At 42.5% G+C, this 144,179-nt stretch overlaps 1 protein-coding gene across 6 annotated transcripts; it reads right to left on the bottom strand.

Moving 5' to 3' along the window:
* Positions 1–32,573: 32,573 nt before the first annotated feature.
* PNPLA4 (patatin like domain 4, phospholipase and triacylglycerol lipase) lies at positions 32,574–134,358 on the bottom strand. 6 transcript variants are annotated; one of them, XR_015870227.1, is made up of 9 exons: positions 134,308–134,358; positions 133,096–133,281; positions 111,534–111,628; positions 111,176–111,311; positions 83,964–84,029; positions 69,559–69,711; positions 66,728–66,849; positions 33,818–34,881; positions 32,574–33,630 (listed from the first exon to the last, which is right to left on the bottom strand). XR_015870227.1 is itself a non-coding variant. In XM_088451533.1 (8 exons), the coding sequence occupies exons 2-8, from the start codon at positions 133,273–133,275 to the stop codon at positions 34,851–34,853; spliced, it is 783 nt and encodes a 260-aa protein (XP_088307659.1). In that variant the 5' UTR covers positions 133,276–133,281; positions 134,308–134,358; the 3' UTR covers positions 32,574–34,850. The 6 variants fall into 6 exon arrangements, 3 of the variants coding, with proteins under 3 accessions (XP_088307659.1, XP_088307662.1, XP_088307661.1); XR_015870229.1 differs by lacking the exon at positions 134,308–134,358 and adding an exon at positions 133,685–133,717; XR_015870233.1 differs by lacking the exon at positions 83,964–84,029.
* Positions 134,359–144,179: the final 9,821 nt, after the last annotated feature.

The following is a 144,179-nucleotide window of genomic DNA, read 5'->3' as shown; positions in this document are numbered from 1 at the left end:
CTTCGCCCGACTCTGAATGAGGTCCAGTGTACCATTGAGTATCAACAGAAAACACTGATAGTACTTCATTCATTAGCATCAAAACAGGAATGTGCAGTCAGGGAAGGCATAGCCTCCCTGTCATACTCCTGAGATTTGATATAAACATGATTACAATAATACAAAGAATATATTTATAACTTAAGCCTCGTACACACTGGATGGGGCGATGTTGTCAGCGACGGGCCTGGCGAGGGTGCCGGCAGTGGTAAGTGCATCCACATTTGCTGATGCCAGCCACGACAGATGACGGCAGGAGCATGGCATCGTTAACGATATTCCCAGATTGAGCTGCATGTTCAGCCGACTGAGGATATCATTAACAACCTGCGGGAGTGCGCATCATTCGTCGGTGAGTGCATACACACTGGACGAGATGAACGATATATCATTTAACAATATCATTGTCGTTCATGAATATTGTCCAGTGTGTATGAGGCATTACAAACCTTTACTTTGTTTATTGTAATCATTTTTATAGTTGACACTCACCAGCTTTGTAGAGCTCCCTGGGACTGCAGGGAGATGAGAGATGAGCCAGGAACAGCTCAGCCTTGCTTCTGTATAGTCAGACACTGCTTGCAGAGCAGGGGGTTGTGCCACACCACGAGCAGTAAGCTGCACAGAAAAAGAGCTAATAGAGGCATGCCTCTGAGTATTGGGGCGTGCCTTGAGCACTGATGGACACCTTGGATGTGTCATGTGACCAGGAAGTGCACTGCAGTGTTTAGAGATCTGTGCTCAGTCAGCAGCAGCAAGAGAAGACACAGTGATGCAGGTAGGAGAATCAATTGACACTGAAGCTTAGTGAAGTGAGGGGAAAGTTACATTGAGTAGGGGGTAAGAAAGGCTCCCAGCACTCAGACCCATCTTCATGTGTGCCTTCCCAGTCATTGACCTCACTGCACATCACTGCATGAAACCCATTTACTCTGGTAATTTATGTGTCATTTCCATTTGGACTAATACAGAATATCCCCATTGGTTTTTTTAAAATGCTAAATGATGCATATTCGGTGTATTTATATTTCATTACATTTAATAATAACACTATCAAAACACCATTTTCTCTTGTGTATGTGACACTTCATTACTTTATATTGTGTGTGAATAGCATATGTTATTTTTGCATTTACCACTAACACTATCAAGTTGCATTTCTGTGCTATGATGGTAAGCACTCATTTGTTCTAATTCTCAAATTAAAAAGATAGTAAGTATGGGAAGGGGGCAGATTACTAGAGGACAATGCCCATGGACAAGAGAGAGAGAGTTCCAGGTAGAGGATTTGGAAAGCATATCCAAAGAGGGTGCAGGGTATCAGAATAGGTGAATCAAATGTGGCATAATAGGAGACCATGAGAAGATGCAATTTGTGTTCTCTCCAATTGGGTCTGGACTATCATCACTGGGCTCCTCAATTCAGCAGGGCCAGGCACTGCATCATTGCCAACCCTACTACAGTTCCATGCATCTGACACAACCCTTGGAGTCTCGATAGGGAACACTTTTCTGCCAGGGATGCTGATCCAGTCTGAAGTCACTTATAAAGGCCACAGTTGTGGCTTATTACTTTTATTCTATACTCCTGTCAGCTTCCCTGGCTTCTAGTTTCCCCTGCTTTGCTGATTTTACCTCAGGACTCCCCATCTGGACACTCTGCTCTACCCACCCTGCTCCAGGCCTTAAACTTTCAGATTTTGAGACGGAGTTATTCTGTTGCTGACTACCCCCAACTACCAACCATATCCCTGGCTTTCATGACCCTGGGTTGATCATCAATCTCATGCCCCCACTCTCTTCCCTTCTTCCCTTATTTAATACTTTACCCACATTGTCATGATTATAATATGGATCAAGAAATATTAGGCAACATGTAACTCTTTATTTTTATTAGGTATATTTATTTTAATTACCAGCATGGTGATCTGCAAATGAGTTATCTGAGAAGATGCCATGTGAGGGGAAGGCTGGCAGATGTATGTATAGCCCATTAGACTGCCAGCAAATTTTCCAACAGACAGATAAAATTATATGGGTCTTATACATTCAGTCTTCCCATTCTCACAAACATGAGGTTGGCCGGGGGAGTGTCACCCATCCATACCCTAGTGACAGCATGCTCTGTACAAAGGTCATAAAACATAATTACTATCTACACATGCCAGTGAGCCAGCAGAAGTGGGGCTGTATGACAACACAGCTAGGCATAAAATACCATGTACTACTCTGAATATTCTTGGGAGCTAATCTGACATTTGAATGTGCTCCATTTCCTTGTGTCTTCCCACTAAGATTCTGTTGTATTATTTTTTTCCTTTTTGTTTATAAGAAAATTATTTGCCTCAGACTATCTTTGTGTGCCATTCTTATTCATTGTTTTTGTATATACTTTAAGCATTGTGGACCTCATTCAGAGTCGGTCATTGCGGCCGCACGGTTGTACGCAACCGGTGTTCGCTAAACTGCGCATGCGTAAAATTCGCAATGCGCGTGCGCAAACTAGCTATTACGATCAGAAATTGCTCTCTCCTTCAACTTGGCCAGGTCATTAGTTTGAGTGACAGGGTGAGGCATTTGTAGGTGGTAACAGGGGAAGGTGCTTGTGAACGGGGGAGTGGAGATCCGAACACAGACGTGCCTGACTATGCAAACGGCGTTTTATGGGAGTGCATAATTAACTAAGTAGCGTCATAGCACATGTGACATGGGAGGTTTTTACACTGACTTGATCGTAGTGCTTAAGAGAGGGTATGGTCAACCTTAAGGTCTACGACCAGCTCTGATGGTTCCCGATGGTCTTGATTAATCCTTATATGCCCTGGAGATGACGTGTAATGGGAACGAGATGGGGGCGTATTTTTAGTCTTACGGCCGCATCCTCCCCTCGCTCGTCCCATCTTAACGACACAACTTGCGAGCGCTTCATTTGCATATTCGGCCCCTTTTACCTTACGCAACGACCGACTCTGAATGAGGTCCTGTATCTTTCTCATATTAAACTTAATTTAATAAGATTGTACTCTGTAATTCTTATCAGATACATTTTGCTTGTGTATTCAGCCAATCCATGTTACATATCTGTGCTACAGGTTGTGTAGGGAGATCGGAAACTTCCCACTATGAGTGTGTTGCTCTTAAGCAAACTTCCATATGGGCAATTATGTTTGGCAAAGTAATAATTGTTTTATATTTTCATGGTAGCCTTGTCCTTAGATATCCCTTCCTACTGTAGTAGGGGTCCAGAGGCGAATGCCTCCATTGTCTCTGATAGTTACACTACTGGCTTTAAAACATGGGAGACAACTTTTGAAAATTATTTGGGTTGTTTACTTTACAAGGACCATATGAATGAACAATGCTATACATAGACATGACTACAGGCATAACAAATATTGACAGTGCTAAAGCACCCACAGAGCTTGTTTCTATGCTTAAATGTATTACAAGTCAAAGTGAAAAAAATAAAACAATATAAAAGGTTATACAAAAATACATATTATAGTACAGATTACTGTACACTGAAGGTTTGTTCATAGTGATGCTAATAGAAAATGGAGGAAATTAAATCATAGCAGATGAATAGGGTTATGTATAAAGCCCCTACAATGGCTAGCTATCACCTTTAGGAAGGGTGGCAATAGAAAAAAGTGGAAAAGGGTAAAGGGTTAAAAAAATATATCACTAAGAAAAAGTCTTTTTTTCGTCTATAAAAACAGAATCTAGGTTACGCATATTGTATGCAGATACTGTATGCAGAAGGCACAGAGACTTGGCAGCAATGAGTTAAGTATTTGCTTACCTCTCCCAGTCAGTATCATTGGGGAGCTGAGCAACGGAGGGTTTTTTGTTATTCTTTTATTATTAATATGCCCACAGAAGCCACAAACACTGCATTGGCAGTAGTTCCAACCCTATTAAGGCTGCATGAATAGTAGTAAAAATTAAATCATACTGACACGTTTTTATTTTTAATTGTATTACAGCTAGAGATGAGAGGATCAGACTTAGAGAAGCTGACAGAACCAAATTTAGGTGCACCAAGTAGTACCAATTCATGTCTTGAATCTTTGCGCCCAAATCAAACCTTGTAATTAGGTAAAACGCTGCATCCGAGTCGCACTGTGCATGCATCCCGATGGTTACTGCTGGTGGTTGCAGAATTAATTAGTATGCATACAGAGACAATTTTGGTGGGCATAACTGGGAGGTAACATGGGGGTGGCTACTCATATGCAGGTGTCGCGTACTTGTCTCGGCCAGCGACTGCATCCAAACATGCAGTTGCAATGGAACTGGTGACCATATTCAGATGAACTTACTGAGCAACCATAAGATTTATTATGTCCAATGATGCATACACTGTGTACCTTAGAGATACAGCTGGTGGGCGTCTCAGTAGGAAGACTATCGGTTGTGCATTAGCATAAATTTACAATCAGGTTGACACAGTCACAGCTGCAATAGTGTCCACCTTTGAGTTAGGCCCTGAGAGCACACTTACCGACTTTACAAATCTCCTCTTCAGGAGCAGCTGCTTCTGACAGGTTTGGGGGTGGGGTCAGTCTGTAGATGTCATTAGGCCCTACCCCTTCATGAGATAAAGCTGTGATTCGCAGGGTTTGTGAGGAGGGGTGGGGCTAAATTACACAATTAGTGTCATTTTAGCCCCACCCCCTCCCTACAGACCTGCAAATTACCCATAACATCTCCCCATCCTGCCCACTTCACTAGGAAGTGGACGGGACATGAGAGATCTGCCTACCCTTCCGGGGGTGTGGGGGGTAACCCAAAATATATTGAGCCCCCCGCAACCTCCGCGGAAGAAGGCAATTATGCCTGAGAGTGACAGACTGAGTGAGAAGCAGTTTAAGAAAGAGACAGGCTGAGAGTCTGCAAGGTTCTAAGATGTCCATCCTGCTGACAGTGACAGACAGAGCAGAGTTAGAGGCAGTTTAAGAAAGAGACATCTGGTTGACTTTCCGTCCTGCTGTAAAAAAAAATCTTACATATTGTATGCACTAAAAATCAATGTATTTAAAAGGAAATATTGTTTTTCAACAACGTATTTGCATTTTTCAGTAAAATTTTATCCCTCTCCAATTTTCAACACTGTTAAAAATATTCCAAAAATGATCTAAGTACTTATATTATGTGCATAGTTATAGTACAGTTTACCAAAGAACCTGCAAAACTTTGGGCTACAACCCTGGTATTTGTCTGTGCACCACCCAAAAAAATTAATGTTTCCAATACTTTAATAAAACGCCAAAAACATGTACAGTATCTTGTACTGTATATTGTGTGCAGAGTTATATTGGCTTACCTAGGAATCTGCAACATTTTGGGCTACTATGCTGGTATTTGTCAGTGGACTTATCCACCCACCAAAAAAACTGTTTAAATAAAACACCCCAAAAATATATTTTGTTGTACTGTACTTAGGGCCTGATTCAGCATGGATTGCAATTGCGATTGCAGCTGTGTAACCGCACACAATGCAGCTGCAAAAATCTGCTAATGTCTGCCACAGCTCAGTCAGCATAGAGACACCCACTACTGCTTTCTCACATCCATAATACCTCACAGTGCTGCATATACAGTACATCGGTAACATCGAATCACATCGGCCCATAATGCACAATTACAGCAGCTCTGATCCATAACAGAAATTGCAAGTCTTGTCACACATAGAAGGCTCTCAAGCTGTGTAGGCAATTGCAGTGGTTAATGCATACCCATGCAACAGCGTTCAAATGGACAGGCATGCCTGTGTTTCTGCAACCACTCCCCCGTCACCACCCTCCAAATGCTGACGGCCTGTCACTCACTCTGTGATGGATCTGAGTGTGTGATCGCAGTGCCATCGCTGTGCACGCGCAGTGCATATGTATGTACAATGGCTAATAATTGCTCGATCTGCTTACGTAGTTGCAATTGCGATCAATGCTGAATCTGTCCCTTAGTGTACAGAGTTATATCACAGGTTACCTTGAAATCTACTAGTAGTTTGGGTTACTATGATGGTATTTGTCAGAGTAATTTACCCCTTCCCCCAAAAAAACTAAATTACCATTTCTTAACACTATTAAAAAAAAAGTATTCTGTACGTATATTTTGTGCAGTTATAATCACAGCTTATCTAGGAAGCTGCTAAAGTTTGGGTTACTGTGTTGGTATTTTATTTTTGTGAATTGCACGGTATTAGGTCACCTTTCCCAATATTAATGTGTGTAATAATAACTTACTGTTTAGTAGTTGTAATTTCATTGTAAAATCAGACTATTATATACAGTGATGGATCAGTCTATGGGCCAGGATGATCATCCTAGTACTAGCAGCACTGGCACTAGTAGTACTACTACTAGTAATGCAACATCTTCTTTGAGAGGAAACAAAGTTAAGCGAGGCCATTTCAAATGACATAAATCTTGCTCCTTGTCAAATAAAACATCAGCTCATTAAGCTGTGACTGGCAGTGGAAATGTCATTTATTATGAATGTAGTGTTTCTGCCAAAAGAAGGACATTTCCAAAAAGCTAACATTCCATACACCAACCATAGTGACAAGAAAGGCTCAGACCACGGCAACATTTTGTTCGACATGGTACTACTACTAGTAGAAACAAACTCAGGTCAAAAGTGAGAGGCCAACACAGTCACGAATCTGCTTCAACTTCCCAAGCACTAGCTTCTCGCTCTAAGTGTAGTACTAGTACAGTACTGTGACTGGTGTCACTTCCAAAACAGATATATCCATAACTGAAAAAATAACAATGAGGCTGAAGAACAAAATTAGTGTTCATGGAAGAATCTAGAGGGGAGTCCAAGGGTGTCCATGAGTGGCATGTGTGTGTCAGACACATACTGTGAAAACTTCTGAGCAGAATTCTTCCTCAATTTCTAAATCATCTGACAATGTGAGGATGGGTAGTATTGAGAAAGATATAGGAATAGAGGATGGAAATTTAGATGTTGTTACTCTGCAACAGGATGATGGTGATATTTGTGTATCTGTCAATGAGGCCAACAATGATGACTGTGTTGTACTTGAAAAAGATGATGATGGTGATGATGGTCTCCAAGTAAAGCAGCCACCACTGATCCCACCTCATTTTAGTTCAAGGGCAGGCAGGGATCCAACAGCACGGTCTAGTAAATGTAGTCAAGGTTAAACACACTTGCTACAGCAATAGAACGTATATTAATCTTTCTGGAACAAAGGTACAGGAGCTAGACTAGGTAAACCTAAAACCAGCAATGCAAATATGGGAATGAGTGTATTTAAGTAGGTCCTTGCCAACCAGCTGCTGAGTAAAATCATGTAAGCAGGAAGTGTTGACTGATCAGCTGCTGAGCAGAGGATAAGTGAGCAAAGAGCATTGACTGATCAGCTGGTAGGTAATAAAAAGTGATGAGTCTTGCAAGAGCTGAAAAATCATCTGTAATGTGAAATCCCATTAGCAGCTCAGAAATCTAGGTGATTATGTTTTTTTAGCAACCTCCAGCACACAGAGACACAACAACTCTGACATATTGTACAGCAAAATCTTGAATGGATTCTGAGACAACAGAGCAGCAAAATGTAAAGTGGCACTGGTCAAACAAAAGACTACATGACTGACAGCCCACTGGATAGGTGTATCATCCTCAGCAGCAGAAATATGCAACTGGAGGAACAACAGCAAGCCATCAAGAGCTACACATCTAACCATGATATCAGGGGGGCACGTTATCTTACAGCAGTATACTTTCAGTTGTATGCAAATTACTAAAGTCATTTGTACAGCCAGTCAATTCATACCCCTAGTTACATTTTTAGAACCTGAAGGAGGATATGATGAAGCAAGAGATTCTGCAAAGTATATTGGCCTAGTAAAACAATGTCTTCATTCCTTTCACAATGATCCAAGGCTGTGTAAGATCTTGAAAAATGATGCTTAATTTTGACAGCCATACTTGATCCTTGGTTTATGTCCAATATCATGTCTTTGTTTCCAAATGACCCAGGTCTTACGACACGAACAGATCCTTGTGAGAAGTTGACGGACCAAGTATCAAGTGGCACATCCAATGTGGAGAAATTGGTGTTCATCACAATAAACTACAAATTGCTTGAGGAACACTATAGTAATTTAAAAAAAATAGGTATGGAAGTCTAGATTCCAGAGGGATAAACTAATATTGGGGAGAGAAGATGATGATAATTTTGACATCAGTGATGAGGATGATGCCTACAGTATAACAGTGATGATGAAATTGTTAATATCAACAATGACGACTGAGCTCTTGATCACAATAAATGAAAATTAAAAATTGTTTATATTTGTTATTTTAATTTTACAAAAAAAAGGTGGTTTGTTTTAGTCCACCTTGTAACAAGAACAACAAATTTCATGTTATGGGAGCCCAAAAAGAAACCAAACACTGTCTGCAATCCTAAAAAGTTTAATTCCCTCTTTTACAGCAGAAGTTACAATTCCATCCAATCATATTATTGGTCATTTTATGAGTTTGCTTGTTGGAATTTGGAAATATACCGTTTTCAAATAATAATAAAATAAAAATAAATAATATAAATGATAAAAAATGAAGAATGTGTGATGCTCTCCAGAGCCCTTACCCCCTCTCCTCGATGGCCCGAAGGGGAGAAGGTGCTCCAGGTGTTAACATCCAAGGCTCTTTAGAGAATTGCACAAGCAGTATGCAGCCTTCATTTTTAATAAAAAGGGTGACAGGAGGGACTGTAAGGTGATGAGACTCTTTCCACAAGTCTGCAGCATTTTCACTTCAGCAGCAAAGCCAAACATTTTTAATCCTTGCCGATGAGGATGCCCATAATGAAGGCCTGGTCCCTCCAATGGGAAGGTAGGCAAAAGGTATGAAAGTCACTACAAGTATACAATAAACTGTATAATAAAAATATACTGTTACTGTGTACAGACAGTGGGCCTGATTCAGGGTGGATCGCGGCTGCGATTATGCACGCATTCTGCCTGCGATCATATGCTAATCCATTGTGATCGCTATGTCGTCACAGCACTACATAAGGACGCCCACCTTACCCATTATTATAATTAGATGTTGTGTCAGTCACTTTGAGACAAGGATCTGCATTCTCTACAAGTTTGTTAACTACAGACACTTTAAATCATGTTAAGTTAATGCCGGTTAGTGGGGAAGGGAATGGAGACATGCAGCCAACAACAGAAGGCACCAATTGCCCTGGAGTCTGGATCACCATTTTACTCTTCTTTCTAGTTGTGCCCTGGAGTCTGGACCACCATTTTACTCTTCTTTCTAGTTGTGCCCTGGAGTCTGGACCACCATTTTACTCTTCTTTCTAGTTGTGCCCTGGAGTCTGGACCACCATTTTACTCTTCTTTCTAGTTGTGCCCTGGAGTCTGGACCACCATTTTACTCTTCTTTCTAGTTGTGCCCTGGAGTCTGGATCACCATTTTACTCTTCTTTCTAGTTGTGCCCTGGAGTCTGGATCACAATTTTACTATTCTTTTTTGCTGTGGCATGGAGTCTCTGTCAAAATTAAAATAAATTACAAATTTGATGATTTTACCTGTTTTTGACCATTTTTAACGAAATCCAAAGACAATACCAAAGCACAAAAATGGTTTCAGAGCCAAAAACAATAACAAAACCAAAAAAAGGGGGTCTGCACATATCTCTAATTATAGCAATCATCTTCAAATTGGTTATGACTTGAATGTAGAAATCCGGCTTTTCTGTGCAGTTACTGAAGCTATGTACGACCTTACATTTTTCAAATAAATTTTACAATCAGTACATATGCATCTTTATGTATGATCCTTCATTTGTTCTTGTGCTCAATGTAATTAGCTTTGCATGATATTTGAAATTAGCTTATAGGCAAAGAAAAGTAAAAAAAAAAAAAGAATACCAGTTGAGTTGGATCAACAGGTGACAGAGGTGTACAATCTTGACAAAAATACATAGTACAATCAACTTGTGATTTAATTTCATTTTCTTCAGATATCACTTCTATTTAATCCATGTTATATCACAATATATAACCAATATCTGCATGGTCTTATCTCAGAATAATTCTGCTGCAGTTAGAGATATACAAGGCAGCGCTATTATTTGCTTATCTCTGCTAATAATTAGTGTCAGCAATAGAAAGGCAGCATGTACTGTAAAGTTACAGAAAATGTACACTAGATAGCTTACATTAGTAAAGGTCATAAAAAACATTTCTAAATCGGATGTTGGCAGTGTTGTGTGTGTATGTATATATATATATATATATATATATATATATATATATATCTCAGTGGTAAATTTATCTGTACAATCTCCATTTAAGTTTTATAGAAGAAATAAAAACCTGATTAAAACTTTATATGCAAACTAAAGTAAAATGATTCTCTATAGTGAAGAAAAAGGGTATTGTGAAGAATTTAAAGCAATTCTATTTGCAGAGCGTATCCTCTTTTTTCGGACAGCGCATGCTTCAGAACCACATGTGGGTTGAGTATGGGATGCCGGCACTAAGGATCCCGGCAGGTAGAATCCCCCTCCCCCCAGTGCCTAACCCTCCCCCTAACCCCACTACTTTAGTCATGATGCCAGTGCCGGGATTCCGGCGCGGGCATTCTGAGCACTGCCATCCAGGCAGCCCAGGATAACATCCACATCCCGCACATATCTGTGAGTAATGCAGAGCAGGGGCAGTTTAATAAAGGAAGGGGCCCATGTGCAGCCTCCTTGCCGAACTTCACCTTTCTGGAAGGGCAGTAGACTCTGGCTTTGTGCTAGAGCCTACTGTGCATGTGCATGTCTCCGGGAACATGATACCCATGCTATGATCCTGGAGACATCTCTACTGCACTTGCTCAAATCACTGGTAAAATGGTCTTCCGTGAGCACCGCAGAGCCTGCACCCATTATAGTAATGCCCATGATGCAGAGCCATAAGTTTCTCAGCCGCATCTCTACTTGCATGCACGGGGTGGAGAACGCTAAGGCAGCTGTGTGCTGTTGAGGACACTAGGTGGGCAACATTCCCAGATGCTGGCGTTGACACACTGCACAGCATCTCTGGGTCAGGGCAGTCATTAAATCTATCTCACTTAAAGGTTGATGTTGCAGTAGTTGAAATGTGTATGGGGCATTACTACTGTGTGTGGCATAATGTGTGAAGGGCATTACTACTGTGTGTGGCATAATGTGTGAAGGGCATTACTACTGTGCGTGGCATAATGTGTAAAGAGCAATACAACTGTGTGTGGCATAATATGTAAGGGGTATTACTACTGTGGCATAATGTGTAAGGGGTATTACTATATGGCAAAATGCGTAAGCGGCATTACTACTGTGTGTGGCATAATGTGTAAAGGGCATTACTACTGTGTGGCATAATGCCTAAGGGGCATTACTATGTGGCATAATGTGTAAGGGGCATTATTCTGTGTGGTATAATGAGTAAGGGGCATTACTGTGTGTGGCATAAGTAAAATGGCCATCGCCATGTTCCCTGTGATTTTTTGCTGCTCTGCAGCGCCGGTCCGGCACTGCAGAGCAGGACACAGAATCTGTGGAAAAGTATAAGTAAGTATGGATGCAGGGTGTGCGGTGTGGGCCTTGTGTGCACCGCACACCCTGCATCTATTATAAATACACCCCTGGTTATAAGAGGCACTACTATGGCATGGCATTATCTGTTATAAGGGGCACTACTACTGCGTGACATATGTTATAAGGCACTACTTCTGCATATACTGTGTGGTGTAACATTAATAAAGGGCACTACTGTGCAATGTAATGTGAGTAAGGTTGAATTGGCAGTAGTATTGTGTGGTCATGCCCCTTCCCTTTTCTGTGTGCGCTCTACTTTACAATGTGTAGGAGAACACCAATTATCTTTATATATACAGGGGACCAAAATGGTGTACACAGATGTGTATGCCTCTCCGTTCAACACCCCTGCCCTAAAAAATTCCTACAACTAACTTCTAATCCTCTACAACTGATAAAATAGGGCTTGGTCAATTGGGAAAGTGTCTTCCTTTTTTTTGTGTGTGACCTAAGTGCCAGCTTTACCTAACAGAACCAACCAAATACCATGACTATGGCACATGTTTGAATCCCCTGCAAGAGTAGCTCTGTTGTACATATTTTAATACAGATAATGATGTACACTTGTATGTTGTTAGTTTTAAATGTTGTAATTAATTATATTTGTAAGAGCATAGACTAAGAAGTAGGGGGAGTCATGAATGGTAAGGGGGGGAGGTCTACGTCTGAGTCCAGATGCTGATGCCGAGGTCGGTGTGTGTGTGTGCTCACAGAAAGAAAAGACAGCAGTGGACGTCTATATGCACGGATAAGTTTGTGGCTGCATCTGCATATTTTAGCACATGCGTTCCTTCAGTATTTGCAGATACAATTGCGATCTAAGCTGAATCAGGCACGTAATCCGGCAGTAATTACAGTCATCTTGCAATCAACTCTGCAACAGCACTTTAGTATACAGGGATTTAAAGGGTTTCTCCAGCCAAATTTTGTTTATTTTATCAACCCAACAAAAATGTCAGACCACCTGTAGTGTACGTATGCATTCTGCTTCCTCCAGTCTTAACGCATTGAAAAAAAGAAAATAATTTATCTCATATATTTTTAAATAACATTTTTTTTAAGATAGTGAACCCTATTAAGAAATAAAATTGAAAAAGGATAAAAATATCTAATAATTTCAGTTTATACTAGGGAGCTACATTTCATTAAATATGCCTTCAGGAGTAACACTAAAGTGTGAACTATAGGGCACATTTAATAGAATGTATTTTTACACCATTTACTCATTAAAAAAAAAGTTTCAAATTCTTGCATGTCTTTAGAGAAAAAATACATTATTTAATGGTAGGCGTAACAAGCAATTTGTGTAAATACTGTCTGCAGATGGTGTTTTATAGATTTGTCTATGCTTTGACATAGCATAAAGTGTCAGACAATCGGAGTACATTAATGACATACACTTCAAAGAAGAACCCCCTGGTGGTTTTGTGAGGATGACAGAATATGTTTTATTTATCTGCAAGTCTAAACATAGTATCTGTTTTTCTCATAAATGTATGTTAATTAAAATTCAGCATCTGACAGAAGATGGGTTAAAAATTGTATATGAAAGCGCCAAAAAATAATATTACAGCAATTTTTGACTTTAGTCTAATTCTATTTTTATCACATTTCATCATTGATTTATGTAAAACTAGTTGATGAAACTGCAGTGCACAGGGAGATACCATACGTCCTGACTGTACTGAATCACTGGGATCATGACCAATTTGACAATGATGTAGATATACCTTACTTGGGCTCACTTTAAAAAATAATGGAAGACTAAAATAGAAAACATTTCCCACATTTACTGTAATAGCTACAGAGAGGGCTTGATTTAAGAAGTGGAGACTTGAGTTTGGCGAATTAGAACCGAAATGTATTAATTGATCAATTGCATTTCTGTGAAAGTATAAATACTAAACCAAATGAAAAACAGACTAAAGCACAGTGAAACAGGGCTCAATGCCAGGACTAATTCGACTATTATCACCAACAATCATAAAAGGGGATTGTAGAACTCTTCCTGCGCTGCCGGGTCAAATGAACAGTGTGTCCTTCCCAGACAAAATACTTGCACTAACAGATCCCCCATGCAGGGTGGTATCCACATCACCAGTGTGGGTAGTATCACAAAGTACAGTATTTCTCCTGGATATGCACTTGACCAATCTGCCCTTGATCCTCTGCTGTACAGTCTGGGCAGTGGGACCTGGAGCCAGCCAGAGACATGACCTATGACCCAATTATGTCATGGCATATGGGCGGCCTGTCTACAGTGCCACATCTCTGTGTGAACTCATGGCACTTATCTCCTCCAGGTGAGGCCCCATACTGCTGATAGCCACCATAGTGACCACTATTTATTTACACCTGCATTATCACTAAATTGCTGTTACCTGTGTGTTTACCTGCTGTTACCAATAACCTGCAAACTTGGTAAAGGTCATTCTGTGTGGTCTAAATTTCACATTCTGCTAACACCTATTGTGATCACCCTGGTTCCACCAATAAGTCATACCAATAAGAAAATATAGTTTGCACTCAAAGCCAGCCCTGCAAAAAAGATGACTGCTTTGGTTCTTCAAGAGGAGCATCAGCTTCATCAGCCTGCAGGAGGCAACTGTAGGCAGGGCTGGTCTGGAGTGACAGATGTTGGGTGGGGTCTTGGTTGGGGGAGCAGAAAATGAAGTGACAGAGTTAATGGAGCTAAATATACAGGACTGGGCAGACACATTGGGATATTCTGGAGAGATACATGATGATGGGGCTAAGAGACATGGGAGAAAACACTCCCGTGTGTCCCATAACTCCATTCCTCACTTCTGTGTCACAACAATCCATCCATGACTCCTGTGGGTTCCATCTCTCCAACACTCCATCCCTGATGCCTTCATGTTCTGTCTCTCCATGCCCAAAGCCACTATGTCCCTTCACTTTATATCCATCACCAGTATATCCCATCTCTCAGATTCTTGTATGTGCCATCAATTTGTCTCTGCCCCATGTGCACCCTCACTACACCCCTGATACCTGTATGCGCTGTCACACCATGCATGACTACTGTACTTCATGTCCTTTCATCCCTGTTTCACTATCCCTGACTCCTGTATATCCATTCACTCCATTACGGACTCCTGTGCATACCATCACTGATGCCTGTCTCCCAATACACCATCCCTCACTTCTAAATGTCCCATCACACCATCCCTCACTCCTCTATTTCCCATTATCACATCCCTTACTTCTGTGTCACACCACTCCATCCTTGACTCCTGTGCATCCCAGCACTCGATTTGCAACTAAAGTAACTTCTATCTCTCCATCCCTGACACCTGCATGTCCTGTCTCTATATCCCCAAAACTAGTACAGTATGTCACTCTACTCCATATCCATTGCCAGTACATCCCATCTCTTCCTGCATGTACCATCATTTCATCTCTGCCTCATGTGTGTTCTTTCACTCCATCCCGGCGGTTCGATTCCCGGCAGCGCCTGGCTAACAAAAGCAGAGTTCCCGGCACCAGAAGCCCGACAGTGCTGGAAATCCCAATTGTCGCTAAGGTAAGTATAAACTAACCTAACCCCCTAACCCTCCCTAGGGGTGCCTAACCCTAACCTCCCACCCAAGTGCCTAACCCTAACCCCACCTTCCCCGCTGCCTAAACCTAAGTCCCCCGGGGGGGTGCCTAACCCTAACCCTCCCTCCCCCTAGCCGGACCCTAACCCTCCCAGGGGGATTCCTAACCCTAAGTCCCCCCCCGGGTGCCCTAAACCTAACCCTCCCCCCCCGCAGCTGTCCGCTCACGGCGCCCGGCATCTCTTCGATCAGGATGCCGGGCGCCTGTCTCCCGGTGTCGGGGAAATGACAGGCGTCTAGATATAGATGCCCGGGCGTCTAGATATAGACGCCCGGCATTTCACCCTCGCCGGGATATGACAGTCGGGAAGCCGGCTGTCGGTATTAAGGCAGCCAGTTTCCCGATTGTATACCCGTCTCAAATACTGTCACACCATCCCTAACTCCTCTATACCCTGCACCTCAATCCTTTACTCCTATACACACTGCAACTACATCCCTGACTCCTGTACAGCCTGAAGCTCCATCCCTGACTATTGTACATCCCATCGGAATCGGTATGAGATGCCGGCACTCGGGATCCCGGCTGTTAGAATCCTGATGCTGGGATCTCAAAAGGGTTAACATACCAACACTTGTTGCTCAGTATGCTAACCCTTCCCCTCTCCTTACCCTAACCCCCCCTCTTTGGTGCCTAACCCTAACCCTCCCCCTAGTGCTTAACCCAAACCCCACACCCTAATCCCCCCCTAACACCACAATACTTACCTTCGGTATCCCGGTCGAGATGACAGTGCCAGGATTTTGGCACCGGTAATAGGAGCATCGTCATCAAGACCGCTGGGATGCCAAACACATACCCATCCCATCTCTCCATGTCTAATTTATGTACAGAATCCTGTATGTCTTATCATCCATTCTTGGCTCATACAGTTCATCAATTGATCCCTGACTCCTGTATATCCCATCTTGGCATCTCTTACTCCTGTAAATTCCAGTAAAAATTGCTCCTATATATTCCAGAAGTCATAGAAGAAATACTGTTGTCTTTTTATACACACCACTGCAACTAAGAGAACTGGTATAATCTTCTAGACTTTGACCTCGGGAGCTGTCAAACTGAAATTTGTATATGTCTGTTTTAGGAAGTGCACGGCACCATCTGTAAACCCTTTGCAGCTTTGGAGAAAGAAAATGCACAAATTAGAGGGCAGCAGAAGTGTCCACAGTATGTGGTATAGTTACTAAAGTGAGAGTTTTTAGTGGAGATGTTGCCCATAACAACCAATCAGATTCTAGCTACTATCTTCTAGAAGGTGATAGTTAAATGTTAAAAATAATCTGATTGGTTGCTATCCCCTTCTAGATGATAGTAGCTAGAATCTGATTGGTTGTTATGGGCAACATCTCCACTTCTAAACACTCTCACCTTAGTAAATATACCCCTATGAGAGGTATATAAAGTCATATTTAGTATCATTTGTAATGATTTCCCTTCCATGACAGAATAAAGATTTTGAATTTGTGTGGCAATTATTGATCAAATTAAAGCAAGCAAAAAAATACCAACAACAGGTTGAGCACAAAATAAGTGCTAATAATGGTTAATTAATATATATATATATATATATATATGGAATCGGTATGATATGCCGGCTACCGCATGGCCGGGAGTTTGAATCCCGGCAGCGGCAGCCCAACAAAACAGCAGAGCCCGGCAGCGGAAGTTCGATAGTGCTGGAAATCCCGATCGTAGTGAGGTAAGTATGGACTAATCTAACCTAACCCCCCTAACCCTCCTTAGAGGTGCCTAACCTTAACCTCCCCCCTGTGCCTAACCCTAATCCCCCCCTTCCCCGCTGCCTAAACCTAAGTCCCCGAGGGGTGCCTAACCCTAACCCTCCCCCTAGCCTAACCCTCCCGGGGGGGTGCCTACCCCTAAGTCCCCCCCGGGTGCCCTAAACCTAACCCTCCCCCCGTGGCTGTCTGCTCGCGGAGCCCAGCATCCGCTCGATCGGGATGCCGGGCGCCTGTCTCCCGGCGTCGGGGAAATGAGCGGCGTCTAGATATAGACGCCGGTCATTTATCCCACGGCGGGATAAAGCAGTCGGGAAGCCGGCTGCCGGGATTCCAGCAGCCGGCTTCCCGATTGTATACCATATATTATATATATACACATATATATATATACATATACACACACACACTGTAGTCAATCATGAGATAGATTGAGGCGGCACACCAGGACTTTAAAGAAAATTGTTTACTGTGTTCTCACCAATGTTTCAGAGCCCACCGGCTCTTTTTTCAAGGTACAACTTAGATAAAAACATTACTCTCCTATATAGGAAGAAGCAACCCCCATCCACCAGCATGTCCCAGCACCCGCAGACCAGAAGTACCCATCCCCCAGAAATTAGGTGCACGGGTCAGCTGTCCCAATAGTTTACACCGTCACTTAGCAACTGAGAGCATTAGAGAAATGTAACAAGCTAAACAACATGTATAAAATAGAAAAGGATGAAAAACCCAATGTGTAAATAAAGATACGAATGAAGAATAAGAATCCCCAATACAAACAGCGCCCACATAATATGCTGACAGAATAACTGCTAAATATTTAAACAAATAATTTAAATATATAGATATGTACAGTATGCTACCAAATGACACCAATCGTCACATTAAACAGGTATCTGAAAAATAAATAACCAAAACCTCCAAGCGAATACATCTACCCGCACACATAATGACAGAACCTTGAATACCACGATGTCCATAGCAGATAATGTTACTAGTGCATTATATTAATGTGCCCCACACAAGTTTTTCATTGAGACCAAACGGATGTTTGAAGTTAAGTTACAAAATCCTCCTCTCAACGATGCAGGAATATGATCAATTATTTTATACCTCAAGCTGGCAAGATTATGGCCAGCAGATTTAAAGTTGCGGGCCACTGGTTGATTGATACCTTTTCCTTCCAGGATGCCCCGAATGGCCGATCGATGCAGGGCCATTCTTTCCTTAAAGGACCTGCTCGTTTGGCCAACATAATAAAGTCCACATGGACAGACTATATAGTATACTACAAATTGTGTAGAGCAGGTCAGGACATGTTTTATTTTATAGGTTTTCCCAGAATGTGGGTTGTTGAACATGTGCCCAAGGATCAGGTAATTACACAAAACACATCTTGGGCATCTATAACAGCCCGGTTTCTTGAATGATGATGAAAAATTGCCCAGTTCCGTATTGATCCATTATGTCAGTTTTATTACATAATCCCTTATGTTCCTACCACGTCTGTAAGAAAATAAGGGTTTTTTTCTTCTCAGTGAATGTAAATCCTTATCAGATGATATAATCAGCCATAGAGCCCTTGTGGCTTTCTGTACCACAGGGCTAGCATCTGTATACTCTAATCCAAATGAGAGAGTCCTCACTTTTTTTCTTGCTAGAAGGACATAAAAGTTTATGTCTCTGCATGGTTAAGACTTGTTGCTTCTGGTTCCTGAGAAACTGTAAAGGATAGCCAAGGACCACAAAAAGGTCTACCACTGTATCGAAATGTTGCGATAGCTCATCCACATTGCTCGTAATGCGAGTCACTCTCATCATCTGCGAACCCTCGTTTAGGTGCCTTCAGATGATGGCTAGAATATTTTAAAAGAGTGTTGCGGTCAGTAGATTTGTAAAACACATCGGTGGAGATACTGTTGCCACGCAGTTGCACCTTCACATCTAAGAAATCAATAACAGCCGGATGACATTTATATGTGAACTTAATAGGTGTATCTAACCGGTTGATACAGTCCATCCATGAAGTGGATCAGACCCCAGCCAGATCACAAAGAGGCCATCTATAAAATAGCACCTTTCCCTGTGCCATATAGTGCTTTAGTAACACTTTTTCCTCAAAGTTAAACGTGAATGTGTTTGCATATGATGGGGCCACATTGGGTGGCTAATTCCAGCCTGTGGGTGCTGGGACACGCTGGGGGAAATGGACTGCTCCTTTATATATATAGGTGAGTGATGTTTTTATCTATTTTGTACCTTGACAAAAGAGCCATTGGCTCTGAAACGTTGGTCCCGGAGTGTTGCCTCAGTCTATCTCACGATTGACTACAGTGTATACAGCTTGCATATTGGGAAGGCACCAGGGCACCGTTTATGCAATTTTGGACTAGGAGTGCAGGCTCCTGTGGTTTGATTTATATATATAATTATATATACACACACACACATATACAGTATATATATATTTTCGACAGGAGCCAGAATGACCTCACAGCTCTGTTGATAGAAAAAAATCACATGAAATGATCCTATATTTAAGGCAAAACTCCACTGCAATAGAAAGGAGTTAGGAGTGTAAAGTATATTCTTAAATTGTGGCTGGAAAATTTAACAATTTACTCTGTTATACTGAATGCTGTTACAGCTTAAAGAGATTACAAGTAAATGCTGAAAGCATGCTAGGTAAAAATAGAAAAACATAGTAATATTGAAAAATATACACATTAATCAACAATACCAATCTGGTTAGGGTACAATGCAGAAAGTCTTGTGGTATTTTCCTGTTTTGCTTATTTAAACTAATTTAAGCTACTGTGTTATTAAAGCATAACTAATCACCTGTGAAAGCATTTTCCTAACAAGCCCCATTTGCCCTAGCCTGAGTCCATTGTTTCTTGTGATTTGTCCTCCTACTTACAGTATGACCCCTAATTGCCATCATTTTGTGAAGTAGCTTTGTGGATTTGCCGATCCTGAATTACAAAATTGGCAGTGCTCCAGGAAAAAAAAACTGCATCAGTCACTGGTACCTTGTCAAGAAGGAGGAGGCATGTTATTATTAATAATTATTATTTAACAGTATAAAACAATGCACAGGCAAGAAAATATAATATATAATTCGACAGTAAAAACATATACAATTACCAATCAACAAAATTGACAGAGCATAATCAGAACATACTGTAGACTTGATAGAGAATGGTAGCACCCATATGAGGGAGGCCAGTGTTCAGGAGATTGGGTTGGATATGAAGTAGGACAGGGCTGCAGTGTTATTATTGTCTGTGACTGCTTAAATCCAAAAGGTAATGGTCCATACACATGGTACGACTTTCCAGGATGATATAAACGACATCATTCATCGTTATATCGTTGCCTTTTTTGCAGTCATTGACCAACGATCCTCGTGCCCACATGGAGGATAAAGATATCTTTCATCGCCCATGCTGGCAGGCCAACTTGGTCAATATCAATGACCAAATTGTTCATATCGTTCATACTGAATGATATGAATGATCAACAGTATCGTTGTATTTAGACACATCTTGGATACTCCCCAGTCTACATTTTGAGAAGCACGAGCTGCAAGACAGATAGCAACGCAGAGTCTGGACACCTGTTACAAGTGGAAAAAAGGTACGTACCCACCGCTGGCCACTAATGAATTCCACCCAACCAGGAGCCTGAAGAATGCAGACATGTGTAAACCAGAAGATCAATAACTTCTGGACAGTGGCCCTGATTCAGAGCCGGACGCTCTTTCAGAGCGCTCACTCTGAATCAGGGCGTTTTTTTGGTTTGTTTGTTTCGGCCCCCTGGCCACTCACGTAGCTGTGTGTGACCACCCAGTAGGGCCGCCCACAAACGGCAGGCTTTTCCCAGCCACCACCCCCCCCGCCCTGCCTTCCAAATGGGGCGAGCTGTCGATCAATATCGACAGCCACCCCTTTTGGATGCGAGCACCGGAGTGAGTGCTTTTTTGCGGTCGCTTCGGGGCTCGCGTGCGCACTGCCTAACAATCGACCCGTTTGCAAGCGCATAGCGCTTGAGAGCGGGTCTGAATCAGGCCCTCAGTGAGCTAAAAACTCATCCATTGTACCAATAAATGTATTGTACTAAACACTGGTGTGCATTTGGTTTATATGGTAATATAAACATTGTGCTATAGTCTGTAAACCCCACACACCACCACCTGAAGCATCGGGACTGAGTGGACCAGCAAGAGGAACATCACACTATCCGGGTAAGTACATTTTCACTTCCCTAAACTGCATCAATAGTGTCCTTATATGTTCCTGATACTGTGCATAATATTACATTTCAGGTGGAGAGGAAATGTGAAGAGGGCTGAGACTTAATAAGAACACCAGTCCAACAGACCACGTGAACCAAAGACAAAAATTACATCAGTTTGTTCTGGGGCTTTATATGAACACCCTAACTACAGATAGTTGAGGACATTTAAGGACTACAGTAATTACTTAAGAATTTCTGGAATTCATGCGGTTAATTTGTGGATATATATGGCACTTTAACACCTTTACAAACTGGCACATTAATTAAAGATACCGCATATAGTTAAATCATCAGATAACATTAAGTGCCCCAGAGTACACCACATTGTATTCATTTATAGAATTTGTCTAAACAAAGGCAGGGATACCTCTGTATGTAGAGCTGCTAAGGACACTGACAGATTAACCTAGATGCTGTACCCCCCCTTTTTAATATAAGTGCAGGTTTTTAGGACTTGCTTCTTAGCAGAGGAGCTGGAACAGAATGCTGTGAAGCACAACTGGAGCAGGCTGCATGAATACACTGGAACAGAATGCTCGGAAGCACAACTGGAGCAGGCTGTAGGAATATAATGGAGCAGAATGCTGTAAAGTACAACTAGAACAGACTGCAGGTACATTTTGGAACATATTAATGAATGAGGTTATGAGAACCTGCGCTCACTTTAGTGATGATCAGCTGCTGGTATCCAGGGGTCTATCCAAGTTCCCCTATTTTACACTATGGATACTACAAATGATTTGTAATATCCATATACTGGAACATTAGACTGAGAAGTAATACAGCACCAGGAGTCAGGGTACTACTGTAGCTCCTCTAGATGAGAAGTGTAATACCCACTATATGGACAGGTGATGCTAGAGTCTCTTATGAGTGTGGTGTAACGTGATATCTTCTTACCAGTTCCCCAGCTCTGGATAGTCCTGAACTTGTCCGGATGGTAAGTACTAGATACAGGCAATAAGGTATTCTCACAAGAAGTATTTATTCAATAGGATATATGTGGTAAAAGGCGAAGGTTCATAACAACTTTACATTAAAACAATTACATTACAATAGGATTGACACTCTTAAGAGAATAAAAATACACTTCGATCCGTGTTTTGTTTATTAAAACTGGAACTCAGGATACTGGCATACTTGCCATCTCTCCCTGATTGTCAGGGAGACTCCCTGAAACAGTAGCAATCTCCCTGTATCCCTGAAGAGCCTAGCAATCTCCCTGATTCTACTGTACCTTACCCAGATTATTTATGAATATGTTATTTAGAAAAATAAACAGAAATATTTTTATTCAAATGGGATCATTAGTATAATTTCCCTGCATTGGTTATAAGGCATAGTGATCCCTATGACTACATGCATTTTCTGTAATTTATCAGTGTGTTTTCATCAAAAGATAGATCTTACTAACTGCTTTGGGGCTCATTTTCATGTGGCTTTACGTAAATTTTATAGCACGCCTCTCAGATGTAGCAGTACACGCCCACTTTACCGCCGCGCTCATAGCTGTAGCTTTCACAATCTCCCTGAAATGCTTTTTCAAAAGTAGGCAAGCATGGATACTGGATACACCTGTGGAAGCAATGGGTTAACTGGAATCATGTATATAACATCATCTTCAAGTGCAATGGTTCAATCACAGAAATTTGACTGGCAGTTACTTGGTGCACCAAGGAAAATAAAAGGCAATTGTCACTAGACCTATCCTTGCATACAATTAACTAACTTAGAAAATTACAATGCACTTTAAGCCTGACCAGACCTTCTTTCGATGTTGCATGTTAAAAGCTTGTTTAAACCTGAAGAAAAGATTGCCTCCAAATTTACTTTACTATGCTGGAGCTAGTGGTTAAGGCTATGCTGTTGCTTGTAAGATACAAGCCCGGGCCTGTACTGACACTGAAGATACTCTATTTATGCAAGATCCTGCACTGATGCTTTATAAGCTACCTGCCTCTAATATTAAGGTAACACTGTAATCCTCTGTGAATTATCTTGCTGAGTGATGTTGGTAGCTTGCCTGGATATGCAGTTTTATGCAACACTCCTACTGTGGTAACAAACAAACTGTAGCTGTATAGGCTTAATTAAAGTTAATTGTAGCAATCTAATGGCAATTTCTCCTGGCTGGTCTCCCTGCGTCCACTGTGAGAATGTTGCTATTCTGACTATACTTTCCTGATAGCTTTAACAGTGTAATGATTTTATTACCTCAACATAAATGCTGCAGGGTCACTTGTAGCACGGATAGAGGAGTTTACTGCTGGGTTCTGAAGGGTTATACTGCAGAATAATGCTTTGAATCACAACTGTCTCCTTAAATTAAGATTAACGGGGTAGGCATATAGGACCTCATTCAGAGTCGGTTGAAGCGGCCGCACGGTCGTACGACACCGATTTTCGCTATACTGCGCATGCGTAAAGTTCGCAATGCGCGTGCGCAAACTAGCCACTACGATCAGAAATTTCTCTCTCCTTGAACAGAGCCAGGTCGGTAGTTTGAGTGACAGATGGAGGCGTTTGTGGGTGGTAACAGGGGAAGGTGCTTGAAAACGGGGGAGTGAAGATCCGAACGCAGGCGTGCCTAATTATGCGAACAGCGTTTTGTGGGAGTGCATACGGTTTATGGGAGTGCATAATTAACAAAGTAGCGTCATGGCACATGTGATATGGGAGGTTTTTACACTGACATGATCGTAGAGCTTAAGAGAGGGTATGGTCAACCTTAAGCTCTACGACCAGTTTCGATGGTTGCTGATGGTCTCGATTAATCCTTATATGCCCGGAGATGACGTGCAATGCGTACGAGAAGGGGGCATTTTTTTTTGTCTTCCGACCGCTTCCTCCCCTTGGTCGGCCAGCTACCGATCCGAACTTAGGGACGCAACTTGCGAGGGAATCATTTGCATATACGGCCCCTTTTCGCGTACGACCGTGCGGCCGCTTCAACCGACTCTGAATGAGGTCCATAATGTATCGTTAAATTGCGTATTAACTCTCAACACTTGTCATTGTTGTGATTATTCAACTCCCTGCACAGCTGATAACAGAGGCCCTGATTCAGAGCCGGACGCTCTGACAGAGCGCTCGCTCTGAATCAGGGCCGTCCTTCCTGATTTTTAGAGCGGCCTCCTGGCCGCTCGTATAGCTGTGGGTGACCACCCACAGCTATAGCGAGTGGCCAGGAAGATGGTCGCGATGATCAAGACCATCGTGACCACTTGCGACGAGACCCTTGTGGTAGGGTCTCGTTGCCGCAAGCTCTGGAGTGATTTCGGCTTTAACAGAGCCGAAAGCACTCCCACTGACATCACTTGTGATGTCAGAGGGGCCGGCCCCAGACGGTAGGCATTCCCATGGGAACATCTCCGTCTGGGCAGCCACGTCCCCGGCACGCCCACCAAAGGGGGTGTGCTGTCACTCAACATCGACAGCACGCCCCCTTTGGTTGCGAGGCCCGGTTTGCCCGTCGCTATCTGGGTCTCGCGCATGCGCACGATGGAGCCGGCTCCGTCGTGCGCATGCGCACTCGGTCAACATCGACCTGCTTGCGAGCGCTCAGCGCTCGCGAGCGGGTCTGAATCAGGCCCAGAGTCTCTGCTGACTATAATTATGGAGTTAGCTAGTGTGTTGCACCTCAACTACTGAGTCCTGTCAGAACTGAATCACTGTGTTGATGAGGGGGGTGTTTTACATAAGGGTTGACTGTAGTACTCACAAGACCTCCTCCGGCTCTGCTTACCACCTGGAGCGTCACACCCCTGCACTTGATGCTCCCGCGGCTTGGTTCACAGGAAGGCAGGGCAGTCTTGCTCCACCTGCCTGAAACTGCTCTGTTCCGTCTACGTGCTCTGTTTCCACCGGATGATCACTGAAGGGAGGATCCATCCTATGATGTGGCTCTGCCCGGGTCTGCCTCCGAGAATCTGCCCTAGGACAGCCCCGGTCACTTAGAGGACTCTGGACCACTCGTCACCCTACTTCCGTCATTCCAGTCCCTTCCGGACAACCTCTCCAACTCCGCTGAACAGTCTTCTCCCCGTCTAAGGTAGGAGATTTTCAGCGCAGAGCTCCCCTCAGTATGATCGCCTCAGGCTCGCTTCCCAGCTGCCCCCGCGAGTCTTTCCCTTTTATAGCAGTGGTCGCGTGCGGGTCCTCTTCCTGCCGCCCACATGCATCACTTAAGCCCACTGACACACTGGGCTTGTTCTATGCGGACAGTCCTCCCCCATACAGTGGATGGCAGTGTCCAGTCCCTGGCTCGTGTCTGCCAGCTCCCCACAGTCCAACGAGGATAGACTGTTCCAAAGTCCCCTCTACGAGGTGTCAACACGCACAAACGGGCAGGTTCTGTAATCTGATCAACTATATAAAGATATATTATTATGTACATACATATGTGCTCTAAAATTAAACAATGCACACTTTAGGGGTATTACATTAGTTGCACTGGCACTGTACTGCCAATACTTTCAGGTTAAAAAGGGTGCCCTTGGTGCTGATAGGCTGAGCCAAACATGTGACCGGTAGTTGCTGAGTGCCGATTGGTAGAGCTGATCATATGACAAAATTCAAGATGGCAATGGCCATATGTCAGAAAGGTGGGAACCGCCAGTAGAAGGGCATCTTCCCGGTTTCTAATAAGGGACTTGGGGATGATCCAGACAGCCAGCGGGGACATCATGGGAGACTCAGGGACCCAGTAACAGGCCTTGAGATCAGGCGTATGACAATCATGAGAGTGGACCTGGGGCCATCCTTGAAAATGTACCAGTAAATCTATGCCAGTTAAGGGAAGGTTTGTTCTCCACAGTTCAGGTTAGGTCAGGTTTACAGTTGTACTAAAATGGTTATGTAGTTTGTTGGTTTTGCTGTAATGCTTTTCTGCCTGCTTATATTATTATTTATTCAATTAATAAAAACAGAGACCTTATACTGCCAATCATGCTTTTGTGTCCTATTGTAATCGAGTTACTGTAAGTTAGTTAAGGAGTTTTAGGTGGTAGTTTGGTATGCCTAGTCGGAAACCATCAACTGGTAGACAACTTCTAGGTCTGCAGGTTCCCCTTTTATTAAAATTTTGGTCACCCCAAGCTAAATAAATCTAAAAGCAAAAGGAGACCCAACTTTTTTGTTTCATTTGTGGGTGAAGCTGTGGGCAACAGCTACTCTAAGATAATAATCATACATCTAGTATGTGATTTAGACTCCATTTCTAAGGGTTCTGGATTATAGATAGACAGTAATTAGTTAGACAATGTCTAGAAAGACACCAGATGTTAGACAGTTAATTGTTTCTGAGGAAACACTTACCAAATATTAGACTTTGCAGTTATTTGCATATTTCTTATAACTGGTCTGTACTTGTTCCACTGGCTTTGTCAGACAACTGCAGGGAACAACAGTGTAGGACATCTATTATACAGAATAATGATATACAGTATAGTAAATAAAAACAAAGTGATCTGGAGATCATCATTTTACAATAAAAGAAACAAAATACTTTATCCAAATTAATACACACTAAATATTGACATTATACTAAAATGATCACCATTCATAGGCAAATGCAGGCAGGGTTTCCATCTGCCTGGAAACCCCCCTCTCCAGCCCACACCATGACCACAATAGAAATAGTAATATAATGGAATTTTACTAGCGCTCTATGTTCTTTACAGTATCATAAATTCAATAATTAGCACCACCTGTGGATCTTTTAACATGTATCAGCCAGTAATAAATACACCTGTGCACCAATTAGGGGATTTGGAAAACATGCACTGCTAGGGATGCACTGCTATAGAGCCCAATATTTACATATATGTTCTTCTGCTGCTCCCCCAGACTTGCTCCCATGCTTTGGAATGGTGCTCACATCTAAAATAAAAACAAACATTCAGCTCAAGCAGGATGGCCATACTGCCGCATTTAATGGCTTACTGTGATCACTGATCCTGTATATGCTGGAATTATGACTCACAATATACTTTGTATGATGCATATTAAAGCTGGATAAGTGGTAATTATGGCCTCTTCATGGACTGGCCACACTCACTCTAAAATCAAGCATTTGGAAACCCCCCTCTAGAAATCCTGTGTTTGCCACTGCCATTTTCACTTATACTTCATATAACATTGAACACAATTATTACATATACATTAAAGACTCTTAAGCAGACCTCAAAATGTCATTAGATATATTCATTTTGAATCATGTTATTCAAAATATAAACAATTAAAATAATATAAATGTATTTATTAAATTTATGAATTATTTTCAATGTTTACACATCAAACTCCGCTAATGACAAGCTAAAAATTATATTGGATAATAAAATAATTGAATAAAAAAGTAAGTACAGTACAAATTAAATGTATATTTAAGAAAAGAAAAAAAGGACATCTTTAACTATATTTAAGTAAGAAAACAAATAAAAAAAAAGATTAAAAAAGAACCAAGAAGTACTCTCATCAGTTATTCATGTTTTTGATCAAACAAAACCACCTTGATTATTTTGTGTGTCTCTGAAAATGATTATCCTGCTTCTGTATACTCAGCTAAATTTCCAATTTACACCCTTACCATCACTGGATAATCATCACAAGCTATAAAGACACGTTTAGCAGTAATTCAAAATATAAAGCTCTCACTTAATGAAAGAGATGACCAAGCTGGAAGAGGAGCAGTTATTACAGGCGTGTGGAAATAAATTGGCTCGTTAAGTAAAAGAGCACGAATAACAGAGCAGGACCATATTTAAGATCACTTTTATCTAGTGAAGCTTAAGTATTCTCAATTTGTTAACTTTATTCTATAATAAAGAGTAAAATATTAATTAAAAGTTAGTTCTGTGAAGTTTAGAAAGCTTTATGTAATCTGCAGAGAACGGGAATGTAAATCCACTTGAAATGTTTAACAATCTGCAATTAGTATACATAAAGCTATTTCATTGCATTAAAATATGGTACTGATTATTAAGATGTCTTAAACTGTATGTTTCAAGACTATAAACAATATTCTATACCTGCAGGTTTATTCAAAGTCACAGAGGGGTCCCATGGTTATAGAAAGGCACAGAATGTTAAGATGTATCTAAAATCCTTGAAACTTGTATAAAGAACATTTATTGTATGTTATATTTAATAAACCTAATGCCATAATTATGATACTTGGAAGGGGCAGGTTGCACATTTGCAGTGGCATGGTAAAATACTCTGAAAGTGGCACACATGGACAATTTGTCAGTAAGCAAGGTCAAAAGAATAGAATGTGGCACACTGGAGTGGCTGCCCCCACACAGCTAGATATGGTGGTAAAAAAATTCAAGGGAATAAAGAGAGATGATTGCCAATGACGCAGAGTACACAAATTATTTGCACACACAAAATATCCAAAAAATAATATAGTAAATATTAATAATAAGAGTGTTAACCCATCAATTATATATTTATTCCTGTGCACTATATACAGTGCATTCGGAAAGTATTCACAACACTTCACTGTTTCCAACTCTTGTTATGTTACAGCCTTATTCCAAAATGGAATACATTCATTTTTGTCCTCAAAATTCTACACACAGTACCCCATAATGACAACGTGTAAAAAGTTTTTTTTGCGATTTTTGCAAATTTAATGAAAGAAAAAAAAACTAAAGAAATCACACGTACATAAGTATTCACAACCTTTGCTCAATACTTTGTTGATGCACCTTTGGCAGCAATTACAGCCTCAAGTCTTTTTGAATATGATGCCACAAGCTTGGCACTCCTATCTTTGGGCAGTTTTGCGCATTCCTCTTTGCAGCACCTCTCAAGCTCCATCAGTTTGGATGAACAGCATCGGTGCACAGCCATTTTCAGATCTCTCCAGAGATGTTCAATTGGATTCAAGTCTGGGCTTTGGCTGGGCCACTCATGGACATTCACAGAGTTGTCCTGAAGCCACTCCTTTGATATCTTGGTTGTGTGCTTAGGGTCGCTGTCCTGCTGAAAGATGAACCGTCGCCCCAGTCTGAGGTCATAGGCGCTCTGGAGCAGGTTTTCATCAAGGATGTCTCTGTACATTGCTGCATTCATTTTTCCCTCTATTCTGACTAGTATCCCAGTTCCTGCCGCTGAAAAACATCCCCAAAGCATGACGCTGCCATCACCATGCTTCACTGTAGGGATGGTATTGGCCTGGTGATGAGCGGTGCCTCGTTTGCTCCAAACATAACGCCTGGCATTCTCATAAAAGAGTTCAATCTTTGTCTCAATCGACCAGAGTGTCCTTCAGGTGCATTTTGGCAAACTCCAGGTGGGCTGCCATGTGCTTTTTACTAATAACTGGCTTACGTCTGGCAACTCTAATATCAAGACCTGATTGGTGGATTGCTGCAGAGATGGTTGTCCTTCTGGAAGGTTCTCCTCTCTCTACAAAGGAATGCTGTAGCTCTGACAGAGTGACAATTGGGTTCTTGGTTACCTCCCTGACTAGGGCCCTTTTCCCCCGATCGCTCAGTTTAGATGGCCAGCCAACTCTAGAAAGAGTCCTGGTAGTTCTGAACTTCTTCCATTTACAGATGATGGAGGCAACTGTGCTCATTGGGACCTTCAAAGCAGCAGATATTTTTATACCCTTCCCCAGATTTGTGCCTCGAGACAATCCTGTCTCGGGGGTCTACAGACAATTCCTTGGACTTCGTGCTTGGTTTGTGCTTACATGAACTGTCAAGTGTGGGACCTTATATAGACAGGTTTATGCCTTTCAAAATCTTGTCCAATCAACTGAATTTACCACAGGTGGACTCTAATTAAGCTGTAGGAATAGCTCAAGGATGATCAGTGGAAACAGTATGCACCTGTGCTCAATTTTGAGCTTCATGGCAAAGGCCGTGACTTTTTACACATTGTCATGTGTAATTTTAGAATAAGGCTGTAAACATAACAAAATGTGGAAAAAGTGAAGCGTTGTGAATACTTTCCGGATGCACTGTAGATGCAGGCACTGCAGGGACCATATAAATCCATTAGAAAATCAAGAAATTGAAAAGCCATTTTTGCAAATACAATATGGCATGAGATGTTTGGATTGACTTAGACACTCTACCAAGGGTAGCAATTTCCATTCTTTCATACGGTTTCCAAATTTTGCACTTTATTTGCATCGTAGCTGCATAGAATGTAGCTTATAGTGTACTAGGCACACTAAATTAGAGGTTTTGTTGCAAAGGAATTGGTAAATAGACACATTAAAAACAACAATATGTGGCGTGAAGCGTGGCGGGGTCACTCATATCGGAACTCTGTCTTTTGCCTTTTTACCAAGATTAGCAATTAAGTTGCACACATCAGCTACATGAAATGCCAGAATCGGTATTCAGGGTACTTGTGCATTGTCTCTCATTTAGGTAACAGGTATTTATCACATGAGATGTCACAGATATTTTATGTGTTAAACAAAATACAGCTGAATTCAGAATTATCTAAAATCCTCTTGTCCAATTTAATTCTTTGTTGGTCAATGCACTGACCAATTGTTGCCCAAGTGCAGTTAACACAGTTAATACATAAATCAAAAACCTAAATATCAGTTTTTAATATTCACTTATCAGAGCTGTCCCAGCATGAGTACGATGGTAAATTGCTTCAATAGTGCATCTTAGTTCCCCACTATAGAAGTACCTAGTTCCATATCAATTTTTAGTCTACTTTAGCTTCTATATTGACCATAATAATTCAGACCCTGTGTTTGAACTACTGGTTTAAACACTATCTGAAAGAAAAGTATTGTGTGATATATTTCTAACAAATATTGGAATTTCGGAAGATAGCAGCATGTTTTCAAAAATCAGCATACTGTACAGGAGGCAAATATGTACAGTGATCAGAAAAAAACATATGTAATATGAAAAGTGTGTACTGAACTTCCACACAGGTCATCACTTCTAAATTTAAAATATCCTTCTGATGCTACAATTCTCTAAAGGCTTGCATGTCTAATAATTGGTTTTGTGTTCCCTAATGCAAAATTGAACAAAGCAAATTGAAAGAGAAAAAAAGATAAGCAACAAATACTAGAGCTAAATAGAATATAATATTAACTAATAAAATAAGTGAGATCAGAGGACTGAAATAACAATAGAAATAATTAATACACATTGGGACCAATGCAGAGTTGAACAAATGACCCTTTTCTATATGGATCTTGCACTGCACATGCTTTGAAGCCTAGTATATGCACATACGGGTGATGCAGTATAGTACTCAACTTGGTCACAACTCCACTTGTGGCTAAAGGGGCATAACTGGGTGGTATTAGACATTCACATTTAGGCTAAGTTTAGCTAGTTGATGGAGTGTAGATGGAAATGTGGGCTATGCAGAATAAAGCATACACAGAGATTTGTCTGTCTTCAGAAGCATCTCTTGCACCAAGGACTGTACTCATGCAAGTGCACACTGATAATATTAACCAAGCATAAGAGATGGGTGCTGCAGTCACTGAGATGCTTAGAACTCAGCATATGTACAAATTTCCACATTTAGGCCCTCATTCAGAGCCGCTCGCTATTTGCGGTCGTTCGTTTTCTAAAAAGGGGTGGCTATTCAAATGAACCGTTCGCACTTTGCGGTCTGTTCACGCCTCTAACTCTGAACAAGCGAGCAAAACATGCGAACGTAAATTTGAAAAATACGCCCCCTAGCCGCTCGCACCATACGTCATGTCCGCTATTTATTTGATTAATCGAGTACATCGAACAGCGTCTGAACTGCTCGCTATTCTTGTGGTTGGCTTTTTCAACCACTATTTTGCGAGCAGTTATGAGTTAAAAAAACGAAGTGACGCGGTCAATGACGCTGCTGGATTAATTATGCACTCCCTTAAAACGCCCGTTTTGACCTTTAAGCACGCCTGCAAACGGATTTCCACTCCCCGTTTTCAAGCACCTTCCCCTGTTACCACCCACATACGCCTCATTCTGTCACTCAAAATAGCAGGCATTCGCTATTTTGCGAACACATGAATTTCGGCCGCACTGACTGGTTCGCGCATGCGTATAACGATCCGTACGCATGCGCAGTTGGGCAAACATTGCTCTGAGCGAACGAGCTGCCGCTTACGAGTGGCTCTGAATCAGGCCCTTAATTCCCTGCACACAATGCAGACGCAATAGTGACTGACACGTTCAATTATGAATTGCTTCATTTACTATATATTGATTGAGCAAACTGAATATCATGTTTATTAGTTCTTCTATAAGTACATGGTGCAAATAAATAATGCTGAACATTTCTAGAGGAACACAGCATGAAATAAATTATTTGTAAAAAAACAATATGCTTTTCTGTTCTTTCTTACAACACTTCAGTGCAGTAACACTAGACTTTTTTTCTAATGAAGTCTGTATTATTTGTTTAACAAGTTGTATGTTGTGTTACTTGTGTCCTCTTCTGCCCCTGTGGATAACACATTGATGTCAAGGAGAGACTTTCATGAGAGATAAAACACATACTTTATACAGTAACATTATACTTGAAAATGTAACCACAGCTTGTCTAAACATTTTATTCAAAACCACAAGGGAAAATCTCAAGCATAGAACACATCACCATTAATATAGACAGCACTGGAAGACACAAACAAGCAGAAATTCATGTTGTAACACAGCAACCCTCAATTTATGCCCTGGTCCCTTCTTAACTTCTTCATTGCATGGAGCATTTTATACCTTTGTAATGTTGGTTACGCTAAGAAATACCTCTATATATATATATATATATATGACAAAAACACTGGAATAATATGTGAGGGCAGGTACATTTGTCCTAGGTTTCTGAACTACACATTTTAAAACCCCAGGAAGATGTTTGTGATTGTTCTGCTAAGAGCTTTTGGACTTTTATAAAAGCTGGTTAAGGGTACCTGTGGTTTTGGATGGAGAGTGAGGGTGGGCTCCATCCATTAGGCCTAGTTCAGTTCTTAGGGCCTTTAGCCTTAGAGAAGGCTAATTAGTGATTTCACCTGAATAAGGGTGAAGCATATGCCTCTGTAACGATTTTGGTAAGCTGAATGCAGTATCCAAGTTTGATACATACCCCATGAGCTGATAGAAAGGCTAGAAACAGACAGATATCTCACCACACTGGACCTAACAAAAGATTATTGGCAAATACCATTAACTAATAGGGCAAAAAAAAAAAAATAGTCTTCTCGGTTCCAGAAGGGCTGTCCAGGTATGAGATGAGACCTTTTGGGATGCATGGGGCCCCAGCAACCTTCCAGCGTGGAATAGATAGGATTTTGAAGCCCGACAGACAGTATGCAGTTATCTATAACAAAATTATATATGGTAAGCGGTGTTGTACAGGCGCCAAGCACCTATCTAGGCTGCAGATAACTATACGTGAGAAGTACCACCCTTCAGTACTAAAATGTATGTGAATAATAAAAATTACGTCTAGTTAAGTGCGCACAGTGCTCCCAGATCAAAATATAAACAATAGCCACAATACTTACCCATGACTCCAATCGCGATACCATGTATAGTTGTCAAATTGCAGCAGTGGAGTTTCCATACACATGAAAGACATAAGATCGGCCAAATATAGTGTAGTACAGTCACAAATGCAATTTATTAAACTCAATAAAAAATAAAATGGGCATGTGATCACCAATGCCCCGAAAATAATAACACAAATACTATGTGCAGGATGGTTTCTTCCTACATGAGGGTAAATTATCCTCTTTAAAGTAAAAATTGGGGAATTACCAGAAGTCCCCCTCACAAGGGCCCGTAGTTTTTAAAGATGGAGGTTTCCGGATCACCTCTGTCTCAGGGTCCTTATTCGAAGGGATATTCGCATGCAATTCCTCCCTGCTGGATGATCCTGTCACTGTGTACCAACGCGTTTCAGGAGTCAGCTGCTCCCTTCCTCAAGGTAAAGTGACATGACAGAAATGATCATCTTTTATACTCTTTTCAAAATTCACTTCCGGGTCAAAGGTCAGGGGATTTAATTTCTTTATACCTTTAGTCAGACAACATATACACATAATCTAGTCATCCGTATAATGTCCTTCATTTGTTTAACAGACAACATACTTCTGAAGTGTCTTGTATACTTCTAAATTACTTTAATGTACTTTTGTATATTTATCGCCGGATCGGAAGTGCGTCACTCCTACTTCCGGTTTCGGGGCACATCATTTTGCCCACAACGCGCACCGTCCACTCGCACATGCTGTTGATGTTAAGTTCCTCCCTTCACTATGTTCCTTCCAGTCGCGGCTCCCAGGTTTGTTAGCGTCTCCACATCCTATGTGTGGAACGCACCTTAGGCCCGTTGTATTTCCGGTTTTGGCCGCCATTTTTATGTGGCTCAAATTTCCTCCATATACTGTCTTGTTTTTTGGCGGCCATTTTAGGTGGGACACTTCTCTTAGTGTTCAATACAGCCAATACGTATATCCCACTATTCAGGGTAGCCATCTTATGTTTGGCACTATTCATTGTCAAACGATCTTTTCCTCCAACCAGGTGCCATCTTAACTATGGGAAATTTGCAGATGATTCTTTTACCCTGACATGATGGCAAAGAAAAGGGGAATTTAGATAAATAAATAAAATCTAATAAAGTGACTTGTGCAGAATTATACGGAGAATGGGTGAATGCAGTAATAGTTACAATAATAATCTGATATAAGAAAGATTGGGTGAATAAATATAAAATATAATTTCAAAACAGTGATATCAATAAAAAGCCAATAGGGCTGCATATATAAAACCACAGTGGAGTGACTCAAATAGCTCTGTGTGAATCAGTGGGTGATAACCATATAAAATAATAAATGAATAAATAGTAAGTGGTTGTAAAATCTTTATAAAAAAACATTTTAACTCAAAATCTGAGTTGAGTCCTCTTGGTATCATTGTTTTTAATTTAAAAATCCACTGCATTTCACCTTTTGCTAGTTTATTTTCTTCATTTCTCTCTCTCCACGTACTCTTAATATTTTCAATCGCCATAAACCATACCGTATCTCTTTTGTGGAGCAATTATGTATTAATTTAAAATCAGGAGGTGTTCTCCCAGTCTTGTTTTGAGTGCTTGGCTAGTCCTCCCTACATATACCAATTGACAACTGCATTCAATAAATTCAGAGATAGGGTGCCGTATTTTCCCAAAACAGAGATTGGGATCAGCACCCCATAAAAAATAGCAGCTTATCTGAGTTTATGAAAAAGGAAGTTTTTTCAGAGTTCATGAGGCATGGTACAATCATTTTCTTTTTCATACACTCAGATAAGCTGCTATTTTTTACTCTCATTTACTCTTATTTAATCTTGTTATTTTACCCATTGCCTCTGGACTTTATTTATATGTTCCTAATTGCTCTTAAATGTATTTTTAGAAAAAGCCTAAAATTTTACTAAGGTTTTTTTATCATCGTCTCTGAATAAATTGTGTATTTTTTATATTTATTTGCACTGGCACTTTCTTCACCTATATAATTGTCGAAGCCGGATAATTGGCTGAGACAGGATCGGTGTAAAATTAGATCAGGGCGACGCCATTTTGCGAATGGCAATGAGACGCCAGATTGCGACTGGCTGCCCAGCACCATTTTAGTGAAACTCGCCATTATAAGTACATACGGCGATGCTATTATTTAGCGTCGTGCGATTCCCACGCAATAGAAAGAAGTTAAAGGTCCTCACCATACAAATACAGAGTCATTAAAACATATAAAACGATTATCCCTGCAAAACATGTACCATGGTGTACTCCACAAAACACAGTCGCACAACGCTAACTAGCGTCTTTTCCCAATTCCCCAATACTTACACACTGCACACTTGCATAAAAGGTTCCCTAGCATTAAAGTGTAATATCCAAGGTTTATACAGTAATTATTAATGTTGTGTAATAAAGGTTATTTGATATCTAAGGTTTAGTACATGGTAAGCAGACCGTATTTGGTGTTGTACTGATCCACTGTGTCTCCACAGATTTCCGGTATCATTGGTGAGAAGATCGCAACATGCATCTGCAATCTATGGACTATAGAGTGTTAAAACATTAAAATGTACTCTGTAATGTTAGCAGCTTAGATTAGCATGCAGCGGGAAAAATGGACACAAAGGGTTGTTAGAGGCTGTTTGTGTCCATTCGAATTGACCTATGAACTAACCTGTAACAGAAGCACCTTTAAGAAGAACCAATGGAATCATGTCAAACTTGTCTATTGTATTGCCTATCCCTGTAAGAGTATATACGTGCGCTCTCTGACCCCAGTCTTGAGTCTTCTTGCTGTGCTGTTGACGGAGGTTTCTAATGCTAATGCCGGTATCTGGGCCCAGAGCGCGTGTGTATATAACAACTGTACCTTGGGTCTGTATGATTGATTTGCACTAATTGTCTTTAGATCACAGCGTGTAACCATCTGTTTTTATATTGAATAATAACTTTTTGTGCTTTGGAACCACATTCAAAGTCTGAAAGCATTTATTTACTATGCGACTCATTACGCTAAATACTGACAATTTTAGAAGGTATAGGCAGGATTTTAGAAGGTATAGACAGGATTGCATAGATGTTTTAATTAGGTATCCATAGTTGGGGGCTCACAGTGTGAAATCACGCTAGCGGTCACTAGGTAACACTCGGTAGCGATCTCTCAGCAAAAGGGTGGAGGCGACCTAGCAGGAGAACGCATTGTGCCTTCGAAATCTGCTACCACTTTGTTGCTGAGAGTCCGCTACCTGTTATTGTGGCTTTAGGAGCGCTGATTGAGAATACAGGGACGAGGGAGGAAAAAGTTTGTTTTCCTTCATCGATAGTGTTTTTGTGTTAAAAAGGGGAAGTCGCATTATTGTGTATGTGACCAGTCGCACTATAGCGTAAAAATCATAATACGTGTTGTGTATTAGTCGTATTATTGTGTATGCAACTAGACGCACAATAGTGTATACGCATTTCCTGTATTGCTGCCACGTGTTTTAAACAAAGCCGTTAAGAGTGCACGGTGATATTGATAGATAACATTGTTGTAAATACATTGATCAGTGTTGCCATAGTCTGGGAAAATGTGTATTTTTCTGCGCAGGAAAAGGGTGTGTAACAGTGAGCATTTGTTGGTAGGGACAACAGTACCCTGGTTAAGGGTATCGTAGGACCCTTAAGGACTAGGTGCAAGGGTCGATATAGTAGCTCGGTAGTAGATACCATTCTAACACATAAGCAGGTGTAGTTGTTGTCTTTGTTGTAGGTTCGGCTCCCAGTGTGATTACAGTATTCAGTGAACAGTTACGGTTATTTGAGCATTGTAACTGAACCGCACAGTTTTGGATAAATTGTGATTGTGAACTGGGTAGAGGATGGACGAAATCACTGAAAAGGGTAGGTGTTATTGGAATACCTACATGCTAGCAGTTGAAAGGTAGTCAAAAAGGGATTAGGTTTGTGGAAACAGCCTGGTTATTCTTCCATAGGTGTGTGGGCGCATCCTGTTAATATCGTCCGCAGGTAAGTGAAAGTATCTTGACTGTCTTTCACCAGTTTAAATCTCTATTGAAAAGCTTAGGGTTCTCCCAGATGGGGGCCAAGCAAACGGTAGAGATGTTAGATGATGTGCTGCTGTTGGAAGCGCCGCTTGGGTCGGCACGCCATATTATGCATACTGAGTACGGTGCTCATGCAATTAGGTACTGTGATGTATGGTTTAAAATGACGATGAAGAGTGTTAGACCGTTTCCGAGAATTGGCAGCTTTGATAAGGAGGTATTGAACAATGTCCGAGATAGCATCTGTATGGTGCGCTCTCGAATGAAAAAGGTAAAGTATAACGAGTGTTTAAAATTATGGCAGCGTGAGGGGGATGCGTGGCTTAAAAGTGTGCACGCGATGCAAACTAGCGGCGCAAGCACGTTACTGGAGTACACATGCAGCGCTAAACTGCGGTGCGTGCGCGCCACGAGATAGTACGCATGTGCAGCAAGGTAGCATTGTGGAAGGTATTGCCAGTGGTTCAGGCGCACCACCGCCACCCTATGCGGATGGGGGTGCAGGTACTGTTGTTGAAAAAACCCATAAAAATGTAACACGTAACTAGTACCCTCCCAAGTAATCATAAAGAAAATGTTTATGATGCAGATGATGAGCCTATTGTTATGTCTGCCATTTCCCATGCTGTACACATGTTAGATGCTCCACCACAACAAGCACAAGTGGTGCCGCCATCTTCATCAGTGACAGTACAGGAAGTGTTAACATCCACTGCACCCGTAGAGGAAGTTGTTTACCCTATACGTAGCAGTAATAGACTAAATCCCCAGCCAGGTAACAAGGTCAAAAGTAGCAGTGCGGCCGGTCTGCATCCCATCCGGACAATAACGGTTTCCGAATGGGAATGCAGATGCGAACGGTGTAGTGCCCACAAGGGAGGTAGCAATGCACTGTCCTTGGACAAGAGCGGAGCTAAATTCCATAACGAATGATTTCCCCGATCCTAAAAAAGAATTAGCCAAATGCCAAAGATTTTTGAAAAATTTGGGTAGTGCTCACGAGCCAACCAATAAAGATTGGCGAGTGGTGTTAAGGGCTTGTCTTCCACGCAATACAGACTTGACAAAGTTTATCACAGATTGTGTATTGGATGGAGATGTTCCCTTAACAGATGAAATTAACCAAGGTAACATTTCCCGCATTATAACTCAATTGGGTGTATATTTTCCAGTAGTAGTTCACCATAAAACAAAAAGAGAGTGAATCTGCAGAGGATTATTGTAACTGAGCTCTGCAGGCTATCACCCAGTACACTGGGTTAGAGGATATTAAAGATAACACTCATCACAGGGGAATGATCGTCACTGTACTTATGGATGGTCTAAAAGAGAACCTAAAGACCAGAGTTCAGACCTCACAACCTGGCTGGAGGGGAGTCACTGTAGACACCCTCATAGAATCCGCTATTGAACACAATAAGAACATCCTTAAAAAGAGAGAGACCCAGAGCAAGAAGTGAATGGCTGTTAGTATTCAAGGTCTAGAAGGAATGACTATAACATCACAGCCAACAGACACACATGCACCTGCACAGCTACACATCCTCACCAATCCTGCACCACCTCAAACACAACCCTACCGCACTTATCACACACAGCCACAAAACCCATACTATCCACAACCACCATATTTCCCTCAATATCCTTAGCCACACCCACAATCTTTCCCTACCGCTCAACCCACACAGCAACCCTTTCACCCACCCCACTCATGAAAGTGCTTTAACTGCAACCAAGTGGGACATGTAAGTAGGAACTGTAGTGTGAAGAAGGTAGGATCCCCTAACCAGGGAGTACCTGGATATCCCCATAAGGGATATACACAGAGTACAGGAAACCTAAAACAGTCACCAGCTCCAATTGTGGCCAAAAATGCTGTATTGGAGAGTGAGAATCAAAGCTAGATGTCAGGTCATACCTGTAGTCTACAGATAGTCAGGTTAACGGGAAGTACTACTGAAGAACCGGTGATGATGGTTGATGTAGCTGGTACTAAATATTATTTTCTTGTAGACAAAGGGGCGACCAGGTCAGTGATAAAATCTCCCGCTAACTTACAGGTAACCAGCGAGACGGTACCAGCAATGGGTGTAACGGGTAAAGTGCAACATTATCCTTTAACAAAATCCACAGAGGTCACTATCGGGCCATTGCATACCAGGCATTCTTTCCTCCTGGCAGCAGCGGCTCCTACTAACCTACTGGGAAGGGATTTGTTATGTAAGATGGGATGTGTCATATAATGCACCCCTGATGGTGTATTTCTAGATATCCCAGAGAGAGTCGTGCACGAGGGGATGGATATGTTGGATTCACTTTAGACCAAGGATGGACAATACACTGGATTAATGGCAAACGTAAGTCCCATAATGGTAAATCTAAAAAGTGGTAGGCGAGCTCCTAAAATTCCCCAGTACCCATTAAAACAGGAGGTAGAATTAGGGTTTATCCCATAATTGAGCGATTGTTACAGCAGGGAATTTTAGTTCGTACAGCAAGTGTAGCCAACAGTCCCATGTTTCCTGTAAAGAAGAGTGGTGGGAGGGGTTATAGGCTGGTACAAGACCTTAGAGAGGTTAATAAGTGGTAGAGAGCCAAAATCCCGTAGTGCCAAATCCAGCTGTCATTCTTATGCAGATCCCACCCAATGCAACCCATTTCACTGTCATTGACCTCTGTTCTGCTTTCTTCTCTGTACCTCTTCATCCTGATTGTCAGTACCTATTTGCCTTCACATACAGGGGTGTACAATACACATGGACATGATTGCCCCAGGGTTTCATAGACAGCCCCAGTATCTTCTCCCAGGCCTTACGCGACTGTTTACAATCTTTTCAACCTGCCAATGGATCTGTTATAATACAATATGAGAACAATTTATTGTTATGTTCTGATTCGTTTATGTCATGTTTAAATGATACTAAACTTTTGTTGCTTCATCTCTCGCAAACAGGACACAAGGTTGCTAAGAACAAACTACAGCCATGCCAGTCCAGGGTTAAATATTTGGGACACTGCCTAACTCAGGGGTTACGACATCTCACAAATGACAGAATCCAGGCCATACAGAACATGACACTGCCGCAGAACCAACAGCAAATTCGTACCTTCTTGGCAATGTGTGGGTACTGCAGAATGTGGATCCCAGGTTTTTCTATTTTGACCTTGCCATTACAGAACTTAGGGCCTGATTCAGACCCGCTCGCGAGCGCTCGCAAGCGGGTCGATGGTGCCCAAGTGCGCATGACGGAGGCGACTCCGTCGTGCGCATGTGCGAGACCCGAATAACGACGGCGAAGCACCAAAGGGGGCATGCTGTTGATGGTGATTGACAGCACGCCCCCCTTTGGTGGGCATGCCGGGGGCGTGGCTGCCCAGACAGAGGCGTTCCCATGGGAAGTGGGAGTGCTTTTGGCTCTGATAGAGCCTGGGCTTGCGGCCCACTCCTGGGCTTGCGGCAGTGAGACCCTACCGCAAGGTCTCGTTGCAAGCCCGATGGTCACGATGGCCTTGACCATCGCGACCATCATTTTGGCCGCTCGCTATAGCTGTGGGTGGTCACCCACAGCTATGCGAGCGGCCAGGAGGCTGCTCCAAAAAGGAGCAGGGACGGCCGTGATTCAAAGCGAGCACTCTGTCAGAGCGTCCGGCTCTGAATCAGGGCCTTAGTCTCTTCCTCAAAGCCTGATCGTGTCATACACACAGATAAATCAGAGCAGGCTTTCCTTAATCTTAAGGATAGTCTGACAAGAGCACCTGCATTGGGAATACCTGATTAGGAAAAACCTTTTGATTTGTATTGTATGGAAGCCGATGGTTGTGCAGCAGGTGTCCTCACACAAAAACATGGTGATGCCAGTAGGCCCGTAGCATACTACAGTGCACAATTGGACACTGTGGCAAGATCACTCCCAATGTGTTTAAGAAGTGTAGCAGCAACTGCTCTATTGGTCAGTAAGAGTGAGGATGTGGTACTAAGCTATGATATGATTGTCTATACTCCCCGTATCTGCTTTGCTAAACTCTGCCAAAACCAGACATGTCTCCTCAGCTAGATTCACAAAATGGGAACTAGCCTTAATAGCACCTGCAAACATCACCATCAAAAGGTGCAGTACATTAAATCCAGCTACGTATTTACCATATGTGCAACATGGTGCACAAAGGGTGGAGAGAGGTGAGCCGCTGGCAACAGGTGAGTTCTGCAGGTATATTGATGCACATGATTGTATGGAATATCTGAATCAAACCTTTACTGCAAGACCTGACATACGGGATACACCTTTAGAAAATGTAGATGTGACATTATACACGGATGGGAGTTGTCATAGACAAACTGACACTGGAGAGTTAGGTACAGGTTATGCTGTGGTAAATGACGAGGACGTTATAGAAGCCGAACCTTTAGGCCAACCACACTCGGCCCAAGTGGCGGAACTGGTTGCACTAAAGAGAGCATGTGAATTAGTACACGATTTCAGTGCCTTATGGAGTCTGAGAAAATGTATGACAGCAGCAGGCACACCAATTGCACATTCCAAACATATAAAAGGACTACTAACAGCAATCCAATTGCCAAAGGCAGTGGCAGTAATTAAGTGTAAAGCCCATGCATGTGAGGATGATTCGGTGTCACTGGGCAACAACAGGGCAGACGAAGCTGCAAAATGGGCAGCAGGGTTAAAAATGAATGTACCAACTGAACAAATAATGACTTTTCAAACAACTGATATCCTGAAATTACTTGAGATGCAAAATTTGCGTTCTATCCAGGAAGTGTCAGTCTGGAGGTCCAAGGGATGTGGGCAAGAGTCCTCTGGACTCTGGAGAGATGGACATGGTAAGCCAGTGGCTCCTAAGGCATATTACCCAAGCCTGGCTGAGGCAGCGCACGGTCTGACTCATTTGGGAAAGCAAGGTATGTGCAAGTTGGTGAGAGCATACTGGTACGCACTGGGTTTTTCTTCTCAAGCGGAAAAGAGAGCAATGTCCTGTCTGAACTGCTTGAGGAAAAACATTGGGAAAACGATCCCTACCGAACCATCCCACATTCCTCCGACTGACGGACCTTTCCAGGTAATACAAATTGATTTAATCCAATTACCACCCTGCAGGAATCTCAATTATGTATTAGTGTGCACTGATGTGTTTTACAAATTGGGTTGAGGCATACCCAGCTGCCACTAATACTGCTGCGTTTACTGCAAAGAAAATTGTTCAGGAGTTTGTGTGCAGATATGGTATCCCTAAAATTATCGAGAGTGATAGGGGTACTCATTTCACAGGTGATGTTTTTCAAAATATGTATAAACTGATGGGTATTAATAGTCGACTTCATACCCCCTACCGACCGCAAGCCAGTGCCAAGGTGGAGAGGATGAACAAACCTTTTAAAAACAAATTAAGTAAGATCATGGCAGAAACTGGACTAGGATGGCCAGAGGCATTACCGTTAGTCCTACATAGCATAAGGACCACTCATAGACCCCCTCTAAATCTGTCCCCTTTTGAAATACTCTTTGGTAGACAACCTCATTTGATTACAAGTCCAGTAGATTTTAAATGTAACGAGGTAACTGTAAGGTATCTTATAACAATGAGTAAACAGTTAAAACAGCAAACAGCAGAAACTGAAATTGTTGTCCCATGATATGCCTGAAACCAACTGTCATGATGTATGTTATGATCAGAATGTTTTTTGCATTCAGGTTGTTTGACTGATCATTGGGAAGGTAGGTGTTGCTGATGAGTACCACATCTTTGAAGGTGGCCGAGAGAGATACCTGGGTCCATTCCACTCACTGCAAGAAGGTCAACCAACCGGTGGAGAAACAAGGCGGAGACAAGGCTGATAACGTGGACCTGTCGATCGCGAGCTTGTTCCGGGAGGGTTAAAAGGTTGCAGTGAGATATCTGAGCTAAAGAAATTTGCAGGTCCTTGCTGCGGCAATGGACTGGTCTGCTGTGCTCATTTTTATATTCTCTTCCAGAGTTTCCATCATCCTGATTTATTCGGGGATTTCTGGTTTCTGTGACGGGGGATCGATATAGGAGATGGGAGGTAATGGCAGTATTGATGGAGTGGAGTTGAGAGGAGTGCTATGCCATTCAGGGGAGTGTATGACCAATCTTAGTACTGTAATTGTTAAGAGATCTGCTATTTTGGATACTCGTAGACAGTATGAAGGTCTATCATCTGAGGATTATTGTATGTGTGAGTTCTGTGGGTCTGTAGTCAACGAGATATACATCCAACAGTGTCAACCTAAGTATAACCAGTATTGGGGTGGGTATCCTTTAGAGGATTATTTTGGGCAAAATTTTTAACCAAACCGACTGTTGGGTGTGCTCTCATGTGCCCCAAGGACAGCATAATGTAGGATTAGTGCCATTCCCATTAAATATCTCTGAAATTTTAGAATTGCAAAAAGGGAAGACACTGGATGGAAAATTTCTTATTACCAAACCACCCCATTTAACTCCACCAGCACCAGGCAGATAAAGCACTTATGTTTAAACATCACCAACTGCAATGAACCAGGAAGTTGGGAGGTGACTGGGAATAACCAGACAATGACCTTCTCACAAAGAGCTGACCGTGAGCCTATGAATTAAGAACTGTTATGCAAAATTAGGTCAGGTGGAAGACACTTCCGGTACAAATATACACTGAGTAACACCAAATAAATGATTGGTAGGGTACTGTGCTAAGGTTATACAACCAGAAACATGTATTTGTCAGATGGGAGAACCTGAGATAGGATCATTTGTGAGGGAAATGTGTTTGATGATCATGATGCATATGCCTTATGTTCTCCCTGATGATGTATTTTTTATATGTGGAAGGAAAGTGTATAAGTGGCTCTCTCCGAGTTCCGAAGGTTTGTGTTACCTGGGAAGAGTAGTCCCAGAGGTTATGATCCTTACACATGGTGAAATGCTTGGTATTCATAAAGACACACCATCACCATATCTTCACACATAGTATGAACACAGAGACAAAAGAAATATGATACCTGGTGACGTGCATAAAGCCACACAGTTAATTAGTGAGACGACTGGCTTTCAAGTTTTGGTAGCATTGGATCCCTCCAGGATCGCTCGGGGTACACTAAATTTTAGATATATCCAAGACCTATCTAAATTAATAGATAATATCACCGAGATGTATGATGACACATTCAGGTATAAAGGTAGGGAATTGCCAGCGTACAAGAAAGAACTCGTGCAACATAGACTAGTGTTAAATTATTTAACAGCTGTCACTGGAGGGTATTGCGTAACTTTGGCCACCCAATTTGGTGTAAAATGTTGCACTTACATTACAAATGATACCAGCAATCCCAAGGAGGTGATAGACCGGAAGATGGATGAAATTCTGCAACTGAAATGGGAATTTCGAAAGAACCATAATGCTTCAGTGGCTGAAGTAGAGGAGAAGGTAGAGGAATGGGTTTCATGGTTGAACCCAGTGAAATGGTTCTCAGGCCTAGGAGAGTGGGTCTAGGAAGTAATTGCGAGCATAGGTAAACTCCTGATCCTCATACTGGTTGTCATCATAGTAATTGGCATATGTGTCAGGTGTGTTCCTACTGTGTTGAAATGTGGAAAATGTAAAGATAAGGTGAATCAAAGAATTAAATTATGATGGTGGTCAGTAGTAACAATGTGAATACTGGGGTAAATGTAAAACTGCATTACAACCATGAACTAGAAGGTACCGTCATATAATGTATAAGATTTAGACATGCATAAAATGTATTATTAAAATGTTATTTTAAAACATCTTAAATAATGTAAGTCCCTATTCCCCCTCAAGACTTCCTTTATAGGATTGGTGCATCCCCACATCTTTCCCATGATCTCCCAAGATCTGCGGTGTGCGTATAGGGGTAGTTTTATGTCCCCTCCTAGAGACACATTATTGAAGGTTTAAGAACCACCTTGTGCCATCCTATAATATAGCATTAAATAATATATGTCATAATGTAAGCCTAAATTAATTATAAAATCAGAGTATGATAGCATGTTTGCTATCAAAGGGTGGACTGTCAAAGTCGGATAATTGGCTGAGACAGGATCGGTTTAAAATTAGATCAGGGCGCCGCCATTTTGCGAAAGGCAATGAGACGCCATTTTAGTGAAACTCGCCATTATAAGTACATACGGCGATGCTATTATTTAGCGTCGTGCGATTTCCATGCAATAGAAAGAAGTTAAAAGTCCTCACCATACAAATACAGACAGTCATTAAAACATATAAAATGATTATCCCTGCAAAACACGTACCATGGTGTACTCCACAAAGCACAGTCGCACAACGCTAACTAGCGTCTTTTCCCAATTCCCCAATAAACACTGCACACTTACATAAAAGGTTCCCTACCATTAAAGTGTAATATCCAAGGTTTATGCAGTAATTATTAATGTTGTGTAATAAAGGTTATTTGATATCTAAGGTTTAGTACATGGTAAGCAGACCGTGTTTGGTGTTGTACTGATCCACTCTGTCTCTACAGACTTCCGGTATCATCGGTGAGAAGATCGCAACATGCGTCTGCAAACTATGGACTATAGAGAGTTAAAACATTAAAATGTACTCTGTAATGTTAGCATCTTAGATTAGCATGCAGCGGCCAAAAAGGACACAAAGGGTTGTTAGAGGCTGTTTGTGTCCATTCGAATGGACTTATGAACTATCCTGTAACAGAAGCACCTTTAAGAAGAACCAATGGAATTATGTCAAACTTGTCTATTGTATTGCTTATCCCTGTAAGAGTATATATGTGCGCTCTCTGACCCCAGTCTTGAGTCTTCTTGCTGTGCTGTTGGTGGAGGTTTCTAATGCTGATGCCGGTATCTGGGCCCAGAGCGCGTGCGTATATAACAACTGTACCTTGGGTCTGTATGATTTATTTGCGCTAATTGTCTTTAGATCACAGTGTGTAACCATCTGTTTTTATATTGAATAATAACTTTTTGGGTTTTGGAACCACATTCAAAGTCTGAAAGCATTTATTTACTGTGCGACTCATTATGCTAGACAATTTTAGAAGGTATATTCAGGATTTTAGAAGGTATAGACAGGATTGCATAGAGGTTTAAATTAGGTATCCATATAATGTATTTACACATTTTTTGATACAATTACTTTAATATTATGTTGAATGTCATAATTTGAGAAAAAAACTTTCTAAGTCTACACGTTGCACTGCAGCAAACTAGTCGCTCAGTTGCCAATTCACCCTTTTTCTCTCTCTCTCATATATATGTATATCAGGAAAAAAAGGAGCCAACACATCCAAGGTTAAATATCTGACAATTTTTTATATATCCATAAAGTGCATTCCACAGTGCAAAACAATGAGGGGAGTTGATTATAACATAGCAGCAAAGCTCAAGCAAGGCATATCATTTGTAGTGGCAAAGAAAACTGATACTTATCAGCAACATGTTCCCCTCAAACAGACAGGATCCGCTCGACAGCTGTTTTGGTGTGAGTTCACCGTCGTCAGGAGCACAAATGACCCAGCATCCCAGACCTCTAAATGTACCAACCCCCATAAACAATCAGCTCAAAGAATCATGTGTATAATCAGTCACATTTACTATGTACAAGCATCTCATAGACACCAGCAGACACCAGAAATTACATTGCGCTTACAGGCTAACAGCCTAAAAGGAGTGCGTGTGTAAGCAATAGTCATTTAGTCATCCAGTGTCACAATCACATTAATAAAAAAGTACCAATGATAATCCCTAATCAATGCAAAATATACAGCAATTCACCTGATACATTGAACAAATAAAAGGAAGTGGTGTATCGTTTCCTATGGCAACGAAAATGCCACAATAACAGCAAAAAACAGAGATGATGACGACGCGCTATCCCAGGCAAACAGTCCTGGGGATTGCGCAGTAAACATTTAACGGAACAATCCAGTAGGTATAACTAGGTAAATATCAGATATGCTGGTAGAAAAAACTAGTTATCATCACGTAACATAGAAAATATACATCCATTGCATCAGCGAGCACCGGAAGTGGCCCCCCGTCGTCATGGCAACAAAAACTGCCTCAACAACTGTTGGCCTCCCGGCGATCACCGACCATAGACACACACTATCTCAAAAACACATTGATAGAGACACAGCACTGCTATAGATGTAACATTAAGTGACAATGTGCAACATCATAGCTATTTGAAAAGTAAAAATGTATATCGTAATCGCCACACTGGGACCAATATCAGCAAGCACAATAACATTTCACACAACATAATGCACATAGGGCCTGATTCAGAGCCGGACGCTCTGACCAGAGCGCTCGCTCTGAATCAGGGCCCTCCTCCATTAAAATGGAGCGTCCTCCTGGACGCTGGTATAGCTGTGGGTGACCACCCACAGCATATACGAGCGTCCAAAAAGATGGTTGCGATGGTCTTGACCATCGCGACCATCGGACTTGCGAGGGAAACCCTGCGGTCGGGTTTCCCAGCCACAAGCCCTGGAGTGATTTTGGCTCTATCAGAGCCAAAATCACTCCCACTGACATCACTAGTGATGTCAGTGGGGCCGGCTTCAGACGGTAGGCGTTCCCATGGGAATGCCTCCGTCTGGCAGGCACGCCCCCGGCACGCCCACAAAAGGGGGCGTGCTGTCAATCAACATCGACAGCACGCCCCCTTTGGTGCAAGACCCGGAGCAACAGCTTGGCTGTCGCAGTCCGGGTCTTGCGCATGCGCACGACGGAGCTCCCTCCGTCGTGCGCGTGCGCAGTGGGGAACATCGACCCACTTGCGAGCGTACTGCCGCTTGCGAGTGGGTCTGAATGACCCCCATAATCTCTTGTAGAATAGAAGGCTTAGTCAATCTATGGGATCAGTACATACAAAGAATGGGATACAAAATAAAATAAGTGAAAAGTGTATCAACCAAACAAGAAAATAAAAAAACTATCAGAAAAGATACAATTAAGTAGATAACGGTCCAATAAGACCACCATCAGATTCATCAATACAGTGAATATTAAAGTAATCGATCATAAGAAACAATATAGCGATAGTCCCTTGTTAAGGCCATGTGGTGACACTGTGTCCAATTGATGTATCCAATAATATGCTTTCTGTAATAAGGCTCTGCCTCGATCACCTCCTCTCCTAAGAGGTGGAATATGGTCTAATGAGAGGAATTGGAAGTCCCTTAATGTATGTTTAAAAAGGGCATAATGCCTAGCAACAGGAGGTGTGTTGCTATCTATTCCGAGCAAAGCTTTTTTTTATAGAAGAATGATGGAGAGCAATTCTTTCATTTAAAAGGCGTATTGTTTTGCTCACATACAAAAATTGGCATGGACAGATGATGACATAAACGTAACGACTGTCACAGGTCAGATGATGTTTGTTCAAATATTTCTTGCCATCTCTTGGATTTATAAAGTGTGTGCCAGTGTATAAAATTTGGCAATTTACACACCTGTGGCATCTGAAACTTTCATATTTGGGTTTCAGCCAGTTGCTAGTTATAATCGGTCCTATATCAGACTTTGCCACTACATCCCTATGATTATGGCTCCTTTTGTAACAGAACATCGGTATTTCAGAAAAAAATTGTCCAATAGTCTCATCCAACTGAATGATATGCCAATGCTTGAGGATGGTATCACGTATGTTTTGACGCAATAGAATATGTGGATATAAATGTTAGTTTCTGTGATTGTTCTCCACGATTTTTACTCACTAAAGCCTGTGTCTGAGTGAGTACATGATAGTGAGTAATAGCTTCATTGTTGTCTTAAGCAGAGTAGCCTCTATCCAAAAATGTATCTCCCATTTCCCATAATGCAGAGGAAATCTCATCAACATCCAAAGTGATACGGACAACTCTCAATAATTGGGAAAGAGGTAGGCCTTGTTTCAAGGGTAGAGGATGAAAACTGTCCGCTGCCAACAAAGTATTTTTATCCGTTGGCTTTCTATAAATCTTGGTGGACAGTTAATGCCACACTTGTAGATACACACAGCAAGGTAATTAATTGTCACCTCACTGAAGATGAGTGAATCTGATGCCAGTGTGCAGAGAATTAAGGTGGTCTATGAACTCAATCAGGAGTCTGTCTCCACCAGTCAAAATAATCAATAGATCATCAATGTATCTCACATAAAAAAATATGTGAGACGCGTATCGATCTTTGGCCATAATATTTTGCCTCTCGTAAATATGCATATAAAGATTTGCATACGATGGGACCATATTGGACCCCATCACACTCCCTCTTAATTGAAGAAAAAAAGAATTCTCAAAAAGGAAATAGTTCTTGGTAAGAACTATTTCCATGAGCAATATCAAGTACTCGACATTAAGTCCTTCATAATGAGGACTGCTGGACACCAAACTCCTGACTGAATTCAAACCTTCCACATGTTCTATGTTAGTATAAAGGCTAGTAATATCTAGCATAACAAGTATGGATGATTCAGGAAGAGGTCCTAGTTTGTCCAATTTATCATTTAAATCTGAGGTATCTTTTAAATAGTACGCTGTATTTTGTACCACCGGTTGAAGCGAAAAATCAATAAATTGTGAGAGAGGCTGACAAAGAGAACTACAGGAGGAAATGATGGGCCTACCTGGAGGTTTTAACAGGGTTTTATGAACCGTGGGCGAAGCGTATATAATGAGGACCCTTGGATGTGATTGGGTCAAGAAAAAAAGAGGTGGGTTCATCTATCCATCCATTACATAGGCCTAAATGTATTACAACATCAATTTCGTTTTTACAAATTCGGGTCATAGGTAAGAGCTTTATAGCAAAGTTTTTAACACAACTGCCTTTTGATCTCAGACACATACTGTAATCTTTGTCTAAAAGCACTATTCCCCCTCCTTTATCCGCAGGTCATATTATAATCTCAGAATTATATTTTAATGATTTGATGGCTGTGTTTGCATGTTAGTAAGATTAGAGTATGATATTTTCTGTTGGTCCATAAATATTAAGATGTCTTGATTAACCTAATGTGTAAAGGTCTCGATGGAGGAGTTCGTGCAGGGGGGGTCAAAAATACTCTTAGGCTTAAATTTAGGAGGTTCAGTCATGGGTAAATGATGTTTAACAAAGTAATTCTTTAGATTTAATAAACATTGAAAACAATAAAGTTCTACCTCAAAGTCAAAAGACTGTTGTCTGTATGTTCTCAGAAAGGAAAGACCATTAGAAAGAACAGACAATTCAGCTATAGAGGGTGTGTAGTTGGATTAATTAAAGATGAGAACTTACCTCTACCCCTCATCCCTTGGTTTCTGCTGTTTGTGATGTCTCCTCCCACCCCTGCACAGCCTCTTCCCCGTTGACACTTGATTTTGGACAGAGTGGCACCGCCTTTCGAAAAAACCTGGGATTGGTCGGAATCATTAGTCGAGGTATAGGTATATAAATCAGAAAATACCTGGTCAGATCTCTTCCTTTTATACTTCACTGGAACCTAGAATACTGTCCCTGAATCCATCCATATACCTTAAGATCTTTATAATCTTCTTTAACTCTCTTTTTAAAAGCCAACAGATCATTATAAAACACATCAATCGCACTATCCCCTTTTTACAGCCAATCAGTCGATGTGTCGGCTTTTAAAATTTCCAAACCTGTACTTTCACAGGTAGTGGTTTCTTTATCAAGTAGCTCAATATCAGCATTCACCTGTTCTATCACAAGAACTATCAATTGAAGTGAACAATAATTTAATATTTGACACCACTGTTTGCAAAAATTAGTATTTGTGCGACCTATGGTCGGTTGATTGCGTATACGGAATCCCCTAGGTATACGTTTTTCTTTATAATATTGCGATAAAGTGAGTCCATGTAGATTTACATTTTTCGGATTTTAGCAAATCAGTGTATATTTCAGTTGGAGTGTCAACATCAAATGCCAATGATTCTGTGTCAGTAAACAGGAATTTCTTAATGTCCTTGGTGTTAAATCTTTTCACACTGGTGAGTGCGTCAGAGCTTTGATTGGAATAGATAGCAACACACCTCCTGTTGCTAGGCATTATGCCTTTTTTAAACATACATTAAGGGACTTCCAATTCCTCCCATTAGACCATATTCCACCTCTCAGGAGAGGAGGTGATCGAGGCAGAGCCTTATTACAGAAAGAATATTATTGGATACATCAATTGGACACAGTGACACCACATTGCTTTAACGAGGGACTATCACTAAACTGTTTCTTATGATCAATTACTTTAATATTCACTGTATTGGTGAATCTGATGGTGGTCTTAATCTGGTCTTATTGGACAGTTATCTACTTAATTGTATCTTTCCTGCTATTTTTTTAATTTTCTTGTTTGGTTGATACACTTTTCACTTATTTTATTGTGTATCCCATTCTTGTTTATATGTACTGATCCCATAGATTGACTAAGCCCACTATTCTACAATGTGATTATGTGCATTATGTTGTGTGAAATGTTATTGTGCTTGCTGATATTGGTCCCAGTGTGGCGATTACGATATACATTTTAACTTTTCAAATAGTTATGATGTTGCACATTGTCACTTAATGTTACATCTATAGCAGTGCTGTGTCTCTATCAATGTGTTTTTGAGATAGTTTGTGTCTATGGTTGGCAATCGCCGGGGAGGCCAACAGTTGTTGAGACATTTTTTGTTGCCCTGACGACGGGGGGCCATTTCCGGTGCTCGCTGGTGCAATGGACGTATATTTTCTATGTTACGTGATGATAACTAGTTCTTTCTACCAGCATATCTGATATTTACCTAGTTATAGCTACCGGATTGTTGTTCCGTTAAATGTTTACTGAGCAATCCCCAGGACTGTTTGCCTGGGATAGCGCGTCATCATCTCTGGTTTCTGACATTTTCGTTGCCATAGCAAATGATACACCACTTCCTTTTATTTGTTCAATGTATCAGGTGAATTGCTGTATATTTTGCATTGATTAGGGATTATCATTGGTACTTTTTTATTAATGTGATTGTGACACTGGATGACTAAATGACTATTGCTTACACACGCACTCCTTTTAGGCTGTTAGCCTGTAAGCGCAATGTAATTTCTGGTGTCTGCTGGTGTCTATGAGATACTGGTACATAGTAAATGTGACTGATTATACACATGATTCTTTGCAGGTGAGCTGATTGTTTGTTTATGGGGGTTGGTACATTTAGAGGTCTGGGATGCTGGGTCAGTTGTGCTCCTGACGACGGTGAACTCACACCGAAACAGCTGTCGAGCGGATCCTGTCTCTTTGAGGGGAACATGTTGCTGATAAGTATGTTTTCTTTGCCACTACAATTATATGCCTTGCTTGAGCTTTGCTGCTATGTTATAATCGGCTCCCCTCATTGTTTTGCACTTTGGAATGCACTTTATGGATATATAAAAAATTGTCAGATATTTAACCTTGGATGTGCTGGCACCTTTTTTCCTGCTGCAACATGAATATGTGCATTGCATTCCATTTTTGTATTTTGAGCATGTGCAGTTATGTCTAAATACAATATATATATATTTATTGTAATACGATTGGGGTAGGAGGCCGGAGCTAGTTTTTATTGTGCAGTAATAAAATAAATGAAAATCATTAAAGTAAATCCTATCCTGTCTGGGCACTAACTAAACAAATAACTCCCTCCCTGAAAGGGCTGGGCCTACTGCCCTCACCACAAGCATAGGCATATGCACAGCATTTACATATACATCACAGTGTCTCTGCACAAACCTGTCTGTTCTCCTCAGGTAAAATGAGATCCTTAACTAAACCCTTACACAGTTTATATGAGCCTCACACAGCGGTACTAATCAGCCTGTTCTCAGGCTGAAAGCCGGAAAGGCCGAAGCGGCCTTGTGGATGGAACCCTCCCTTCACTCTTACATCCACACCCCCAAGACCCATTATCCGGCTTTTACCAGAAGCCGACTCTCTAATCTGTTTAGCAGAACAGACTTTTCCTGGGGGTTTAGAACACATAGACCAAACATATCTGCCATTAACCACTTTATCAGTGCTTCTATCGCAATATATAGTGTTTTATGTTAACAAATAAATACAGACTGCAGGAACAAATAGAGGGAGGGCAGGACTCAAATATAGTGTAGAAAAGAAGAAATTCTATTTTGTAAAGACCAGTGCAAACCTATTACAAAATGAATGATTAGTGTGCTGTTTTGTTTTGGATGCAATTGGAGCTGACATTGTTTAAAGAAGTGTGGCAAAGAAAATAATTTATATGCTCATATGCACCTGCTATATTACAAGTTGTCATCATCAGTGAAAGATTGCACCCACTCAATACTAGGTGCAAAGGAAACTCTTCCAAATAGGCGTATATTTAACGCTACATCAGCCCTAAAGTTTTCAAATAGAAAAAATGTACTGTAATCTTCCATTTGCTTTACATTACAGCATATTCAAACAGAGAGTCTCAACCACTTTTCCCAGTGGCTGATCTTCTGAGCAGCCACCAGGTATACACTGGTGGGGCTGGGGGGTGGTTAATTTACATTTCCCCAGTGGCTGTTCCTGTCTGAAACTGCGGGTAGAGGGTCCTGCCATGCTGACAAATCAGCAATGATCGGCAGCTCAGCAGTCAATGGGGGAGGATGCAGGGATGCAGAGGGGCTGGGAGGTCCAACTGCTGTTGGCGACTGCTGGAAGATTATCTTCCGACAGCCACCAACTATGCGTTTCTGATTGGTCACATCATTTGCGACTATGTGAGTTAATGCACTGCCTGGTGTGGTGGCAAATGATGCGACCATGCCAAGCATGTGGTTAATCTAAATAGAGCCTGAGGCTGATTCTGAGTCAGATGCTGCAGTGACTTTATGCTAATACTGCTACAAGCCCTTCCCTGGTGTACATCCCTGCGACTTCAGATGCAAAGACTAAGATGCCCACTTTGAGTGTCTGTAGATGCTGAAATACCTCTTTATGGATCTTCAGATGCAACCATAGGTTGCACCATTGAAACTATGCTAGGTGCAGAATCTCTGTCTGAGCATGGCCTCCAATGTGAGCAATTAAGTGACTGAGGGCCTGATTCAGCAAGGATCGCAACTGCGATTATGCATGCAACTGGCCGATTGTTATGTTCTGCGCATGCATCGCAGTGCACGTGCGTGAGCACTCTACTGAAATTGGGACCGAGACCACAGTGACTACGCAGACCCATCATAGAGTGATTGACAGGAGGTACCTTTTGAGGGTGGTAGGTGAAATGCAGGTGTACCAGTGCTTTTGAACACCGTTTCATGGGCGTGCATAAATTATCCACTGTGATGCCATACGCAGCTTGTGAACTCACTGCGTGCAAAGAGGTTAACAATTCCTTAGTAAGATCAGAGCTTGTGCACGTGTGCGTGAGGCTGTGATGATACTCAATGTTACCGATGGTTTTGCAGTCTTGCTAAGTATTATGGATGTGTGTAAGGTAAGGTGGGCATCCTTAAGTTCAGTCCCATTCCGGTGATTCCAGTTTTCCGGTTCTATTTTTACAACTCCAGCATTCCCGCCTTATTCTGGTTCTTCAGTATTCCGGTTCTCAGCATTCTGTTCCAATTTGGTTCAGTGTATTCTGGTCCCAGATTGGCCCAGAGCTACTACAAGTTCCACTTGATCCAGTTCCCATCTGGTTCTAGCCTGGTTGAAGTTACCAAAGCTCTCCTTCATCTTGTCTACCTGCACCTGTGTGCATCAATTATCTCCACTCTGGTTCCAACAAAGACTCTGTCTGTTCCACCAGTGCCTCCAGGGGCCAGCAGCCAGATCTTGGCGGGTTGTACAGTATATGGGATCCCAGCGGTCAGGATGCCGCTGATCAGAATACCAACAGTGGCATCCCAACAGTCAGAATCCTGACACCCTTTGCTAAATAAGGTAAGACTAATTCTTACCCCTACCCCTCCCTGGTGCCTAACCTGCCCCTCGACGGTGCCTAACCCTAACCTTCCCCCTTAGTGCCTAACCCTAATCTGTCCCTTGTCTGTGCCTAACCCTAACCCTTCCTCCCTGATACCTAAACCTAACCTCCTTTCTTAGTGCCTAACCCTAATCTTCCCCTGCCCGGTGCCTAAGCCAGACCCTCCCCCTAATCCCCAATACTTACCTTCAAGATGCCGGCGGTCAGGATTTTGGTTTCGGGATTCCGGCGCTGGTATTACGACCGTCAGCATCCCGCACGCTGAGATGATGACTACAACCCATCTTGGCTACCAGTTACACAAAGTGCACTTTCAATACATTCCACCACTCCTTACTCTAGTCCATGAGCAGAAACTATATTAGGCCACCCAGCTTTCAAGCCGCTCATCCAAGAGTCCATTCGAGCCAAAGACTCCAGTCCAGTTTCACAAACAAACGTGACAGCATACTAACCATGTGACTCATATGAAGTGCAACATTTTAGCAACTTAGACACAAAAAGCATCGACTATTTGCATGAATACCGGCATTGTATGCAACTCAGAAATAGGCCCAATGTGTTTAAGAAAGACAGGGAGAGAATGAGAATATAGGGATCTGTAAAAAGTAGCATTAAGTCACCAGTTAGCAATTTGAACATATTGCTCTAGCAGGAATTTTGGAAAGGGGCGGGGGAGATCAAAACATTTGGTCAATCCCAAAATTGCTACTGCCAGTACTAGGCTATAACAGACAGGGCTTTTGGCACTATAGAAAGCTGGTTAGCATGTGACTGTATTCACTAGGTGGATTGTGCCTTCATTACAATTAATTCCAAAAGGACTAGGGCATTTTCACACCCTTAGGTGTGGGATAATAAAATTATAGGGTTAAAATTATCATCTTTCCTTGGCACACTTCAGGTTCCAGAACCCTATTTGGCCATGCTGGAGCTTGTAGTACTACAAGCTTCAACATTTCCATGTTATACTGACACTTGAGGATTTACAAGTGAAACCAAGCCCTGGAATTCAGGACACTGTGATACCTACTGTATAATGCACCAAAGAGAAATGAAGATAAAAAACACACGCACACACACACACAGATAATTAAAAACCCACAGATATTATTAAAAAATTACATGGGGTCCAGGGATAACTTCTTTAACTTGCTCCTTATAGAGCCCCGATGCTAATGCCTAACAACAAGGACTTGTAATTATATTGTACAGTGGGGCTTCACATTTTCTGAGGTCAGACCACATGGATTCCCCCATGTAATTCAGTGACATAATATGTTGCTAGCATAACATATTGCACTATTTGCATACTGTACATTACTAACAAAAAATGCATTCTAAGTAATCTGTACAGTCGTAGATATCTTAAGATACCAGACTCTACATATTACACATACTGCTTGTACTTTATAGAAGCAATTTACGCCTACATTTTTGTTGTAAAGCTGTAAATTGTGTCCAACTCTACATAAGCCCCAATCTGAGCAATGTAATAAAAAAAGGTTCAAACCCAAGTCATACATTTACCATTGTCCCAAGCTCTTTTTAATGTAGACCATAGATAAGTCTAAAAGTCGCAGTATTATAGGATAGAATGGAGAAAATGTGGACAGTTTAATTCATAAGTGTTCAGAGCTAGATACACACTAATGGTGCATACACACGGTCAGATTTTTCCTTCAGATATGAACGATAACGATTTAAAAATCGTTCAGTCGTTCATATCTGAAGGAAAATCGTTCATATCTGACATGCCTGAACGATGGACGATCAACGATGCGCGTTCCCGATGGTCAGATAACGATTTCTGACATCTGATGTGTTTGCAGTCAGACTTGGACGATTCCATTCATTTTAATGCAGTCAAAAATCGTTCAATCGTTCAAATCGTTCAAAACTTTGGTAAAATCGTTCAAATCGTTCAAATCGTTTAATCGTTCAATCGTTCATCTGACAAATCTGACAAGTCTGACAAATCTGACCGTGTGTATGCACCATAAGATTAACTGTCCAATCTGACTGTTCAGAATGAAAATCTGGAACGCATGGGAGCAAATGACTATCAACCATTTCTTCCCAAATACTGGAAAACAGACAAAAATGGTCGTTCAGACAATTTGGTTAAATCAGTTTGAATTAATTTTTTTCCGAACATCCGTTTTTAACCATTTTCCAGTGTTTTGGGACAGAATGGTCAATTGTTATTTGCTCACATACATTACCAGATTTTCATTCCTACCCGCTAGATTGGACAGATACTCATATAGTGTGTACCTAGCTTAAGGTTTTGGGGTAACAGTTACACTTCTGCATAGTGAGTCTGTTCAGATTTTGCACACCTACAGTAAATGCACTTCTACTTTTCAGAGGCATAGAGCAAGCGTGCACCTTGAAGGCTGCTGGCTGCATGAACTTTGTATACTATGCTATGTCGATGCACTTTGCAAATTACAGCTACTATTGGCACTGCACAGGGAAATTGTTCCTGTCTGTGATGAATTTTGAGTTCTGATTTAATTAGTTTTTCCACATGTTGTCTTCCTGCAGAGTTAAATTGCTTATGTCTCTGTTGTGATCTTTATATTATTACTGTAATAGCCTACTATGTTTTAATTAATTTCCTTAATCTATTGACATTAATATGTTTATGCATATAATGACAGCTACAGGTGTGAAAGCTCAGGAAAGTGGGGGAGAAGGAAGACTCTGAAGATATAATGAAATCCTCGGATTATAATTGTATTAAAGCTGAAGTACAATGTTTTTTCATTTTATTTTGTAGACAGTGCCTTACTAATGTGGGAAATTTCCAGTTGTTGAACCTTCAGACACATCCTGACCCTGATCACAGCTGTATAATAAGCACATAACCTGGCCACTGTAGTAGAACCCAAACTGTAGTGAAATGTGATATTTTCTTTGATTACTAATGTCAGAAATTGTCAGAGATCATATGAAGTTTACTATGCCCAAATACACTGCCTTGCATCAATCGTTGTGGGATTTATAAACGTGCACATGGATATTTTTAGACCACAAAAGCAGACAAGTTACATGTGGAATACATTTGACTGCTTAGGGAGGGATTTAAAAAAGTAAGAGCCTAATAAAAATAATGTAACCTTGGCAATGTGTCACTTTTTACTGCATCCAGGAGATGTATTGTCGTTCCCAAAATACTTGATTATTTTTGATTTTGGAAAGTAATTGTGAATAATACACCTGAAAGAGCAGGTGATATTGTTTAGCTATATTGCTGCCAAGAATCTTGAATTCTTTCAGGTACCACTTGAAAGGAAACTGCTGCTCTAGGGCCATTTTAGAATTGTGAGGGAGGTAAAAATCCAACACTTCAGTTTTATGAACCTGAATTTTATATTCCGAGAGGGAGCTGTAGATCTTGATCTCCTTCAGCAGTGTCTGCAGAAAAACAGGCTTGTGTAAGGTACTATTTAAAGCTCCAAGTGACCTGATGTAACACCTGAAATATTTAGCTGTGGATGAGGTTCAGAAGTTTAATTATTAGTGTAAAAATAATTTGTGAGATAGGGCAGCCTTGTCTTGTACCATTGTAAATACCAAAGAGTAAGGAAAAGACCCCATTCGTCAACATAGCCAGCAAATTGAGGTGTCATGGATAAATTTACTGTGAAAGCCCCTAGAGCAGAGGTTCCCAAACTCTGCCATTACAGTCCAGGTTTTAAGGATATCCATGCTTGAGAACAGGTGACTTACCGTAATTACTATCTCGGTCAATTTGATTTAACCATGGAATTCAAGAATGGATGTCCTTAAAACCTGGTCTGTAATGACAGAGTTTGGGAAACTCTGCCCTAGAGGATAACACATTAAAATTTAGGAGATTAAGAAATACAGTTGACAGTTTTTTAGTGTTGAGCTCTGGCACTGGGAGGGAAAGTCTTTCTTGTGTATAAAGTTATATAAGTCTTCTGTTCATCTGTTATATGGTCTTTGGCTTAAGGGCCTGGGACAATCCCCACTACAACTAGTTAGTTTGCTTAATATTTGAGTTCACCATTTAGTAATGAATTGGGCATATGGTTAAACAAAAGGGTAGGGTACCAGACTGAATTTTGGAATCACTACAATATTGGCTAAGGTGAACGCAGGATCAAAGAATGTTTCCTCTAAAATATAGTTGAACATGTCTGTAGTTTCGGTGTTAGCACATTAGAAAACTCTTTATCTTATATATAAAATTAATTGTTCTGTTTTGTATGTTTGTATGTCCGGTTATGCATCCGAACACCACTGCACTGATTGGGATGAAACCAAAGTGAGTTGGTCCAGTTTGATCCTGGCTAGGTTTTAGGAAGGTTAGGGTCCCGGTCGGCCTTCTATTGGTGTACACTGGGCAGAACTTTGACCCAGGGAGCCTGCTCTGGTCCTTCCACTGGATGGATTTGGACGACATCACATAATTTAAATGAAAACTTTAGAGTGGTAGCATTAAATCCCAGAAGAAATGCTAGGTGGTTGAGGTCCTGGTCGGACCTCCAGTTGGTGTACACTGGGCAGAACTTTGACCTGGGGAGCCTGTTCTTAGCCTTTCACTAGATGGATTTGGATGAAAACTTCACAGAGGGGTGGCAACTGGTCTGGGATGCCTAATGGAGTGGTTGGAGTCCCGGTCAGACCTCGTGACGGAATGCTCCTGGCAGAACTTCGACCAAGGGAGCCTGTTTTGGGCCTTCCACTGGATGGATTTGGACGACATCACATAATAAAACTTAATAACTTGAAGATTTCAACCCGGGCAATGCCGGGTACTTCAGCTAGCAAGTAATATTATGTATCAAGCCATTTTAATTCTGAAAGCATCTGTTCTGTTTTTAAGGGAAGCTCTGTTAAATTCTTGTTGGATTTTTGTTATTTTACATTTAAGTGCAATAATAAATGGCCATCTTAGATCCAAAGCTCGGGCGGGTGAAGAAATATGAGGAGAGAAAAAGAGAGAAGTTGGTAATTAGACACTGGTTGCTATTGATACTGTATGTAGCGTTTCAGATGTGGTTCAATTTGGAAGAAACCATGTATCATCCCAATTATTATGTTTATATTAAATCTCCTTGATAATATTGGTATTTCTTCGTAATATTGATATAAAGGTTTCTACTAGGTAGGTGTAGCAATGAGCTACAGTAATTCACCACAGAATAGGCAGGGGGGGATGGCACATACCTCAAACCGTAGAGCTACCAACAGGCAGATATGAAAATGAAAGTTGGTCATGTATTAGGTAATGAACAGAAGTCTGTTCTTTGTTAAGTTGTAGCAGTAGAAAGCTGATTAGTTTCTAAGTTATTCTATGCATCATATGTATGAAGAAGTAGAACAGGATTGGTCTCCCGCAAAATGGCAAACATGCTCATAAGTCAGGCCTCTACATTACTAGATGTAGTCAATGAGACCTTATATTTATTGTATTTAAAGAATAATGTCCCCACATGCCTATTGACGTGATAAATAATTACTTGTCCACAGAGTGCTTCCAGTCATCATGGGAATTATAAAAAAATATACAGATAAATATATAACAAAGAACTTCTTTTCTGTTGGATGTGAAGTATGGCATGTGAGGAAGAGGGAAAAGGTAGAAGGGAAAAAGTAATAAAGGATGAAGTCTCAAACATTTGATCCCTAGGAGTCTATTTACTAAGCAGTGTAAGGAGACAGAGTGAAAAGTGATAAGGTGCCAGCCAATCAACTCCCAACTGTCATTTTTCAAACACAGCCTGTGAGAGGGCAGTAAGGAGCTGATTGGCTGGCACCTTATCACTTTTCAGTTTGTCTCCTAACACTGCTTAGTAAATAGACCCTTTAATGTTCTATGCCTTTGCTTGTGCTGAGCCACTAAAGCTGGCCACACATCTAAAGATTATCTGTCCAACCAGCCAACTAGTTGGTTGGAATGAAAATCTGGTAACTGACCATCAGCAATTTGCTCCCAAACACTGGAAAATGGACAAAAACTGTTGTTTTAACAAATAGTTTAGATCAAACATTTAACAAACTTGTCTGAACGACCATTTTCATCTGTTTTCTGGCATTTAGGAGCAAATTGCTGAACATCAGTTGCTCCCATACCTTACCAGATTTTCACTCCAACCAATTAACAAGTTGGCTGGTTGGATGTAAGTTGGTCTAGTGTGTGGCCAGCTTTAGTCTTTCTGACAGTCACTGGTGGTTACCTCAATATACAGCACTTCAAATAAAGGAAAATAAGTGGAATTAATCATCTGAAGTGGACATATGTAAGATTTTAAATTAGAAAGCCAGTGTTTTTACACTTGTGGTGTGCTCCCAAATGGAGCCTAGTCCTCAGCAGCATATCCTTTCTTGTAACAGCAGTGAGTGTGGGTATCTGGTGTGGATTTTTATGAGTTTGCATTTGTTAAAGCAATCACATTTGAAGCTTAAATATACTAGTAAAATTAATAGCAATATAGAAAACATAGTATATAGGTATCAAATAAGCACATAACTGCATCATATGAGGAATCTCCCTTTTGGAAATCACTCAGTTGCTTGTGTAAGAAGCAGTATGTGGCTAGAATAAAGGGTAGCTCTGAATGCTTTTTGTCACATTACTTTACTTCTTCAGGGGGTGTATCACTATCCTAGTGTGGTTGCTCTGTTAAATAACTAAGTGGGAGTGGACACTCCAGTCATGGTGAACTTTGGAATTTTGCATCCTTTTTAGATTTTGGTAGATGGACTGGCTTCTTATCATTGAGATGGAACAGCATAGTGTCCATATAAAAGTTTCACTATTTTAATTAAGAAGCATGTGCTATTTACACAACTGCAGCCTAATTAAAGAAATTAAGCTTATAAAGTGAGTTCTCTAACATGGTAGTTAAGATGGAGCCACAGATCTAAAGATTATGTTTGAGGAAGTCTCTGCATGTGTGATACAATATAGGTGGATCTGGGTGGAATACTTTCTGGAAAATAACACAACAATATTGAATATCACAATATGAACACTCAGAAAGTGCTACAATCTAGATAAGTTTGTCATTTATTTTCCTAGGAGTAGGTGGCCACCAGAAGGGTAATTAAAAGGGGATGTAGTCAACATTCCGGCTGATGGGATGCCGACGGTCTAACTGATGCTGGAATCCCAACAGCAGTCGGGAACCTGGATCCAGAATACTAACTGTCGGCATCCCGAAGGTAAGTACCGGGGTTAGGGGCAGGGTTAGGGTGCGGGGTTAGGCACTAAGGGGAGAGGCTTAGGTTAGGATGCGGGGAGGGGGGGAGGTTAGGGTTAGGCACCAGGAAGGGAGGGTTAGCATACCGACCAACTAATGTCAGTATGTTAACCCTGTCGGGATCCCAGCTTCGGGATCCTGACCCCCGGAATCCTGTCTGCCGGCAACCCATACCCAACCCATTAAAAGATTGCATTCATATTTGCATTTCTATGTTTATACTGTAGTTGATAAGCTTGAGTGACTAGTGAAATTGTGATGTTGCTTTAATTATGCTAGTTTACATTGCAGCAGGAGCCACAGTTCCTTCTGTTCAGAAATGTGTTTATCTGCTAAATTGAAAACAAAATTGCAGCACAAAACAAATTTGGTAGCCACTCACCACTATTCGCACACTTGATATTTTGTAAATAGTAATTGTTAGAACATTTTAAACGATGTCTGTATCTGTATTTTTATTCTGATATTTCTTTGCAGTTTTAGAGATTGATAATTAATGTTTATTGTTAGCTTGGGGTTCGAAAGGAGAATTGTGTAATTCCATCTTAATTCCTCTGATGAAACTGCAATGTCAGGTAGCGGAGAAATGCGGAAGGAGTCTGTCTGACATATTCAGTATGGTGAACAAGAGCTTTTATTGCAGTTCTGAATTATACAGGGTGTTTCACTCGCTATTAGCCCCAATATTTTTCTTATAACTTTTAAAGTAATTGGCATCATTTAGTGAAATTGGTCTATGAGAAACATGAGGAAATCATAGTAAGTGTTGAAGGTGTTCGCCATTAACATCCAGGCCAGCTGTTCACGCATGCAGGAAGTGAAAGCCAACTGTTCACCACCCTAGTCAGCAGCACAGTCCAAAATACAAATAGGGGAGCCACACCAACTGCTAGTGAGGATGGCAGTTGGTGTGGTTCCCATTTGAATTTTGGACTGTGCTGCAGCCCAACCTCTAGAGAACCACTGGGAGTCAGTAGGTATCCCTGCATCTGACAGTGGTGTTGTGTACTGAGGCATCCACATTCAACATGTCTGTGTGTTACAGTATGTGCCAATATGAACCTTTCTCGACTAGTTTTTCAGTATGTCTGAACAAAAAATATATATGTTGTTCAGCTGTGTACCGGTTCATATAAGCAAGTAACACACAGACACGTTGTGGAGCCATGTCAAATTTCACTAAATTATGTCAATAACTTTAAAAGTTACAAGAAAAACTATTTGGGCATAGTGAGTGAAACACCTTGTAGTACTTACAAATGATCTTTAAAGTGAGTTATTGTTCCAACAGTGAACTTGCTTTCTCTTGTATGTAATGGAGACAGACACCCAGCTGTGGGAGGTGGTGATTAGAAAGCTAAAGATCTAATATAAACTATGTGATATGACACAGCTTCCTCTGATCTTCAGTGTACACTGGCAATTGTTTGGAGCAGGTGGCAAAGACAACTTGCATACTAAGGGGTATATTTACTAAAGTGCAGGTTTAAAGAAGTTGAGAAGTTGCCCATAGCAACCAGATTCTACTTATTTATCTAGCACCTTCTACAGGATAATAGCTAGAATCTGATTGGTTGCTATGGACAACATCTCCACTTCTATAAACCCACACTTTAGTAAATATACCACTAAGTATGAGGTATGCAGGTAATGATTATTTTCTTTTTGTACATCTATTTAATGAGTTTAATTAGAGCCTCACTAAGTACATAGTAATACTCCCATATAAAATCTGAAATGAGAATTAAGTCATTTATACCCCAAATTATACTTCAACTGATTGTTTGTCTGTAGATTGTCTGCAAAATTAGATTTGAAAGGATGAGACACTTTAGGTTTTGGATTATACATCACAAAATGGATTTTAATCTAGACCCTTTATGTACATAATCTGTGGAAATTACATTTCTAAAATATCTTTCAGTCAAAATTGCATATCAATGTTCTAATACTGACAGTATTTTACATCTATTTATATTTTTATGATTGCTGTATTTTATTGATCAATAAATGTGTCATTACTTTCTGAAGATTAATAGATATTCATTTATTTACATTTGATATATTAGGAATTTAAAAGATCTCTCTATGTGCAAAACAATTATATCAACAATGTCCCATTCCCCCCATAAGTAGGGATGTGCAGGCTCGGATAGGTTCGAGTTTGCACGTTGAGTTCGGATTTTTCCCTCCAAAAAAACGGAACTCAGAAAGAGGCAAAACGTCATCTTGCTTGGACGAACATCATCATTCCTGGACTTTTGTCCAGGAATGATGATGTTCGTCCATGCAAGATGACGTTTTGCCTCTTTCTGAGTTCCGTTTTTTTCGAGGGAAAATTCCGAACTCAACGTGCAAACTCGAACCTATCCGAGCCTACACATCCCTACCCATAAGTAATGCCCCATGGCATGTATTAGAGAAATATAGGTGGACTCCCCTATTTCCTGGTTTATTGTACAGTGACTTTAAAGGGCAGCATCAGTTTCCTCTTAGTTTACTACATCAAGCCCTCATCCAGTCTACCCTTTTGTTAAATCTCTCATCTGGTCTTCCTTGATTTTGGGTAATCTAGTTAAAATTAATTTTCAGAACAAATTTGCATTGTAGTTTACTTTATTTGATTCTAACACAGTCTAACTGTGAATTATTTAAATAAAGAATTATAAATGTACCCTTTTCACCATACACTATTAAAAAAGAAAGCAGAACAATGAGCCATTATCAGTATTGTGCTTTCTTTTGTATAAATATTTGTTTTTAAATCCAGTCCGCTGACTTCTTAAAATCATACAAAAATATAAAAAAGCAGGCATTAACCATCTTGCCCTCAAGTAGTAACATTAAAAGAAATAAAAATTATTTGCAGAAATGGGTAAGTAGTATGTGGGGCTCTTACTGTGCTGCAAATACTGTATCTGTAATGTTTGTGTACTGTATGTTGAATGGTCAGTGCTGCGTTAATGGATATTGTTCTAACTTGGTCTGAGCCACTTATTGAAATAATGTACAGTACAAGCACTAAACTACATAGACCTCAGAGTTTGTTTGCAAGTTATATATGCTGATGAAAAAAGTAAGCTGATATATTTTATCCCAACAGTGCACTTACTGTATTTTGTTTTGTAAGACGCAACAGGCCGAAAGTACATGACATATGCAATCACCTTAGTCTCCTATCAACATACAACATTTAATATGCTTTCACAGAGAAAAGAATGTTTACCATAAAATATAAGAAAAGGTTACTATTTACAACCAAAATGTGCATATAATTATAAAGAAAAATGTCCTTAAAAGAACATTACATATTTAAAAAAATATATATAAATCGTAGCATTCCTTTTGATGAAATGTGTTGCTTATATTTAATTAAATAAAAAATTAAACTCACAGAACTGTATAACGACGTATACTTGCAACTTCACTTTGTTATTAGCCACAGTTTTCAGTTATGCCTCCACTTTTCTTTTAACCTAATTCTTCATCTCTTTGACACATAAAAAACAAAAGGCATTTCTCAAGACTGTGCTTAAACTTAATGTATTTGCAATTGATTAATGGTGTTTCCAACATGAGCATCAAGGGAAAAAAAGTCACATAATCTCTTAATAAAAAAATGTTTTACTTAATTTAACAGCTATTACAACATCTTTTGCTTTATTCATACCAATTCTCAGATCGTAAAAATTTTACAGCATCTTCAAATCCATCTTGAAAAATGGTCTCCATTTTGGCTTGGCTTGGTGGAAACAATGCTTGACGGAGTCTTTCAAAATTGGCTGGGGATAGCTGTGCAGAAGTTTAAATGAAGACAAATTATTATTATTATTATTATTATTATTATTGTTTGTATAGTCACTTCAAACTTTAAGATTAATGTATTGTATTGTGAACTTTAATTGCATATTATCAATAGTTACAATACTTCAGTTAACATTCACCCAATAGAGCAAATATTGTAATGAAACAAAGCAAACATATATTATTAATTTGCTACATACAGTATACAAATATACGTGTAACTGCATATACTATTCGTCATCACAAGCGGAGGATCACAACCATGGCAACCAAAGTCATATATAGATCATGTAGTTTATTTTTCTAGTATTGGATATGTTTAGGAGATAAATACTGGACTTTGTTGTAACCAACATCTATACAAATTCCATAAAAACACACCAATTACACCTTTAACTGCAGGTACAGTACTTATAGTTCATGTGAGCCACTACTTTCTTTGCACTCCCCAATGGTTTTCCACATACAGTATACCTTTCTTGCCTGAGTCTTCCTTTCAGGGACATATTAAGAACTGGGGGGGGGGAGCCCCACGTGCAGCCATCATGAAGCAGGGTCCTGTACCTGATGAAATGTGCCTCTTGCCTCCTGTGTGGTGCACCGCTCCCTATCCATTCTAATGTGGTGCCATCTTACCGGTGATACATTTGGAAAGATGGCGCACGCGCAGAAGAGAGCAAAGACTCTGGCACAGTGCCAGAGTCTTAGCTAGCTCCTGAGCGGCACCATTTTATTGAATACATCACTAACAAGATGGTGCTGCCTGAGGAGCATAGGGAGTCAGCGGACCGCACAGGAGGCACACTGGTCAGTCCTGGCTGCAGGGTGTGCAGTGTGGGGTCACCCAGGGACCCATGTGCACAGCACACTCTGCACCCATGATAAATACTGTATTGCCACTGCTTCCTCTAACAGCTCTGATTTACTGTATATAAAACAGTACTTGTGCATGCTGCCACAGTGGTATCAGAAAATAGTATACATAGTTCACTTAGGATAAGGTTTAGATGTTTATCAAATCAAGCTGTTGTTCATGTCTTGGGTCTGAATGGCAGGTTAGTTTATCATGCTGGGAGGGTAGCGGAGATGAATTTATGTATTTGTGTGTTAGTTTCAGTGCATGTGTCTGTTGTATGTGTATTAAGATTTTTTTTATTGGTTTTTAAACTTGTGTATTTTGAATATATATGATAATTTGTTATGTTCTTATAATTTTGTGTACAATATGCAAGATATTATACCCTTTGCCATAAATGTTTTCAACAAACAGACAAAGAAGAATACAACAGGGACAAGATGTTTAGACTAATACTCTCTTCATCAATAACCTTTTAGACAAGTTAAATGATGAACATAAAAGCATATCATGTGGCAGAACCTTAATATATTTTGTAACACAGCATATATACTGCTAGCTCTAATACAGATATTTTGAATATCAAGGCTATATTAGCCAACATAGGGGTCTATTACTAAGCCTTGGATGGAGATAAAGTGAACAGAGATAAAGTACCAGGCAATCAGAGCCTAACTGCCATGTCACAGGCTGTGTTTGGAAAATGACAGTTAGGAGCTGGTTGGTTGGCACTTTATCTCCGTCCAAGGCTTAAATAATAGTCCCCATAGAATTATATAAAAATATTGTTTCAAACTTCTCATGCTCTGCCTAGTAGTTCAATATTTAGACCAGACATACTGAAACATGAACAATATCTGGAGACTATATTTTATAAAGTACAGGTTTTTAACATCCCCTGCTTATCCTATTACAATGGTAATTTTCAGCATAATTAATTATATTAAAACATATAGGGCCAAATTCAATTAGCCGCAATTAGTGTACTGTGTTAAATTAATGTGCATATCTCCCGATAATTTCACTTAACGCATGTATGCACACTCCTGCTTAACGCCCAATTCAATTGGAAAAGGCTTCTTCTGGCATTCGTATGGTAATTCAGTAACACCCGCATTAAGAGTGGGTGAAAATGGTCGAAATCAGCCTGTACCCCAAAAAATGCACACTAATATTGGATAATACTATACAAAGTCTGAGTAGTCAAAAGCAAAGTATTTGGGGTTCTTAAAATGTGTCAAATTGCTGTTATATGCATTATTCAATAACAGTGAAAAAATTATAGAAATCAAGTGTTTTTCTGCAAAATAAATGCTCTCGATAAATGTGGGGTGCATAAAATGCCTTTAAGTATATATTTGTATAATTTTAAACCACGTTTAAAAATGTGTTAAAAACACCTGTAACTCCCACCTGCAAGGTTAAAAACTTCTGTCCTAATCGTAAAGCACCCCCTTATACCTGTCCTACATCTTGTAAACCATTATTCTGTATTTTGCAGAATTTCACCAAAAAAATGACATGTAATTATTGACCAAATTAAGTTAATTAATAAAAACCTCTAAGTGCCTACTCATTGTCCCAGTGGTTCTGAACCAAGTCCCCATATTTGTACCTTAAAATTGGGATTTTCCACAACTCTTCACCTGCTCAGGCAGTCGCGACAAAAAAGTCACGTTAAACCCTATGGAGAATTAATCACACATTAACTTGCTCCCTAATTGAATAACTTAAAATTTGCATCACCCGTAAAAGTCACATTTATACATGTAAAAGGGTTATCGTGGCTAATTGACTTCGGCCCTTAAGCTGTCAGCAGTATGTATAAAAAAATAAATTACCAGTACATCCTGCATGGCTATATTAAAATACAGGTCAACATGTCCTTTATCTTCTGGGCAGATATCTTGCCGACCACAGAATGGAGATACTGTAACAGTTCGTCCGGTAGGCAGGATAGGAAGACCGTTTGTGAATCCCCCATCAAACCATTTCTGCCAGAAAAACAGAGTTTAGTTTTTGAAGGCTTTTATATTCTAATATATGATTCCACAAGGCTTTTATAGCTTCCTAGACCAAACTAGCATAATGTGTTTTTCTTTATACTGTATAATTAGGAGAACTCTTGTATAAATTACGGCAGATTTAAGTAGAAAAACAAACAATACCACACACCCAAAGGTTACATTTGGTTAATTTTATTGAAATACAACATTGCCCATAAACACCCTCATTGTCAACTTCATTATAACATAATATATTCTTTTGTACCATCATAATCCAGTGGGAAATAATCTAAAAAACTAGCACTAACTGTTTACAAGCACAGAATGATTATAAACTGATTTGATCACGATAAGCCTTCCCCACTCAGTCAATTAAAAGTGGTTTCCCATGATGGCTGTTTGTGATGGGCATAGAGGTTATTGAGCCTCCCGATCAATTTAATTTATTCATTCTGTGAACAGAGCTGTTCCAGCTGCGTTGTGTTTTTTTAGGCTTTTATTTTATAATATCAGGATTAACAAGAAATGAGCATTCCTACTGAACTCCATTGCAGAAAATATGAGATATGGTAAGAACTTACCCTTGTTATCTCTATTTCTACGAAGTCCATAGGGTTCCACAGGATACCTTGGGGTATAGGTGTGACGTCAGTCGCTGGGCACCATAGAGTTAAGCTTTTCAGCCTCCCAGGATGCACTAGGGTCCCCCTCCTATACCCCGCCCCCGAGCCAAGGCACCTCAGTTAGTTATCAAGCCATAGGCAGGAGGAGGAGAAGGAAGAGAGAGAAAAAAGATCTGGACACATACAAGAATCACATTCTCACCAGAGGGAGACGGAAAACCGGTGACCAGAGCAAAGCCCATCTGCAGCACAGGTGCGACAGGGCGGGAGTCCTGTGGAACCCTATGGACTTCGTAGAAATAGAGATAACAAGGGTAAGTTCTTACCATATCTCATATTTTCTACTTCAGGGTCCATAGGGTATCCACAGGATACCTTGGGGATGTCCCAAAGCAGTATCCTTTAAGGGTGGGGACGCTCCTGTGCAGAAAGGAGAATCCGCCGCCCGAAGGAAGCATCCTGAGAGGCGAAGGTGTCAAACCTGTAATACCTCACGAAGGTATGGACAGAGAACCACGTAGCAGCCTTGCAGATCTGAACTGCCGAGGCACCACGTCGAGCTGCCCACGAAGGACCCACAGACCTAGTGGAATGAGCCTTCAGAAAAGGAGGGACCGGTAGGCCTTCATGAAGATAAGCTTCAGAAATAGCCATACGGATCCAGGCTGCCAAAGTTTGCTTTGAAGCAGGCCAACCCTTTTTACGGAAGCAATAGAGGACAAACAAAGCGTCCGACTTCCTAAACGAAGAAGTGCGGTCAACATAAGTCCTTAAGGCCCGCACAACATCCAAAGAGGCCTCACCCACGGAAAGACCCGGTGAGTTAAAGGCCGGAACAACTATTTCCTCGTTAACATGAAACTGGGAAACAACTTTGGGAAGAAACTCGGGCCGAGTGCGGAGCACTGCCCTGTTCCCATGAAAAACCAAGAAAGGGGGTCTACAAGAAAGAGCCCCTAACTCAGAAACACGTCTGGCCGAAGCAATGGCCAGAAGGAAAACAGTCTTAGCTGTTAGCCATTTAAGATCCACTGAGCCCAGTGGTTCAAACGGCGGTCCTTGGAGAGCCCTCAGGACCACAGCCAAATCCCAAGGCGCCACAGGTGGAACAAAGGGCGGCTGAATGCGGAGAACACCCTGCATAAAGGTGCGCACATCCGGGATTGTAGCAATCCTACGGTGAAACCAGACAGATAGGGGCGAAACCTGTACCTTCAAAGAAGCAAGGCGAAGCCCATGATCTAGTCCCGCTTGCAGGAAGGCGAGAATCCGAGACAGACGAAACTCCCGCGGTGCATAACCTCTCGGTCGACACCACTGGAAGAACGTATGCCACACGCGATGGTATATCCTCGCGGAAGACGGTTTCCGAGCTCGTAACATGGTACGCACCACAGAGCTGGAAAACCCCCGGGACCTCAGCATGGCCGTCTCAACAGCCACGCCGTCAAAGACAGCCGAGTCAGGTCCGGGTGAAGGCAAGGACCCTGAGACAGAAGGTCCGGTCGTAGCGGCAACCGCAGAGGACTGTCCACGGACAGACCCTGAAGGTCTGAGAACCAGTGCCGTCTGGGCCACGCGGGAGCTATCAACAGGAGCGACCCTCCTTCCTGTTTGAATTTCCGGATTACCCGTGGAAGAAGGGAGACCGGAGGGAACAGGTATGCGAACCGGAACGTCCACCGGACGGACAGAGCATCCACCAGAGACGCCCCTTCGTCTCTTGTGCGAGACCCGTACACCGGCAACTTGTTGTTGTGCCGGGACGCCATGAGGTCGATTTCTGGAAGACCCCACCTGTCCACCAGTAGTTGAAAAACGTCCGGGTGCAGGGACCATTCCCCCGGATGAACGTCCTGGCGACTTAGAAAGTCCGCCTCCCAATTTAGCACTCCCGGGATGAAGACCGCTGATATGGCCGGAAGATTGCGCTCCGCCCAAACCAGGATCCGAGAGACCTCTACGAGAGCCGCCCGACTGCGAGTTCCTCCTTGCCTGTTTATGTAGGCCACGGTGGTAGCGTTGTCCGACTGGACCTGCACCGGGCGACCCTGGAGAAACCGCTGTGCCTGCTGGAGAGCATTGAAGACCGCACGGAGTTCCAAGATATTTATTGGAAGCTCCGCTTCTGTCGGCGTCCACCTGCCCTGGAACAAGTGTGGACCCGAAACTGCTCCCCAGCCCCGAAGACTGGCGTCCGTTGTCAACAGGACCCAATTTGGAACCCAGAACGGACGTCCCTTGTTGAGGTGGGTCGTCTGTAACCACCACGCAAAGGACAGGCGAACCTCCGGGGTGAGCACAATCGTCCGGGACTTCAGAGACTGAGGCAGCCCGTTCCACTTGGACAGGATCAGGTGCTGCAGAGGTCTGGAGTGAAACTGGGCGTATTCCACCATGTCGAACACCGACACCATGGAGCCCAGTAACCTCATCGCCGAGTGTAAGGACACCCGGCGGCTGTGCAGACAACTGCGCACCCTTGACTGTAAAGCAGAGATCTTGTCCTCCGTCACGAAGATCCTTTGCTGTCCCGAGTCCAATAAGGCTCCAAGATGCAGAATCCTCCGAGACGGGATTAGAGTGGACTTCTGCCAGTTGATTAGCCAGCCGTGCCGTTGCAGCAGTGCAATGGTCAGGTCCAAGTGGCGTAACAGGAGCTCTGGAGATCCTGCCACCAATAACAGGTCGTCCAAATACGGCAACATGCGGACTCCCTGCAGCCGCAGAGAAGCCGCCATGACCGCCATCACCTTGGTGAAAACACGTGGTGCTGTTGCCAGGCCAAAAGGTAACGCCCGAAACTGGAAGTGGTCACTGCGGATTGCAAACCTGAGGAACTGTTGATGGCGCAAAAGAATAGGGACATGCAGGTAAGCGTCCTGTATGTCCAATGACACCATGTAGTCCCCAGGTTCCAGCGCTAGAATGATGGACCGTAGGGTCTCCATCCGAAACTTCGGGACCCGCAAAGACTTGTTGAGTGCTTTGAGGTTGAGAATCGGACGATATGACCCGTTGGGTTTCTGTACCAAAAATAGATTTGAATAGAAACCCTGGCCCCTCTGGGAGAATGGAACAGGCACTATAACTCCAGCCTGGAGCATAGTGTGCAATACCTTCCGCAGCTCCGTAGCCTTGTTCCGGTCTGATGGTAGACCCGTGGTGAAGAATCGAGCCGGGGGTCTGTGCCGGAAGGAGAGGGCGTATCCGTGGGAAACCACCTCCAGAACCCAAGTGTCTGTCGTAGTGGTCGACCAACACTGGGCGAACTGTAGCAGGCGGCCTCCCACCCTGGGATCCCCCAAAGGGAGGCCCGGACCGTCTGGCCGCAGGCTTGTCATCTGGCTTGGGGGCCGGACGTCTGGTACTCCATGCCTGTTTCCGGGGCTTGACCGATTTCTTAGGGCCAGCCTGTCGAGGAAACGACTGTGGTTTGGGCCTGTCCTGGGCCCTAGATGACCGAAAGGACGATGGTCCAGAACCAGAAGGAGCAGCGGCCAACGGGAGACAAGCAGATTTGGCTGCCGCCAGCGTGGCCACAATCTTATCCAGATCCGGACCGAAGAGAACTTCTCCGGTAAACGGCAACGCTTCCAGACCTTTCTTGGAATCTGCGTCCGCCTTCCAGGATCGCAGCCACAAGGTGCGACGAGCAGCTACCGCTGCTGAAGAAATTCTAGACACCAGAGTACTAATGTCTAGAGCCGCCTCGTTGATGTAGGTGGCCGAATCACGGAGATTGCCAATCAACTCCACCTGTTCGGCCGGACAGTCGGATTCAAAAGAAGCCTCTAATGAATCCGCCCAGCGCTCCATCGCTCTGGCAACCCAGCAAATGGCCATAGCCGGCTGTGCTGCCCCCCCTGCAAGGGAATAAGCGGACTTCAGGCAGATTTCTACCTTGCGGTCCGTAGCATCCTTAAGGGAGGACATGGATGGCATCGGCAATGTGGCACTACGGACATGACGGGTCACGTGAGAATCCACCTGTGGAGGGGATTCCCACTTAGCAAAATAATTATCCGCGAACGGATAAGCCACCGCCAGGCGTCTCTGCGGCTGGTATCTTTTGCCAGGTTGTTTCCACGCCTCCTCTAAATGGTCCACCAACTGACCCGAAAGAGGAAAGACTGTGGCATCGCCCTTCACATCTTTGAAAAAGGCATACTTAGATTTAGCCGCTGGGGGAACTTCGTCCTCAATCACCAAGGCTGTGCGGACCGCCCGAATAAGTCCAGGAATATATACTTTGGACTTAGCATCAGCGTCCTTAGTATGGAGAGGTTCCTGATCATAAGGATCCAGAATCTCCCCATCATCAGACGTCCCTTCGTCATCCTCATAAGGAGCGGACAGAGACGCCACCGGCCTTTTATGAGGCCGCATCACAGACTCCCCTTGCAACACATCCGACAAGTGCTGTACAGAACTCGTCAGGGAGTTAACCCACGCTGGCTCCTGAGAACCCGGGAGCGGGGAAATAGGGAGACTGTGGGGTACCACCAATTGTCGTGGGAACCCCTGCATGGGTGACGACACCACAGACTGCTGGGACAAACCCATCGGAGTAAACGCGGGCTGCGGAGCTAACTGGCCCACTAAAGCTGTTAACGCCTGAGCGAAACAAGCCCAGGGCGGCTCCTGTACCGGTGCTGTAACCGTAATAGGCCGCGCCATGGACAAACACTGCCGGCAAAGGCCCTCCGCACTACCCTCCCCCTCCGCTAACGGTACTTTGCACGTGGTACACTGTAGCCGGAGGGGAAAATCACTTTCAGACATGATGGCACCACGTATGTGACCTCTCTCACCAATTAAGTATTAAATAGGCGAGAGACCACCCTGCAGCACCGCACCGCAAGGGCTTTAGCAGAAAGAACAGGGACAGTAATAAAGCTGACAGTTTAGAGAAGAAAAGTTACAGGCAGCGCTAGCACAGTCACATACAATGCAGAGAAATAACAATTCCTGCACTAACAGCGCTGATCACTCAACTACACAGACACAGGGCCTGGTAGGACACAGCGCTGCATACACAGACCTGAGCCACAGCGGAGGAGAAGTATGCGGGGGGACCCAGACCACGATGCTTCCGTCCAGCGCTTCCAGCAGCGTTCACCATGCGTTCTGGAGAAGATGGCCGCCGAGGAGCAGAGAGGAGGCTGGCCTGGGGGAGGAGCGCTGCCACAGGACCAGTCGGCAGCATGCAAAGAGGGCTGTGTGCAGCGGGGGAGGCGCCGGCTGTGAGACAGGGAAGGCGCGCTCCCCTGGCATGCATTTAACCCCTGGGACGCCGCAGCGCTACCGCTCTGCTGCGGTCCGCTGTCCCAGGGGGTAGTGGAAAGCGCAGGTTGGTCGCCTGGCTCCACGCTGCAGCCAGTCCCCAGGGAGCCCCCTGCCTGGGGACTTAGGACCATGTGACCAGCGGGGACCCACCGCGGGACCCCGCTGCTTACCTTTGTCCCCCTTGGATCCGGCCATGGTCCGGAACATCTGGGGTCACCACTAGCTGTGACCCCAGATGCTCACCAGCATCCCCGGATCGGTACCGGCATTCTGGTACCGGCGGGGTGTAGGGAAGACAGCATGGACGTCAGGACTGACTGTCCATGCTGTACATCCAGATGTGCAGCCACAGCTGCACTGAAGAAAGCTTCAGGGGCTCTTCTAGCCCCCACTCCGACAGGTGCACCCGACGCCGGTCGGGCACCAAACTAAACTGAGGTTCCTTGGCTCGGGGGCGGGGTATAGGAGGGGGACCCTAGTGCATCCTGGGAGGCTGAAAAGCTTAACTCTATGGTGCCCAGCGACTGACGTCACACCTATACCCCAAGGTATCCTATGGATACCCTATGGACCCTGAAGTAGAAAATTATTTTATTTTGTAATTGAGTGGCAATATATGTTTTGGAGAGGTTTTTTAAAGTATATTTTAAGAAATATTTTTTAGTTTTAATTTACAATTTTTAACACATTGGTATACTAGGATCCTCAGGTGGATGTACCAACTATATTAGAAATACTGCAGTATCAACTATATTAGAAATACTACCGACCACACTCATACCTCTTTAGCACTGTCCCATTGTATCACCTCCGGGCCGCAGTGTCCCGTGGGCGGTCGGGTGGTGGGGGATAAACTGTGACCACTACCGCGTGCATGACATCAATTTAGCGCTGGAAGAGACAGGGGGCAGCCTAGCATCTGCTGGAGTGCTGGGCTAACCCCCAGCATTACGATACACAGAGGTGTCACACACAGTCACACAACTTAAAAGGTCATGTACTGGGGGTCGTGGGCTATGGGGCACAGGGTCATGCCCTTTTTGCTTGCTCACGCCTTTAATGTTGTGTGAGAAGTCCCAGGATTGGATTTCTTAATGTTGGGAGGTATGCTTACTGGAAAGAGTCCCAGCACTTTTTAGAGTGCTGCTTGTAATCTATAGGTGGTAAATTTACTAAGAAAAGAATTGCATTCCCGTGTGAGTTTTCGATGATTTTGCAACTTGGAGATTTATTAAAGGCAAACACGAATGCAAAAATATAATCCTGCACAGAAAGATGACCAAACACGCAAATAGAAGTCAATAGACCATTGAACCAACATGCGAGTACTTATAGACGGATTTACTAAGAATTGTGTTTTAAAACACAATAGAACATGGAGCAGAATAGAATAATAACATAAAAGTGCCTAAAAAGTGTGATCTGTGCAGTGATTTTGTGTGTAAATAAAGGCAGTGGCGTAACTATAAATTTTGCTCTCCTCTGCCAAAAAAGGGGCTTGGTGCATACGAGAAATGCGGTCAAACTCGCATTTTTGGGATTTGACTGCATTTCTAGCTGCAACCCGCCCCTAGAGACTGATGGGAGACCTTCCACAGACTGCTGGAAGGCAGCACACAGGGCAGCGGAATCACACGAGACAGAGCCACGGTATGCAGAAGTGCCCTGGCATGTGTGTATGAGCCCATATACCCTATTGCTGCCTTATGTGCAGTAACTGACACCTGCTGCTGGCTGCAGCTATTTTAGGTGCCTGGTGCCCTTCTCCCCGCCACCCTGAGCCATTAGCCAGTACCTTTGTATTTGTATCTCTCCAGCATGTCCTTATAGGCCTGGAGATATTCCAGCTCGTGGGGGCGTGACCTTGAGGGAAAAGCCGTACCCCCCCAGCCACACCCCATGTTTGGCACGCTGGAGTCATGTCCAGCGCCCTGGGAGAAAGAAGTCATAGGGGACCAAAAATAAAAGGGGAGTGAGACCGAAGGCAGGTGCAAGACGTTTGAAAAGAGAGAGCAAAAGAGGCAGAGAGAGGAGAAAGTGAAGAGAGGGAGGCAGCAGAGCGGGGAGGGAGATAGGAGAGAGATAGGCAGAGAGAGGAGAAAGGGGAGAGAGAGGAGAAAGGGGAGACAGAGGCAGCAGAGAGGAGAGAGAGAGGCAGCAGAGCGGGGAGGGAGATAGGAGAGCGAGAGGCAGAGAGAGGAGAAAGGGGAGACAGAGGCAGCAGAGCGAGAGGGAGAGAGGCAGAGAGAGGAGAGAGAGGAGAAAGGGGAAAGAGAGGCAGAAGAGCAAGGGGGGGGAGGGAGAGAGGCAATGAGAGGATAGAGGGGAGAGAGAGAGAGGCAAAGAGAGGAGTGAAACATTTCCCTATTGCCATGCATGACTGGAAAACACACTATCCATCAACCGGGCATATACCAAGTACAGACCACAAGAGGGACAATAGTTCACTTATTTGACTTTATCAATGTCAGCACTCACTACAATAGCACTGACCTGAGATCAGATCTTCAGGCTTCCTATCCAATATGCTTTATATGCCACAGTGTGTCCTCAATTTTAGTTGTACATATACACACACCCACATATAGGCAGGGTTACATATAGAGACATACAGTACATACACAGACACACATACAGGGTTACATAGACACATACAGGGTTACAAAGAGACACACACACACACATGCAGGGTCACACACAGAGAGTGGAGGACATAAGCAATATCTTCCCCTGTAGTCTCACCCCCTCTCACCTTGATGTGGAGCCTCCAGTAGTTCCCTTGTCCTCCATGCTGTCTGAAGCCCTGGACTGAGGAGTTGAAGAACAGCAGCCGGTGTAGCCCCGTCCCTACTCGGGTAAGAGGAGCATGTGTACTGAGCTCCTCCAATCAGGGCTCACCAAACGCTCCTCTGACCCCTGGGGTGACTCACCATAGAGAAGCAGGAGGAAGGAGCTGCCTCCTGTGAGTAATGTATGCCGGAACACCATTATCGTCCCTTCCCTGACGTAAAGGTATACACGACCCTAGCCCCGTAGGGATCCGCGCCTGCCAGTGCCACAGTCAGGCTGCTGCTGCCGGCAGAGATAAGATGTCAGGGGGAGGGTATTTGTCACTGGAGATCCTCTTCTTGTCCCTGCCCGCACACACGGTGACCAGTGTCCCAGCTGCCAGAGCCCTTCCCCTGGCACAGATATGAGCATGGGCTCGGCGGTGTCCCGGGCATTGCCCACTCCAGACACTTGTCATCCACCACCTCCTCACCAGTGTCGCTCCCCCGCGCCCTCCCCTGTCGGCACCCCCAAGCCACCGCGGGGTCTGCAGGTGTGGTTGTTACGCCACTGAATAAAGGGTGGGAACCCCATGCCGTTTCTCCCTGAATTTCCAGAATTAGAACTAGGGATGTGCACCGACCCCCGTGTTTTAGTTCTGTATCTCCTTCAAGGTTTTGGATCTGGATTTTGCAAACCACCTTCAAGTGTTTTGGATCTGGATTTTTTAATAAAAAAGATAAAAACTTTTTAAAAACAGCTAAAATCATGTAATTTATGCAATCCAAAACCCGAAATTTGGATTTAAAATCCAAATTCCAAACCGCAAAAAGATCAGAACAGCAACCCGGATTTACCCGGATCGCCTCAGGAGATTAGAACCGCGACTCGGATTTACCCGGATTCACGAAATTCGGGTGGATTCGGATTTCTGGAGAACCGAACCGCACATCTTTAATTAGAACGGGGTCAGAAATTTGGTGCTGGTTATGCTTTTTGGGGGGCCCCATGACGATTTTTATCCCATTATTTACACTACACAAAAAACACTGCACAGATCACACTGATCTGTGCAAAGCTTCGGCAAAGTCTATTGAGAAGGAGCCAATACCACTGAACTCGCACACGACAACACGATCAGTGTCAAAATCGAAATCAAAATATACAGGGAAACAGGATACTTAGTAAATCTGTAACTTTGGTTGAAAAATAACTCATGCGAGTCCCTCTTATGCCCAGTGTGTTTAAATTCGGCCAGGCGCAATTCTTAGTAAATTTACCCCAAAGACGGCGGAGGGGCAATCTCGTTTTGCACTACCACTGTAAAGGATCAATCATGTGCTTATCAAGCTGTCCCACTATGACAGGACAACTGCAATCTTTGGATTTTAATGTTACAGTGTGATCCCACACATTATGTTTGGCTTCAACTCTAGCAGGGGAACCAGATGCTTGTTGTATCCTTGTTTAAGTAAATAGTAACCAGACTGTTTAAAAATTGGTGAGTGAAGCCTCCAGTTTATTTGTTATAGAGCTTTCTACTATAAGTTAATATATTCCAGTACACACACAGATCACTTGCTTCAATGATCGTTGGTGGTAGAAAGAGTAGACTTTTTAAGGCCTATTAAACACTGGTGTTTGGCTTGCATCAAAACATGTACAAACTATATGTGAAAATACATACAGTACAAACAGTATTGCAATTTACATTGAAAAAAATATTGTTCAGCATGAGCCCACCCTCCACACAACCCAAAATTCTTCAACCAGCATCAGTGCTGGAAAGCTTAGGCTCATCTCCACTAAATCAGGGACACAATAAGTATGGCATCTACCTGCTAGGAAGAAGGTACAACCCCCCCTCTCCCAACTTTCACACTGAAAACAGAATCACATTAAGCAGTGCTGTGGCTTTTCCAGGAACCCCTGGGATGTTGTTACCTGGGTAGTGAAAATTACTGCCCCCCCCTCCACCCTGGAAGTTCCACCTTGTAAACTGTAAAGGATCAGGGAGGTGCCATTCCATTTTTTTATAGTCAAATAATGTAAACAAAACAAAGACATGATTGATGAATAAACATTTGTTAAAAAAACAAAGTCCCCACATCCTTGTTCACTAATATAATAATAATAATAATAAAATATATATTACATTAATGTGAGCAGCAACTCAAGGGACTTCAGGGTCCCTGAGTAAAATCTCGGTTCAGAGATTGAAACGTCAAAATAAATATTACCTGTTAGTTACTTAAATGAGTTTGGAAGTCCCTTGAGTGCCGCTCACATTAATCTTCTATCTATGGGTACGCTGTTGTCTACCAGGAGAAGGCACCGGGGCAAGTATTGTATGCTTACTTACCTATAGTTGGAGTACCGGTCATTATCTGGAATTTATATTGTGAAAACGATCACATACACTAGATTAAAAGGTTCAAGCAGTTCCTTTATTCTCAGGCAGGTAAACAGCATCAGATAAGATTCGGACAGCATATACTTCACAGCATGGCAATTTACAGTTCACAAGCAGGTTGGTAATATGACTTCCTATCGTAACCCCACGTCCCCCAGCCTATCATCCGGGCAACTGGTTCACCATCGGAAGCATTGTGGATTTGTACTGACACAACTTTAAAGACAGATAACAGGTGCTGCTAATTAGCCCTGCTTTGTGGCTTACAACTGATCTCAGGAAAGCCTGGACCTCATTACCAAGCTGTTTACTGCTCCGTCCCTGCACAAACCTGCTGCTACCCATTAACCTCCCATGAATGCATACTGTCCCTGTCACAATATATATATATATATATATATATATATATATCAAACAGATGCCCTTAACTTGAGCTAAAATGCACTTAATAATGGTTAATAGCACAATTTCATAAAACAAGCTGCACTTCCTTTTAGGCCCCCTGCTAGAAGGGGCTCTAGACATTTTTTTTAAGAGCAAGGAAAAAAAAGAGGGCGCTACAAGATTGCTACAATAATTTGAAAATTATCTTTATATATATTAAAAATAGTATATATTCAATAAAATGAGTCCTAAAAAGGAATTAGAAATATATATATCAATATCAGATCAGATGATGTGACGATAATACATTTTATCCACCATCATTGTACAAAAAGCTGGAAGATCTGAAGTTGTAAAAATTTTGGAGGATATATTCCTCATTGGGGTTGCTCTAGAATAAACCCTTGCACCAAAAAAATAACCCAAAAAGGCACAAAGCCCACCATTCAATAAAATATTTATTACACATAAAATCAGTTTGAAAAACAGCTCTTGAAATTATTTACATCCAATAGTCTGGGCAAATTATTACACTTTGACCATTAACAGGTTGATAACAAATACCACTATCACACCTTATTGTATGAATTCACAAAAGTTGAGAACGATCCTAATGGCAACACCTCTAAGCATGTGTGTCTCAGTTCTTTGTGGATAAAAAGTTGAATTTGTTCATGCTAGAACAATTACTTGTTAATATTACCTTAAAATTTGAAATACCCTTGATGAAGTCCTTTTAAGGACGAAATGCTTTGGGCTTCAATTGTTCCTTTGTTCGTCCATTTACGGGGTCCACTATTGTGAATTCATACCATAAGGTGCGATAGTGGTATTTGTTATCAATGACTATGCAATTTCGTCAGAGCCAGAGGAAGACTTAGACCACAGGAAGACTTGTGTCATGTGTCTTATTGAAGTCTCTGAGTGCTGCATATTTTATATATATATATATATATATATATATTATATATATACACACATATATACACACATACACACACACACACACACATATTGGGTTCATCGTTTTGTAATCCCTTAAGAATTATTTTAATACATGGTGAATCTCCTCAATTTAAACTTTACAGGAAATCTTGTAATCCTTTTGAAGATCTAAACAAAATCAAACAAACAAAGGACAATACTCCAGCCCCAATGACATCTGTCACTTTATAGACTATGCTAGATATATGATAGCTAGAAGCTTTGATACATCGCCACCTGGGTCATTGCCATTAATGGGAAACCTACATACATGTCCATAGTGTAATTCAGACAAATACAGGTGCAGTCTGAACATAAATTGGTAGGGCTACATAAAAAAAAGGGTATTATTTCTTCGTGGACTAACATTAGAAGATGCAAATGAAGTGCAACATTTAAACACCAGTGTGTATCAGTCCTCCACAAACTGATTGTGGGTTTTAAGCTGTATTTTTAGCTCCCATTGTCTTGCTAATTTTTGTCTTGTCCTTTTACTGTAATGTTGCCTATATTTATCAACTGTGCCACACCGCCAGTAGCTGCAGAGAAATGCCAGTTGTCAATGCCTTTATTGTGGTCTGAGAATTCTTCTGCCTTATAATAGTCACATGCACTGTCCAGGGATGGTTTAACAGAGTTGGGGACCACATGCAGTCTCCATTCAGGCCCCCCTCTCTTGCATTCCGGAGTAGCAGTGGCAGCCCCAGATTAGGGCTGCAGCGCACTCCCAAATTCTAATAGGGGAGCCAAATAAGCAGACAGAATAGTACATAAAACGTAAAACATTTCTGGAATAAATGACTGTTCTAATATACCTGTATACAATAAGTAGTTTTTACATATTATTGAATCATAAATTGTTAGTTAAGTGATAATTTCAGCAAAATTAAGCAACATCAAAATTCAGTGTTTCTCAAACTCAGGGCCTGATTCAGCAAGGAACACATTTGCTTATAAGCACGCAATCGGCCGATTAATTTGCACTGTGCATGCATTGCAGTGCGCGAGCCAGACACGAACGGCACAGCGATTGCAGAGGATATGCAGACCCATGGCAGAGTGATCGACAGGATGTGCCGTTTGTAGGTGGTGACAGGGAGGTGGTCGGGCAAACGCAGGCGTGCCAGTACGTTTCAACGGCGTTGCATGGGCATGCATAAATTATCCACTGCGATACCAGACACAGCCTGAGGTCTCATAGCGTGCGCTGAAGTAAGCAATTCCTGAGTGAGGTCTGACCTTCCTTAACTATGCGTATGCTTCCGGTGTTACTCGATGTTACCGATTGTTTCGCTATGTAGCCTAAGTATACGGATGTGAGTAAGGGGAAGTGGGGGTCCTTATGTCAGGCTGCGATCGCAATGCGAATGCAAACATTTACATAGCACTGCTGATATTAGCAACTGCGTTGTGTACGTATAAGCAGAATAGCGATCCATGCTGAATCAGGCCCTCAGTTCCCAATACTTACTAGCGTCCATGTTTTAAGGCTATCCATGTTTAAGGACAGATAGGTTAACTTAAAAGGATGGAGGTACTAATTAAAGTGTCTGTACTCAAGAATAGATATACATAAAACCATTGACTGTTATTGTGCCTCGAAGATAGAGTTTGAGAAGCACTGCTAAGTGTTCAACATTGTTTGAGCTTTTAAACCTTTAGTAACCATGTTCTACTTATTATTTTGTAACAATTTTGATATAAAATTTCACTTAAAACTGAATTGTAATGTATTAATGAACACATCAATTATCATAACAGTGAGTATTGATCATTACCTCTCCCTTATACTCTATAGCATGAATACCAGCATACACAGGTACAAAACAACTTGCCAAAAGTACCTGCAAGAAAAATAAAGTTTGTAATGTTATTTGTGTAATGTACTATTTAGCACAGCAGCAACAACAGGATTAAAGGAAAATATTTTCTAAAACAGCAATTCAGTTCAATTAAATCACATATCCTCAACCATGCTTTAAAAATTAAAGACATATTCAAAAGCTGTACTATTCAGCTTTAGACAAGAATTATAGTTCTGTATGGTGTTATGGCTGAGGAGATGAACCTCACCATCTCCTTGTTACATAAAAGGCATGAAATAGTAATAAGCTGGAAATTTCACACTAGTTCTCAAGTCCCTTTTTAGTCACTTTGCAATACATGTTAAAAGGAAAAAAAAAAGTCTTTCAGCCTCTAAGACATAAATGCAATTCTATATTATTCAAGTTACGGCAGTGTCAAAAGAGACATTTAACCTTGAGTTTATTCCTTTGACATGTCTGTACTCTGCTAGTCTATCAAAAAATGACTGTTTTAATGGTTAGACAAGACATCTACAGTATATGGCCATGTGCAATCATACAAGACCTTTATACACTATATTTTTGTTCTTGAAGAGAAATATTGACCTTGAAAGATTATTACAAACAAATCCCCAGAAACTTGCAGTTCTATTCCATAACACTCTAGACCAGTGGTTCCCAAACTGTGCACTGTGGCACCCTGGGGTGCCTCGGGACACTTGCAGGGGTGCCTCAGGTTGGTGGTCCAGTACCAAATAAAATTATTTATGGTCAATGTAATGTAACTATGTGGACAAACAGAAGCTCAAACCTGTCCACCACCACATAAGTACAATTTACTTCACTTTACTAAAATTTTTTCTGAATTTCTCAATAACAAACTTTCGGCTTAGGGATGCCGTGAAAACAATGCTGATACTCTAGGGCGCCGTGATTCAAAAAAGTTTGGGAACCACTGCTCTAGACAGACACAACATTATAATAGCCAAGTGATCTTGACAGAAGGTGGCATGGCTTGGAGAAGTACTTTAAATTAGTGAGCCAGTGTCACTAGCTGGCTAATTCTTCCTTTTTGTCCGATAGGGGAAGATTTATTAATGGGGTTGACAGGAAGGGTAAACATATTACCTGTTCTCAGGGCCGCTACTTCAATTAGGTGAACCTAGTGTGCCAATTGTGAGTGAATCCCGACTGCCGGCTTCCCGACTGTCTAATCCCGGCAAGGGTTAAATGACAGACGACAAGATCCCGACGCCTGTCATTTTACCAACGCTGGGAGCCCAACACCTGGCTTACCGATCGAAGGTAAGCCGGGCTCGGACAGCCACGGGGTTGAGGAGGGTTAGATTAGGGGCTCCCAGGGTGGAAATAGGGCTAGGCACCCCACGGGAGGGTTATGTTTAGGCTAGGGGAAGGAGGGGGTTAGGGTTTGGCACCCCCATGCGGAGGATAGGGTTAGGCACCCCACTGGGAGACTTAAGGTTAGGCAGCGGGGATGGGGGGTTACGTTTAGGCACTCGGGGGGGGTGGGGGGTGGTAGGATAGGGTTAGGCACTTTGGGGTGGGAGGGAGGGTTAGGGTTAGGGGGGGAATAGTTTATACTTACCTATAGTGCAGTCGGGATCTTCACCTCTGTCGGGCTTCCGCTGTCGGGATTTGAACCGCCAGCCATGCGGCAGACGGTAAATCATACCGGTCCCGAGCCAACGTAGTGTCATTCATCCAGTGATTTTAATGCCCTGACAGGTCCACCAAACAGAACACTGGCCACTGACTTGAAGGAGAAGCAGACGGAAAATTCTTACATGTGAAATTGCTGGCTGCTGCTTCTCCCCCAGTCAGTGCTGTGCTGAGCTGAGAGTAGGGCACTGGGCTATGATATCACAGCCAAGCTCTGAGGAGCCAAGTAAAGTATGCCTGATAAAGTATGAATCTGAGATAGCATAGGGCAACACTTCCAAGTTTGTGTGGGCTTATTCATGTGTGGGGAGAGGGTCACCGCAATGGCTGCCAACAAAGCTAGCACCTGCTGGCAGGCTAGATGGTGACCCCATACCTACATTTGATTATCCAGGTTTAATATTGAATATTTTTTAATTCAGTGTCTGTATACATTTGTTAATATTTACAATAATTAAAATTTACATTATATATATATATATATTTTTATTCTTATCTTATTTATATCCCCTCTCACAGTCCAGACATAACCTCACATATTGTCTTTCTTTCACATACTCCTGATATTTGGCCGACATTCCTGTGTGATTGGATTATACAGCCCACCAAGAAACTCTGCATTCTGGCTGGACCAAATTAAAATATATAGCACCTATCCTTGTATCAATGCCTATTTCCCTATAGATTGTAAGCTTGCAAGCGGGGCCCTCTTACCTCTATGTCTGTCTGTTATTACCCTGTTTTGATCTATAAATGTTTCCAATTGTAAAGCGCAACGGAATATGCTGCGCTATATAAGAAACTGTTAATAAATAAATTTATTTGGTGGTTTGCTACACTTGTTTTTTGCTACATATTTGTCTATTTTTTGTTCTATTCTTAACATTTCATGCATAAAACCTAGTAAGTAATATAACAGTTCAACACTTTCAAGGATGCAGAATTAATTTTTTCTTCTGACAATCAATTCATAAATAAGTGGAATTCACGCGATTACTGTATATTTTATTTCTTTAGTAAAGAACCCAATAGCTCCATTCAGTTCAACATAGGCAGCTCCATCTGTTACTAGTGCTCTAAGCAGTTCACTGTTACTGTAAATAGCATGTAACTTGCTATTGTAAACATGTGAAGGGTTGCTCAGGAACCTTATGGCACACATGTACCATTTCCTGTCTGCAAGCTGGAACATTTCCAAGCCCTACCCTGTCCGCTCTTTGGAATTATGAATATGTCCGTCTTTGCCATTTAACTTAACCCACTCCTGTGCTTCTGTTAGCTGTATGCTCAAGAATACAGCTTAGAGAAAACTGAATGGGAGAGAGACTGAATGCAGCTAATGACCACTTATTACACAGCTTTTGAAGATTCTGGCTAGGGGCACCAACACTGCATGCATGACATCTTTAAAACAGTGGGATCTCAAGAAAGGGACCCTACGGTTATATTAATTTGGCAGTAAGAATAATATGTTCTTCCATTTATTTTATGTTATTCTGACAAATTTGTATAAATGAAGAAGTGCTGCGAGTTCCTGGTAAAGTGAAAGGTTGAGTCTTCATTGTACATACAGAGGAGCTTACAAATAAAGATGACTTTCTATACAAGGTTTATTGATTTTGAATTCCTGTATACACGCATCAATTTTTAGCTTGTTTCTGCCTTTTCATTTTGAAAGCATAACATTAAGACATTACCTGCTGATACGTCTCCTAACTCCAGTATAGACATTCTTATCAGTCAAATGTATTTTGTGAACACAACCACCTATTGTTTTCAAGCACTCCCAGAGAGTAATATGCCACCGAGACCTACAGAGAAGTGCTCTAGAGATAAAAACTGGAAAAAAGCTCCAGATGAAGTTTCTGATGAATGTCTTACAAATTTTATTTTGCGCTTTCTTTGGGGCTCTGAGTTTTTATGTGAAACTATTTTTTTTTTTGTAAGTAGCTTTTCAATTAATATTATGTTTCCAAGAGTAGAGCAAAACAATGTAAGTTATGAAATAAGAGTCAGTCAGGTTTACAATCATGAAATATTGATATTAAAAAGGTATAATAAACACAAATTTATAAGTAAGACTTAACTTTACTTTTATTACAGGTTTGCACAGTGGTTCCCAAACTTTTTTGAATCACGGCGCCCTAGACTATCAGCATTTTTTCCATTGCACCCCTAGGCCCAAAGTTTGTTTTTAAGAAATTCAGAAAAAAATTTAGTAAAGTGAAACAAATTGTGCTTAGCGGTCATCCTTAGGTTCAGTTATGTGGTGGTGGACACTGGTTTGCGCTTCTGTTTGTCCACATATATACATTACATGGACAATAAATTATTTGATTTGGTGCAGGACCACCAACCTGAGGCACCCCTGCAAGTGCTCCGAGGCAGCCCAGGGTGCTACGGCGCACAGTTTGGGAACCAATGGGTTAACATATAAGTAAGGCATCTGAAGCCATGCAGGAAAATCCAGTTCCAGCCAAATAGGTTTAACAATTTATGTCACATTCAACAAAAGTATGAGGAAACTTAATTTTAAAGTTCACTGGAGAGATTTCAAAAAACATTTCCGCACAATCTACTAATACCGGAATAAGACCTCATATAAAATAAAGGTTAGCATTACTCTACCTCAATCAAACCAGGAACTTGTAGTTGGCAAGGAATATGAAAGACCCAGTTTACCTCATTTTCTAGTCGTCATCATCCCATTTTCTGAAAACCGTATACCTGCCTTTCTATTGGGGGAAATGCCAGACTTTATACACAGAACATAGGGACATTTCTGCATGCATGACAAAGAAATGTTCCTGTAGGTCCATGGATTTAGGGGACCTTCCCCGCAAAAAAACTGAAAAACATTAGGTGGTGGATTGTTTTTACTCCGTCTGTCTTATTTCACTTAGTGGGCTGCATTTTTAATATGTATTACACTATTTGTGGAGTGTGCTTTTGCCTATTTAATCTGTTTGTAATTGTCTAAAACTTTTATATGTTTCCCTTAGTAAATTGTGATTTTTAAGAATATGGTATTTTCACTTTGTAATCTGATTCACTACTACTGTAGATGTAGTATAACACACTGGGGACCGAGCTCTGCTGTGTAACTAATTTTTAGCTCTTTCTCTGTCATTGGTGGTGGCAGCCATCTTGTAGCAAGCTGCTGGTCATTTATTTCTGTTTTTGTTTCTCCTCTTACTCAGCACTTAGAGTAATTGTATGTATTTTAGATTTGCCTATTGAGGACCGTATTATTATTATTATAATTTATTTATATGGCGCCACAAGTGTTCTGCAGTGCCTTACAAAGTACATAAACAAATTGGTTGACCAGTGACTTACAATACAATATGGGACGAGGACAAGATACATTGCTACATTAGCGACCATAACACTCAGATAAGCAACAGAGCATAAGCAACCAAGTGTTCGGTAACCTAGTGGGAAGTAAGAAGTAGATTAAAGTAAAGTAAGGAGAAGCACTAGAGGGTTATGGGCCCTGCTGTGACACAGATGGGGTAGACAGGGATGAAGGCAGGGGCGTATCTATAATGGGTGCGGGGAACACGGGCCCCTGGGTCCAGGGAGCCCCGCACCGCACACCCTGCACCCATAATATTATTTACCTCTCCGGAGTCCCACGTCTGCACTAGCGTTCGGCTCTGTAAAACGACTGGAAAATGGCCGCAGCGCACATTTTACCGTCGTTTGCGCATGCGCAGTACAGGGAAAATAGTCGTCTTTCTGTCTGATGCAGAGGGTGTCCTTAAGTGATTAATTTTCTCTATGTATCCAATAATATAGAAGTCGTCTTTGTAGTAACTTCTCAGAAGCCTTTTCACTTGTGTGAATTGTTGGTAGTGTTAGCATTAGAGAGGTGTGCTTAGTTTTAGATCTAGATTAATCTTCGTCTTTTGGTTTTGCAAAACCAGCCTCAAGTGTTTTGGATCTGTTTTTATTTTATTTTTTTAAATTGATAAAAAGTTTTAAAAACAGTTAAAACATGTAATTTTTGCAATCCACATTCCAAAATTGGAATTTAAAATCCAAATTCTGGGCAGGGGAAAATCAGAACCGTGACAGCCACAGCTAGAAGACACAAGTTAAGGTAAGTGACTGTGGGCTACGGAGGCTTGATGCGGGGGGATAGGGGCTGGGGCTTTGGAAACAAAAGGGGTTCTAGTTGGAGAGACAAAAGGGGGAGGAGCTGGCTGGAGAGACAAAAAGGGGGAAGGGCTGGCTGGAGAGACAAAGGGGGGGAGGGGCTGGCTGGCGAGACAAAAGGAGGAGGGGCTGTGGGCTGCAGAGGCTTGAGGCGGGTGACAGGGGCAGGAGTTTTAGTGACACAAGGGGGAGGGGCTGGCTGGAGAGAAAAGGAGAGGGGTTGGCGAGACAAAAGGGTGAGGGGAAGGGGCTGGCGAGACAAAGGGGAGGGGTTGGTGAGACAAAGGGGGGAGGGGCTGGTGAGACAAAAGGGGGAGGGGCTGGCGAGACAAAAGGGGGAGGGTCTGGAGAGACAAAAGGGGGAGGGGCTGGCGAGACAAAAGGGGGAGGGGCTGGAGAGACAAAAGGGGAGGGGCACCGGCTGGAGAGACAAAGGGGGGAGGGGCACCGTCTGGAGAGACAAAGGGGGGAGGGGCACCGGCTGGAGAGACAAAAGGGGCACCGGCTGATGAGACAAGAGGGGGGCGCCGGTTGGTGAGACAGAAGGGGGCGCCGGCTGGTGAGACAGAAGGGCGCTGGCTGGAGCTGGAGAGAGTCTAGGGTCCTGGAGAGGCAGAAGGGGGCTGGCTGGAGCTGCAGAAACACGGTAATAAGGCTGACGAGAACTGGGTGGAAGTGACTGGAGATTATTCTCAACTGACAGGGTTACTGGCACATTACTAACTTCTTTACTCTGCCAGGTGTGCAGCAACTTGGAATTGTAAGGAAGGCCCCTGGATAATTTGACTAGGAGAAGCAGGAAAAATGTTAGTGTCTTTTTTTATTATTGTTATTTGCCAAAAAGATAGTACCTTTGAAGCACGAAGTTCCAAAAAAGGAGCGTGGCCTCACAAAAGGGCTGTGGTCTCAAATAAACACGCACACTGGCCCCAACAGTAAAAAAAAAGAAAAAACCACAATGGCACCCACAGTAAAAAAAAACTAAAAAAACGCATAAGTTACTCCAGTCCCCACAGAGGACTTACCTAACCTATCAGCAGCACTGCAGAGTAGAGCTCCCAGTCTCTCTATCTTCCTCAGTCATGGGCAGCATCAGCCAGAACAGCAGTACAGCCTCAGAAAAGCAGAGGCTGGCTGGGGAGCTAGTGCCTAGCTGCCCAGACACTGCATCAACTCCTGGGGCCCCTCTGCCACATCCTCTTGGTGTCTTGCTGCCGCAGCCTCTCCTGGGTGACCCTTGAGGTCATGCCCCCACATCATCATAGGTCACGGCCCTAAGCCAACTGGCAGAGCCCAGCGCTGCCCGGACCCGAAGGTAGGACTGGCAGCACTGCTTTTGCTGCCATCTCACGCAGCACCCCTGTTCCCCCACTCTGGTCAGCAGAGGTCGGAGCACCCCATGCAATTGCACAACTCACCCGCCCCTAGAAATGGCCCTGTTATTATTATTTATTATTACAGCTTGGACTCTAAGTGTGTTCGTTTTTCAGGAAAACCGAACTGCACATCTATATATATTTTTATATTTTCCTGATTAAAATGCTGGTGAATTGAAACGTCAACTTAGACTGCTGCTACTCATCTGCTGCTTTCAGTTCAAAATTTTTGTTTGGTGCAATGACGCTGCATTACTGTCGGAGGGCAATGGGGTAAACTACTTTTTACATTTGAGTGAGTGCCGGATTATTCTCCTTCATATCATATCACATCCAAAATTTTATATATATATATATATATATATATATATATATATTAGTGATAGCAGTACTGGAGTAGTTAGGGATGGCGTGTATTTGTATCCCGGATTCCTGTAATATGTGTTCTAATCCCCAGGAGCAGTCTGTTTTACAAACAGATCTGAGTGTCGGCTTTTAGCAAAAGCCGGAGAATGGGTCCTGGGGGTGTGGATGTGAGAGAGAAGGGATGGCTCTATCCACAGGGCTGTTTCAGGTGTTAGGCCTTTCTGCCTGTGAGCAGGCTAATTAGGGATTACACCTGGAAGTGGCTCAATATAGCTGTGTAAGAGTTTTGATGTAGTGTCTCATACCTGAGAACAGGCCCGCAGGTTAGCTTGCTCTGAGACACTGTTTGCTACAATCCAGAAGGTACTGTGGACATGAGTTTATTTAGTGTTCGGTTAGTGAGGGAATTTACTGTCTAGTTAGAGCCCAGACGGGTTAGGATTTATTTTATGTTTTGTTTATTTGATTACTGGTGTTGAACAATAAAAACTGGCGCTGACCAGCTTGCACGAAAACCCATGACTGGAGGGCTGTTTCCTGGATGCTGTGGGTAAGGAGGTGTCCATCTACCCCAGGAGAGGGACCTGTACCCAGATCATATCACTATATATATATATATATATATATATATATATATATATATATATATATATATATATATAAGCCGTGAGCAGGTGGACTTGATAACCAGTACCAAAACGGTGCTTAATTAAAATCAATATAATATAAAAATAACCTTATGTTCAATAAGGTATCATGTGCAAGATATTTAAAGTGTCAGTGCTAGAAAGGTGTCTACAATCTGAAAATGCTAATGAAGATATAAATGCCTTCAAGTGAGAAGCAAGCCAAGTATGTAAAGGGCATCAAGTGCCTGTGCAAAGAAGTGTGTCCAAAATGAGGTTACTAGTGTCAAAGAATGGGTTACAACCTTCTAATAAAATGTTTAATGTAGCACATAAATCAGCTGATTATGTATCACATAATTTGTACAGTATCAGTGGGAGGGACGAAGACACACTCAATCAGAAATGACTCCAGACCATCATCTTAATCATCAGTGCGTATTTTGTACTAGAGGTCGAGTTCCTGTCAGATACAGTATGTCTCTTGACAGGCAAACATGTGTCTTTGTTGTGGTATGTACAGTATGAGCCACATTTGATTTAAATTGCTTTTATTGTACAAGGCTCTGCCTGCATATGCCGCCCACCCTATTTCACCTGCATGCAGATAGAATGTAAGATTTTCTTGATTGACAGTCACTTAATCGCTGTAAAACATAAATAACTACCTTTAATTGCTTTAAGCATTATGGGTTTATTGTTGTAAATGGATGGCTTATTTTTCTTGAAGCCAGGAAGTAATCTCTCTGTTCAGCCGATTAATCTGGCTGTAAAATACTGTAAATGAATTATTTGTACTGTAGTTTTATAGGCCTAATTCTTTGGGCCATTATTACCATATTGATGTAATATTACATACCAAACTGGATTGCTCATTTATTTTATTTTAGTAGATTAACAAACGCAATACTCTTCACTTAATTGGCAGCCATTTGAAAAGCAAAATACACTTTAAATAATGTGTGCGTGTATGTATTATATATATATATATATATATATATATATACACACACATATAGATTGTAAGCTTGCGAGCAGGGCCTTCCTACCTATATATCTGTTTGTTATTACCCAGTTTTGTTCTGTTAATGTTCCAATTGTAAAGCGCAACGGAATATGCTGCGCTATATAAGAAACTGTTAATAAATAAATACATACACACATATATATATATATACACACACACACATATATACATACACACACACGTATCATTGCTATATTTGCTATAGGAGTCCTGCACCTGACTGAGAGTTGTATGAGAACCCAATGGTTTGCTTGCAAATCTGGTTGTTGTTGGAGATGTAAGCATGTGCAAGATTTGCACTATGCATGTCTCTTTCTGCGACAACAGTCACAGTGCCCCTAAGCCGCAGCATAACTGACATGTGGCAGTTTGGGGGCGGTAAATTGACGGCGATGGCCAGCATACCCGAAAATGGGGTTGTGTCTTTTTCTGGCAGTGGCAAGGCCACTGTCTGAGTCTTCCAATGCAGATTAACTTGCCTCGGCTACGGAGCTGCACCAGTCATTCTGAGTAGCTTTAGGCTCATTGCAGGGGATAAAGAATGCAGTTGCACACTCTGAGTACTAAGAACAATGATAGTAAAAATAATCCTGATAAACTCAACAATTAAAATGGAGTATAAGTCAGGTTCTTAGTACAAGTCTGGCCACAATTATTTGTCCATCCACCACGTCAAGATGGGTCCCTAATACTAACACAGCGGGCCAAATGTAATAGTGCGAGTATAGAGCTATATTCACACATTTTCAGAACTCACCCTATGTAATAGAGTATGAGAACATGCAAACTTGCATGTTTCTCACATCTCCACAACTCAAAATGGCAAAACACGCATCCAGATGTTTTGGCATTGTAAGCATGGAACTCGGGAAATGTAATAGAGTGCAAGTGTTTCACTCGCACACAATTACTGTGTGAAATCTCGTAAAAAAACATACCTGCTTCAGGATAGCGAGTGAAGCCTGAGCAGGTCAGAGTAACACAGAAAGATGCACAGTTCCGTGCAATCTGTGCATCTTTCGGTGTGTAAAAAAAATAAAAAAATAGTACCAATAAAAAATAAAAATATTACACGCATCCCCTCCCCACAAGTATAACCAACCCCGGCCTCTGTAAAGCCTGGTCTGGTTCTAAAAAAAAAAAAAAAAGGGAAAAATGCATAGGGATCCCCTGTATTTTAAGAACCAGCACTGGGCTATGCTGACCCTGTCCAGGTTCTTAAAAGAGAGGTGAAAAAATGCATAGGGGTCTCTCTCTCTATTTTAAGAACCAGCACAGGGCTCAGCTGAGCTGGTCCTGGTTGTGGAAATACAGGGGACAAAATGAGTAGGGGTCCCCTATATATTCCATAACCAGCACCGGATTCTTTCTAGAGGGGGAGCAATGCCACAGCCAGGTTAACCCTTTCACTGTGTCCCCCGGCCAAAGCATTACCTCAGTCCGCTAGTCAGCCCAGGCCAGGGATCCCTGGGGAGGTGGGGACCCCCCCTCAATAATTGGAATAAATTAGCCACTGCAATGCCCTATGCAGCCTGAGGCCTCATAGCATGATTGGCTTTGCGCGGTTAGCCTGTCTCACCCATAGACTTTAATGGTGGAAAATCTCCATTGAAGTCTATGGTGGGGGCCACTATATTGTAGCCTTTGATTTTAACCGCAAGGTTAATGGGAGGTGAACTTTGCGGTTACCACTTGTTAACGTCTCCCTGTAATTCACATGGAGGAAGGGTATGTGTAAAACTGTACAGTCACAGTGAATGTGTCTTGTCTTTATTTTAATATTTCTTTTTGCAGGTGAACTACAGGTACCAGCGGGTCCGTAATGCCTGGCATGCTGGTACTTGTGGTTCTCCAAGTACAACCATGCGGGGGAGACTTGTTGGGACCCGTAGTTCACCAGCAAAAGGCAATATTATTAAATCTATTGTTTATACCACACTTTTAACACAATAAACCCTGCACCCACCACCCAAGGGTGCCGGAGATAGCCCCAGGCTATCAGCCCAGGACTGGGGTGCCCTGGAGAGGGGGACGAGTTTATTTGGGGGGACAACTTCACAATTTTATATTATTTGAGGGTCTATGTACTAAGCCCTGGAGGGAGACAAAGTGGACGGAAAGAAACTACCAACTTATCAGCTCTTAATTGTCATTTTTCAAACAGCCTGTAAAGTGAGTTAGGAGCTGTTTGGTTGGTACTTTATGTCCGTTCACTTTCTCATTCTCCAAGGCTTTGTACATAGGGCCTGATTCACTACTGATTGCAACTGTGAATGCAATAGCAATTACGCAAGCAGTTCAACTGTGACAGTATGCTAATTCATTGTGATTCTGACTCTGAGTAGAAATTAGTCCCGGCTCGGGTCTGCTATAAATTCGGAACTCAGATTTAAAAACACAATCTCAGGATTTGTATTGTATGTAAACAGGTCCAAATGATCTGATTTTGCAGTTTTTATAAATTTTAAAGAAATCCGAAATTAAAAAACATGGGGGTCCGTACACGGAATGGGTATGAAATACCGCCGGCCGCATGGCCCGACAGGAGCAGAGTGCGACGCAGCGGAAGCCCGACAGCGCTGGAAATCCCGATCATGGATAGGTAAGTATCCACTAACCTAACCTAACCCTCCTAGCCCTCCTTAGGGGTGCCTAACCCTAACTTCCCCCCCAAGTGCCTAACCCTAACCACCCCCTTCCCCGCTACCTAAACCTATGTCCCCCGGGGGGGTGCCTAACCCTAAGTCCCCCCCGGGGGTGCCTAGCCCTAACCCTCCCTCCCCCTAGCCTAACCATACCCCTACTGGGGGGGTGCCTAACCCTAAGTCCCCCCCGGGAGCCCTAAACCTAACCCTCCTCCCCGCGGCTCTCTCGGCGCCCGGCATCACTACGATCGTGATGCCGGGCGCCAGTCTCCCGGCGTCGGGGAAATGCGGGCGTCTACATCTAGACGCCCGGCATTTCACCCTTGCCGGGATAAGACAGTCGGGAAGCCGGCTGCCGGTATATAGGCAGTCGGGTTCCCGATTGCTTCCCCCGCACACATCTATATATATTATTTACAAACAAGGGTTATTTTACATGTTAACATTACATGTGTATTATATTTAATATATTGCACTGTAGTCTAAGTCTACACAGCAAGGCTTTTTTAAGTTTAATTTAAAAAGTTAACTGTATAGTCAGCCTTGCTGACATCAATGCACTACCAATATAAACTACAATATCTTAAACAGACTGAACTCTGTGCAGTAGCGACAATTCCAATTGCTACATGCCAACATGTATCGATTTAGTAATCATTATTAGTGCCCAACAAATGGAACAGTTGACAAGCTCACAACAATTCCACTCTCATTTAGCGATTGTCTTCATATCTACTGTATCTAGTGGTTAGACAGTAAAAGCAATGTCTTGTTGCCTTACTTTATCGAGAATTTGCACCTATCATGGTTAGTAAAGAAACTTCCATGTGCTAAAAACAATCCCTGTCATTATTTATTGCACGGAGATACAAATTTATTGTACAATCAGCAATAGGTACAACACAGTTAAAAATGGATTCCACCTACATTATTACAAACCAGGATGTGAAATGTGCATAATCATCACATAGGATGTCAACTGATGAGAACATTTAATATTTTCTATTTTTAATAATTTTAATATTTTAAGACTTAAATGAATATTTTGGATGTAAATATACAGTATATATATTAGGGATGTGCAGGCTCGGGTTAGTTCGATGTTCCCCACCAAAAATTGGGTCTCAGAAAGAGGCAAAACGTCGTCTTTCATGGACTTTTGTCCAGGAATGATGATGTTTGTCCATGAAAGATGATATTTAGCCTCTTTCTGAGACCCGATTTTTGGCGGGAAAAATTTGAACTTGGCGGGAAAGTATACACACACATATATATATATATATATATATATATATATATTTATATATATATATAGATATATATATATATATGTGTGGTGAGCTACTCCCAGCACTTCAGCAGCGGATCCTGCAGCCTATTGTGATTTAAATCTACCTGTGGGTGAAACCTTAACTTTTACGGAAGATGAGGCTCTCCGGATATTGTTCAGCGTGGATGCCATTCAACTCCCCAAGGATGAGTGTGTGTCAATGTGTAAAATAGAACTTCCCTCCAGGTCAGGATGGTAAATACAGCCACAAAATTTATGAAAGTAGAAGAGGTGAGATCAAGCGTTTTATAGTGTAGTAAATTATACCATCAGCTGCACACTTATAATAATTTACAAAGCGTACCGTGTGTGCCTAATAAATAGGCATATATTGATGTATCCTTGGTCAACACCCTCACGTCCCTGGCTCCAGCTGTGATATTGATCAAGAGGCAGGAATACCTCTATATGTGGAGCAGCTAGGGACACTACCCATAAGACAAAGAGCATTGTACTCCAACCACGTTATTATTATTATTAGCATTTCTCATCTTATAGCAGCCGCCCCCGGGGACCTTAGCAGAGTGCCTGACAGGCTCATGAGCAGCTCAGCACTCAATACATTTAGACTGTGGCAGTAAGGATAATCAATCCGTAATATTTGATCCTGGCAAAGCTTAGCATACAGAGATTACAAACAGCAGTGTCATTGCAGGCGAGCCCCCTTCTGTCCAGAAATGGACCTCCAGTCCCGGTATTCCCCTACTGCGTTAGCATATCCGTCCGCAGCTGTTCTGCAGTGATTTCTGAAACAAGCGATTTTGAAAGCTATACAGATTTTTGATCTTAAAAAGTCAGTCTGCTCTTGATATACCCCATTCAAAACGATATGAGAATACGCCTGCCTGCACTGTCATTTACTCCTAATGTGCATAGTTATCCAGGGTGTAGGCGATGACAATGTAATACAAATTAGAGCTGTAGCTGTAATTCAGGATTCAACCCAGACAATGCCTGGTATCCCAGCTAGTATAAAATCACAGGGTAAGTTTTGCGACGTCAGCCCAGTGCATTTTTCTGATGGTACAGTACTCAATGGTGCTGAGGGCCTGAATCAGCGATGGATGCACTGCATATGTTTAAGCAGTTAAGCAATTATTTGCAATTGTGCAAACAAAATACCTTACTGCACAAGCACTAACCGAGGTGTACAATGGTGTACACAATAGTGTACGACATTGCTTTGATTAAAGATGGTGTCTGTGATGCATGGACGTTTTAGGGTGGAGATTGGGAGGTGAGCTAAAGTGTTTGCAAAAAAAAGGCTGTCTCATAGGCGTGTTATGGGAGAGTCAATGGCGTGTCTTCAATCTCAGCTGTGTTTGCAATTGCTCATCCACAGGCTCAGAAGCCATTTCTGGAATACTTGAGATGGGATCGCTATGAAATACCGCTGGACGCATGCCAAATCCCAACGCCGGAACCAGTGAAAAGCCCGACAGCAGCTAAGGTTAAGAACTAACTAACCCAACCCTAACCCTTAGGGTGCCCAACCCTAACCTCCCCCCCCCCTTCCCTTGCTGGGATTAGACAGTCAGGATGCAGACGGTTGGCATTTAAACCGTCGGCATCCCGACTGCATACCCTTGAGATGAATAGCCTGAGTAACCATTAGGCTACTGCAAGTGCCAGTAGTGCATCCAATGGTGGAGTGTTTACAATCACCATGGCAGTTGCACAATCCACAGAGCCTAAAAGTGGGTGCCTCAGCGCTTGTACTCTCCATTGCACGCTGGTGCACAAGGGGAAAGTGGAGATTAGCATTTGCATATTTCCATAACCACTGTTGAGACAGCGGTTGTACCAGCGAATGCATTAGCGTCCATCTCTGAATCAGGTCCTGAGTACCAGCACCTTTTATTTTTTCTAGAAACAGGAAGGAAGACAGAATGGCTTTTATATGCATGCCAAAATGTAATCCCCTAGTCTAGGGCAGTCTATATTGAGTTAATAAAAATGAAGATGTGTTTATATCTTGTTCTTAGCTAGCCTATAAGGTTTGCATAGTTTGGTTTAGGTTGTTGGTTGGTAGTTTTTGTAAGCAGTTTCTGTGTGGGAAGATCCTTTGCCCTTCTGATTTTTCCTCCCTATTTTTAGTTTTGATTTTTGGCTTCATTTGGCGGAAAAGAAAGGTAGCAGCTCCTGTCTGCCCGAGGTCTGAAGGTGCCCTCCCAGCCAATACACAGTTTAGGCTGATTATTATTATCCTTTATTTATATGGCGCCACAGTGTTCCGCAGCGTTTTACAAAGAACATAAACATAACTGAACAAGAATCCAGCGACTTACAGTACAATACAGGATATGCTACGTACATTAGTAATTATTTCACTAAAATTAAGCAGCAGGGAATCAGCAATCAAGTGTTAGATGCCCTTGTGGGGAGTAAGGAGTAGAAGAAAGTATAAGGAGAAGCACGTGATGGAAAATGGCCCTGCTCGTGAGAGTTTACAATCTAAAGGATTATACCATACTGTTGTTGTGTGCTTGTGAGGAGAATTTGAATACCTTGAGTGTTGAGTAATGTGCTAGCAGATGGCCCCCATCTAGGCCTGAATTGTGTTGTGCAGATGTCAATACTGTTTGTGGGGCCTTTCTTCACCACCACAGTTTCCTATCATTACTCTTTCTATTCATAATTCAAAATAAAGATATGAAGCTGATCTTTTTCCCTGCAATACATGCCACTATGTCTATATGCATGTGTTTGCTTCGAAATATAGGCTGACATCTGATAAGAGTTGTTTTACTATAATTGTTAGTATACTTTAAACACCCCTTCTTAGAACTATCACAAGACTAGTTCATTCCAGCTATTTAATAGACCAGGGACACACTAACCTGGCCACAGGACTTTCAATACTTTAGGTGCATACCGGTACATTTTTCTTAGTACTGGCACCTCTTTTCATACTGTAGAATAAAAAAAATAAAGCACTGGTGATTGGTGACGTAAATAGTGATTTGGTTGCAGTGATCATAAACTATTTTAAAGAATACATTACATAATCAAAAGCAAGCTTAACAGTATTGCACACAAGATTGGCATCCTTGCTGTGGTACAAAGAGTATGGAGAACTCTTGCCCAGTATTCCAGATGTACATGGAATATTTTGGCCCGCCTCAGTTATTTGAAACCTAAAGTAATATCACTTTCACATAGAAAAACTTGAAAAACTCGGCTTTTACACGGCATTTGATGCACAGGTTTTTTTTTTGCCAGTCCCAGCCTGTACCCCAACTCCACACAGAAAAGCATTTGGGCAGCACAGACGGTGTAATGGTTAGCACAGCACTGAGGTCGTGGGTTCGATTCGCACTACAGCCCTGTGTGGAGTTTGTATATTCTCCCTGTGCTTGCGTGGGTTTCCTCCGGGTGCTCCAGTTTCCTCCCACACTCCAAAAATATGCTGGTAGGTTAATTGGGTCCCAACAAATAAAAATTAAGCCTAGTCTGTAGGTGTGTGTGAGCATGTGGTAGGGAATATAGAGTGTAAGCTCCACTGGGGCAGGGAATGATGTGAATGGACAAATATTTTCTATAAAGCGTTGCGGAATATGTGTGCGCTATATAAATAACTGGTAATAAATAAATAATAAAATAAATAAATTGCCGGGTCAAGCATTTGGACCCGATAATTTGCAGATCAATCCAGATATTTCTTCTGTGTTAAAGGGTCTTTTGGCAGAAAAAATACGAATTTGGCGGGAAAATCTGAACTAATCCGAGCCTGCACAACCCTAAGTATTACACAGTGTGGGATATGGGGGAAGAGTGCAGCACACAGTGTTGTATGTGAGGCAAGAGGGGAGTACACAGTGTGGGATGTGGAGGAAGAGGGGAACACCAGTGATCACAAAATACGCGCTATAGTGCGTTTTTACACGATACAGGATGGGGGGGGGGGGGGACCACTGTTTTTAAAAATGACCGGGTCCCACAGGATGCATTGTGTGTGCGCTGCAGAGCAGCAGGGTAGATGCTGCCGGCGGTGACTGGCTGCTGCAGAGCGCACACACACAGCGGCCGCAGCAGCCAATTACTGCCGGACACATCTCGTCCAATCACAGCCAGCAGCATTCACCAACCAATTACCACCTCTGGTGTCTCATTTAATAGCCATCGGCTGTGCGTTCCACCTGACTTCCGCGCGATTAGTTCTGCGCCAGGGCGTTAGCGGGTGTACTGATGAGGTGTGTTCCTGGTGCCCATCTCCCACTGTACTCCGAATCCTCAGTTGGAGAGACAGGTAAATTGTGACTGGGGGCTCCCGTAAACAGCACTTGCCTGCTACAGCGGCCCATCAGAACTGTGATTTATAACAATATTTTATTGCCGGGGAAGGGATGGCCGAACATCACATCATAGCGATAACAGGTGGAAAGCACTTAGAAACAATCACTTTATTTTGTGTATTACTTAAAATGGGCACTCTAGGAGGCAGGAATCGGGATCCGTATGTTCACCCACACTTGAGTAAATATACCCCCAGGTGTACAGACGGATCCTGATTCCTGCCTCCTAGACTGCCTGTTTGAGGCTGAGCTGTAACATTATTACCATCACTTCCTATCTGTGGGACTCCAGGAATCTGTGACAGGGCGCCACCTGCTGTTCACCACTGTGGTCAGAGGGTCTCCACAGCACAAGGAGAGGAGAGTTGAGCAAAAGGGTCCTGCCTAGAAGCACTGAGGGGCACAGCGCCAGGGCTTAGGTATACTGAGGGCCCTGTTATTCACAGAGTGATACACGTTTCAGGGTATAACTATGGCGTGCCGCAGATACACTTACGGTAATAAATTAGCTTGGTGTGACCGGTTTGATATTTCTCATTGATAAACTCATTGGTCTGTACGGTTTTATACACAGATTATGACCGACCCTTATTAAATCCTACTCTGTCCTCGCGCTCTCCCCATGTCTGTACCCCTCTTGCTCTACCGTGTATTCTGCCCTCCCATCTTTGCCCCTTGTTCCTCTCTCTCCATGTTTGTACCCCTAATGCTCTCCAGTGTACTCTGCCATCCCACCTCTGTGCCCCCTGTTCCGCTCTCCCCATGTTTGTAACACTTCTGCTCTCTTGTGACCCCTCTTACCCTCTCTGTACCCCTTCTGCTCTTCTGTGCACTCTCCCCTCCCACCCCTGTGCCCTTCTCCCCATGTAATTCTGTTGAGTGGGACCCCAATTATTTAAAGTGAGGGGTCCCTGGGACCCACATTTTTTTCTTCATTCAGCGCCATCACTGGAGCACACAGTGTGGCATGTGAGGGAAGAGGCGAGTACACATAGTGAAATGTGGAGGGATAACAGGGTAGCACACAGTGGGATGTGGAGGGGGAACAGGGGAACACACAATGTGGAGGGGGAACAGGGGAGGACACAGTGTGGGATCTGGAGGGGAAGCAGGCAGAAGATCATATGGAATGTGGAGGGTGAACATGGAAGCACATATAATGGGATGAGGAGGGGGGACATGGGAATACACCTAGTGGGATGTGGAGGGATAGCAGGGGAGCACCCAGTGTGGGATGTGGAGACTGAAACAGGGGATCACACAGTGTTTGAAGTGGGGGAAGTGGGGAACACACAGTGTGGGATGTGGGGGAACAGGAGATCGCAAAGTGAGAAGCAATGCTGCTTCTTTGAGGTGGCACCAGCTAAAATCATTAAATTAAATCATTATTCTGATTAGTTATCTTAACTACTACACTATCAGACGCTTGCTTTTTTTTCTCCCCCGTTTTTCCACATTTCTATTAGAAACCGTCTAAACCAAAAGGTCGATTGAAAAGACTGAGCTGCCATCCTTTATAAAGAGGACGTATAATGCATTGAACCATCCCCCTGGTTCACATTGAACACACCCCAATACAAAAATAGAGCGCCACAGTTCTACCTCGTTCTGCCCTGGTTCACATTGAACACACCCCAATACAAAAATACAGCGCCACAGTTCTACCTCGTTCTGCCCTGGTTCACATTGAACACACCCCAATACAAAAATACAGCGCCACAGTTCTACCTCGTTCTGCCCTGGTTCACATTGAACACACCCCAATACAAAAATACAGCGCCACAGTTCTACCTCGTTCTGCATAATATATATATATATATATATATATATATATACATACACATACATACATACACACACAATATTTCTGTTTACAATGTGGCAATCTCCGTCCACATCAGCTGACAACATAACTAAGCAGTTGCTTAGCAACCCCTAGTGTGCCGGTTCTTAAGCAAGGATCTGCGCAAAATGGCCAAAAAATATCTATGGCAATATATGTGGATTCCATCTTGTACATGCTCATACAAATAATAACATATAAGCAATATTCATACAATCATGATAAAAAAACATTATTTTCATATACTACTCCTGATCTCAAAATTACAGTTTAAACCCGCAGGTTTTAATGTGTGTAAATTATATATATATATCTTTATCCTTCACACGCCAGTTATCTTTCACCCATGCGATACCACAATAATTTTTTAACCCCTTAACGGAGCTCTCATGTTTCTCCTTGAAATGCAGGGAAAATTTATGATTTTTGCAACCATTTATAATGTTGCGTATGTGCTCTGCCCATCTAATTTTTGCCTGACCTTTGATTTTGCCAATATATACTAGATTACATGTACATGTAATAGCATATGTAATAGCATATATTATATAACTGGTTTGGCACGTAATAAAATCCCTAATTTCAACTTTCTTACCATTAATGATGAGTTCAGTGATTTTAGATTGTTGGATTCTACATGCCTTACACATCTTACAATCCCCACATCTAAAGTACCCTTTATTCCTTGGTAGTAGACGTCTACCATCCATAGGGAGTGTACTGGTTACATTATCTTTAATGTTAGGTGCTTTTCTATATATGATGATGGGTTTTGTAGGTAATACCTTTTTAAGTATGTCATCTTTCAAGAGGATACCCCAGTTTTTCTGATGATACCATCAACACATTTATATTTTTTATTATACTGCATTGAAAGACATTTTAAAATCTTGAAGTTTATTCTCAGAGTTGTCCAGTAGGGAAATTCTATCTACCATTTCCACTTCTTCCATATTCCTTTGTAACCTAGAGGGACTATATCCTTTCTTGATAATGTTATTAACCATCTCCTCTGTCTGAATTTTACACGTAGGTCCCTTGGAACAATTCCGCCTTAATCTCAACAATTGTCCCTTAGGGACATTGTCAAGCCAAAGTGAGAGAGGATTACTTTTTTAAAATCAATATATGTGGTGCAAACTGTAGGTTTGGTGAAATTGCTCGTTTCTATATGTCCATCTATTATATTGATGCATAAATCAAGAATGTGTACAGATTCTTTACTTATAGTGAAAGTGAGGAGTATATTCAGAGCATTATTGTTAAGGTATAGGCAGAAGTCTTTAAGGCTTTCCTCATCATCACACCACATGAATAGAATGTCATCTATATATCGCCACCATTGCATCAGGTTTGTGCTCCAGCGATGTCCAGACCACATGTGGGACTCCTCCCACCTGGACATAAACAAATTGGCACAGCTGGGCGCAAACCTGGTGCCCATGGCGGTAGCGACAAGTTGTTTATAGAAATTTCCATCTAAATTAAAATAGTTATTCTATAATATAAAAAGTAATGCCATTAATTAAAAAAAATATAGAACATTCCATCCAAATTTTCACGTTCTAAGGTAGCCTTAATGGCTTCAATCCCATGGGTATGGGAAATAATCGTATACAGTGATATGTCTGCAGTAACAATAAAATCATTTTCATCCCATTCCAAACATCTAAGTTTGATCAAAACGTCCTTCATGTCCTTTAAGTGTGAACTTTCTTTAATAATCAGGGGTTGGAGATTGTGATGGATATATGCGGAGAGGTTATACGTGATGGAATTAGTCCCCGCCACTATCGATCTACCTGGTGGCTCACTGGTTCTTTTATTTATCTTAGGAAATAAATGTAGCACAGGGACCACACCATTGAAAACATTTGGAGACCCTAACATTGTTGGAACAACCCATAGCGTTGAATATTAAACCATTCTTTTATGTGTATTTTTGTAGATGACTTATTGTACTTTTTTTCTGCTGCCTTGGGATGCAGCACCAAGGGCTAGAGTAATTTGAATATTCTTTCAACCAAGGCTCTTTCTTCTGGGCTATAGCCCTTCCAGTTGATGAGATATTGAAGATGACCAAAGCAATAATGGGAATTCAAGATTTGATGAATTTCAGACTCCACTTCTCTGCGAGTCTTGATTTTAGGAGTCTTAGGTGCTGAAGACTAGAATCAATTTAATAATAATGGTCGAAGAGACATATGGAATGAATTAGGCATCCGCAAATGGGGTGGAAGTTGAAGCTTATAAGCTACAGGATTTAATAAATGAGAAATTGGAAAGGGTCCAGTGTAACGAGGAGCAAATTTCCTACTGGGAACTCTGAGTTGAATATTCCGAGTTGACAGCCAAATGCGGTCTCCAGGCTTTAAAGAAGGTACAGCTTGATGTTTCCAATCTACAAATTTCTTGTAACTGGAAAAGGCTCTCTTAAGTGAGGAATGTACACTATTCCAAATTTTCAACTTCAAAAGTAAGACCTGTGACTTCAGAACAAGTGGACCATTCATAATCAATCACTGTAAACAGAATTTTCTTCCTGGGAAAACACATGATTAGGAAGGATATAAACTCACTATCAGAATCAGAGTTCATATCCAAAGTGAGCATCAGATTATTTTTTCTGGAAACAGCAGAGTCTAATTCAGATGGTGCATCCATATGACTGGAATACCCAAATAAATCAGAGGATGAACTGAAGGAAACATAACCCATACTTAAGTCAAAAGGTTGCTTTTGGTTTGCTTCTATTCTTAAGAACTTGAAAGTTTCTGATGCTATCCAACAGAACTTGACTTTGTTCATGAAAGTGATGAATAGCCAAAGGGCTAAGTAGACGATGAATCCAGAAGATTAGTACTATCAGAGGAACTGCCATAAGATGGAGAGAAGTGTATGCAACTTTCAAGTCCATAATCGGAGGGCTTTGTATAGACTTTGAAATGTCTTGTCTCTTGATGGCTTGGAGGTTTTTGATACACTGGTCAAGTAAAGAATAATCTTGCTCCGACAGCGATGCCAGGGAGGGCTGAGCAGTAGGCAGATCTTTTGCAGATTTGGAAGGATACTTAAATGGTCTCAAACAGACTGATTTGGAAGCAAATTCTCTTTGAACAGCTTTATTGAAAGCGGAAAGATCATTAAGTAGCAGATCTTTGGATTCGATGAGTGAATTAGCCCATGCCAAATCTTTGCCTCTAAAGAATACAGGTAGGAGCAAATATTTAACAACATTGGCGGGAGTAATACTCATTGATGTTCCCGACTCAATATCAGTGAGGTATTGGCATGTTTAAGCACAGAATTGGGCTAAATCTCCAATCAGTGTAAATGGGCACTGGACTGCCAGAGGAGTTCTGGAAGGTTGCAGTTTGCAATGCACATTCAGGAGCAGAAATGGAATTGGCTTGCAGAACTTCAGACTGGTGAGAGAATGCCATGTCTGAAGCTGACTGGATTCATTTACTCAAACCAACAGATTAGACCAGATTGGGTCCAGTGGAACTGGAATCGGCAGAAACTGAAGTAGCCTTTGGACAGATGGGTGGAACCAGATTGAGTCCAGAAACACTTGAACCTTCTGGAACCAGAGGAGACTGAACCAGACATGCCGATGGAACCAGATTGAGGATAGCCCTTCTTGGGCCCAGATCTTGCTGGAAGTCTTTAGTGACCGGGCAAGATTTAAAGACATGGTTGATAAGGTCGTACACAAACCATTTTCCAACATGGTAGTACTCTCAAGAGGTGACTGACAGGAGTTGATATCTGAATCTGTGGTACTAAAGACCCCCCTCCTTCTGGGACTGAGACCCTCTGGGGCCAGGCTCTGCAGACCCCTTTTGGAGTTGGCAGATTAGATATTTCTCCTGGAGTTGAAGACTCAGATGCCCCTCCAGGGTTACTTGGACCACGGATGGGACCGGATTGGGTAAGAAGACACTTTAATTGGTAGGAACCGAATGGAACTGAACCAAATTGGAAACAGATTTTCTTGAACTGGATAGAACCGGAGGAGTCCTCAGATAGGTGGATGGAACAGGACAGGGTCCAGAGGAACTGGAATCGGTAGGAACCGAAGGGAGCAGAATCTAGATATTCAGATGGCTCATATACAACTTGAACCATGCTGGGGCGTGGGTAACTCCAGTGTCTCCCTTTACTTTGCATAGAACAGACTGTAGTTCTAAGGAAGTCTGAAACAGGAGTCTCTTCAGACAGAGGATATGGAACAGAAGTCTTCATTGTGTCAGTAGTATCACCAAGAAACTCTGGAATGAACAGGATAATCCTGGTGAGAAGGCTTTGTCACTGTTCTAACAGTCGATGAGGAGTACTTAGATGTTCAGGTTTAAAAGCAGTAGTGAACTGAGAAATCTGGGAACAATTGAGAGGATGGTTAGCCCTCTCAGGATTAATTACTTTAGAAGTGCCACTGAGTTTACTTGGAATAAATAGTTGAAGATGGGGTGCAACCATAGGAACAGACACGGAAGGATTTTAGAAGGCTGTTATGGAAGCCCCAGGACCACAGAATGTAGATTGAATATTATCCAGCTGATTGGTCAGTTCTTGCAGGGCCTGTATAACTTGCAGAGCTGACTCCTGATTTTCCAGCCATGAGGCCGAAGTCTACAGAGTGTTAGTACCTTGATTCTCTTCTCGGTTCATTAAGCCTGAGCTTACTGTCAGAACTGGGGGTTCTGGTCTTCCCGGGAGAGACCTTGATACCTGCTCGCTGATAGCTCGAGAGGTTTGGAGTAGGGAGAGCATATGTAGCTCTTCCTAATAGTTGAAGGATGTATATGATGTTATGTGGCAGAACAGTAATGGGATAGAGGTGCACTGGAAATAGTCACTGGGACTGGAACCGGAATGTAGCACCAACTTGGACCAGATTAGGACCGGACTATAGCAAAATCTGGAGCCAGACTACGACCGGAACGTAGCACAGGCTGAGGCCGGATTGGGCCCTGACTGTAGCACACACTGTAGCCGAATTGGGCCCAGGCTATAGCATAATCTGGAACAAGATTGGGACCGGACTGTAGCACAAATTGGAGCAGATTGGATTGGACTGTAGCACAAACTGGAGTCGGATTTGGACTGGACAATTGCACACACTGGAGTAGGATTGGAACCACAGCAGGAATCGGCAGGTGAACCACAGACAGCTAGCCAGGGAGCAGGAGCCTTGGATGTCTAGTAGCAATGAAGCACAGGCACAGAATGCTGTTAGAGAAGGATATTTACCCTGAGTCACGTGGTGATTGGCCGGTTTGGTCAGGTGGACATTAGCCTGACTGCCATCAGCAGTCAGCTGACCAAGACCAACATGGCGGCAACTTGTAGCACATGGAGGATAGATGTATGTGGACACATTTGTATATCTTTTATGCATCGCAGATGCAGCAAAACACCATTTAAAGTGTACTAGAGATGATGGGCTAGGCGTGTGTTACCTGTGAGGTCATTGTGGCGTGGTCTGTCTGGTGGCGGAGCTGGTGTCTGGCGGGGGGCTTTGGCTGCGCGAGTTGTTGTGTGGGCCTGTTGTCACTCTGCGCTGGTAAGGCCTGGCGGCGTCTCCATTCCGTTTGGCATGGGAGCTGCCATCTTGCCTTCTGGCCATGTGATGCGGCTGGCCAATCCTGGTGAGTCACATGTTCCCTCCGGCCAGTAACAGCACAGCATGGGGTATTTAGGAAGGGTCATGCCTTCCTTCTTTGCCAGTGCAACGTGTATCTCAGCCTAGCTGAGAGGGAGTTCTCTGTGCTTATCCTGTTCCTGTGAATCCGCTGTCTGCCAGTCTGCCTGTCAGCTCCTAGCTCCCACTGGACTACCCCACTTCCTCCATCACCCTTGCCCATACCTGAGTGCCTGAGCCTGCTGACATCCTGCGCTTCAGTTCACTACCTGCATACCTGGCTTGATTATTTTCAGTTCACTACCTGCATATCTGGTTTGATTATTTTCAGTCTCACTACCTGCACACCTGGACAGCTCTAATTGTTTCTACTTGGACATTAACCCTTTTACTCCCACCACAGAACTCTAGAGCACGTTTATATATTCCTGGACTTTTATTTACTGCCACATTATATGTCTACTCAAGCACTTATTAAAAATCCTAGTTTTATTTTCAAATCTGCTTCTGTGATTGCTCCTGCTACCACCCCGGGTCCACAAACAACCCCGAACATAACAACTCCTAGAGTAGTTGAATTTACAGTATGCGAATAAGACACACATTTTAAAACGTGGATTTCGCAAGCAGATACACCCGCAGTCGCACACAGAATATATGCATCCCACATATCATTTTAATCAGCATAAGCTTGTGCGTCCTATACGCATCGGTTTGCTTAAGATGCATTTGCGGCGAAAGACACAAAAAGATGCTCAGCTCTACTGAGCCGCACAGCGCGCTGGCGTTATGTGTAACGCGACTTGTAGAGCGTGGAGGATAGATGTATGTGGACACATCTGTATGGAAATATTTTGTTGCATCATTATACTGCTGCTACTAAGTAAACTGATATAAGAGCTTTACTGTAGCTTACTAAAATTCTTATAAAAAACAACAAAATGAGTATTGCCAGGAGTACCATTGAAATAGAATAATCTTTCGCTCCAGTCTGATTATAAGAAAATAAAAAGTAAATTGGACATTTTTGGACAATGAAGAGTGATATTTTATAAAGAAAGTTTCAAACAATTAAAATATTAAGGTCACTTTGGAAGCAAAAAAGAGTGTCCTTTTCAATATTTCCAATTAGGGAGACATTAAAAAGTCCGAGTGAGGATAAATTACTTAGTGCACACTGTACATAAGCACACAGTTAAGAGCATAACTGCATCTCTTTTATATATGCAGCTACTGAACCCTACTGCCTAGCACTTATTCCCATTACGCTGAAAATTGCAAAAACTCAATCTACTGGAGAAATGACCATTTGCTAGTTATAATAAAGATTCTAAAAGTCTACTGGTAACTGTATCATTTTGAAGGTACATAAGATTCATAGCAGAGTTTGCACAAAGTCACCTATTTTTATAGAGCATGTAATAAATAGAGACGCCTGTAATATATAGAGACGTATTTTAAACTGCCAGCTTGGAACACAGGGAAAGCTGGCATTATAGTGAAGATGACCATATAAAGAATTTAGCATATAGTATAAATCAAAGTAGAGCTATATTAAATCATAAAATTGTGTTCTCTTTTCTCTCAAGTATACAACAGTGTTGTAACATCCACTGAGTACAAGATCTCAATCGCCCCACTCAATTAGGAAAGATTAATATTGTAGAGTTTATGTCTATTCAAATATATGAGATATTTTTTTTACAAGGTGATTCAGCAGAAGTGTTTTTATGTTTGCTTTTATGAGTTTGTGAAAACAACTTATACTCAGATTGTAATTTACTAAATGGAATTGAAAGCATTTATATGCAGATGGAAAGTCATATCAGCCACGTGCATTTACACCCTACAGAGGATCTTAATGTTACATTTTATCAAGCCAAGCATGGTTTATTGCGCTGCATGGTGATTTTGTGTAGCAGTTGTTTATACAGAGTGTGCATAGTGTATCACTTGCAAAATTATAGCCTGAATAAAGCCAGTTAGAACTTCAATTACAATTTACTATAAAGAGCTCAATAGATGTTATGGACACTGAAATGAAGAAAAAAGTATTTTAGCAATATACATGACATCTGATTATGTCTAGAAGAATGGGGGAATAACATAAATAAAACAAGCAGCTCATTAGGTTTAGTGCAACACAATAAATTTACATTTGCCAAAGTCAATGATGACAACATTGTTACCTTAATGAGCTCTTCTCTAGAGGCAAAACTTGAAACCAAGCAATTTTCTCTGCTTTTGGTGTTTGTGATTGATATGTAGAGACAATTCTCAGCTATCTCATGAGCTTTATGAGGTAGAATAGGTTCTATGCCTTCCCTATGGCAAAGAAATTATAAACATTACTCATATTTAATTATTTAGCAAGCAATAAATATTTAACAGGTGTTCAGCATTCAGGAAGAAAATCTTTTGCATTTTCATTGTTGTGAAAGCGCTATCTGTGTGTATTGTCTGATTTACTATAGACCCTATGTCCCGCAAACTGCAAACTTTCTCTATTAAAGTCAACCACAAATGATGCTTTGTTGTCATATATACCTTAAGCGTTTCATAAAATCATATCTTGGTGTAGCGGCTCCAAGGGTTTCTTTTCTAACATCTTCAGAAAATGTGTAGATGAAATCCTTACTTTCCTAAAATCAGAATAATAAAAAAAGAAAAGAAAAAAATATATTTTTTTATAAGAAATGTAACATACAGATTGGCAAACAAGGTAACTGTATTGGACAAAGTCCTTCTTAATAAGAATGTAGTAGGATTCTGCATAAATGAATAGTGATTACTAGTGAGTAAGTTTTCTCGTTTCATATGTCATAAAAACTACATAGGCTCCTTGAAACCTATTTTATATAGTGGCTGGTCAGGACTTCTAACAAATTTAGGGAGAGATGTACTACAGCAGCATTTATTGAGAGCTAAAGCTTTAGCACTTACCAAAGCTATAGCTCTTTCTGCTTTGCCTCTTATCGAGGCGGAGCAGGACGCAATAATACTGATATGTATTAATATCTTGGCTGCTGGAGTGGGTAAGAGCAAAGACATAAAAGATCTATGCAAGACTTGTAGGGAATCAGCCTAGTGCTGATGCACTGCATCTAACCACTTCACCAGCCCCACTGAACATGCGCAAGATCTCATGCACAACCAGACCCCCGAGGACACCACCACAGTGATCTGCTGTCATACATCGATGTTCAATGTAAGTGTCAAATAGTGCAGTTTATATGGCCTAAGTCAGACCCGCTCGCGAGCGCAGGACGCTCGCAAGCGGGTCGATGGTGCCCTAATGCGCATGCGCACGGTGGAGGGAGCTCCGTCGTGCGCATGCGCGAGACCCGGCGAGCGACGGGGTAGCCGTCGCTCGGGGTCTCGCACCAAAGGAGGCGTGCTGTCGATGGTGACTGACAGCACACCCCCTTTGGTGGGCGTAGCTTCCAGACGGAGTCGTTCCCATGTAGTAGTGATGTCAGTGGGAGTGATTTTGGCTCTGATAGAGCCAAAATCACTCCAGGGCTTGCGGCCACGAGACCCTACCGCAGGGTCTCGTCGCAAGCCCGATGGTCGCGATGGTCTTGACCATCATCATGGACGCTCGCATATGCTGTGGGTGGTAACCCACAGCTATGCGAGCGTCCAAGAGGCCGCTCCATTTTTAGGTAGGAGGGCCCTGATTCAAAGCGAGCACTCTGGTCAGAGCGTCCGGCTCTGAATCAGGCCCATAGTGCATTTGACACTTACCACCTTTTCATATGTCTCCCCCTTAGTCCATAGACATTTATACTTCTGAAAGGTATCCAATCTGACCACAGAGTGTCTTAGGACCTGATTTAGACCATGTTGCTAAGGAGCGATCACTCGCTGCTGTGCGATTTGTTGCTCAGTGCGCATGCGTATAATTCGCAGTGTGCGTGCGCAAGCCAGTCTCAGCGATGGGGAATCGTGCGCTTGTAGCACACAGACTGCCCGCTACTTTGAGTAACAGATGGTACCGTTTGTGGGTGGTAACAGGGGAAGGTGCTTGTAAACGGGGGTGTGGTGTTGCGAACGCAGGCGTGTCAGGCCAACAAAACACTGTTTAAAGGGCGTGCATAATTAGCAAAGTAGAGTCATTGTTCACGTCACCTGCATGTATTTCAGCCAGCACTGATTGCAGTGCTTGCGGCGGGGTAAGGCTACCTCAAGGGCTGCGAGCAGCTCTGATGCCTCTCGATGTTACCGAATAATCAAACAATTCCAGGAGATTACGTGTGTTGCGAGGGGAAAGGGGTCGTTTTAATACACTTGTGAACGCTCAGTGCCGTAGCTCGCTAAGAAAGAGGGCATCCTTACGCCACGCAGTGCTAGCATTTCATTTAAATTTCCGGCCCCTATTTGCCAGCGAGCGGCCGCATCTAGTGAGTGGGTCTGAATGAGCTCCTTAGTTTGTACAATCCAACAATTACATTCAAATTCATTTATTCTTTGTTATGGTAAAATCCTCAAAAAACCTATAAGACTCAACACAAGAGGATTCTCAGACATGAAATACTACTACTTTGCGCCACACACAAGTCATATTGCAATTAGATTTCATCCTTAATGCATGATGGCCTGAATAGATCTAGAACTTTGCTGTACGTATTTGCTTAGAATTATTAACTTCCTTTTGGAGCCTTGCTAAAACAGATACCTAAGAAGTCCATGCTTTCTCTACCATTAACTTCTGTATGGAAATCTGGTAGCACTATTACTAAGTTCTCTGTCAGAAACAGTATCCCCTTCATTATGCTATTGAATATTCCAGGATTTTCACCAAGAATCTACTTCTCTAGATATAATTTGTACCGTATATACTCGAGTATAAGCCGAGTTTTTCAGCACAAAAAATGTGATGAAAAAGTACTCCCTCGGCTTATACTCGAGTCAAGTGTAGCGCTGACCGCACGGAGTTCGGTCAGTGCTACACACTGCCAAACACACAGCCTCCGGAGCCGGCAGCTGCGTGTTTGGTGTAATCAGCAGCCGCTGAGAGTCTGTCAGACTCTCAGCGGCTGCTGCTGCTCCCACTGCAGGAGCCATCTTCCGGCTCCCGCAGTGGGTGATGGGAGACACGTCGTCATGACGACGTCTCTCCCATGCAAAGCGGCCGGAGGTGCGGATAGCGGCTGGACCACGAGCGGGAGTTTCAGGTAAGTGATTTTTTTTTTTTAATTCATGTCAAGTCTCTCTCTACTGGGGGGGGGACTACAGAGGGCACTACCAGGGGTCGATTACTACAGGGGGCACTAAAAGGGGGGATTACCACTGGGGGAACTACTACAGGGGGCACTACCAGGGGGGGATTACTACAGGGGGCACTAAAAGGGGGGATTACCACTGGGGGTACTACCAGGGGGGGATTACTACTGGAGGCACTGAAAGGGGGGATTACCACTGGGGGCACTACCAGGAGGGATTACTACTGGGGGCACTACCAGGGGGAATTACTACTGGGGGCACTATCAGCTGCTGCCATTTCCAACACTAGGCTTATACTCGAGTCAATAAGTTTTCCCAGTTTTTTGTGGTAAAAGTAGGTACCTCGGCTTATATTCGGGTCGGCTTATACTCGAGTATATACGGTATTAGGCAAAGTATAGATCAGATGCGGCAGTTTGTGAACGGAATATATAGTATCCTTGATAATTATTTAGTCATTTTATTTCCATTCATGGTTTCAGTATTGAGAGAAAATGGGATATTGTAACTAACCCCTGCCTGATCTTAGCTAGGCCAAGACTCTATATTGTAGAGAAAGATGAAGGAGGAAACTTAATAAAGACATGCCTGGAATAATTATGTCTATACTCTATTTATTTGGTGATTATCAGAAATATAGTTTCCAAGTTTACCATACTGTGGTCCCAACCACACCAACTTTTTATTAAAGTGCTAGTCTTTCAAACCTAGATTTTAATTATTTGGGAGCACTTATAAAAACTCTACCCAGGTAATTGTGCAGAAGAGGCAGTATTATCCATATACCAGATGTTTGGTTAATTGTATTATTATTATTACATTTTATTTATAGGGCGCACAAGTGGTCCGCAGCGCCGTACATACAGTAAAGGGTACACAGAACATTACATTATCATACAGTAACCATATTATAAACAGAGTACAAGTAACAATTAGCAACAGAATTCTCCACACACAATACAGCTGGGAAGGTGAAGGCTGTTATTGAAGTGCAGACATTGTTATTAATTGTAGACATTGTACCAGAATATGTTAGACAGATAATTACTTTCTATGGGTGACACTACCTTCTCTTCATCTTATATGTTGAGTAAGATTCATAAATGTCTACATACGGTTTTTTTCTTACATCAAATGCAACAGGACAAGATGTGTTTTTTAGCATATGATTATATTACACAGCTTCTCTCATTCATAGTTTCCCAGGAATAACTCACCATTATCAAGTGTTCCCAAATTCATCCAAGATGTTTTTGAGACAAGATAGTGCCTCTTATTATTATGAAAGAAAGCACAAACAGGGAGGATTAGGTATAAGAAGGGAGGGTTAGGGGGATAAGGGGGGTGGGCAAGTATATTTGCCCGACCCATCGGGATTCCAACCATTGGGATGCCGCTGTTGGTATTTTGACAGGAGGCATCCCGACAGCCAGCATTACCTATCCATGACATTACCAGGTGAGGCCAGAGCAGGATTAAGACTCCATGGAGCTCTTGGAAAGATGCTGGTTTTGGGTCCCCCTTCTCTGATCCATTGATACCACTTTACTTATTAACCGTATACACATTGATCACTATGCATAAGTCATCCTGACACCCAAAGCCGTAACTAGACATTTTGGTGCCCTGTGTCAGAAAGAGCATTGGAGCAACCCTCATATTGTAAACAGGAACGTGGTCTCATGGGAAAGGGGCGTGGCCACACTATATTACCCCCAATTCACATAAAGCCACACAATAGTGCCCCTTATTCACATTACACTACATAGCAGTGTCCCTTATACACGTTATGCCACACATTAGTAGTGCCCCTAACATATTGTGCCCAAGACAGCTAGTAGTGGCGGTGCATGCTTGATTGGTGATCGTGGGTGGAAGCAGCTGGTTTCACACACAGGGCATGTGCACTCTGGGCCTGATTCAGACCCGCTTGCGAGCGCTGAGCGCTCGCAAGCGGGTCGATGTTGCCCAAGTGCGCATGCGCATGATGGAGGCAGCTCCATCGTGTGCATGCGCGAGACCCGAATAACGACGGCCAAGCCGTCATTAAAGGTCTCGCACCAAAGGGGGCGTGCCGTCGATGGTGATTGATTGATTTGGTGGGCGTGGCTGTTCAGACGGAGAACGCCTACCGTCTGGGGCCAGCACCACTGACATCACTAGTGATGTCAGTGGGAGTGCTTTTGGCTCTGATCAGAGCCAAAAGCACTCCAGGGCTTGCGGCAGCTAGACCCTACCGCAAAGGTCTCGTCGCAAGCCCGATGGTCGCGATGGTCTTGACCATCGCGACCATCATTTTGGCCGTTCGCTATAGCTGTGGGTAGTCAAAAAGTAGGGGGGACGGCCCTGATTCAGAGCAAGCGCTCTGTCAGAGCGTCCGGCTCTGAATCAGGGCCTCTGTGCGGGTGCACCAGCCGCACCACCCTAGTTATAGCACTGCTGACATCACACACCAGATACACACTGATCACTATATGTCACCCTGACATCATACACCAGATACACACTGATCACTAAACACAGGTCACACCAACATCACACACCAAATACAGTGACCATACCTCCTAACTGTCCCAATTTAGGCAGGACAGTCCCACTTTTCATTCACTGTCCCGCCTTACCACCTTCAGGCCGCATTGTCCCATGGTAGGAGGAAGGTTAGGAGGCTTCCTCTCATCCTCTACTAATACGGTGAATAGATGCCGTGTATATGCGCGCAGTATCTATTCACTGCAGAGAGAGACTGGGGTCGTGCATAAAACCTCCCGAAGCACGGGGCTTGCCACTAGGGTGCCAAAAATGGGGGGCGGGGGGGCGTGGCTAGTGACAAAGCATTTACAATGAGGCCACTCTCCTTTAAATTAAGTTACTTCCCTTTTATTAGGCATGTGCAAAAAGGTCCCTCTCACAACTAATCATAACTACAAGTGCTGTAACAGGATGGCAGTGCGCACTGTGCTTGCCACGCATCCTAAACCCATGATGTCATGAAGTAAAGCCCGGGTAGCGGGGGCTGCCAGCTCAAGAACTTGGAGCACTACCCAACAGGCTGCCTGCCTGGAGCGTCACTTCGATGCTCCAGGCAGCTCTGCAGCAGCACTATTGGCTGCATGGTGCCGTTCCAGAGCAGGTTACTTGGAGGAGCAACAGAGCCGCCACTTGGGCCCTATGCGACAGCACTGCGCGCACCCCTAGTTACAGTTTTGGTCACACCACAATCAATCACCTTATAACACTTATCACTATAAACAGGTCACATTGAAATCACACACTGATCACTATACAAAGAGCACGCATTGATCATTATATACAGGTCTTACAAAATAGCTTTTTAAATACTTGCCATCATTGTTTCACTTAATAATAGGTCAGTTCATGTGTTAAACACATAACATAAGTAATATGGTAAATAATAAATGAAAAAGATTTACACGTACATTAAGGGCCTGATTTAGAGATCGATGCAGCTGCTGTGTAAAAATATGCTAATGCCTGCAGGAGTTGTCTGAAGGGAAAAGACAATGGGTGTCATTCAGACCCACTCGCAAGCGGCAGTACGCTCGCAAGTGGGTCGATGTTCCCCACTGCGCATGCGCACGACGGAGGGAGCTCCGTCGTGCGCATGCGCGAGACCCGGACTGCGACAGCCAAGCTGTCGCTCTGGGTCTCGCACCAAAGGGGGCGTGCTGTCGATGGTGACTGACAGCACGCCCCCTTTGGTGGGCGTGCCGGGGGCGTGCCTGCCAGACGGAGGCATTCCCATGGGAACGCCTACCGTCTGAAGCTGGCCCCACTGACATCACTAGTGATGTCACTGGGAGTGATTTTGGCTCTGATAGCGCCAAAATCACTCCAGGGCTTGTGGCTGGGAGACCCTACCGCAGGGTCTCCGTCGCAAGTCCGATGGTCAAGACCATCGCGACCATCTTTTTGGACGCTCGTATATGCTGTGGGTGGTGACCCACAGCTATACGAACGTCCAGGAGGAGGCTCCATTTTAATGGAGGAGGGCCCTGATTCAGGGCTCTGAATCAGGCCCAATGTCTACAGGGCCGGCTCTAGGGGTCTGAGCACCCTATGCCGGCCTGGTAAGTAGCGCCCTACATCCTCATTACCATAGGCCACGCCCCCTACGTGATGTTATTTGGAGGCGTGCCCGCATGGCACGCCTCCAAATAACGTCAGGCTGGGGGTAAAGCCCAGCCCTCCGTCACTGGCTGGGCTTCCCCCAGCCCTCTCCTGTCAGTGAATGGATGCCGCGTGCATGCGCGCTGCATCCATTCACACTCCGGGGGTCCGGCAGGTAGGGTCCCCAACCGCTCGATTTGACCACCCGCGGACCACTTCGGCCCACGGGTGGAAAAGCGGGACAGTACTGTCCGGCTGAAGTCGGGATGTTGGGGAGGGGTGCGCCCTGTATGGGTGGCGCCCCTGTTCGACCGCACTGGTCGAACACCCCTAGAGCTGGCCCTGGATGCCTGCATCCGAAGAGACAGGATCAGATCAGCATTGGCCATCTGAGTAAGTGGAAGCTTACTCAGAATGGCCACCTCTTGTCCGCTTGTGGGGCAAGTAAATCTGCATCAGAAGACGCAGATACGGGCCTCGCACTCCTAGAAAATGGGCCTGAATCTACCCCATTTTCAGGAAACGCAGGTAGTGTCGCCCTCTCCCCGGCCCCAAATGGCTGCAGCCATTAGGAGCCCCTGTGTGCAATGATAATACAGAACCTGTTCTGCACATGCAAAGAGCAGGCCATGTGCATGCCCAGTCCCCCAGCCATCAAACATGTACGCAAACCTTTGGATCTGAATAAGGTCCTAAATTCACAATACATTAAATGCAGTCTCACAAAAACTGGCATCTTTATCATTAAAGAAAAACAAGCTGAAATAGTTATGGTCTTTCTACTATGAATAGAAGATGGGTTTATAAGTTCCGTACTATTAAATATCGCTCAGAATATTCCTACAGAATGCATGTATGTATTTTGTTATAAATCTAGGAATTTCCCTGTATGTAATGGAGGATCCTATAACCGAAATAGCAACGTCCAGAAAACTATGCAATCTGAGGAAGACTCTCTAAATGACTTGAAAGTTTTTAAGAATTAGAAATTATGTCAAATAAAAAATAGCTTAACTATTATATATTTTCTGGGCACACTAAAAATTATACATAGAAGTAAATATGTGAATATTTATAGTGTACTGATATCAATAATGTGACATAACATACATATACGTTATATGCTGGAGATTAACTGATAATGAAGAGTGGATTGTCCTTATGGTACAATTTAATAGAAGTCCTCTGACTGTTTATAGATTCATAGTTGCATATATACTCACGAGTGGCAACTTTGAAGTATTAAATTACTCTAGTTACGTACAGTACACAAGAATTGTTGCATACAGTAGAACAATTGTAGCCAAATTCCTATTCTGCGATGTCAGGTGTGATCTAAAATTGCAGTCCTAAGGCAGGGGCATATCTAGAATGGGTGCAGCACCCATTTATTCAATACTTACCTCTCCAGAGTCCCTCATCGGCAGTAGGATCGCTGTACAAATCACCTGGACAAAAGCCGCTTCTGCCATTTTTCCCAGCATTTTGCGCATGCACCAGTGGCGGAACTAGCGGATGTGTAGCCGGTGGCTTGCACCAGGGCCCGTTGTGGTGCAGGGGCCCAAAGCCGCCGCTGAACCTGCCGCTAGTGTCCCCTCCGCTAGTGTAGTGCAGACCACAGTGAGCGTGGTCCACACTACACAGTAACAAACACACAGCCGCAGCGCCCCCTGCAGCAGGTGATGGGAGAGATGTCATGATGTCTCTCCCATAGTGCAGGAGAACAGCGGGCCGGGACTCGGAGCGGGCAGCGGCGTGTGTGTAAGGGACAATGGCACTGTATATGGGTGGGAGGGGGGGACTACTACTGGGGACACTGTATAGGGGGGCCGGTACTGCGGGCACTGTTTGGGGGAGGAGGGGGGTCGATACTAGGGGAAATACATAGGGGGGACAATGTATATGGGACACTACTGGGGGCACTGTATATGGGGCACTACTGTTGGCACTGCATAGGGGGAACACTACTGGGGGCACTGCATAGGGGGATCACTACTGGGGGAAATGCATAGGGGGGCCCAAAGCATATTCTTGCACCAGGACCCACCACTCTCTAGTTCCGCCACTGGCATGCACAGTAGGGAAGTCACCGGGAAAATGGCTGCTGCACCATTTCCCCGGTGACCTGCGCAAGTGCAGTAGACTGTGGCACAGACTAGTACCCAGAGCCTACTGCGCTCCGTGCACTGCCGGGTAGAGAAAATAAGGCCCTGGCTGGAGACTGCACATAGGCCCCCTCCTCTTTTAATATGCCCCTGTCCTAACGCAAGGATTAATATACAACACTTTACAAATGTACTACATAATAGTGGGGATTATCCCCAGTGTTCAAATAAATAAAAATCCCTTTCAAGCAAATACTGTACAATATTGGCCATATTCATTTGTGTTGTAAAAATAGATATATGAAATTTTGGAATCTGTATACACATAAAAACACAATATATAGAGGGATTATTCCCCAGTGTTTATAAAGAAAGATTCTTATTACCATTTTATGAGGACATTTTTGCTCATTATAAAATTGAGTATTTATACAAAACTTGTTAGCAATAATGTTGGTCAAATAAAGGTTAGCATAACAACATATGAGTTTGAAAATGTCTGCTATTAATCTGAGATAATAAATAATGTCTTGCTATGATTGGACTGTAACATTATCAAGTACAGCTACTGTATCCCAAACATAACATTTATATGATTAAATAAAGAGAAGACAGGAGACAGACGTGCAGCTGATAAATATTTTAGTTTCTCAATTCTCCTCTTTCTTTTCAACATACACTTTGTGCTAATATATATATATATATATATTACACATACACACATATATACACACACACACACAATTGCTCAATAAAAATGATATTTTAATTATCTATGTGAACAATTTACAGACTTTTTTTTATTGTATTTTCAAGTTCTATTACAAATCGGACAGAGATAGATACTCGACAATGCGTAATTCGCATCTGTGCATGCACTGTATGCAAACACTTTCCATTTGCACCCATGAACAGATATCTGCCAACTCAGATTTAGGCGCTGTGTGTCCTTGTTGGGGTCCTTAAGGTGGGTATGCACCTAGCAGATATATCTGCAGATCATTCGATCAGCAGATATATCTGTAGATGATAGTCGTTCATACACACTGACGACATTCATCTTATAGGCAGCCGCAGCTCCCGTTGGCGGGGGTGGCGGGTCTGCCCCATCCCCGAGGCCTCAGCTGCATGGGTACGGGCGATTGGTTGATCGCCCGTACACACTTGCCGATGGACAGATATATCTGTCCATTGGCTGTGCAGCACAGCTGACACAATAGGTCAGTGAACGACATCGTTCACAGACATATCGCTAGTACACACTGGCCAACGGGCACCAGATATATTGGCCGATCAACTGATCGGCCAATATATCGGTTAGTGTGTACCCACAATTGGGAGTCAGAAAGCAATTTTGCAGCGGTAATATGTATATAAAGGGTTAGGTCTAGACTATACAAGGCTGATGGACCTGTGACGTCACACCCACGTGACCCGGCCTGAAAGGGGGAGGGGCGGGGATGCTAAAGGGGGACCAAAAGTGTCCCCTCGTGGGCTTGCTGCGATCGCCACGGTTCGGGCACGGTGGCTCGCCACAAATATTTATTCCCCCTCTTTACCCTAGTGGATGGTAACGCAGGATCGGCTCCTGCAGCGGTCACGTGGTGGATACGTCACAGAGGTCCTTTAGCCACATAGGAAATAGCAGCAACCGTATATAAAGGTATCACAAGCAACAATGGCTGCTTACAGGCATGCAAATAGTTTTATCTCATGTAGTAGGCAGAGTCAGTTTGTTACTTCTCCAAAATGTAAGTACAGCTTTCACTTCAGCAGGACTCTCTGTGTAGACTACAAGTCTCAGCCAGTCTGCTCACTGTAGCTTGTTGCAGTCTCTTTCTCAGCTTCTTATTACTTCATCTGCTTATCTCTGCTCAATGCCACCCCCCAGCTCTCCTCTCTTATCTGTTCCAACTGACATTCTTCCATGTGCTCTTTTTTTTTTTTTTAAATCAACTTTATTTAAAATGTCACTGTCTCCCCCTGGCCACAAGATGGCTGACATCAGAGTTACCTGCATGATACTGGAACAGTTCACAATTACAGTGTATTATGTGGGGCTGAGACAGGTCTTTAAGGGATGCCTTGCAACTGCAGGACATCACACTATGCCACTGACAGTCATAAAAATATGTCAAGCTTTAGTGTTGCCTAGTAATGATGTACACTTTATTTCACCACTACTACATAATCATTTTATTTATGTAATAAAGTTTTCATTATCCACTATTCTACGTAAGAATACTGTGTATGGGGGTCTATTCATAAAGAACATGAAGTGGCTCACGATAAACATCACTATATATCGTAAAACATCAATGCGATATATAGTAATGTTTAGTAGTCATTCATGTACACTTACCTGTCCGGCGTCTTCGGGTGCTGTCTGGCCACTCCGCAATCCCTGGATGCAGTGAGAATGCAGACATATCGGGAGCCAGATATGCCTGTATTCTTACTGCGCATGTGTCGGCAACCGAGAGCAGCGTAGTAAGAAATGTGGACTGTTTTGGCGGAATTCAATTGTTTCTACCCCCCTTCACGCCCAACGGAGCTATTCAATTGTTGCTCCTGTCGGGTGTGATCAGCTGCCAGCGCTCCATTTCAGCTCGCAGCCCCAGCAGGGTGCGAGCTGAAATGTGCGAAAAGTGACATGTTTGGGCGCCCAAACATCACTTTTCACAGTCACGCCCAGCACTTTGGTCGGGGGTAGCTGCTTTACGTGGCTAAACCTGACCACTTTGGGCGCGATCAGCGCGAAAAACTGCAGCAATTGAATAGCGGCCCGCGATCTCCTTTCACTTTAGACGGGAGATCCAAACCACGTAAGCAATTGAATTCCGCCCTTTGATTATTACAACAATGAAGTCACGAATAAAGTAGGTCTTCTTACACCATAATGAGAAGCCCTGTTGAGTGAACTGTACTTATTGCAATTAGTTGACTATGGATCTGGTACCCACCGGGGACCAATGGGTTGTCACCCCAGACAAAGTTTGATTGAATTCTACAGTGCGTGCTGGTTGTTGCTGGAAAAAAATAATATATATATATATATATATATACACATATATATATACACACACACACTGGTGGCCAAAATTTCGGACACATTTTGAAATTTGAATGTTTATCAACTTCGGATGCTTAGAAAAACTGTTTCATTTCACACAGTGCAATGATTCATATATCAAATGAAAGGAAATTTAATGCTGAGTTCAACACAATAAACAGAGGTCAAATATTTGCATTACAAGGGAAGTTATGCCGTGAAAACAACACTTAGGGTGAAAATCCCTGTGTAGTTATGATGTTACTGTCCTATCAGTATTTCGTTGGGTGTCCTTTATTTTTCAAGACCGCAGCACAGCGACGTGATCCAGGATTGTGGCGTTAAGTGAAAATGGTCTTTCGTATGCAGCAATTGCGAGAGAAATTGGTGGGAATGTGACAACATCAGGAGTACGAAAGTTTTGTTTACGCTATCAGGAAACACAATCTATTACGCTATCAGGAAACACAATCTATATAAAACAAAGAAGGAAAAGGCCGGAAAAAGTGCACAACAGCTGATGATGATAGGAGAATAAAACTAATTTGCGTCAGGGACAGATGGATGTAAACTGAGTGCAACTGGTGTTTTTGTCAGTGCAAGAACGGAACGGAGAAGACTAATGGAGGTTGGCCTAAAAGGTAGGATTCCCCGAAAATAGCCATTGCTGAATAAAAAGCAGCGGCAGAAACTAATACAGTGGGCAAAAGAACACATTGCATGGACAGAAGGTCAGTGGAAACAAGTGATATGGAGTGACGAAACTAAGATATCAATATTTGGTATTGATGGGAGAAAATGTGTGAGACGTCGCATCGGGGAAGAGGTACATCCAGATTTTATTCAAGCAACAACAAAGAATCCTACAAGTGTTATGATCTGGGCATGTATGACAGCAGATGCTGTAGGCCGCCTTTATGTCATAGATGGCACACTGAACAGCAGAAAGTACATTGACACCATCCTACAACCAAAACTTCTACCTTCTATCAGGGATCTTTTTCCAGATAATGACCCATTTTTTTCCAGCAGGATTCAGCTCCCTGCCACACTGCACGGACATGCAAAAAGGGTTCACGGAGAATGACATACAGGTGCTGGGATGGCCAGGAAACAGTCCAGACCTGAACCCCATAGAACATTATTGGTTCATCTGAGGCATCCATCCATAAAAGACAATTAATTGAGGCTTCAATTGTCTCATGGCACCACATAAAAAAGAAGGAAAAGCTCCAAACATTGGTTGGCACAATGACACATCGCTGTGCTGCTGTCTTGAAAAATAAAGGATACCCAATGAAATACTGATAGGACAGTAACATCATAAGTACACAGGGATTTTAACCCTAAGTGTTGATTTCACTGCATAACTTCCCTTGTAAAGCAAATATTTGACCTCTTTTTATTGTGTTGAATTCAGCATTAAATCTCCTTTCATTTGATATATGAATCATTGCACTGCATGAAGTGTAACAGATTTTATAAGCATTCGAAGTTGAAAAACATTCAAATTTCAAAAAGTGTCCGCACTTTTGGCCACCACTGTATGTATGTATGTATGTATGTATGTATGTATGTATGTATGTATGTATATTATATATATATATATATATATATATATATATATGTGTGTAACAAATCAGTGGCACTTGGAGTCTGAAAAATGCTCATTTAATGTGTACAACAACACATGTCACCGTCACCAACGTTTCGGGGTGGTAAACCCCTTTGTCAAGGTGTACACCTTCTTCTTCTTCTACACCTTGACAAAGGGGTTTACCACCCCGAAACGTTGGTGACGGTGACATGTGTTGTTGTACACATTAAATGAGCATTTTTCAGACTCCAAGTGCCACTGATTTGTTACACTTACCTTTCTATTACGGAAGGCACTGGAGCATTGGTCGATTGAGGAAAGCAGAGTGCCAGTCCGCTGGACGTATATATATATATATATATATATTTTACACACTAACAATACCACGATCCAGCACTCCACTGGTTAAAGGGTTATCCAGAGAGCCGGATGCCCTCCACAGTCTGCCCCACTATAAAATACGCTGTAATACAATAATTCACAGGCAGCACTATTGACAAAATGATAAATGCACAATCACATAGCTGTATAGTCAAACGTTTCAGCGCCTTTATTGGCGCTTTTGTCAAGCCAGAATAAACAAACGTGCACACCTTAGCAGTTTAAACAGCAAAGCCCCTCATGCAAAGAGAACGCCCTCCCTTTCTCCGGCGCCCGAAGGCTGTCTCACCAGAAAGGACGTCCAGGGCCGTTTCTAGGGGAAGCCGACCCGTGTAATCGCACGGGGCATGCCGCCTCCAACCCCTGCTGCAGAAACAGCCTGTTAACTGCCGAGTGCCCACTGAGATTCAGTTACCAGCGGGCGCCTAGCAGAGCAGAGCAGCCGGAGACGGAGGCTCCGGCTTCCAGCTCCCCCAGTGTGCACTATGGGAGGACGTCATGACGTCTTTCCCATAGTGCAGAGGAGCAGCCGAGCCGAGCGGACGCCGGAGCGGGGCTGAAGGTAAGTATTACTATTTTTTTTTTTTTTGTGCAGGCAGCCTGGACAATACTTGGGGGGAGGGGCACGTCTGCTGGGGGAGGCACTACCACTGGGGGCCGCCGGGCATTACTACTGGGGACATTACTCTGGGGGCAGCACCACTACTGGGGGCACCTGGGCACAGCTACTAGGGACATTACTAGGGGGGCACTTCTACTGGAGGAGACACCACTACTGGGGGCACCCGGGCACTACTACTAGGGACATTACAAGGGGGGCACTTCTACTGGGGGAGGCACTACTACTGGGGACATTACTCTGGGGGCACTTCTGCTGGGGGAGACACTACCACTGGGAGCACCCGGGCACTACTGCTAGGGACATTACTCGGGGGCACTTCTACTGGGGGCATTGCTTAGGAGGCACCACTACTGGGGGCATTACTCAGGGCCCAGTGGCACTACTACTGGGGGCACTACTACTTGGGGCTTTACTACTTGGGACACTACTACAAAGGAAGCATTACTATTGGGGGCACTAATACAGGGGCATTAATACTGGGGAATTTATACAGGGGTCACTACTACAGGGGGCATTACTCCACTCCACATTATTACTGCTTCGAGGGGGGGGGGGGCGCATTTTGACTGCTCGCGCTCAGAGCCTCAGACTCTAGAATCTGCCCTGAGGACGTCAATCCCCTCCCGTTACCACAGGGATGTGTCAAACACCCAGTTGTTCTAGTTACCAAATATCCTCGATATGCCCATGAAACATAACATAAAACAAGAACAATACTGTTCTTGTTGGGCATACACTGCCAGATAAAATGTCTCTCAGACCGACAGACATTTTATCTGGCCGGCTGCCAGCCGCAGATGTACGCGGCATACACTGTGAGAGAAATCTCACAGTGTATAGCCCGACATCCGTGCTCCGCCCCCGGGGGAGGAGACATTTCCCTGTTCCTTCCGTAGGAAGGAACACAGGAAATGTCTGTCTGTCGGCTGTGCTGGGCATACACTGCCCGATGCGGCCGACAGTTTCCCGGGAAATATCGCATCGGACGGGCATGCTGGACAATCCAGCATGCCCGACCGAGCAATATTTAACCCTCGGTCGCCCCCCCCGCCCGATATCGGGCGGATCGTCCCGATAATTGCAGCGTGTATGGCCAGCATTACATCAAGTATAAAATACATACATAAACAAATACACCTTATCACAAAACATTTTAGACAATAAGAAGAACTAAAGCAGGAGAAGCAAGCAACCCAGCTACACGCTGGAGAATGTCCTGCGGTATAAAGGTAAACAAAAGAACACTGGTGCTGGCACGCTAAGTAATGTCAATATGGACAATGTATTCATGATAGCTATAATCTAAACAACAGCGTTATAACAACGACAACACATTATTTACTCAAATTGCTAATACTGTATGTAACAACTACATGTTATACTTAGGGACATACACTGTCTTAACTAATAGAGATGCAACACCTGAATCTAAAAAGCAGCCCTAATACCAAATACAACTAAACTGATAAGAAATACCTACTAATAGGGAAAAAGAATTTGATAATGGGTACATGGCATAATAACCCAGGGACTACACTAGTATGGTCTATTTAATTAGCTGAAACAGTGAAGTCCTAATGACTCGTTAAAACCACGAGGAGACAATGGGCCAAATTCAAACCCGTTCGCTAGCAAGCGATGTTTTGCAATGTGCGCATGCATCGCAGTGCGCGTGCGTGAACTAGTGTGAGCGATAGGGAAGTACTCACTCGCCCAGCATAGACAGCCCAGCTGAATGAGTGACAGGTCAAGCCGTTTGTGGGTGGTAACAGGGGCTGGACATTATAAACGGGGGAGTGGAGGTACGAATGCAGGCGTGCCTGAGAATCTTAACGCTGTTTCAGAGGCATGCATAATTAAAAGGTAGCGTCATAGTACACGTCACCTGGTTGAATTATACACTGAAGTGCTCACAGTGCTTGTGGCAAGGTATTGTCAACCTCAAGCGCTACGAGCACATCCTATGGTGCTTGATGTAACAATGTTTTCATGCACTTCCAGGAGATGACGTGTGCAAGTGGGCGTCTTATGAATGGCTGGTGGGTGTCTGCATACACAAAGTGATCGCACGCCAAGACATAGTGGGCGTGCTAATGCCTTGCCGTTCAATCGCCTGCCTTGCTGGGCGTGCGCTGGATTTGCATACGCTGGGAGCGAACGACCGCATCTAGTGAGTGGCTCTGAATCAGGCCCAATGTGTCAAGCCTAATAATCCAGTTGGTCTCACATTGTAAAAATTTACATGCTCGATCCTCTCCCCTTAACAGGGGGGGGGGGAATGGTCCATGATTCTATACCTAAGGGATGAAATATTATGCTTGGCCATAGCAAAATGCCTCGCCACTGGCTGTTCACTATTGCCAGTGGGTATAGCCGCCTGAATAGCTGAGCGGAGCTGGGCCATGTGTTCCCTTAGGGTACACTCAGTTTTCCCTATGTATTGTATACCTTTGAACAAGGACAAGTGATAGAGTATATAATAAATTTACTGGTACATGTCAAATGATACCTCCTGTATAGGGATGGAAAAAAAAACAGACCCTGTTTGTAAAAATCTGCGTGTAGTGCAGTTAGGACACTTAAAGCAGCATAATTTAGGGGTACCTAAAAAAGAGGTATGCTTGTTTTTGCCCATCTGAGAGATGTCATTACGAACAAGATAGTCACGAAAATTTTTGCCCCTGCAGTAACAGGACATCAGCGAAGAATTGTGTAAAGGTTTTAAATCTCCCCCCTCATCCACCTGTCTGACATCCCCAGTAATTGAGGTCATGGCACCAGCCTAGTCAAATGCATGTAGTTGTAATGATCATCTCCAGCCCCCTTACTGATGACAATGCCGAGAAGTCATGTACAGTGTTGCACTCTTGACATCACAGGCCCAGGGACTCTGGTTTCATGGCCTACTCTCCTTTCCGAACTGGCACCCAGTCCCCTCCATTTAGACACCCGACACCACTCCAATCATAGATCCAGCCTACAAATGTAGGCAGCAACTGCAGGCTAGACCCTGCCTCCAGCTGGCCTCCCTGACTCCCACCTTCCTGAACTTACTTCCTGTTCTGAATCATGCCGTTGGACATTTTAGATCTTTCTAAACACCATCCAGGTCCTCCCCTCTACCTGGGCTACATTCAGTCCAGCCCACAGTGTCGGTTTGCTACTTTATACCACAGTTCTGGCCTAGCAAACAGTATTCTCTACTTTGTATATCCCCAAAGTGTAATTGCATTTCCAAATATTGCTCCTCCTACCGATTGCAAACTATATAGTGTGTCTCTTAGATGGCTGCCTTGCCTGGTACTTTCATGGGTGTGATGAACAATCCATGGATTTTATAATTCTGTGGGTATTTTGTAGTATGTATTATGTATTTTGTATATTCCCAGAGTGTAATAACATTATTGCGTGTTTGTGCCAGATAAGCTGAATGAGGCTTTTATGTTAGTACTCGGAACAGGTGAACAGGCACATTGGTCATGATGACACATGTCTATGCACCAAGCACTGAGACAGTGACTGGGACCACCAGTGGCTGGTTGGTTGAGTTGGTCAGTAAGTCAGTTGTTAGTGTGATTAGCAAAGATGGCACCAAAATGACATAACAGCTAAATTGAATATCAATATTGCTCTGTTCTAGTCTTGTAGTTTATTTCATCAATAAAAAATGGTGGTTGTCATAGGCAAGCCCATAGGTGTGACGTTTAGTGGGTCCAGTGATTATTGCGGTGCAGTATTTATAAACAGTGGCAGGGAAAATGACCACAAATTGTAAAACTTACAAACTGGTGTTACTTTAAACACCAATGAATTACAATCATGCAAGATGTGGTAGTTAAAGAGCTCAGGAGGTCTGGTCAATGGATATCACTATTGACCTCCCTTGTAGTGAATGTAAGTAAGGGTAGCAAATGTTATGGTGCCTACACACTTGGCGATGTGCTCACGATCCGACACAGTGTCCGATTTCCCCTTGAACTCTCCCCAGCAGCTCGTGGGCACGATTTTGTGTTAAAAACTGTCCAATGTGACAAACGATCTATCGTGCGTCCTAACTATTCCAGTGCATAGTGACTGAGATTGTCAGATCTGCCCTACAGCACGGCAGATCTGAAGATGCGATGTACGACCTGCGGGGACGCGCATCATGATCGTGAGTGGACACTCACGATTTGGGCATATTTTACACGATTTGTCGTTACGATGTGTAGGAATCGGGCAAATCGTGTAAAATATAGCTAAGTGTGTAGGCACCTTAAGAAAAGCAAATGGTAAAAACTTGCAAGCAGGTCCCTCTGCAACTCATACTCTGTGGCCATGATTCATATTTGTATGCTAAGCCGATATTTACGCAGTTCAGCATTATCGGTGAACTGAGCATGCATCTAAGCCGCATTGCGTATGTGTCAAGTTATATCACATCGACTTTTTTCCTACAGTGTGATTGACAGGCACGGAGTGTTTGGGGGGAGGTAACAGGAAGTGCCAGCAAAAAATGCAGATGTGTTGCGACCATTTTTGGCGAATGTCACAGCCTGAGTATGCGATCCTGTAAGCAAAAAAAATATATATCTCCAGCATCTAAGTTCCTGCACCCATTTTGCGAGCGATCATAGGGTAACTCAGAAAATCGATAAACGACTGATCTGCGATCGATGCTGCATCTTTGTACGCAGGATGCTTGGATTTGCAAATCCACAGGATGGCGTCTCAATTCATTCCCCAGCATCTGCAGCATTTGCATATTTTGTGTACGGGATCACAGCAGCAATGTCATTAGAGTACAACTCTGAATTAGGCCTTATATGCTCTATGTAATTATGTAATCTGAGCACATTGGTCATGTATTTATACTCCCCCTCTATGTCCACGTGGACAGTAGGAATGACTTTGGACAGTAACTTATGTCAGGGTACAAATACTGAGCCCCTTCAGTATTTGTACCCTGACGCATAAGTTACTGCCCAATGTCATTCCTTAGTCTCCTTGTGGACATAGAGGGGGAGTATAAAACTGTGGCGAGTGAAGTGAGCCCACGTGGCCGAAGAGTGGCGAGCCCGCAAGGTGACAAATTTCTTCTTATGGTGGCCGTTATGGACATGGAACCGCACTTCCGCCCTTACTCCACGTCACTTCTATGTACAAATACTAAAGGGTATCTATACACTACAGTTAGAGGAGGGGGCAGCACCTAGGGGGAGACTGGGGGAGGGAATCACACCATGCCCCTTACCCTAGCCAGAGTCCCTGCTCCCATTGTGAGGGTGCTCAGGAGGGGCCAAATCCATAGCCACATTATAGTAATACTGAGTATTACTCAGCATGTGATCCAGCGTGTGTTCTCTTCCTACCTCCCACTGTATGGTATTCATGTTCTCATGTATATACTCCATATAATGTCATCAGGCTGCACATTCTGCCACCACGCCATCATCCGGTTTCCCACATTTTGGTAAGTCTGCTTCTGCTTTGCTAACTTATTTTCCAGTTGCACTCACCTGGGGACCTCATTTGGTGGTTGATGTTTAAAGAATATTTATATATGGCTGTGGTCCACCAAGAGGCGCCAAAATCTATGCTTGCTTACCACAAAATGTAGGCTCTGGTCGGCCCTGCATGCATGCTTTCATATCAGCGATAATAACCTAAGCATGGTAATCCACCAAATCATATAGAAAATGTTGGTTACCTAACAGAACAACAAGTCAGGTAGACACTTAATGTTAGAAGCACCACTCACATTTACGTGTGTATTTTTTTTTTAAAGGGATTGTAAAAAGCTGTACAATGTCTATCAGTACAGTAAGGCACACTTGCTACCCATGTATCCCTTCAATTGGATATTCACACAATGATAATTGATTAAATAGTGTACTATAATCTGTTTCGCAAAAAAATTGTTTCCAATACACTGTGCTAGATAAGCAATTTTTAATCACTGTTTAGGGCAATAATGACATTCCATCTCCTAGTGTTACAATAAAATCATCTCACATGAGCTTCAGATGATTAATTTTGGCCATATAGTCTAATGGAATAGGCAATTAATCGCTGATCCCAGGAGATGTTAGGATATTCTGATCATTAAGTGCTGATATAAAATAGAGAATACAGGCAGGTTTTTTGTTTTAAGCGATTAATCTTATGTGATGAATTGCATAAAGTCACGCTTAATCACACACTCTGGTTTCCTAAGCGATTAATCGCATGACATTTACTCACGTGACTGAAAATTGCTTGTGTAGTCCCAGTCTAATTGTTTTCAGTTGTTCAGCCTAGACACATTACTGTCATCACTAGATGTATAATCCTAGCATTGTGACTTCAACATATGGCATGTCAAGCAGTATTCCCTTTCACCATAAACACACTATTTATATATTTGCTGTCTGCAATATTCCTAGCTGTTCTGCAAACTGATTTATAATCAAAGAACAAAACTTGGGCTTAATCTAAGTGGTAAGGGACATGCAATGCATGTTAATTATTCCTGTCAATGCCTTGTTGCCTCATTCTCAGTTCTATTCCAGTGACACACATAGCTAATCTAGCACTGAAAAGAGGAGATAGATTATTTTCTTATCACATTGCTCTACCAAAAAGTTGAAACCTAAATTCCCATAGGAATGCATATTTTCTTATTAACATTCCTATTATTAACTTAAGTTAACCTGGCCTTTAAAATTAACTAAAACCTTTGGTGGCAGCATTCACAATCATAAACAGGTTGCTCCGATTCTCACATTTGATTAACTTCATAACCATTCTACATGCACCAATACCAATTTATGTGCAGGTAGATGTTATATTTCTGTGAATAATCTTGTGCATTAATGTTAGTATATTTATGTACGGTACCAAGTCTGACCAAAGGACTTTAATTAAGGAAATAAAACATGTAAAAAGCCTATAAGTCTGATAAGGATTATCTAATGTATCAGCTAACTCCACACATAACATTAAATCTATTTAGACTTTTAGATTACACCTTTAATTACCTTTATTTTGTCTGGAGCTGTTAAAAGCACTGTAGCAGCCAAGGATCCAGCTGAAGCCCCAGCAAAGACCTTCACAGCCTTCAACATTGTCCGACCATGTTTTAAAAGAGCAGATGCTGCCCCCAAGTGGTATATTCCAAGAAACCCACAGGCAGCAAAAGACAGGTTTAAATGGTTCATTGTGTCCTACAAAATGATAAAATAAAAAGTCGTGTAGTATGAATTGAAAACATAATCCCTTTCATGCTCAAAGCTAAGTGATAGGAATAGACTGCAATCATTTCCACTTAAAAATTAACTTGATTTGTACATGTCCTGTACACTCTGGCCGATATATCTTTCGAACAGCCAGCGAACGATATATCGTCCCAACCGTCGGTCGATGTGTGCACACAATATATCTGCGAACGACGTCTTTCACAGATATATATCATTCACATCGTTTGATGTGTACACACGATTGAACAACTGAACGATATATTGGGTGCAGATTCCATTGGATATGATGTCACAAGTGAGCGGGCACTGGCATGTTGGACAGACGATTAGTAAGTGTGCATTCACAAAATCGTTTGTGCATATACCTTACCAATCTTTGGATCGGTCGTCTGGACGGCTGATCCGTCGCTCCAATGTGTACCCCACGAATAGAGTAAGATTTTATTGTGCGCAATAATAAAATGCAGGATTATATATTAAAGATGATTTAGCACAAGCGGACTGAGACAACTATTTGTATTGTAGGAAATCAGTTGCCTTCCAAAAGAGAACAAGGGACCAGCTACAGTATTTATCTGTACCTTCAATAGATCAAATGAGATTAGCCATCTATAAGCTGACATTAACCAGGAGAAAAAAAAAGAAATCTGTTCCCATATCTAGCCCGGTATTTTTATCACCTAAATTACATTTACATTATCTTACTTATTGCTTACTGTACGTTTGTCAGCAATTCTGTCTTCTGTCGCTATTAAAAGAAAAACCCACAAAAGCATAAAGAGTGCAAATAGGATGCAATAGATCTCTGATATGCAGCCTACAGTACTGTAGCTCGCTGGCTGCAGCATAGAAAGTGACGACAAATGCAGCAGCACTGAGGTAGCTCTCCCTCTCTCCTCCCTAGCACTGAGATGAATGTATCATTCTCTGAGCCCTGCCAGCTCTTATACAGCCCTGAGCTGCAGTAAACATTTGTTATTCCAGCACTCTGACCTTTTTTCTCCTGCCATAGAAACCAGGAAGGATTTCTCTCTCCCACCAGCCTTCCTGCTTATGTCACCAGCCAATAACAGAGATTATTTTATCAGCCAATAGAGCCGTCAGACTGATGCAGCAGCCCTGCTAGATAGAAGGTGCTTTTTTCCTCTAGCAAAGCTGCTTATTCAAATTGCTGTATATCTTGCCCGGAATCTCACCTCAGAATGCTTCTTTTTTTCCTCTTCCTTTTATAAGACATTCGGTCCAGCTTTAGTACAAAGGCCGCCTAGGATTACGGCTTTCCTTCTGCTGTTCCTTACAGATATATAATTCATGTGGATGCTGTCACAGACTTTTTCGCAGCCATTTCAGAGCTCACAAATACATATATCACTTTTTGCTATTACACAGAAAGAATCTTATCATGCTGTATGCATTATTCACACACATCTATGTTAGCTCGTTCTACTGACATATATAGCTAATCCCAGATACACACTACAGTTCTGCTGCTGTAGCAAGTAACTCTGTGGAGGGTACTACAGTACATTGCTCTGCGACAGCGAATCTCCTTGTACTCTCTACATCCCCAGAAGAGCTTTGTGTAGCAGCAAGTAAATGCATTCAACACGTTTGCTATTAATATATCTGTGTATATATGCGTGTATGTATATATATATATATATATATATATATATACATATATATATATATATATATATAGCAAAGCGTGAGAAAATGACATCTTTATGCATTATTTGTAGACATTTCTTAGAAGCTATTTATTTGTTTTGGGGGGGAGAGTTCATAATCGAAACTTTATTTTGGCTTCTGAGCTGTCTTAAGAATAGTCCCCGTCAATATCCTGTTGCTGTTTTGTTTTAAAAGATAACCTGCCAACCTTGAATAAATGAATATTTTAAGCAGTGTGGCATGTTAACACATATAAATAAATAAAACCAATAGAGGGCAGAAGTACTAAGCTCTGGAAAGTGATCAATTGGAGAGTGATCAACTACCAACCAATCAGCTCCTAACTCATTTTTCAAACATAGCCTGTAACATGACAGGAGCTGAGTGGCTACACATTACACAATATATTGGCTGATCTTGTAGTGTATACCCCCAAATCCACCCAATTTAATCGTTTGATGAATTGGGTGGTCGCATCTTCCCATCCGATGTGCTGCATATCAGATGGTACGATGCAATGGATGACATGGTGTAGTTACATTAAGCATGTAACAATATAATGCGTCGTCTTATGGCCGATAGTGCAGGATATACCATTACATTGCATTACGGCGTCTCAGAGTCAGCACATCTTTGAGGTGCTGATTCTGAGTTGGAAGCAAGGCAAAAAAAACTAACTTGCATCTGGGCACTGCAGGGAAGGGGGGGGGGGGGAATCAGATTTACAATTGAACAGAGACATGAGCATAACTGCCATAAGGGCAAGGGATGCAGCTGCTATGGGACCCAGAGCTGAGGGGGGCCCATCTTCCTTGTCAAAGTTGCATGTGTTTTATAAATTTTTCACCAACAGGTGGTACATAGGGGCCCTTACAAACTTTTGCTTTGGGGCCTTCAAATACCTAGCTATGCCCCACACAGAGATTTACATTTGGGAGTGTCTAAACCCAGATCCACTGTAAATTGTAGTTTAAATATAAAGCTGTCCAGCCTTTGTGGACTTCACGCAGAAGCGCTCAGTGTTTACCCTACATGCAATAAAATAAAAGAAATGCAATAAAATAAAAGTTACTTTAACTGCTTTGCTGCCAACTCAGAATCCGCCTTTTATACTTGTCCTTATAGCATACCTCCCAACATTTGTAAGTCATTGAAGTGGGACTTTGGGAGCGTGGTCACATCCTTGGCAGGCATGTACGAAAGCCTTGTGATTCGCCGCACCACACCCGACACCTCCCATCTGCGCCTACCCTTCCATATTTCTCGTATTTCAGTTTTAAAATGTCTGCAACATTTCAGCTAAACAAAATAAGGGGAGGCTGAGAAGTTGCGCTGGCTGCACCATATATTAGGCCTGATTCTGAGTTGTACGATAATGCACACAGGGCCTGATTCAGACCCGCTCTCAAGCGGGTCGATGTTGGCCCAGTGCGCATGCGCGAGACCCGGATAACGACGGGCAAGCCAAAGGGGGCGTGCTGTCGATGGTGAGTGACAGCACGCCCCCTTTGGTGGGCGTGCCGGGGGCGTGGCTGCCCAGACGTAGGCGTTCCCATGGGAACGCCTACCGTCTGGGGCCGGCCCCACTGACATCACAAGTGATGTCAATGGGAGTGCTCTCGGCTCTGATAGAGACGAAAGCACTCCAGGGCTTGCGGCAATGAGACCCTAGTACAAGGATCTCGTCGCAAGCCCGATGGTCGGGATGGTCTTGACCATCGCGACCATGTTCCCGGCCGCACGCTATAGCTGTGGGTGTGTCAGAGCGTCCGGCTCTGAATCAGGGCCACAGTATCTGTGTCTTTGGACACAGCTGCTGTGTGTAACTGTGCTAATGCTGCAGGGGTTGTCTGATTCTCTCCAAATCATACATGCCTACCCTCCTGGTTTTCGCGGGAGGCTCCCGATTTTTCGGGTAACCCCCCGCACCCCTGGAAAGGTAGGCATTTCTCCCGCATTCTGCCCACTTCCCAGTGATGCGGGCAGAATTAGGAGAATTTCCGTGGTGATCGTGGGTGTCCTTGCAGGGGGCGGGGCTTAATGACACAATTCACCTAATTTGGCTCCGCTTAATGATGCAAACTGTCAGGCCACGCCCCCATCGCCACCCACCTGCCTCTCCTCCCAGGGCTTCTCCCGCAAAGGTAGGCAACTATGCTCCAAATGTGTTCCTGTTTCGTATGCACTTTAAAAGGTGGATAAAAGACCGTGAAAGGTTTTTTTTTTTATCTCTTTCTTAAAAGTATCGGATTCTTATTGATATAAGAGTATATGGACTCCTCATAAATAAAGTTGAGATACGCAGATCATGCTATAGTACAGCAATTGAATAATCCTTCCTCAAGGTGTGGGGAATGTAATGGTGTGAATTGTATATTATTCCAAACATAATACATAAATTATTCATGTATTTGTTGTGCACTTTTTAATACATGTATAATTTATGTGTTATGGTTGGAATAACATGCTATTCACACCATTATTGAATGAAACTTTTCATGTAGTGGGGGGTCACATAGAACCCTAATTGGATCATGTGACCTTCCTATGGGTATATGAGGGATCTTAGTTTACATTCCCCACACCATGAGGAAGGATTGTTATCCGAAACGTGCCGGTGCTGGATGCTGGGACTCTTTCTTCAATCACCTGGTTCTTACTGACATCAAGGAACATCCCGCTATCTCTCATATTAACTGGTCTGTGAGGAATAAGTTTGGCTTGAAGCTTTTCTTATCGAGTAATTTTCCAGTAATTGAACCATACTTTAGGAAACCCAATGATTTTATATGTTTGAATGATTTACTGGATTTATATATTTTGTTAATAAATCTATGTTTTTATGATAATGCACTATTAATGTGCCAACTGTGTTTTGACATATTTTGGAGGTCCCTGCCTGTTTATGAAGATCAAGGATACCTTTATATGTTAATTCTCTTCATACTTAGGGTGAGCGTATCACATCCATTTATTTGGAATAATCATTTTCTGTGCTATACCATGATTTGCATATCTCATCTTTATTTATGAGGCGTCCATATATTTTTATATCAATAAGAACCTGACACTTTTGAGGAAGAGACAGTGGCGTCCCTCCCCTCGGTGTCACCCGGTGCGGGAAGGGGCCGTGGCCTCACGGCCCGAACCCCCATGCCTATTACTTGTGGGGAGAGCAGGAGGTACCTGCGTGGAGTGCTGGCCGGCCCCCTCAGTGTCAGGATGCGAGTGCTGCACTTACTGCTACAGTGCAGCACCCGGCTCCTGTCAGTGAAGGGGAGTCTGCACCTTGGTGTCACCCCATCCGGGTGCTGACCGCACCCTCCTTGTGACGCCACTAGGAAGAGAGAAAAAAGAGAAACCCTTTAAGGTCTTTTTATCCACTTCTTAAAGGTGAGCAAATAATAAATTGGAACATACTCTGCAGTGATACAGTACCACACTATTTTTGGCTTATTTTTTCTTGTATAGCATGTACTGTATCTTGAGCATCTGAATTTATGGACTGCGCTTTGTAACCTTCCCATTGTTGTATAGTTCTGAATGTGAGTGGTGTGACCTCTGGGTTGGACCTTTGCTGCTGAACTGGAAGTGTAGGTTACTACTACTTTTTGCAATATTATTAGATCTTAGTATTTTTAGTTTCAGACCTGTTTGGTTTTCTATGAGGCTCTTGCACTCTTAGTACTTATCTGTTACTTCACTTTTGTTCCTTAGAAAGTAAACATGTCATCCCTGTAGCATCATCAATGAGTGTCATGAAGTTAATTTCCTTTTTCAGTTGCACTTATGTCCCTATTTAAAAAATGGGGCGCCAATGCTCTCTCTGGCACAGGGCACCAAGAAGTCTAGTTACGGCTCTGTCCAAGGGGTATATTTACTAAAGTGCAGGGTTTTAGAAGTGGAGATGTTGCCCATAGTTACCAAACAGATTGTAGCTATTATCTTCTAGAAGGTGCTAGATAAATGTTAAGTAGAACTTGATTGGTTGCTATGGGCAACATCTCCACTACCTAAAAACCTGCACTTAAGTAAATATACTCCCTAGTCTCCTGTGCCACAGCACCATTGATTAATTGGATTCAGCAGCTACCATTGCATGACATTCCACTGTGTCTGGATTATAGGGTTATTGTTAAAGAGTTGCTGCATCAATCACAGTCCTTCTTTGGTTGTACAAAATTCACTGACACATTGCAAATTGGACTCTATATCCTTTCCTTTCAAGTACACTGAGGCCAATTAGATTAGTTCCTAAGTCTGGCACAAATAGAACATCTTTAACATCTGTGGCAATTGGTTTGCCTTTACCTTTCAAGCATATAGTAAAGACCTTGCCTCCTATTCCCCTCTATTACTGACTCACATGACTTTATTGATTTGAACCAACTTTCATTACAGTTAAAATTCCTTGTGGCTACTGAGTCCATGTACCAGAAGTCCTTACGGCAGCTATCTGCTACATTTAAGGCTAACTCATTCCCACTGACACATTTAGGTGAGGTGCCACTTAATACACTTTATGTGCAATGTAAGTCCTTATGTCCCAACTTGTGACATTTAAAACATCTATAATTAAGCTTTCTGTGCTTTGAACATTTAGATAGTAGAATAGAAATTTCAGCATTTGTTTCTGTAAGCATGTGCTCTTGAAACTGCAAACATTTACCATGTACAGTCTCTGTAGTTAGCTTCGTAGTACTAGACTCTAATGCCACTACCAAGAAGTCTTGCATAAGGTTTTGCAGCATCACCATTACAACCTTCTCATCATCTGTTATGATGCCTACTGAAGTCAATTGCTAAGAGATGGATGCATTAGGCTTTGTTGCATATAATGTGCGCTTCAAGATAATTCTTTTCATTAGCCCTTTATCTTCATAAGCCATATGTAAAGTCATTTACATATCAAGTGAAGTCATTTTCAAGTGTATAATGAAATATATATGATTCCACAGCTACACTAACTAGGGTTTTGCAGATTTGAATTGGGACCCCGTATAGTTTGCTAGGTTAGCAGGAGAATGAAGTTTGGGCCTTAATTATGCATCTTCTCTGCAACTGAATGCACTGGACAGTGCAGGTAACTGGAGTCTGGAATAGCAGCAGAATGCACTAGATAATTCAGGCAATTGGAGTCTGGAACAGAAACAGAATGCACTACAGTAGCTAGCAGGAGCAACTAGGAGTATAGAAGATGAAACAACGCTAGATGCTGATAGGTAATCTGGAACAAGCAAACAGATCCGGGAGCAAAGAAACGAATCTCAAGGATAGAGAAGTTGTTCTGGCAATGTTCACAGTGCAAGTACAGGTTTAAATAGGGCACTCTGAGCAGAACAAGTGAACAATGTTATAGGAATCGAATTGGACACTGTAGTCAGGTAATCGCATCCAAGATGGCAGCACCCATTTTTCAGAAGCGCAGGGAGGGAACACGATAGGACGCCAAACCCATATGCTGATTGGTAAGCATGGTCATCTGAGATGTCTTCTGCGGCCAGAAGGGACACAGATGGCCATGACATGATATCGCTGGATCCCGATGTGTTACATAGGCCTTTTGACCCCATAACTATCTACTTCTTCTGAGCTTGGATTATCGCCAGTATTGTTAGTAACTTACCACAGCTTTTCCCACTTTAATTGCATCTCCATGGCAAACTTCAATGTAACATAAATTTCTGTGCCTGTCAGCTTCTCCAAATTCATGCTGATCCCTACACTGTTCATTTTTTCATACAGACGAATAAGAGTTTATCTGTACTCACTAATATCCTTTTATTTCTTGTCACTGCATCTTGTTCATCTTGCTCAGCCACTGCAGGTCCTAGAGACTGCCGGCTCTGCTGCTATATGGACTGAGTACTTGATTGAGCAAGGAACGCAGTTGCCAATACGTACAACAAATAATACTGTAGCAGGATAATTTCCAATAAGCCAAATCTCTTATCATCAGTTAATATACAGCTTAAAAAGTCTACAGATGTGGACATAACATTTTTTAATGAATACTGTGAACATGTATAGTCATTTAGCATGTATTTTTTAAAAGAACAATTGCTGACTGCAGGAGTCATTGTGGAACATGTTTCTATGATACAAGCAGTTATGGAGGGCTTGATTTTCTACACCTAGGACCAGGAGTAAAAATATCCAAGAAATGCTTGATTTATTTTCATTTGTGGACAAAGGGCCTGATTCAGCACTGATCGCAATTGTTATCACAGCTGCATAATCGCACGCAATGCAGCTACGAAAATATGCTAATGCCTGCCACAGCTCAGCCCGCAGAGACGCCCACTACTGCTCACATCCGTAATACCTCTTTGCCCTGCATTTACATCGGTAACATCTAAACACATTGGCCCGTCACACATAATTACAGCAGGTCTGACCCATTGCAGAATTTGTAAGTCTTGTACCCTGTTAGTACTCAAGCTGCATAGGCACAGTGGCTAATTTATGCACGCCCATGCAATGGCATTCAAATGGACAGGCATGCCGACGCGTTTCTCCGACCACTCCCCCATCACCACCCCCAAACGCTCACAGCCTGTCACTCACTCTGCGATGGATTCCTATGTGTGTCCGTAATCACAGTGCGATCACCATGCAAGTGCAGTGCGGCTGATACGCATGCGCAATGGCTAACAATCGCTCTATCTGTGTACACAGGTGTAATTGCGATCCGTGCTGAAACAGGCCCAATGACAACACCTAATAGATTGCAACACAAGCACTGAATAATGGAAACAATAAGGTAATAATCAATCTGTGCTAAGTGTAAAGTATATTAAGGAAATATTTCTTCCCTTTGTACCCTGTCTTTATATTGTGGATCTTCAATATTCTTTCCAAACGCATTTTCCACATAAAATATAAAATCGGAAATAGAACCATTGTGTAATATTGTTAACACATTTATTGATTCTAAAAAAACAAATTACAAATAAAACATTGAAATACAGAATGATGCTAAATGCATAAAATATCTTAAAAATGAATCAGATGGCGTACTGGGAGGAGGAATACATTGAAAAAAGGGAAAATAAAGGTTTGAAACATTGGTTCAGGTATATTGATGATGTTTTCCTTATTTGGGAGGATACCAATGAGAACTTGGAGGAATTTTATATATATCTTAATAATAATGATTTTAACATCCATTTGTCATTTCAATCCAGTCAAAGTGAGATCAATTTTTTAGACTTGACTATCTATATAGTGAATAATAATTTAGAAACAAAAAATTACAATAAGCCAACAGATGCCAACAATTACATTGCAACTACAAGCGAACACCATAAGAACTGGCTAGGAAATGTCCCTAAGAGTCAGTTCTTAAGACTCAGACGTAACTGCAGTAAAAGCGATGTGTGTGTGGAACAAATCTACAATGCAGAAAAGATTCAGAGAAAAAGGTTACAACAAAGAAACCCTGGATAAATTTAAACAAGAAGTTTTTGAAAAAAATAGAGAAGAATTAATTAAGAAGAAAAATATGAAAAAGGATGAAAAAATTCAATATGCATTTATTACTGACTATGGACAGCACAAGAAAATAGAATCCATTTTTCGTAAACATTGGCATTTATTGCTGAGGGATCCGACTCTTAAAAAAATTATTCCTGAAAAGCTACATTTTGTATATAGAAGGGCGACGAACTTGAAACAATTATTAACAAGTGCGCTGGCATCAGAACCCACACATCCAGTTAGGAATAAAGGTTTCTTTAGATGTGGTAGTTGTGTTGCTTGTAAAGAAATAAAAACAGATAAAACAAAATATCTAGATTTTGAAAAAAATGGCCAGAAGTACAAGTTACAACAATTTATGACTTGCCATACCACAAATGTGGTTTATTATATAGAGTGCAGTTGTAATCTGGTATGTATTGGTAGGACCAGTCGGGCTTTGAAAACCAGATTAGGGGAGCATTTATGAAATATTAAGAAGGGAGTAACAACACATTCGCTCTCTAACCATTTTAGAGAGGTACACAATTGTTCCACAAAAGGTATTCTATATTTTATGGCTATAGAAAACGTTAGAAATACATGGAAATATAGAGACCTGGAAACTCGTTTAGCTAAAAATTAAATGAACTGGATTTATAAGTTAAAAACGTTAGCCCCTAGAGGCCTGAATCTTGATTTCGAACTGAAATGGTTTTTATAGATTTTTATATAAACCTCCTTTTTAACTTTAATTTTAATAGCAAAAATGTTATTTGACATTGTTTTATCATATATTTAATATCCTTTTATGATATTTAAATAGTTGTTTTTTATTCCTTTTCCTTCTTTACATTTTAAAGGATTATGTTTCTAAGATTTTGCCACTAGTTTTATCATCTTAAACAAAGTTTTTTATTATTGGTTTTGTACGTATTCATAGTAATATTATATATGACTACTACTGTTGGCCGTCAGAATTGATGTCACATATTCCAGTTAACATGGCCGCTTAAAGGGAAGTAGGATAATATACTTAATTCACCCCTTTCTGATAATAGGGAAAGATGTTTGAGAGAGAGTGGCCATTGGAGGACTCCAGTGAACATGAGGACCGGAAAGAGTGATGACGCATTTCTGGAAATGGCGGAGGTCGTAAGCGGCTGCGTTCCAGTATGTGTTCCAGTGAGAGGAAGAAGGAGCCTTCGTGGGGCGGACACTGGAGAGTGTTGTTGTGGTGGGCCTTTAAGGACAATAGGCCAGTGTTCCCGGGGAAGTTGGTTGATAGGGACGCTGACAGGAAGTAGCGGGACGGCACTTACGGAACGGCGAAAATGTTAAAAAATTCCCTCATAAAGCTCAGTTTTTTAAAATAGAGTACAGATACCAAAAGAAATATACAATGCAGGATATAGGACCCATGAATTTTTTTTTTTGAGAACTGTGTATATAGTAATACCCATGACCCTGTAACCAGGATGTAATCTGCATTCAGAGTATAAGTATCCATGTTTTTAGCAACACAGTCACACTACCTTGAGGAAGAGAGTCATAACTCTCGAAACGCGTTTGTGAAAGTGACTGGTGGAAATTTTGTCTGGGAAGGATCCATGCATTCCTTGGCTTAAGGGTATCCCTATAAGGTTTCTGGAGACCTTCAACTTCTTTACCAACTACGGGCCCTTTTAAGGAGGAATATCTGGTAATTCCCCATCGTATTATCTGATTAATTTTTC

This window comes from Taudactylus pleione, unplaced genomic scaffold, assembly GCF_031769625.1.
Source record: "Taudactylus pleione unplaced genomic scaffold, aTauple2 ptg000026l, whole genome shotgun sequence".
Lineage (NCBI taxonomy): Eukaryota > Metazoa > Chordata > Amphibia > Anura > Myobatrachidae > Taudactylus > Taudactylus pleione.
This window is presented reverse-complemented; position numbering and strand designations above follow the sequence as displayed.

Bases quoted from the DNA above. Each gene is read 5' to 3' on its own strand.
- PNPLA4 (XM_088451533.1), bottom strand. From the start codon at position 133,275: ATGAACCATTTAAACCTGTCTTTTGCTGCCTGTGGGTTTCTTGGAATA. The intron at 111,312-111,533 runs GTATATATGACA...TCTTTGCCATAG, and splicing joins GATTTTATGAAACGCTTAAG to GGAAGGCATAGAACCTATTC. The intron at 84,030-111,175 runs GTAACAATGTTG...TTTTTCTTGCAG, and splicing joins CTAGAGAAGAGCTCATTAAG to GTACTTTTGGCAAGTTGTTT.